The 144,179-nt window shown below is 36.6% G+C and overlaps 1 protein-coding gene across 4 annotated transcripts; it reads left to right on the top strand.

Moving 5' to 3' along the window:
• Positions 1 to 34,966: 34,966 nt before the first annotated feature.
• On the top strand, positions 34,967 to 117,560 carry YTHDC2 (YTH N6-methyladenosine RNA binding protein C2). 4 transcript variants are annotated; one of them, XR_003431350.1, is made up of 31 exons: positions 34,967 to 35,330; positions 36,863 to 36,953; positions 43,582 to 43,778; positions 45,107 to 45,306; positions 50,429 to 50,595; positions 51,364 to 51,466; positions 52,694 to 52,850; positions 55,807 to 55,914; positions 57,037 to 57,185; positions 58,940 to 59,075; positions 63,085 to 63,211; positions 63,424 to 63,489; positions 68,486 to 68,664; positions 68,919 to 69,015; positions 69,094 to 69,181; positions 69,268 to 69,348; positions 71,042 to 71,124; positions 76,589 to 76,694; positions 78,153 to 78,272; positions 78,568 to 78,840; positions 81,330 to 81,456; positions 82,501 to 82,706; positions 83,061 to 83,256; positions 85,287 to 85,396; positions 86,766 to 87,058; positions 91,383 to 91,557; positions 97,285 to 97,488; positions 98,240 to 98,422; positions 99,647 to 99,734; positions 114,115 to 114,175; positions 116,961 to 117,560. XR_003431350.1 is itself a non-coding variant. In XM_027099999.1 (30 exons), the coding sequence occupies exons 1-29, from the start codon at positions 35,144 to 35,146 to the stop codon at positions 99,725 to 99,727; spliced, it is 4,290 nt and encodes a 1,429-aa protein (XP_026955800.1). In that variant the 5' UTR covers positions 34,967 to 35,143; the 3' UTR covers positions 99,728 to 99,734; positions 99,863 to 101,062. The 4 variants fall into 4 exon arrangements, 3 of the variants coding, with proteins under 3 accessions (XP_026955800.1, XP_026955807.1, XP_026955793.1); XM_027099999.1 differs by lacking the exons at positions 114,115 to 114,175; positions 116,961 to 117,560 and adding an exon at positions 99,863 to 101,062; XM_027100006.1 differs by lacking the exons at positions 114,115 to 114,175; positions 116,961 to 117,560 and having other exon boundaries at positions 85,290 to 85,396; positions 99,647 to 101,062.
• Positions 117,561 to 144,179: the final 26,619 nt, after the last annotated feature.

The following is a 144,179-nucleotide window of genomic DNA, read 5'->3' as shown; positions in this document are numbered from 1 at the left end:
GGTGCTCTCACAAGAGGGAGTGAGCGCATGTCCTTCTACTCCGCCATCTTGAACCAATCTCTGCTTCTTATACTCTTTACTACTTATTCCCCAGGGTCCTTGGCAGTCAAATCAAGAAGGCAGTATCACTCATCCAGTCAGAACTCTACCCTATAGCATTCTCCCAAAGCCTTCTAATCTCTAAGCTACATCTCAGAAGGACACTCAGGGGTACACATGTCTCACTTTAGGGGTGCACTTGTTCTAGACCTTATATAGCACTTAATGCAATAGAACAGGATATACACTGATAGAATGTTTATATCTCACTCCCAGAATCAGGTCCAGCATTTAAAAATTTTACCCAGTGAACTTCATGTTCATTGATCACAGGATAATGCTTCTTCTTCTGTGAAAATAAGGGTACCAGAAATGTCCCAATAATTCAGCTGTTGTCACTTTTAGGAGTATTTGCTAACACAGCCAAGGGACAAATTATACCCAATGGGACTTGTCTTGCTTATGAGAGACAAAACTGCTCACTTGTCGGCCACAATTTCTGGCTCTTGTACATCCTCCAAATCCTGCTCCACTGTGCACACTCTCTACAAGTGAGTTCCAAACACCTTGCTATAAACCCTCCTCTGTTTTTGGAAACAGCCCCACTGGGCATGTTGAAGCTATAGCATCCTTATTAACATAATTCCTCTTTCTTTTCCCTGTGGCCATGACTGGATGTTAGCCTTCTAACATCCAAAGTTGTGTGAGATAAAGATTTGATTGTAACTGGGAGCCATCTGGCACAGGTCAGAACATGTTTTATGGGTAGGCTGTCCAAGTGCAAAGGCTTGGGTGTATTCTCTGCAGGCCATCAACTTCCCTATGACTAACTGGGCCATCACTTGCAGTTCTGATTAAGCACATCACTACCCATGTGAAGCATTCTCTGGTTCCAAATGTTCACATTGTTTCCACCATGGCTATCTTTTCTGGTACCTGTCTTCAACAGTGAAGTGACATCAACCCCTTGACAGTTCCCTGAGGGAGTCAACAGAACCAGCCTGTTTCTGGCCTCAGTGTCTCCTGAGGCTGCTGGTATACCTCCTTTGGATGTCAGTTATTGGCTGTTAATTGTTTCTTAGTTTGAAATAGAATAAATAATAGAAGGACATTAAGACCTTCTGAAACCCAAGATGGATATGAATTACATATTCATAACTATTTGTAAATATTGACAAATAGGAACTTATCTGACTTGACCATTCATAAGGCAAGAGAAGCAAATGTTATATGGAAGTGGTATGTCAAGGACTGCACGAAGCCTGGGGTGGAAATGGATCTGATCCCAAATAGACAATATTCAGCATAATAGCATAAAATTGTTGGCTGAAAGAAAATGATGATATTGAAGGAGCATATGGTGTTTTGGCCAAAGTTTATGAGAACTGGGAGTGTCATCCTTAAACCCAAAGGGCGGATGTAAGTAAATACCTAGGGATTATCTGAATCTGTATCAAATAGAAATCAAATTCCTTATCTTGCATCATATAAAAAAGGTAATACAAGATAATGAGACAAAATGATAAATCAACCCAATCTGGTCTGTTGTCCTATGCTTTACTTAGTTCACTATTTCTATCTATCTGAATAAATTCAGATAATTTTTCTTGCATTAAAGCCTTTAGTATCCATCCACCATTCAATTTCTACCCATCCTACAAAGCCTACTATAAATCTATTTCTACTCGGAAGCATCCACTGCTCTCCCTTTAGGCTCCATCTTTACAGAACTTGTCTGCCACTCACGTGAATACCTTCATGACACACAGCCTTGTGTTACTCAGTGTTCCCTTTTATGAATTATTTTTATTATCTCACCTCTTGAGATGGGAAGCCTTCACCAAAGCAGTTAGCTTAGCACAGCTATGTGGCAGCTACTCACACTTGTTGATGGGTGGGGTTTTAAACATTGTAGAAGTGAAGAAAAACTAAAATAACAAACACTGTGACACAACGGACATGAACGATGTGAAAGCCAATTTGTATGGGAGCTGAGACCTCCCAAGGAGTTTCAGGGCTTCTTTCTCAAGAAGTTCCCAGATGCCAGGCCTGAGGCAGATTTCCCAGGGCAGGAGCTCCCTGGCTGCTCCCTTCCCCGAATTCGGAAGTCCAGTATAAAGTCCTAGTCAAAGGCCCCAAACTCGCTGTCCAGAAAGAAAACTCAGGTTTGTACTGTTTGACAGGTCACCTTGCAGGACAGACCCCGGACTTCAGCAGTTGTCTGCAGTGACCCAAGCATGGGCAGGACATTCCGCAGGAGTTCTTCGATCCCAGCACGAGGCCATGTAGGGTGAGTCATGTGGGGCCTGAGAAAAACCAGATGCTTGGGAAAGAAGTAACAGGAGATACTGGAAATACTGTATGGTCTAGACTGAATGCTTCAGTGGTTTCAAGATAAATAAAGTAGGCCAAGGGTGAAATGTGTGAGCTCAGTCAGCTTTACCCAGGAGACTTCCAGCTCCTATCTTCAGGAAACAGCTAAGGCTCGCTTATGTGACCGCAGGCAAACTTGGCATGCACTTTCCTTGCTTTCTTTCAGCCTGATCTGTGTACTTGAATTTATAGGATGGCACATTCCCATTACAAGCATTTCTCCAGATTCTAGGGCCTGATCTTGGGGCATATGGAAAGGCAGTCTCTACAGGCGTTTCATTCCTGCAGGAGGTGCTAACTGAGGTACCTTCCCCTGCCGAGGAAGGATGGGTGTTCTGGGGCTCTGCTCCGGCTATTTGCTCTCCTCAGATGTTACCTTCAAGTGGATCAGTGCTGATGATTGGCATGTTCACCAGAGACAGATTTGCAAAGGCTGAGGGAGGACTGGCTGGTTGCAGGAGGGGCCTGAGCCTGACGGTACTTTAGCCAGATGGCATCAGAGAACATTGTCATTCACACGGACATGAGAGATGGTCAGTGCAAATCTTTCGTTCAACAGGCTAGGGAAACAATGCTCCAAAACTAGTGCTTGCAGAATTGTCTCTCAACATTGTTTTCTTCCCATCAGGTTCGGAGGTTCCATCCAGGCTCTGGTACTGTCATAACACAGGTCCTGTCCAGCTGGGCTCACCCATCTGTGCCTACGGTATGCCAGAGCATTGTCTCAGCTTTCCCAGGGTGAGTTCCTGAATTGGCTTTGTTTCCAGTCATCCTGTTTCTGACCCTCACTTTGATCCTTTGGCTCATGTCCCACTCAGCTCCTCTAGCCTGATGACCTTTTTGATTTATTATTCTTTTGACTTGACTTAACTGGACTTTTAATCAGCTTTCTTCCTCCTGCTAGTCCTATGCAAGCCCCTGTTGGCACCCTTCCAGGCCCCCTCCCACCCTTGCAGACTTTTCTCCAGGATAGCCTGATTGGGGATGAACTAACTTCACCATCCCTCCCGCATCTGACTTTGCCTGAGAAGGCTGTAGGAAGCAGCTCTGCAGAAACAGATGTGTCATCAAGTTATATGAGAAAGCCAGAGTCGTTATACTTAACAGACCCAAATTCTCCATCAACAGATAGACTATCATAATATTTAGTCTATCGACTAATCAAATTAATGTTGAAACCACCAAGCCCTTAGAGGACCACAGGTGGCAAGTGTCAAAGAACTGACCTTGATGGGCAAGTAAACTTTTAAGTCTTTGAAGAAAATCCAGGCTTGAGATCCCAGGCTTCCAAATGGAATTCACAACCAGGCTTGTGATTACAGTGGCAGTATATAGTGGTAATAAAAAAATGAAGAGATACAAGTCTTCTGAAGAAAATTGAAATTGTATCCACATGAACATAATTTAAGTAAATACTCTGAGCACTAACGCAATGCCTTTCAGTTTGTCAGCTTTCCAGGCAGACACATTCAAATACCGGAGTCTGCATTCCCAAGATAAATTCAGTTTTTCACGCCTCTCAGACCTAATATGTGAAGTTAAGGACTGTAAGTGAGCAGTAATGTTTTTCTTCATTTTGTTTTACTATTTATTTAGCCCAGCATTGCCTCTGTGATGTTTCAGTCTGCACAATGGAGAATAAAGCATCTTATCATTTCTTCCTTTGGACTTGTGGTTCCACTGTGCCTTCTACCCAAGAAATTTCCCCTCTCATCTCTGTTTTTCCAAATCCAACCATCCTTGAAGGACAGTGAAAGTCCTGCCTCTTCCTTGAAGCCTTCTATGATGTTACCAGCCAAGCATGATTTGTTTGGTCTTATCTTTTGAGCTTTTGTACTGATCATTGAACTTCCCATTCTTCTAGCATTGCTTGATTATACGAACCAAATATTAAAGCTTGTGAAAATTTACCCGGGGATACAGATCAACATACGACCTCATCTAGCGTGCTTTCTATCAAAATACAGTTACTTAGTTAGGAATTTGGATTTTTATTTTAATGATATCTTAGTTCTAGGATTAAGCGTGGCTTCCTTTTAGAATGGGTTGCAAACTGGCAGCTTGTGGACAATATTCAACACAAGAAATGGGTTTTTTTTGCCCTACACAGTGTTGGGTGGCCCAATGTTTTAATCAAGTCAAATTATTATATGCTCAGTATTTTAAAATTTGGAACTTTCCTCAAAGATATATATTTCTAACTTTGCTTCAGCTCTCTGAAGATCTGGCAGCACTGGGCCCTCCTGATTACCTGTAGGAGGGACGCTCACTCCGGATAGAGTCAGCACTCCGATCGCTCCAGTCCTTCTGTCACTCGTGTTTTTACAGCACGGAAACTGAGGACCCTTTGCCTTCCATCATCTTCCAAGCATCTCACTTCATCCATTTGCCTTATCTGTCTTGTCTCCATAAGCATCTGAGTTTGCAAGGTCCCTTTTCTCTAAATTGTTTTTACCTACAGTTAAGCCTAACTCTTTTTGCTTTCTTCAGATTTTAGTAGCAGTTTTAAACTTCCTCTTGTCTTCACTTTAGGTGTCAACATTCTCTGACCTAGCTCACTGGCTTGCTGAGAGTCTTCAGAACTTCAAAGCAACTTAATTTCAAAAGCTCTTAAGGACATACCTTGAAATAATCTGCCTTCTTAACTCTTAATTATCGAAACACTTCTCATTCACTCTCTGCTCCCTAACTCTTTTTTGAAGAGAAACTGACTTCTGATCGGTATTGCCTGCTCCATTCTGTTCGGTGAAAGTTAGAAAGAGCAAGATGGTAGCATCATCCCCCCTGCCCGTGTCCCTAGACAGTGGAGAGCAGCCTATTTTGCAATACAGGTGAGAGAAGTCTTCCACCAGCTTGAGGGTCATGCTGGCATCCACATTATTGTAAGTCACCTCCAGGAAGCAAGAACTGATACCTGCAAGGACCACACAATTGTGATGATCTTCCCTGTGGAAGAGACCCAGGGAACCAACCTGGCACTTATGGAAACTAAGCCTGGAGAAGGGCTGTGCAGTTCAGCCTGTTCTCTTCCTGATCCAGTCTGTAAATATGCAGTCAAATCTCGTGACACTCTGAGCTAATGGCGTTCAGCAACTGGAAGGTCTTTGGAGGGCAATCAGGTGCTAATAAAAATATGCTAATGGCAGCTTGTGATCTAGCAGCAGGACCCCAGGATTTGGGGTTGGCATGGCAACTGCCAGCAGATAGTTCACGCAGAACAGGAACAACGGAAAGAATTAGAATGAGCTGCTTAAATGCAAGTGTTAATGAAAAATGTGAAACACAAGTGAGGATCAGAGAGAAGGTTTGGTGCCCTCAGCGGCAAAAACAAAATGCACAAACACACAAACCAGAAAACCTGAAAGCAAAATGAAGCCCTTCCTTTCTGCTATGGCCATAGAAGGCAAGCCAGTCACTGGGAAGCATTTAGTATTTAGCCTGATGGTTTTATAGAAGACCTATGACCCTGTAGAAATCTGTGTCTCATATGTGGATGAGAGAAGTGTCATATGTGTATGTGTCTCCCTGCCAAGGCTGAAAGAAGAGGTCTGACAGGGAACAGCTTTTAGCAATCTACTGTATCAAAGGCAGTACAGATGGCCGTTTTTGCTTTTAGTTTAACTGAATGTCAAAGAAAGAAAAGGGGGGCTCCCTCACAAGAGCATATCCAATATGTAGAAAGAGCTTGAAACTGGGGCTTGTACCCATGTGCATATCGATCACTGTGAAAACCTAAGGCATGTTTCAATGCGTGTGCACATGTGGGCATTCCTGTAGTTTACACGTGCCCTGCACTCTTTCCCCTCTTTGCCTGAAGCTGGAAGTTTCATAGTAAGTCAGCCTCTGCCACTGTGGGCTTGAGACCACAAAGAACAAGATTCTTTCCTGCTTTTCCACTGCAAAGAGTCAATGCCATTGGAAATGATTTCCCATGGCGGGGATGGACAAGAAGGCTAAGTTCACTGTCTCTGTTAGCTTTGCTAGCTTATGTGGCTGAGGGGAATGACACAGAATAAAATCATTGGAAGGGAGCTGTCTGAGACAGGCAGGGATGGGAATGACTCCAGGAAAACAGAAGTAATTTATCTGCAGCCATCACAGACACTCTCACGTGCCAAAGATGGAAATGAAGCCAGCTATGCAGAAAATGAGGCATGCGTATCTCTGGGGGCGCAGAGGAAAAAGGAAACAGAGAGGTAGATGGACCATGAATTAAGTGAGTTTGGGAATATAGGGGATCCTGGGAAAAATCTGTAAAAGCTCAAAGGACAATCCATAGGCAGAAGAGTAGGAATTCAACTCCTAAGATTCGTGCTTCAGTTCATGCTGTCCTTAGCCTCACCTGAAACTTCTACTTTGGGAAAAGGTTGTGTCATTTGACAAATACACTTTTCCAATGACTTAGGCATAGCTTCCTTTTCTTAGTCACTTCCTTCCTTCTCTTTGATACAATAGGCCCTTAAAGAAAGACCAGGGGAGAAAAGCTGGTGGAAATGCGTGAGACTCGAAACAATTGCTATTGTCCTAGACATGGTCAATCTAGCAGTGACTGACAGGTGTTCTGCTGCTGAAAGGATGGTCCTAGGTATGGCTTCATGTAAATAATATCTGGGGAAATCAAGATTTTGTGGGGACAGCCTGAAGTTTATATAATTGGGGAAGCCCCATTTAAGAAAAAAAAAAAACAGAATTACAATACAAAATTGCTAAGACCCTCCTAGAGCCTTGGAAAGGGTCTGGGCAAGCGAGGAGCATGTCAGATGATATTCACTACCTGCCGTATATTATTGTCAACACCTGCAGGGGCAGGGGAGTGCCTTTCCATTGAGGGGTCCTTAGGCAAGAAAAAATAGGGTCCATTTATTCTTTTTAATTTAAGCAGTCAGCCAAGATGTAGCCTGGGCTTAAAACACCCACACTGTTGTCTGCTCATTAGACTAAATGCTGCATCCTGTACTGTTAATAGCACTTCCTGAGGAAATGGGCTGAAATTCCAAGGTAATATCACTAAGAAACCAAGAGACGTTAAGGTGACGGGCATATTTCTAGAGACACCTACATGACTATAGTACGTCACCTCAAATAAGACACAATCTCTTGGTCTTGTAGCAGAGCTGATGGCGATGTGTATGGTATAAAACTGAAAGAAGCCAAAAGGTTCACTTTGAATCCTTCTAGACGCCAAAGGCAGGCAGCTCATTGCTTAGAGGATAAGTACAAATTTAACTGGAGCTATTGTAAATAGTATGAGACTCCTAAAGAGAGATGTGACTTAAGAAAATAGAGCCCTGAGGTGATAATAGGAGTCTTTTGTTTTGGACTCACAGGAACACCTTTGCTTCAGCTCCACAGGAATTTAAGGGAGCTACGGAATTTCTGTCTTCATCAGGGGATGTCTTCCTGCTGGGCTCCTCTGAGGGGCCGTTTCTTCTGAGGTTGCTGGCCTCAGGCACAAGAGGATGTGAATGGATGAATGAGGACTTTCTTCTGCAAGGGCGCCCTCTTGTGGGAAACTCATTAATTATCTTGCAAGGGAAGGGGCCGTCCACCTACCCTGTCATCTTACACAAGGCACAGTTGTGAAGATTCCCAAAGTTTCCTATAAAGCCTCAAAGACCAAGTCTCATCCAGCACTGATCTCTCCTCTCTCTTCTCACTGTGGCTGAACTGGTGTATTTCTCAATTCTATGAGATCCTTCTAAACTGGTAACCCAGTTCCCCGTCAAAGTGAGTGTCCTGAACACAAACTGCTTGCACCCTCCTCATTCATTCTCCTGAATTCTCCTAAATGCACAAAACCCTGAGTTAATCTGTCCCTTACTTGCCTCTTCCCTGACCTTCACCCTTCATTCCTGCAGTCTTTCAACTCGCTTTTGCCTCCAGGCTCCCTCACAGGCTATTTTCCTTATCTGAAACATGCTTCCTCTTAACCTTCTCCAAATCTTAGTGATCCTTCAGGTCTCAGCCTAAAAATCTGGGGAGACCTGTTCTCCTCCTCCAAGCCTGGAGTTGGGGCATGTCCTACAAGCACCCACAGTGCTCTTTGCTTCCCAGACATAGATCTTATTGGGTTCTGTTTTCATTACCTTTTTATTTATCAGCATCTCCCACTAGACTAGGCTCCCCAAAGGCAAAAATTCTGTTTCTACCTATTTTGTTCCTGGTGGTGACACCAGTGCCCAGCCTGTTGTCTGTCACTTAATAGGTGTTAAATAGGTGTTGGGTGATGAATAAATGAGTGGCACACAACAAGACATCATTCTCTAACACTGCACACACTCCTTAAACACTAATGCACACACATTCAATACAACTCCTGGGCAGTATTTGATCACCACCAGTTTAGTAAACAACTACCCAGCACCTACTATGTGTCAAACACAGAAATTGATGCAGTGTAAAAGGAATCAACAGAGAAATTAAAGAGAAGTAGAATACAGCTGGGGCTACAGCGCCACAGGGGGAAAGGGGATCACGCAGGAGAGGTATGATCCGCTGAAACTTCACCTGCTGAGAAGGCAAAATTCTCAAAGGCTTTACCACTTAGGTGGTCACTGTTAGAAACATTATCACGAGCAATTTCAGTTGAGTGGTGAAAATGACTGGCTTGTTACTTTTAATCACATTTGGAGGCTTCTAGGAAGAAGAAGGAAGGAGTAGGCGCTTTTGTGTCTATTGCAAGAAAGATCCCTGAGCAGGTTTTAGTTTTGATTAATTCTTGGCCTTCATGTGGCTCCAGTAGAATGATCTGATTTGGCCGGCCCTCTAGTCAGGACCACCACCGTGGAGCTTCACATCCCCCATATCTCCCTGCCTTCTTTGAATATTTAGCCTCCTTGTCTTCTCATAGGGCTCAAGGAACAATCTAAGATTGTGAGAGTAGGGTAATTGCTGTGACTCACTAAAGAAGGCCTCCCAGCACCAAAGTGTTACCATGAGCTCTAAAACCTGCAAATCGTATGATAATTATTCCTGAAGTTCCTTGGCAGCCCTTGAGTATAATTATCATGTAATCTGCAAGGCATGTAATGTTTTCAAAACAAGCATGAATGGAAAAGAGAGCTAATGAGCCTCTCCCTTTTTTATTAGCACAGCCCTGCTCTGAGGTCAAAGGGACCAAGATGTAGGTAGCCACAGGTCATGTCCGAAAGCGCCTCCCCCTGGTGGGAGGTCTGTTACTTTGTAATCTATTGCGACAGCCTAGTTTGCCCATTGGCTCAGAACGGTGACTCTGTGCCATCGTGCTTTGTTTCCTCTCTCTGACACTGCGGGTGGCTCTAGCAGTTCCTATCTGAAATATTCAAGTGGGTCCTAAGGATTTTAAGAGGAACTCAGAACAAATTACCTTTGTCAGGCCTGGTGGATGGAGGCTTTTCAGTTTGCTTAGATTGCCATGTGGAAAGGGGGGAATTGGGATAAATAGGCCCAGAAAGCCTGTCAGTTCTACTCCTGATCCACGAGGATTGGGGATTTCCTCCTGGAGAAGAGTATGGTGATCACCTATCTCCTCTGGAGCCATCAATGCCCTGGTGTGAAATGGGGCAACTATGTTTAAGAAACAAAGCGCAGCACAATTTTACAGCTCAGGGCAGGAGACCAAGAAAGGCGAATTGTGTGGCTACTTGAAGAGATGTTAAGTGAAAGGTAATTTTGAAAACTGCAGCCCATGTCCAGCAGAGGAGAGCTTATTTAGCTGCAGCAGTGACAAGGAGCTTGCCTGTGTAGCATGGCAGTTGGAATCACTGGATGCTGAGGTCCTACAGGGTGGAGGCTGTGCCTCCGTCCTCTTGGTGTTCCAGGACACAGGTTCTGACACACAGAGGGACCTCGATAGTGGCTGAATCGCTATGATCCACACAAAAATGGAGACTCTTTCCAGAGCCCTTGGAATGTAGTAAATTGAGACAGTAGACTGGAGAGAGAAAAGAGAATGGAGTTTGCTAGTGTGGAGGCTACAACCTCTGTCTCCATGTGTTATCAGGTGTACTCCTGCTCTTGCCCAACCCCCCACGTTCTCTGCCCCAACTCTGGGGAAACTCTCCTCTAGCCAGGGCAGGAAGATCTTTCTTTTCAAACATCTATCCCTTGGCCAGCTGGTCAACCCTCAAGGACAGAGCAGTCAGATTCAATATAGGACAGTGCTTGGTCTCACAGCAGAGACAAAATGTCAAAAATGGATTTTTAAACATAAAATTTTATTTGATTTATTTCATAAACCTATTTTTAAAAAAATAAGTAAATATAGAAAAGACCTGGAATCACTGTAGCCTTTGATAATATTTTGAGCAGTATTATCTCTTATCTCTTTTTCTTATCTCTTTTTCTAAGCAGTATTTTGTTTTTTCTGTAATTGTGGCATATGGCACAAAGCGTTTGCATCTTACTTTAACTTAAGCCATAATTCTTTCCCTGTGATGTTATTATATACTCTCCGTAAATATTTTTCATGGCCCTATGATGACAGGGGAATAGTTTATGTACCCATTGCTCTATGGTGGCAACATGATATTATTTCCACTTTTTCACTGTTCACTAATAGTGCCATAAAGAACGTCCTTAGGCATATAACATTTTCTTTCTTTAAAATTATTTTCTTAGGGAAATCTTTTATGACCTAGGGTTAAGCAAAGAGTTCTTAAGAATGACACCAAAATAGGATCTGTAAAGAAAACAATTAATAATTTGAACCTCAGCAATTTAAAAACTTTTGCTCTGCTTAGGATATCACCAAGAGAATAAAGAGACAAGTTATAGATGGGGAGAAAATATTTGCAAATCACCTTTCTGACAAAGGCCATATATTCAGAATGTATTTTTAAAAGGTCAAAACTCAACGATAAGATAGCAAACAACCCAATTAAAAAATGGGCAAAGGACTTGAACAGAATCTTTACCAAAGAGGATATAAGGATAGTGAACATAAACACACGAAAAATGCTCAACACCATTAGCCATTAGATAAATGCAAATACAAAACCACAATTAGATATCACTACACCCCTATCAGAATGGCTAAAAGAAAAAATGCTGACAATACCAAGTGCTGACAAGGAACTGGAACTCTCATACATTGCTGGTAGGAATGCAAAATAGTACAGCCACTCTGGAAAACAGTTTTGTGGTTTTGTATGAAGTTAAACAGACTCTAACCACTGACCCTGCAACCCCACCCCTGGGTATTTACCATAGAGAAGTGAAAACTTATGTTCTCACAAAAGCCTGCACACAGATATTCATAATATTGATAGATTTGTTTGTAATAGCTAATAGCTGGAAATACCCCATGTCCTTCAATGAGTGAAGACATAAACAAACTGGTATATCCATACAATGGAACGCGACTAAGTAGTTAAAAGGAACAAACTATTGATGTACTAAACAACTTGGAAAAATTTTGAAAGCATTATGCTGATTAAGAGAAGCTGGTCTCTAAAAGTTACATATTGTATGATTTTACTTATTTGACATTCTCAAAAAGACAAAGATAGAAACCAGATTAGTGGTTGTCAGGGGCTAGGGGATGAGGGTGTGACTATAAAGGGAGTTTTCTGGGTGATGGGACAGTACAGTTTCCTGATTGTGGTGGTACAAGAATCTATGCATGTGTTAAATCTCATAGAATTCTACTCCAAAACAAAAAAAGTCAAATTTACTGCATGATCATTTGGGGAAATTAAATTAAATTTTAAAATAGAGTTAGTTTTTAGGGAAAATCACCAGAAGTTGAATAAATGGGATAAACAGTCAGTCACAGGATGAAAGAGCTATGAGGAGCTTCATTAACTATTCAGCTCTGACTGTGGAAACTTAGATGAGATGAGACTTTCCCAAGGTCAGTGGCAAGCCTGGGACAGGAAGGAAAATCTACACCCACCTGCTTTGGTGCTGTTTCCTTAACTGCTCAAGTCTCTTCAAATGAAAGATGTGCTGTACCGTTATGGAATAATTTTCTTCTCACAAATCCAGTCCAGAGAGGGTATGGTGCAGATAGGGAGCAGAGGGGAATTGCATCACTGCACTTTGGAAAATCAGCCCCATTCTGTAGAAAATCTCGTTTTAATCGGTTTGTGACCATATGTTCTCCTGACCAGTAAGCAAATGGGTGTAACTACAGGATTTCAGGTCCCAGCGCTGTGTCAGAAGGAAAAGAAGTTCAGAAAGCTGGTTCTTGGTTGGCTGGTGAAAGCTCCCAGTTACAGAGGGAAAATCTGTTACAACTAACAAACTGTAACACAAGAGTAAGACCTGAAAACTGCAGAGAACTATATAATCATTCATCAAAATGATGATAACAGGAACAATTCAGGGGTTTCCCTGGTGGCGCAGTTGTTAAGAATCTGGGGGACACGGGTTCGAGCCCTGGTCTGGGAAGATCCCACATGCCGTGGAGTAACTAAGCCCGTGAGCCACAACTAGTGAGCCCGTGTGCCACAACTACTGAAGCCCGTGCGCCTAGAGCCCATGCTCTGCAACAAGAGGAGCCACTGCAATGAGAAGCCTGTGTACCACAACGAAAAGTAGCCCCACTCACTGCAACTAGAGAAAGCCCGTGTGCAGCAACTAAGATACAACACAACCAAAAATAAATAAATAAAATAAATTTTAAAAAACCAGGAACAATTCAGTCTTTCCTATCAGTGAGTTATTTATTGGTTACATGAAAATCTATGCATTTAAATATGGATATTCTTAAGGGAAATATTTTTTTCTCATTGATATTCTATTTCATGATTGTTAAATGTTCCATTCAAAACTGAAGGGAGGGATTCCCTGGTGGCGCAGTGGTTGGGAGTCCGCCTGCCGACGCAGGGGACACAGGTTCGTGCCCCGGTCCGGGAAGATCCCACATGCCGCGGAGCGGCGGGGCCCGTGAGCCATGGCCGCTGAGCCTGCGCGTCTGGAGCCTGTGCTCCGCAACGGGAGAGGCTACAACAGTGAGAGGCCCGCGTACCGCAAAAACAAATAAACAAGGGAATGATTGAAGGGAATGATTCGTATATTTTCCTATCTGTTTTTTTAGGATGCTATATAATATGATGGAAAGTTTTAATTCAACTATCATGTATATTCACAAATGTTTGTCTCATCTTCCCTTATTTTCTCTAGCTTTTCTTACAAGCTAAAAGTCACTGAAAACCTCAGGGTAATAAGACAGCATAGATCTGCTAATAAATAAAACAATCACAATTCCAACTAAATCAGTTGAGAAATAAATTTGTAAATGTGTTCTTGTATGTTGTAATAATGGATCATATACATGATGAAAATCACATGCATGAAATCTTATTAAGAACAATGTTATATATCTGTTGGTTTGTAAACTGGCCCCCATGCATGGAGGACAAGGAGAAACTGAAGAAAGAGGAAGACCACTCCAGATTGGCAGGCGGCAGTTTTCATAAGCAAGAAAACTTACGTAGGAGGCTTGTCTTGGGTGGCTGCAAGACCAGTAGATCTCTGAACCTGATAGCCAGAATATGAGCTTATATGGGGTCTTAACTGGGTTCAGTCACGTATACCATCCACATGGTCTCAACAACACATTACTGTCTCAAGGCTGCATCCCTGAAAATGGCTCCAGCTGTGGGAACTGTGGGCGGAATGTATATTCCAAGGAAGGGAAGAGCGTGGGGAGCCTCCAATTGCCTGGGTTCAGCTTACAGGTCACCAGGCAGTCACATCCACTCGATGACCTCCTCCAATAATATCTAGTTTGAATGTGTGTCAAGAAATCTGTTCTAAGATATTGACAAGCTGAAAAGTCCTTAATAAGCTTGCCATACGTCAGAATGTTGAAAACGCATTTTTTCCAAATTTATTTGATTTTATTCAAATAAAAATTGAAATTGTAGATTTTTTAAACTGTAAGGTGCTTTAAAGATTCCTTATTACCACCCTTACAGATGAGGAGATTGAGGCAGGAAGAATCCCACAGCTAGTTTGTGCAGAACTGACGTCTGCTGTGAGTCCTGCCTCCTTCCTCTTCCCTCTGCTCTTGAGAAGTTCTCCTCCCTTGGCCCCTAAAAGTGTAGAATTTTTCCTGACTGGTTGTGTGAACTTCCGATTGGTCAGATAGCCTTCTGATAACATGGCCTGAGAACAAACAGAAGATATGCTTGCTGAAGTTTCAGAGCACTGTGTCCTGAGGGGCAAGTAAAATGATCACAGGTTTATCCATTTTACTCTTTATTTTACATAGAGCTAGAGAAAATCTAGAAGGGAAAAGGATAGAAATTGTTTTGTTTGCCTGCTACACTCTGGATATCCCTATTTTACCTCAATATTTGGTTTGGGGAAGTAACAGGAAAATGTGATAATGGCTAAATTGCAAAATCAACTGAGGGAAGTATTTTAGGAGAGGCAATTAGATTTGTTGTAGGGAAAGAGATTTTCCGATGAGGCTGGGGTTTGGTGTTGGACAAAATCAATTACAATTGAGTTACACCTATCTCCAACTTGACTGCACCTTGGCTTGTGAGTGGGTCTACTTGTATGAATGCCAGCTGGTAACGGGCAATTAATGTTCAATGAATGAATGAATGAATGATTTTCTTGCCCCATAAAATGTGGTCAGAAAGCTTTAAAAATATTAAGATGATATCTCAGTTCAATATAAAGAAGAATTTTCTTAATTTTGTTTAAAAATGGAAGAGAAAAACTGTTAAAAAAAAAAAAAAGAATGGGATACCTTGTAGAATATTTACTCTTTTATTCTCTGTGCAAGCAGAGGCCAGAAAACCACTGATAAGGGATTTAGTGGATGGTGTGTATATACAAAATCTAGGATTCCTTCCAACTCTAAGATTCAAAGATTCTGTGGTAAAAATGTTGCCTCATATTCAAAATTATTCAAAATGCTATTCTCTTGTTCACATCTTTATTTTTTCCTTCAATCTCTTAAAAGATTTGGTAAAAATGTTGATGAAAATTGAGGGAGTTATGCTATATGAATATAATATCTATCTTATATCTATCATCTATTTCCAACTAGGATAAACATTCATATATAGATCACATATATTCATGTAATTCTACATATGAGACGATTTAAAAAATCCTAAGATCTCAGTTACGTAATTGATTTATTTAGGTATCAATTAATTTCTTATATCTGTCATGAATGTCAAGTGCCAAAGAGTGATATCTGGTCATTAAGATCAGCAAAATGCCCCAAGTGGCTATTTCTATTCCACTTACTACCGAAAGGGATTGGTTATTTGGTGATTCTCTCTACAGCTTGGCAATGATTCTATACACCATTTAAACTTATGTAGTATGCATCTATAAGCCTCAAATGGGGGTTCATATTTGAACATTTTTTTTCACATTAACCTTTCTCTCAAGGAAATGGTAATGATAATATGATAAATATTTGTATAGGAATTTATAGTTTGTAGAGCAGTTCTACACATTTATTTAATATAATGAATTTTACACCTTGTTATAGCCTCAATGCAATTCTACTGTGACTACCATTTTATAGATTAAAAACTCTCGGATTCAGTGCAGTTGGGTGTCTTGCCCAAAGTTACCCAAGTAGTAAGTGATTGAGTTGAGACTGAAAACCCAGTTTCCCAATTCCTGATTCCACATTCCTTCCCCTTTACATAATATTGATAAATGTTCTCAGCAGTTTCTTCAGAGGTAATTGAGTCAATAATGGGGCTCTTTGATTTCTGTTTGAATGCTCTTCAGTGTAAAATGTAGGAATGTGATAAATCTAAGTACTGGAGAAATAGGCCCTACAGAAACAGACTGTTTGACTTATAAAATTTTTTCAAAGTCCCTTAACAAAATTGTAATAACGACATATGACTTTTTAAAAAAAAATTTATTTATTTATTTATTTATGGGTGTGTTGGGTCTTCGTTACTGTGCGAGGGCTTTCTCTAGTTGCGGCAAGCGGGCGCCACTCTTCATCGCGGTGCGCGGGCCTCTCACTGTCGCGGCCTCTTTTGTTCCGGAGCACAAGCTCCAGACGCGCAGGCTCAGTAGTTGTGGCTCACGGGCCTAGTTGCTCCGTGGCATGTGGGATCTTCCCAGACCAGGGCTCAAACCCGTGTCCCCTGCATTGGCAGGCAGATTCTCAACCACTGCGCCACCAGGGAAGCCCTGACATATGACTTTTTAATAAACGTAATTTGGAAGCATTTAAATGTTGGCAAGATCTGCTACTATATAATGAAATGACCAATCAAACTGTGGTATAATCCCAAATAGGAATATATCATGACTGTATCTATATGGCTCCAAACTAACTGCTTTTTTTAAAGAAAATTGATATTGCAGAGTCTAATTTTTAAATTAATCTTTCCATTCGTTGGTCATATTTTTGACATAACAGAGGCAAAGCCTTTATCTAAAAAATAAGTACTCAAATGAAAATTGAAGAATTCAGTCCAATAGATCTGGTTTTTCTTACACGCAGTCATTTTTATATTTGACTTCAGGGTCTGCTCTTAGACCTTAAGCTTCTCGAGCACAAACTGTATCTAGATTATACTTTTCTCCAAGACACCATTAGGCATAGGGGAGTGATCTAATAAATGTGTACTGAGTTGAATAAACATCAAACAGATGGGCTTCCACAGTATTCTACTCTATGATCTGTGGTAATTTTCCACAGCTGTTTAAGTTTCTCACCACAATGAGAACCATTCCTTCCAACATGGACAGCCACACCTTCTTTCTTAAAATCATTTCATCCCACGGCATGAGAACATTTCTCTCCTGGTTTCCAGCTCTCCTTCTTGCTTTACCTTTCTCTTTAATGTTGGCACTTCCCAGGATCCTCTTTTCTACTTTTTCTGATCCCTTTACCCGTTATCCCTGGGTATCTTCATATATTAATAACCCCCAAATATATATCAGCAGCTCATAACTTTCAGTTGAGTTCTAGATCTATATATCTAGGTTCCCACTGGGTAGGTTCACATCTTCACTTGAATATTGCACACATCAAACTAAACTTATTTGCTTTCTCCACAGCTGGTTCCTCTTATTATGTCCATCATCCACTCAGTCTTCCAAGCCAGAAACCCCAGAGTCCTTGCCTCCCTCTGCCCCTCACTTCCCACCTTCTATGAGCCCCCTTGCCATGCCCATAACATATTCATAGGTTCTAGGGATTAGGATGTAGATATCTTGAGGGGCATCATTCTGCTTACACATGGTCCATCAGATTGTCCTATACTAAAATGAAATGGCTGCACCTTTCTACCTCTGCCTCAATTAGTTATTGGATGGAGAGCCACATCCCACTGGATCTAAACCCCAGGAAAGTTGTGACCTTGGTGAGGTCTCTGCGGCAGAGTTGGTTCCTGATGGGCTGACAGCTGAATGTTCTCTACTGACAGTGCTCTTAGAAGCTGGGACAGTAAGCTCCTTTCTTGAAGGAAGAACTGCGTGGTGCATCTCCATGTTCATCACAGTTAACTCTTTGAGCCATCTGGATCCACTTCTTCATAGCTATTTGGGGAACAGCTCCTCTTGGATTTTGGTGTGTCTCTTAATCTGGGGGAGTCTTAGAGGAAGTGATGGGAAAAAGTACAATTCTGACCACTGCTGCAGGTCTTGGGGTCCCAAGTGGTACTCATTGTCCCCCTCCCCCACTAGCAAGTCTAGATTCCCCTTACCCTCAGAGAGCTGGCCTCAGTGGCTTACATCATGGCACAACCCAGATCCTCATCTCTGATTGTGACACTTGTTCATTCAATTATAACTGAATAAGGGAGTATGAAAGTGGTGCCCAAATGAATAACTGAACAAGGGAGTATGAAAGTGCTGCCCAAATGAATCACACAACATATTCCTCTTTGCCTCTATTGTATAACTATAGCCCTGCCTCTTCTTAATGACTGGGGTCAATGACCTCAGCAAAGATGTTGACTTTTCTTCTTGCCTGCTGATATCTGTATCCCTTGGTAGAAGAGTTCTTCCATTGAAGACCAAGATTTCTAACCCTGCAAAGGCAAGAGCTTTGTGGACAGGAGGCACACATTTCACAAAGGGGTCATGGGGAGTCAAGGTAAGTGTGGTCACTTCTGCTTCCACCCCTTGGCTTCTAGACCCATGTAGTCTTCCTAATGGGGATGCAGCACTATATGAAGCCTTTGATTCAAGGTATATCCTGTGTCCTGGAGGGGGCTTCACCATCCTCATAAAGTATCACCCTCAAGCTGGTGTTTTAGCTGTACTTCCAGGAAGCTGTTCTACTTCTCTTTCCAGAAGCTTCTTGGTGGTGCAGTATGTGATATGACCAGTGGATCCCAAGATCATGAGCCCCCTCCTGTGCTTCAAGTAATCTGAGTTAAGTGATTTGACATAGTGTTATGTGGGATCTCATGCCCGTAGAGCAAACACTCTGTAAGCCCTTGGATAGTAATGCTGGCTGAAGCCCTGCAGGTAGGAAAGGCATACCCATACCAAGAATATGTGTCTAGTGTAAGCATGAATCTCAGGCCTTTTCAAACTAATAGTGGCCCAATGTAGTCAACTTGACCAACAGGTGAACTGATGGTCAGTTCATCTCCTCAAGGAATGGTGCCATATTGGAACTCTAGTATTAGTCTCTGTTAATGCCAGGCTAGACATCTGGCAGCAGTAGCAGCAACATCAGCCTTTGTTAAGTGGGTGCCTATATTGCTGGGCCCAGGCATACCCTCCATTTCTGTCTCCATGGCTGCTTCATTCATATGCCCATTGTGCTGGCACTGGGGTGGCTGATGACAGGGCCTGGCTGGTGTCATCTGGCTGAGTTATTTTGTCTACTTTGTTGCTTAGTGCCTCTTCTGTGGTTGATCCTCTTTGGTGGACTATAAAATATGATAGAAAGGTTTTCACATCTTTTGCCCACTCCCATGTGTCCTTTCATATGTCTCTATCTAGTCCTTCTTGTCTCCCTGTTTTTCCAATTTTCCTGCTTTCATGCTCCTGACCAGCTGGCTAGACCATTTGCCACTACCTATGAGTTGTATATATTCTAACTTGGGCCATTTCTCTCTATACATAGTAGATGACCACTTGAAGCTCTGCCCATTGGGAAGGTTTTTTTCCTTGCTACAGTTTTGGTTCTCAGGGAAGATACCTGGAGGTAGAATATGGTGTGCAAGATACCTATTAAGGACTGTCCTTGAAAGGACTGTGGGAAAAAGAGAAAGGAAGCAAGATTAGGTAAAGGGAGAAGTATAGCTTGGTGTGGGCCTAATGTCAATCTGATAGGAAGCTCTGGAGTTAAAGTGATCTTTTAGAGTTGTCCTATGTTGGTCTGTCGTGGCTGGGCCTTCATATCTCCACCTCAATCAGTCACTGGGTTTCGGCTGCTCTGAGAAAGTCGTGACTCTGGTCAAGGAGTTTCTTTGAGGCTGAGTCAACCCCTGAACAGTTTGACAGCTGCAGGCTGCCACTGATGACACTCCCAGCAGCTGGACAACAAGTCTTCTCTTGAAGGGGGATTAGGTGGCACATCTCTGTGTCCACACAGAATCAGATAGCCTGAGTTCAAGTCCTGTCTGTGCTGATTACTTCCTGGGTGATCTTGGACAAATTACTTAACTGTTTTGCCTTTTGGTTTCCTCATCTGTAAAATGGGGGTCGCAGTGTTATTTATTTCCTAGGGATATTGTGAAATTCCAGGACGTAATTCATGTAAAGCATGTCATATGGATCACTAGGAAGAGCCCAGTGAAACTTAACTATGATTATTTTTTATTAGAAAACTGGATCAGGCTATGCATCATAGTATTACCAGGACCTTTATTGTTGGATAGCTATCATCAGACCTTCTCCTTTAAAATGTTTTCTATTTTTTTTTGTCTGCGTTTAGGTATAGGAAGTTAGCTATACAGTATTTAGATTCAAATCTCTGGAGAAGCAGTCTGGTATTTTCTTTGCACACAAAGCACCTCTTGTATGTAAGAGCCTTGCATTTCTTCTTGCAGCTAAAGGGTATGGCAAACACAACATGGAATCTTGGAGCATGGCTGAGTGTGTGGATGGCTGTGCATCATCACTCTCTCCTGACCTCAGATGATGACTGGCTCTCCAGCCACCTCCACCCCAGCTATGGCGAGTCTGGCAGGCTGTGAAGGGGAGCCTTCTATCTGGCAGTTACTCAATGTTGGTTAGTTTTAAATAATTCCTAGCTAAATATCATCTCTTGTAAGGAGCCTAGGTATCCTGGATTTAAGCTGAGCCACCATACTTTGTGAGGGCTCAGACTGGCCCCCCGTGAAGGAAACAGTGAGACCAAGAGCCCCAGAGAGAAGCATCCCAACCCAACATCGTAGGCAAAGCCCCTAGGGCGATGGTTTTCAAACTTTAGATTGCAACCCATAAAATGCCAAATCATTTTAGTGGATGGTGATCAGCTTTTTTCTTTTTTTAAATGAGCTAAAGAAATAGAAAACATCTGAATGTATTTAACCTAGTAGTCTTATGTATTGTTTCAGAAAACCTTTTCTTTTGTGCATATATTGCTTTTTTGGGGATACAATGTAAAAAGAGTGTGTATCTGGTTGTATATCTGGCCAAAATACATAACCCTAGGGAGAAGATACTTGTAGCAAGAACAATTACCCTGACACTCTGAGCCAGGAAGCCTTACTTTTCTTTCCTTTCTTTTGATGAGGAAAGGCTTGAGACATTTCTCTTAATCCTGTCCATTTCATTCACCTTCTGTTCATCACACTTGGGTTAATCAAGGAAGAATGCTTTTTATTTCTGTTCCTCCTATGCCCCTTCTCAGTTCCAGGTGGTTTCCAGGTGGGTCTAGAAGGCTGGACTGCTCCATTTCTCTCTCCTCTGGGGCAAAGCAGTCAAGAGTGAGCTAGGCTGCTGGGTTCTGGGAGCAGGTTGGAGCAGCTGTCTTATCTGAGATAGGTGACGCCAATGAAGGAATTACAGAAAATCTTATTTAGGTCCTCAAACCTAAGTCTAGGCTGCTAGACAGAAATCTGGAGCCAACGTGCAGAGGCAAACAGTGTTCGAAACAAAAGTGGAGTTGGAAGGGTTGATCTTGCAATGTTGAAATAGGAGGAGGGGAGGCTAAAGGGAAGAATTCCCAAAATGAGGAACATCCACAGCAATGCTTCATGATCTGAAAATGAGAAAAGCTAAAAACCTGTAAGTTGTTTCCTTATCTATACATTTACATATTTTAAATGTGACCAGAAGGAGATAATAGGGGCGTGTGTTATATGGGCGTATCCATTTCCAAATTATATAGCTAATTGTGCATTTAAGTATGTATACATTTTACTTTAAAAAACAATAAGCCCCTCCCACAATGGGAGGATACAGTGAGACTGCTCCAGCTATAAAAACTGGGGAGGAGGTACTCACCAGAGAAGGAGACCATGATGGTGCTTTGATCTTGAACTTCCAGCCTCCAGAACCGTGAGAAATAAATTTCTGTTGTTATATATAGATATAAAATTGAATAAGAGTGGGAAATGTATGGAGGAACAAATGGGTCAAGAATGGCTGATTTGGGGATTCATTATACTATTCTGTTTACTTTGTGTTTGAAAGTTTCCATAATACCTCAAATGCCTTTAATAGTCTTCCTTGTAATTAATCCATCCAAGGGCTGATATTACCTTTTTCTCCATAACCTCAAACGAACATGGAAGCAATGAATGGGTTACACTTTTTCTACATTCTTAACTGCTCCCAATAGCCAAGTCCTGAAGTGAAGAGAGATCAAGCTCTCTAGGAGAGGCATATCAACCATAGTCACATTGGGTAATGAGAAGAGATCTAAGAGAGACAGTAGATTTGTGTCTGAAATATTTAGTAAATCCAGCATTTCTCCATGGGCTCCACAAATCTCTTTAATGTTATACCTGTCCAGAAGTCTATGTAGGTAAGAAGAGACTTGTGCCTATTATTTCAGTTGTGAATTGATAATTAAGGAGGCAATAAGACCTATGACTACCTAGAAAGTACCCGATGTTGCGAATTATGACTAGAGAAGGTGGGTGGCAACAGCTGGCAATTCAACACATGTGGTTTGCTCTAACAGGAAGTCACAAACTAATCTTTGAGGCCCAACACAGCATGAAACCTGCAGAATTGCTTGCTCAGGACTAGGAATATAAAACCTTGCTGGTGAGGAAATGCTCCCCCTCAACTACCTCCTCATTAACAGGTCCTCTGTGCTGCCAGAGGCTGATCTTGATGTCTAATGATATGAGGCAGAACTGGAGCACTGATGTGAAATGATGTAGTAGAAAGGCATTCTAGTCTTGAGTCTTCAAGTAACCATACATATTGGACAGTCCATCCAGCTAAGCTATACTTTCCTTTCCTCATATGTAAAATGATTCGGTTGAATTCTAAAGGTCCCTTTTATTTCTAAAATTCCATGATTCATTTGCCATAGTTAAAGTTTCACTCACCCATACCCATTATATTGGCAAATTATCAATGAGGCAGAATTGTTCTCTGCTCATGCATTACCCTAATTCTTTTTTTTTTTGAATTGAAGTATAGTTGATTTACAATACTGTATTAATTTCAGATAAGAGTCAGTCTCACAAGGAGAGTAATAATTACTTCTATGTGATTATTTAGGGCATAATAAGATGGAATCCCAAATTTGCAAACTCTTCACTAGCTATAGCATTTCCTGAATTACACAAAAGAGATTTATGTCTTTGCACTTTGGAGGTTTCTATTTAAGACTCCCTTATTAAAATGGAAATGTCCCTGGAAGAATATTCAGTCCTTAGCACTGATTTAAAACTTTATGGAAGTAGTCCATTAGGTAGATCTTGTGGGCAGGAGGAGAGGAAGGGGCTGAAGAAGAGTCCAAACACCAATGTGAATCTAGTGCACTTCTTGGGCTCCACTACCCTGAGTGATGGATTAGTTGTTATGGGAAAGGTAATATAGAGAGATTAAGGATAGACAATAGTTTGGGGAGGGTTGAATCAGTTGGAGTCAACATGAATTTTAGGCCATGACTCTGAAATTCCTTCCATCTCTGTTATGGACTGAATGTTTGCATCCCCTCAAATTCACATGTTGAAGCTCTAATCCCTAATGCTGTGGTATCTGAGGATGGAGCATTCACGAGGTAATTAGGGTTCAATGAGGCTATGTAGGATGGGGCCCTCACGATGGAATTAGTGCCTGCATAAGAGGAGACTTGAAAGAATTTGCTCTCTCTCCACACACACATAACAAGGAAAAGCCATGTAAGCATGTGGTGAGAAGGTGGCTGTCTGCAAGCTAGGAAGAGAGCTCTCACCAGAACGGGATCCTGCTGGATGTTGATTCTAGGTTTTCCAGCCTCCAGCACTATGAGAAAATTAATTTCTAGTTTGAGCCTCAGCCTGTGGTATTTTGTCTCGGCAGCCTGAGCTGACTAATACAATCTCCTTTTACTCATGTAGCCCCCTTCCCTTCCAGTGTTAGTCGTGAGCCAGTTTGCCAAAGTAAGCATGACAGAAAAATCCTCAAAACATTTGAAAGCATTATTCTTAAACATTATTCCTCAACCAGAGGTTACCAGGTTGGTCTTTCTTCTGGAGCTGTTGCTGAAGTTGACTACTTTTGGATGAAGTTGACTACTTTCAGATGATCTATTCAAACAAAGTGGTTGCATTTCTTAAAGCAATTTTTACTCTCTTAACCTGTCCTACATGTGATGTAGGTTTATTAACTTGATACCTGTTGGAGCTGGAAAGACTTTTTTAAAAATTAGCAGCATTTTCAAACATGTTCCAAAGTAAAGAGAATGGTACAAAGAGAACTGTTATACTCATTACCCAGATTCAGTGATTACCGGGATTTTGCTGGTGAAGATTTTAAAGAAAAATATCAGTGAGAGACAAAGTATTATATTTACAAAGTACTAAGTGTGCCATGGGGAAAATAAAGTCATTATTTTGTGGAGTGTAAATATACTGTTAAGGTAGAGAAAAATGTGTCTAATTCTTCTTCAACTACATGTAAAGGTAAATCTGGCCTAAGCTTTAAAAACTAGATTCTTTAATAAAATGGAAACAGTAAATATTTAGTGATAAATTTTTTTTCTGTCAGTAATTTGTTTGATGTTTTCTTCTCTTCAGAATGTCCCAGAAAGTGGTTTCCAGGAGAGGGCTCCACAAATAGACAGGTTCTCCCTCTTCATATCTGAGTTCTTTCGAACATTCTCCTGAGGGAGAAACTTAGGGACATTCATTCTCCTCACCCTACTGCATCTCCTCTCATAGATTCTTATCTGATTCTTCTTACAATCACAGCTAAATCCTTGATTTTTACAGCCTACTCTTGACTGGCCTCCTAACAGCTTCATTTCCTTACAGTTCTACAGGGATATATGCCAGTGGGCATATTTTTATCACTCCTGTCTTCAAGCCACATAGTGGTTCTGCTTCTCTGTAAAATCAATTTCCTCTTCTGCCAGACCATAGACTAGACTTACACGTCTCCCCTCAGGTCACTGCTTTCTTCCTTGCTTCCTTCAACCTGCCTCGCCTTGTTCCCAGTGGGTAGTCTTCAGGGTTGTGACATGGTACTTTGTCTTCGACACCACCCCTTTGCTTAGAAAGTTCTTAACTGTGAGCTTTTCCATACCTCTTCTCTCTTTTTTTTTTTTTTACTGTGCATCTCTTAAAATTACATCTACTTAAAAAAAAAAACCTAACAAGACTTCACCTGGAAGAGGTAACCTTCCTCCTCTCCTCGGTTATCCTCAGCATGAGATAGCAGGTGCTGTTTTAGTTACACAGTGCATTTGCTGGTCTATTGTGTTCTCATTTTGGCACTGAGCTTTAGTATTTCGGAGAGGTCTAAGGGTGTCCCAGATATGTTTGAGGCACATCCTGTAAAAATATTCATTTAAAATTTACACTCTGGGATCTAAAACACCATGTGTATTTAAATTTTTCCCTGAGTGCTGAATATATAGTGTTCGATGTTTCAGGTAACAATTGGGATAGTCTATGATGACATGATAGTGGATAAGAAAAAGAGGAAGAATACAAAATAGTTAATAGAAACTTTCATAGAAAGGGTTTATTTTTATGGTTTTTAAATATGCACACTGCCTCACATGAACCCAGTCTCTGCCATCTCAACCTCTACTTTGATTACTGTGATTATCGTTGTTCACAGTTGTATATTAAAACCAGTGATGGTCAAGGAGGGCCTAGAGCAAAAGATCATTTTCTAGTACCACCTTGTGGCCAACCTATTAATATACCCTTATGTAGATAGATATACAGAGTATTAGCAAAATATATATTTTTGATGTCTGTGTAATTATACATGTAATAAATGATTGAGCTGGAAGAAATTTCACAATTAACTCAGGTAGTGGGGACAAATTTCACTCCACAGATTCTGATATGTAGGACTTCATTTCTCTGTAATTAACTTAATCTCAGTCAGTTCAGTGGCCCCTAATACACCCCTAGGCTTGCTTCTAAACTCTGGAGGACTTAAGGGGTATCAAGGCATCAGGAAATGTGGGAAGGGTTTCTCTCTTTTGTTGTCAAACAACATTGGTCACTTCTAAGTCTTTCATTCCTTGTTCCCAGCTGCACAAAACCTTCAGGTCTGGTGTATGTCTCTGCCAATTCTGGGCCCCTTTTGGGCACCAGGAATCCCCTGCTGTTCTACACCACACTGAGCCCCACCTGCCTCGACAGCCACACCACCACTTTCCCAGGCTGCCTTCTTGGGGATCCACCTGGGAAAGCTGCATAGGTCAGGCTCTTACAGGATCTCCCAGATCATCTGGAGTTTCTGTTTTGTTCTCCTCTAGGAGGGCAGGGCTCAGGATCCTTCTTAAAAATTAATTAATTAAAATAAAAAAATTTTTTTGGCCATGCTGCGCAGCATGCGGGATCTTAGTTCCCCAACGAGGGATTGAATCTGTGTCCCCTGTAGTGGAAGCTTGGAGTCCTAACCACTGGACCACCAGGGAACTCCCTCAGGATCCTTTTTAGTGACTCACAAGCATGTTAGTACATGACTTCTTCCTCCCCCCGAGTCTCCCCATTTCTTCCACCTCCCAGCCCCTGACAAGCACCTTTCTATTCTCTGTTTTGATGAGTTTGACATTTTTTTCTTTCTTAAAAAAAACAAATCCACATATAAGTGCTTATAATTCCACATGCAGTGTTTTTCTTTCTCTGTCTGGCTTATTTCACTTAGCATCATGTCCTCCAGGTTCATCCATGTTGCTGCAAATGATAGAATTTTCTTATTTTTTAAAAAAGTGTGAATAATATTTTATTGTGTGTGTGTGTATATGCCATATTTTCTTAATCCTTTCATCCGTTGACAAACACTTTGTTTCCTATCGTGAAGGATGTTACAATGAACATGGGAATAAACATATCTCTTCCAGATAGTGGTTTTGTTTCCTTTGGATTTCTACCCAGAAGGAGGATTGCTGGATCATATGGTAGTTTTACTTTTAATTTCTTGAGAAGTAACAATTCTCTTTTCCACAGTGGCTGTACCAGTTTACATTTCCACCATTCGTGTACCTGTTGGCCATTTGTATGTTTTCATACAAATGAAGAAATACTTATTCAGGTCTTTTGCCCATTTTTACTTGGGTTATTTGTCGTTTTGCTATTGTGTGAGTTCCTTATATATTTTGATTATGAACCCCTTATGGGATATGTGGTTTGCAAATATTTTCTCCCATTTCATAGGTTGCCTTTTCATTTTGTTGATAGTTTCCTTTGCAGAATAGAAGGTTTTTAGATTGATGTAGTTCCACTTGTTTATTTGAGCTTTTGTTGCCTAATCCAAAAAAGTCATTGCCAAGGCCAATGTCAAAAAGCTTACTCCCTATGTTTTATTCTAGGAGTTTTATGGTTTCAAGTCTTATGTGCGAATCTTTAGTCCATCTTTAGTTAATTTTTGTGCATGGTGTAAGATAGGGGTTCAGTTTCATTCTTCTGTTTGTGTATGTCCAGTTTTCCCATCACCATTTATAATTAGAATCCTTCTGTAAGGAAGAGCTGTCCTATCCCTCCTTTACTTATACATCCAGTTTGTATTAATATTACCGTGGGCTCATGGATGTTTATTTTATTTTATGGGTTATATTCCAATACTATCACTATTTTATTAGTCAGATTGTGCCAGCATTAGCCCCTAGGAAAGAGCTCCTTGAGGTTGGCTCCTGTGTTCTTTTGATAAGCCTGTATCCTGTTTTGAGCAATTCCTTACCTTCTGACACATAAAAATGTTTCAGGTTCATCTTGTTTCTGTCCTGTTCCAGCCCCGGAGTCAACCATTTCTTTAGGGAGCCTTGGTTCTTTTTATTGGAGAATGGAATTTGGAAACTAGGATCTGAGTGCTAGATGTACACAATAATACTGGGATGTCTGCTTCTAGGCCATCTCAGTGTTTACACTCACACATACATTCTTACATCTCAGTGTTTACACTCACACATACATTCTTACATAGTTATTTTTATTTCTTTACCTATCCCTTTGTGTATATATATTAAAAGCCATAATTTCATACTGATACTGCTAATTCCAGTCCAACACCACAGACCTCATTCTGGCTTTCCCCCTTTCCTTGTTTGTAATTCCTTCTTCCAAAATCTGGCTGCAGACTAGAGAAGAGGGAGGATCACAAGAGGGGTAGGATAAATGACTTCTGTCCACATTCCACTGGCCGGCACTTAGCTATTTAGTGTCACAATTTCACGGCAAAAATAGGGACAGAAACATGGGAGAATATGGAAGAAATGTGGTCTAGTGTGCTTAGAAAGAAGAGGAAAACATGAAAATTTATGAGCACTAGCATCTTTGCCATAGCTACAGTGCCATGAAAATATTGTAATTTTCTATGTGTGCCATGAAGTGAAAAATTTGAGAAGTACTAGAGAGACTCAATAACTTGTCAAAATTAAGGAGCAGCTAGATTTCTTCCAATTAAATCATATTATCTAACTAGGGCTGAGCACAACAATTTTATTATTATGGGAATATTTTTGATATGTAAATAATGAAGTCAGTGGGAAAACACCAAAACTTGGGTGTAATAAGGAGACTCAAGGTTTCAATTCAGGACACATTTTCTTCACCTTAATCTCTAAGACAAATAAAAATCTGAGTGTTTATGTATGTAAGTCTCTTTGTTGGGTTAGGTTTTTGGTTTTAGTTTCTAAATTATCATTATTTGTAACTCTGTGACATCCTGTGAGGTACTGTAGGAAAATGACTAACATGGTGGGACAATAATTATTCTTTGACTGATACTGAGTTGCTAATTCAAATTCTATATGGATATATTAGCAGTTGTGTGGTCTTTTCTACTTTAGTGAAGGAGATGGCTGTTCTCTGTGGCTTACTTTCTAATTTCTTATAAAGTCTTAATGTATCTTCTGGGAATTAAAATATTCTGCCTTCCAAGATAGCCGTTCTTCCCCTTTTAGCAAAACCATATCCGAGATATTTTTCTGTGGATAATTAGACATGTTTACTTTAGATAAATTAATTATCTGAGCTAAACAGACCTACAATTTCATACCTTGTATAAGGGAATATTTAATTAATACAGAATATTTGATCATTCAATTTGGATTGAAATTATATGTCAGTTTAAAACATAAAAGATCACACAACAGCTCTTTATCTGGAGGTCCAAGAATGACTTTTATAAAGGAGGGAATATGCCTTCTGATATTGTGTAGGAAAAAATAGTACTAGACTCAGAGTCTTGTAGGTTATTTTTTTTAAAAACAAATTTATTAAGGTATAATTGACATACAATAGCACATATTCACAGTGTATAATTTTAAAAGCTTTGATATATGTATACATAAGTGAAACCATCACCCAAATCAAGGTAATGAATATATCCATCACCCCAAAGAGTTTCCTCATGTCCCTTTGAAATTCCTTCCTCTCCATGTTATCCCTAGGCAACCACTGATCTGCTGTCACTATAGATTAGTTTGCACTTTCTAAGTGTGACATGAATGAAATTATATAGATGTACTCTTTTTGTCTGACTTCCTTCATTTGGCATACTTATTTTGAGCTTCATCCATGTTACTGTGTGTAACAATATATAGTTCATTCTTTTTATAGTTGAGCAGTATTGCATTGTATGCATGTATCACCATTTGTTTATCCATTCACCTGCTGATGAATATTTGGATTCTTTCCTGTGTTTGGGCTATTACAAACAAAGCTACTATGAACATTTGTGTTCTTGTCTATGTACAGATATATGCTTCCATTTTTCTTGGATAAATACCTAGGAATGGAATGGCTGGATTTTATGGTAACTGTGTGTTTTACTTTTTAAAGAAGCTGCCATACTGTTTCCAAAGTGGTTTCTTTCCCATCACTAGTGTATGAGAATTCCAGTTCCTCAACTAGCTCTCTAATACTTTGTAAAATCAGTTAATTTTAGACATTCTGATAGGTATGTAGTGGCATCCCTTTGTGGATTTAAGTTACATTTTTCTAATGATGAATAATATTTAGCATTTTTAATGTGTTTATTTGCCACCCATATATCTTCTTTGGTGAAGTGCCTGTTCAAACTTTGCCCAGTTTAAAACATTGAGTTGTTTGTTTTCTTATTATGGTATTTGAGAGTTATTTATATATTCTGGACATGGCTTTTTATCAGATATATGATTTGCAAATTTTTCCCCCCAGTCTGGGTTTTATCTTTTCATTCTTTTAACAATGTCTTTCAAAGAGCAAAATTCTTTTGGCCGTGTTGGGTCTTCGTGGCTATGTGCAGTCTTTCTCTAGCTACGGCGAGCAGGGGCTACTCTTCGTTGCAGTGCACAGGCTTCCCATTGTCATGGTTCTCTTGTTGCAGAACATGGGCTCTAGGTGTGTGGGCTTCAGTAGTTGTGGCACATGGGCTCAGTAGTTGTGGCTCGTGGGCTCTAGAGCACAGGCTCAGTAGTTGTGGCGCACAGGCTTAGTTGTTCCACAGCATATGGGATCTTCCTGGGCCAGGGATCGAACCCGTGTCCCCTGCATTGGCAGGCGGACTCTTAACCACTGCGCCACCAGGGAAGCTCCCAAAGAGCAAAATTCTTAACTTTGATGAAATCCAATTTATCAATTCTTTCCTTTAATGGTTTGTATTTTTGGTGTTATATCTAAAAAGATCTTTGTGTAACCTAAGGTCACAAAGATTTTCTCTTATGTTTTCTTCGAGAAGTTCTGTAGTTTTACCTCTTATATTTAGGTAATGCCTATAATCCATTTTGAGTTAACTTTTGTGTATAGGGTGAGGGAAGGTTTGGGATTATTTTTAAAATCTTATTTGCATTTGGCCATTCAGTTCCAGCACAACTTGTTGAAAAGGCCAGCCTTTCTCCAGTGAATTATCTTTATACCTTTGTCAAAAGTCAGTTGTCCAAATATATGTGGGTCTATTTTTGGACACTCTATTCTGTACCAATGATCTATTTGTTCACCTTTATGTCTGTACCACACTATCTTGTTGAATGCAGCTTTATACTAAGTCTTTAAATCAGGTTGTGTTAGCCCTCAAACTTTTTTTCTGCTTCAAAGTTGTTTGGGCTATTTTAGTGCATTTCCATATGAAGCATCAGCTTGTTACTTTTTTAGAAAAAAAATGTGCTGGGATTTTGATTGGGATTATGTTGAATTCATAGACTAATGAGAGAAGAGTTGATATCTTAACACTACTGAGTCTTCTGATTCCTGAACACAGTATATGTTTTAATTTGTTTGTCTTTAAGTTTTTCTCAGCAATGTTCTTTTGTAGTTTTTAAATAATTTGTAATAAGATAAATTCACTTTTCTTTCTTAGACATGTTTTGTTAGTTGTTTGCAGCTAACTGCAGCGAAAAGTGAGGTCAACATGAAAGTGAAACATAGCACTTCAACTCACTCCTCCTTGCCCAGAACTAATCATATGTTCCCACCTAACTGAAACAGGGCCAGGAAGTATAGTTCTGGGACATCCCTGGGAAGAAAGAAAACCAGAAATATTTGACAAACATCACTGCTGACTACCATAATATCTTTGGTTGCCTACCCAGTAGTCATTCTCCATCCCTTTTTACTTGCTATGAGAACCCCAATTTTCTCCATTCTCTTCTAGGTGACCACCTCGTTCAAAAAAGACCAGACCTTTCATGGTAATCCCATTTTTCTTTGCTGGTTATTGGGTTAGCCATGTTCTGGCTAGGAGACATAAGGATGTCTATGTCTGGGACTTCTAGGAAAGTTTTTCTTTACCTTAAAAAGAAACATCAGATGGGGGCACTTATCTTGCCTTTATCTGGTTCTGTGTGATGATGTGCTTACTTGGATCTGCAACCAAGAGGGGAGTGTCAAACACTCTTAGGAGGCAGAGTGCTAAGCTGAACAGATTCTGCATGACTGAGGGCATTGATGTACAATGTTGAACTAATCATTCCTGGAACCACCCTATCCTAAGACTTCTTGCTATGTAAGATGATAAATGTCCTTATTTTGGGCCTTTTTTTAATCTTTGGTTTCCTGTTACTTGAAGTCAAAAGCATCTAGTTAGTACTGAATGCTAAGGATGAGCCAGGAATTGTACTAAGTACTTCATCTGCATAAAGGTAATACAGCCTAACTTAATTCCCATAATAATGCTGTGATATAGGTGTTTTTATCACACACATTTTATGGATGGGTAAATTAAAGCATAGGGAGATTAAGTCCTTGCACAAGGCCATAACTATAAAGTGGCAAAAACAAAGATTAAAACTTTAGGTCTGGGACTTCCCTAGTGGCGCAGTGGTTGAGAGTCCGCCTGCCGATGCAGGGGACACGGGTTCGTGCCCCGGTCCGGGAAGATCCCACATGCCGCGGAGCGGCTGGGCCCATGAGCCATGGCCGCTGAACCTGCGCGTCCGGAGCCTATGCTTGGCAACGGGAGAGGCCACAACAGTGAGAGGCCCGCGTACAGCAAAAAACAGAAAACAAAAAACAAAAAACTTTAGGTCTATCTGACAGTAAGTTCAACTTGAAATCATTTGTAAATATTCCATATCTTCCTTATTTTTAATTTTTTTCTGAAGCACATGTAAAAAGTAGAATTGCAGTGTTCACCCTAAGCACCAGAAATTTCTAGGAGTATGCAAAAACATTAGATAATGTAGAATCTGATTGACTTTATAATTTACTGCTATGTAACTTAAGTAAATATTCTCTTTTATTTCAATGAACATATTCCATATGTTTACTAGGTACTAGGAATACAAATATTTTGGCATTTATTCCAAAATAAAGGAAAGAAGAAGCACACATTAGATCAATGCCTAATACTTACATATTATGTCAAATTCACAATACTATAAAATGAATATTAAATATACCCATTTTACAGATGGGAAACCAGAAGCTCAGAAGGCAAAGTAAGTAGTCAAGTCACAAAGCTAATAAATGATGGAGCCAATAAAGTGTGGAACAAAGAGGTTATCGAGTGAAATTGAAAGCAATATGTGTCTTACCCCACATAAAATGTTTTCAGTTTTATCACAATATATTTGGTGCATCCAGGTATTATCTTCTATTTATGATTTGTCCTGGAATGAAGCTAGGCCTCATGATCAGCTGGGCTTTTTTTCTATTACCTCATTAATTATCACTAGCATGGCCTTGGACCAGTTTTTAACCTCATCCAGCCTGTTTACTCATTTGTATCATGAGGTAATATAACTACTTCATATGGTTTTGTGAGGATTGGAAAAATAAAGACAGTGCCCCTGGGCACTTAATAAATGGCAGGCATTATTACGAACAGCTAAGGAAATTAGGATCAACATAGTAGAAAATGTTCACACAGTTCACTGGTAACCATGACAGGACCAGGACACAGGACTTATTTCTGCTTATCCAGAACTCTTTCTAGTAGCAAATCAAATTGATTAGGATCCCAAGGATTACGAAGAAAGTTTTCAGAGGATAGAGATGACAAATCTTAATTCCAGATTCTACAATATGGAAAACCAATAAAATTTTATTGTATGACCATACAGTTCTAGCTACTGTTGAAACAGTGACAAACAAGATAAGGTTCCTGCTCCTAAAAAGCTTATATTATAGTGAAAAGAGCAAATAATAAATATATAAATAAACAAAATAATTTCAAACAGTGGTAAATGATAATGGGTTGATGTGGGAGAGCCTATCTAGGTAACGGATGGAATCCTGGCTTATATGAGGAGAAAGAGGCATCCATGTGAAGTACTGGGAGGAAGATTGTCATGTGCAGGAGAAAACTGTGCAAGTGGAAAGTTCCCCTGCTGTAATAAGCTTGTTGTGTTCAAGGGACAGAAAGAAATTAGTGCATTTGAGCACTGTGAGGATGAGAATGGTGGGAGGTAGACAGAGGCCAGATTAGGCAGGGTCTTCAGGGTCATGGTAAGGAATTGAGGGTGTTTTATAGTTGCAATGGGGAGCAATTGGAGTGCCTTGTGTAGGGGTGTTAACCTACTTGGCTTGTACAGTTGTCTCTCTATCTGTGGGGATTGGTTCCAGGACTCCTTGAGGATACCAAAATGCAAGGATGTTCAAGTCCCTTGTATAAAATGGCAGTAATATTTGTATATAACCTATACACATCCTCTTATGTACTTAAAATAATCTCTAAATTACTTATAATACCTAATGCAATGTAAATACTATGTAAATAGTTGCAGTGCACAGTAAATTCAAGTTTTGCTTTTTGGAACTTTCTGGAATTAAAATTTTTTTTTTTTTTGGTTTAGTGGTTGGTTGAAGCAGTGATAAGGAACCCAAAGATACTGAAAGCCAACTGTGTTTTTAAAAAGATCACTCTAGTTGCTTTCTGGAGAATGGATAATAGGAAGACTAGAGTGGAAGCAATTAGGGTGGCTGGGTTGAGGTTTATGTTAGTGGAATTGTATACAAGCAAATGGACATTCTCATAATCTTCCTTGACATTCCAAACTAAAGGGTTGCATCTTCCTATTCCATTATCTCACATAGCACTTACAACTACCTTTAATCATTTTTTTGTCTACTGTCTGTTATTCCCATATAGGGTTGCCAGATAAAATATGGCCACTCAGTTGAATTTGCATTTCAGGTACCGAATAATTCTTTACTCTGTGTGCTCCCAAATATTGCATGGGAAATACCTATACTGAAATTGTGTTCCTTATCTGAAATTCCAATAAACTGGGCATCCTGTATTTTTGTTTACTAAATCTGGCAACTCTACCCCCACTAGAATGTAAAATCCACGAAGGCAGGAGCCCTTTCTGTCTGGTTCCCCAATGTATATCTAGGGCACATAGTAGAAGCCCACACATGCTTACTGAATGAATTAATGATTTAACCAAATAGCGAGCGACTGAATAAGTGGTTGAACGAGAGGCCCTCGGGACGGTGCGGGGGGGCGGTGCGTGGGGACAGGAGACGACAGGGAGAACCAGCTCGACAGGGAGCTGGAGATTTGGACGCAGCGCGCAGGACGCCAGGGACAGTCGGCGTGCTGAGGTCACCGGCGCCGGCCCCGGTGACGTCATCACGCCCGCGCTCTCTGCCCGGCTGGCGCTCTAGCGCCGCCGGCGCCTCATCGGCTGTTGTGGACACCGGGAGCTTTCCGGTGAGCCCGATCCAGCGCAGGTAGCCTGTGGAGCCGTTTGAACCCGCCAAGGCCCCCGAGGCCCACTTTCCCTGTCGTTGGCCGTCAGCCAGCAGGCCTGGCCGCTGTACCGCGAGGAGAACACCTCCTCAGGGCCATGTCCAGGCCGAGTAGCGTCTCCCACCGGCCGTCGGCTCCTGGAGGGGGCGGCGGCAGCGGCCCGGTGCCGTGTGGCCCTGCGGGAGGCGGCCGGGCCAAGGGGCTGAAGGACATTCGTATAGACGAGGAGGTGAAGATCGCGGTCAATATCGCTCTGGAGCGTTTCCGATACGGGGACCAGAGAGGTGAGGTTCCCGACAGGGACCCCGCCGGCTGCCCCACCTCCCGGAAGCCCGGTCCCTCGTGGGAAGGGGCTGCCTCACCGGAGGGAGGGGAAACGGGGGCGGTCCACCGGGCCCGGGCGAAGCGGGCGCGGGGCTGGGGCCAGAGTTGTGAGCCTTGCCTGGGGATGTGAAGAGCCCCGTGGCGTCCTGCGGCTCAGCCGGGTTACGGGGCACTTGTCCGGCGTCCGAAGGCACGAAAATCAGGTTGCTCAACTGCAGGAGGCATTTCTTTCCCCAGGGAGAGGCCTTTCGGTAGCTTTGCCACAACTTTTAGGTATTGTTAAGCCTCTACTTTTTTCTTTTTTTTTAAAGGAGGTGGTGGTAGCCTTAATCGAGGTACGTTTAGTTTGAGTTTCGGAAGTAGAGGAACAGAAGAAAATTCGACGAATAAATGCAGTGGCAATATGTAGTGCTTTGTTTACATCCTGGAAGTATCACTCTAAACACTTAAAAAAAAAAAGTAACTCGTTCTGTTAGACGAAACGTCTTCCATACCTCTTAAGGTTGGAAAGCTACTTGTCTTGGGTCACACAGTGCAGAACCAGCAGCTGACCTGTGATCAGTACAGCATATTGAGAGCTCATTCCGATTTGCTGCTCTAAGTAGAGGACCCCTTATTCTGGAAGCTTAGAGTCTTTCCCTCTCCCCCCAAAAAAGGACCTGGACAGAGTGATTCTGAACTTTCATTAAACAGAGGTGAAGCGCCAGAAATATACAGCATCATATCCAGTCTGAGACAGTGAAATAGGGATTCTATGCAGTTTTTGAAGGCAAAGACACTGGAATCTGATACTGAGCATTCATAATACTTGAGCATACCTCATCCTTGAAGGAAATAAACATTTTGTTGGTTAAGCAAGTAAGTTAAGATAGTAAAATATGTTCATCAGGAGCTCAAGATTTCAGCACAAGAGGACTAATCTTTGGTGAACATCAGGGTCCTTTGTCACATTTAGGTTTAAATGTTATTAATATCAGAATTCTGGTAGACATTCAGTGGTTAATTAGTACAGGCATATCTCATTATTGCACTTCACTTTATTGTGCTTTGCAAATACTGTGTTTTTTTACAAATTGAAGGTTTGTGGCAACTCCATGTTGTCAGATGATGGTTAGCATTTTTTATCAATAAAGGATTTTTAAATTAATTGTGTATGTTGTTGTTTAAGGCATAATGCTGTTGCACACTTAATAGGCTACAGTGTAGTGTAAACATAACATAGGCCCTGGAAACCAACAAACCAACATAGGCCCTGGAAACCAAAAAAATTTGTATGACTTGCTTTATTACGATATTCACTTTATTACAAGGGTCTGGAATCAAACCCACAGTATCTCCTAGGAATGCTTATATCTATTTTTCACATAAAATATGATAATTTGATTATATGTTTATATGATTTTTCATATTTTATAAACATATATGTGTTTTGAAGTACCTTGAAGGAAAATTGCCGATCCACAAATGATGCTTTGTGTTTTTTTCCATGTAGAAATGGAATTTCCTTCTTCTTTGACCAGTACGGAAAGAGCCTTTATTCATCGATTGAGTCAGTCTCTTGGTTTGGTTTCTAAAAGTAAAGGGTAAGCTGACAAGTTTTCTTAATTGAAAAAATTACTTACCGAAAAAGAGAAATGTTTTTGACTAAATAGTTATTACTGCTTTAGTTAGATTCACATCCTTAATTATATTGTGTGTAGATGATCTGATTCATGTCTGTACCAAACTCAGCTCTTTGCTTTTCTTACTGTCCCCCTTTTTTGTTTTCCCTGACTGGGGGAGAGTGGGAGAAGAAGGTAAATTTTAAGATGTAAAGAGAATGGTTTAAAAGTTGAAGTTGATTGCATTGAGAAAGGTATTCTCTTCTTGTATGGAAACCAAAACTTTTTTCTTGAAGAATGGATGGACTAAAAATAATAAGTACAATTATTTACAGAACTTTTCTCTTTTAATGCTACTGTACTATAATGGTATGGTTTTAGAACACATGCTTGTTGTTTTTTTTCATACCAAGTCACGAATCTGATGATTAGAACTGATTAAATAAAACTGAACAAGAGGAAACTTAAATATTTTTTGAAGATCACTTATCCATAGTGGGGAAAAGTCATTTGAGCCATCCATATTGAAGAACTCTAAAATTCTGTGGAGTTATTTCATTTTGGGAATAAGAATGATGGGATTGATATAGAGTTCTTAGTATTGGTGCTATTGACGTTTTGGACTGTATAATTCTTTATTGTGGAGGGCTATTTTGTGCATTGTAGGATGTTTAGTAGCATACCTAGCCTTTACCCACTACATGCCAGTAACACTTCCACCCCCAGTTGTGACAACCAAAAATGTCTTTAGACATTTCCAAAATCTTCCCTGGGAGCAATATTGCTCCTGGTTGAGAACCACTGAGATTGGGGGAAAAAAAGATGAAATTTCAGCTTCCAGCTTTTAGGTTAAGAAGAGGGAAAACAAAGCCTTAATTAAGTAAATATATTAATAACTAAATAGAAGGTCCTAAGGTGAAAGTAGCTGAGGTTGCAATGTCTTTCATATGAATGTCCACCATAGTGATGATACAGTTACTGACTGAGACAAGGGATGTAGCTTAGGTGCATGTGCACTTTGAACATCACTAAAAGCAGTGTTGGCGTCCTGGGAAGTTTCCACCCATATTATAGTCATCTGGATAGGTAAAATATTGCACTTGAAAATAAAAAGAAGGCGCAGGGCCACAATCCTTTGTCCAAAAGGGCCTGGGCCAAATATGTTTTGAGATGCAGATTTTCAGATTTCAGAAAGGCAATAGGGTATATTAGCAGTATGTTATATTTCTTGCTGAAAAATGTATGATTATTGACACTAAGGTAAATAAAGATCATAAATAGCTTCATGTTAATTTAACCAGGCTTTGCTGCCAAATGAAGTTGCTGCAGACTTTCAGAAGTCTGCCACTTTTCAGAGCTGTTTGGATTTAAGGGTAGTAGATAAGAGATTGTGGGCCTGCACTAGAAAATATCTGTTATAAACACACTGTTCTGCAGCTACATCATTTCTGTGGTTACATGGGTTTTTAATTCTAAACAGTGAACTTGGAAATGAACTTTAGAAATTACTCTTAGAAAAGCAGTCCATTGGACTAGACTACCTCTACTTTTGTTCAGTAGCATGATCCTTTAAAGGATGGTCCAGAGACGAATAAAAGTTTGGGGGGGAAGGGGAGAGCAAGTTATCAGGACAAAAAAAGGGGGATGAAGAAACATTGAAGAGACAGAAAGAGGAAACAGGAAAGAGATGCTAAGGGAATCAAGGCAACCCCACCTATTATCTCATCCCTACTCCCTATATCTAGTGTTCCATAAATCCTCTTCTTAGTAAATGTCCTAGCTCTTTCCCAATCCCTTTTTATCTTTGAGCAAACTTAGTACAATGTTTTTCTAGTGGTCCTTGTCATTTTCAAATGCCTTTCCTTCTTTTTACATATATAAAGAACTAAATCACTTTGAATATATTTCTTAAATCCTTTCTTTTCATTTATATGAGAATTTGTACCTGACTTGTATGGGTTTTTCTGTTCACTCTTGAGTAAAGATCTTTTATTTTTAACCTCCTAGAATTAACTTTGTTAATTTAGGATAGTTAAGTTAGTTAATAATTGTTAAGTTAGTCTTTCTGTTGTGTGTTTGTTTTTTTTTTTTTTGTGCCTGGTATTATGATTCCATAATACCTATTTGAGAGGTGTGGAGGAAAGGACAAGAAACCTGGATTCTAATCCCAGTCTGTCACTGCTTTGTTCTTTAGCTTTGGTCATGTCCCTTAACTTTAAAGGCCTGTTTTCTTAAATGTAAAAAATGAAGGAGTTAATCTCTATGTGTTGGTTAAGATTCTGTGATCCCGTAGTTTATTTTGAGTTTCTTACAAGGTTTTTAAAAAACAGATTCCAGACTTACTGTGTGATAATTTACAGCTTTTTTTTTTTCTGATCACTTTTTAATTTTTTTAAATCTCCTTTCTTTCAAAATGAAGGCCACATGTGTTGGATTTTGTTTTTCATCTCCTCTTAGAGAGTTGGGTTTACTTTGAATTGATTATTTTCTTTATAATTGCTCATCTTTTGGTAAAAATACTCTTGTTGGAGTAACACCCCCATTTTGTGTTCTTCACTATATCCTAACGTTTTCTTAGACATTCCAGTCAAGTTTTCCCATACCCCAAATTTCACCTCCTTGTAATTTGTTCTGTTTTTCCTCAACCTATGTCACTGTGTTTTGGTTCTAAGAGCACACTTTTTTGAGTCTTTAATTTGTTCATGAATAAAACAAAATTCTTTCCAATTCTTCTTAGTCCAAGTTAGACAAAAAGAAATTTACAAGATGAACTTTGTTAAAAACTTGTGGAAAGAGAAAATATAAAGTGTATGAAAGTAGGTTTTTCCAAGTACAGGTTTTTTATCCTGTGATTGCTGAAGGTGCTGCTTAATAGGTATCCAGTTATTCTACTCACCCTGACCAGGAGGCTCTACCGTACAACAAGACCCCCTTTCAGATCTGAGTTACTGCCTCCCTTACCTCCTGCCATGGAAGATTGCATACCGCACTCCACCTCTCTTCCCCTAGCTAAAACAGAAAATGGGTTAAAAGTGATGAACCCTGTTAGTGAAGTTTTGGATATCCATTAAATAAACCCCTACAGTGCGCAGTAATAATAGTAACAGTAGCTAACATTTATTAAGTGCTCTTGTGCAACAGGCATTGTGCTAGGTGCTTTAAGTAGATTATTTGATCCTCACAACAGTCTTGTATGGTAGGTTCTATTTTTTCAATACCTGGTGCCTGTATAACAGATGAGGCAATTCGAGCTTAGAGAATTAAATAGTTTTCCCAAGATCACACAGCTAGCAGGTGGCAGAGCCAGCAATCAGACCTAGTTAATGTTTAGCTAATTAATTTTTGTTTTTCACAGTGAGTTCATAACAGTGTTTTAGGAACTGCGAGGAGTTAAGACAGAGATATTGGATAAAGCTCATCTCTAAGTTGCTTATTGTCCATTAAGTCACAAAAAGAAAAAAATTTACCACAAACATAGCATCACATGAAAATAATTGTGTTTAGTGACAAAAATAACTTGTTTGGTTTATTATTTTCTAGGTAATCGTAATAAAGCACAAATTTGTATGATTCAAACTTTAATAAATTTGTAATTTTGTATTACAGTATTGAGGAGAAAATGGTTTGGAGTTAGATCTTTGCATCTGTCTGCTTAGTGGAAGTATAAATTAAAGGGATATGAAATTAAGTATATACTAGACATCAAACAAATGTGTATTTTTTTAGAGGCATTAGCTCCTTGGTGGCTGTGAGCTTTTTAAGCAGTGATTTCAGATTTTGGCTCTTGAGCAGATTTTTAAACTGTTCTCAGGTTTGTAAAGTGGGGAATAGCAAGATGTATGGTTGTATTTGAGGTAGATTACTCAGTAACATGCTGTGTAAATGAAACATTTATTAATATTAAAATTGCATCAAATTTGATTAGTTATATCATCATTTTTCTTTAAAAAGAAGAAGCTATTGAAATGTCATAACTTCATTATAACATGCATGATTACTTTTCCCTTTGAAAGTTAGAAGTTATGATGTTCTTATCTGTATTTGTAGGCCATTTACTTTTATACTTAAATATGGCATATAGGGCTTACATGTTATTATTTAAAAAAATTCTTGTGAAGTTCATTTATCTAGCATCTTTTCCATGTTGTGCAGGTAGTTTCTAGTCAGTTTTGCTGTGTAAAGGGAACTACTAGATATTCATCAAATTATAGTGTTGGTTACCTTGGAATGAAAGCATGATGATGAGATTTCAGTGTGTTAGTTTACATAGTAGGACAACTCTACTATATTGAATGTTTTCATCCACACAATAATGAGGTGAATATTTTGCCAAAATTTCACTAATTTTTTAATTATATATCAGTGCCACTGTGGTGCTGAATGGGGTAGGAGTGAGCCCTAATAGCACTAATAATAGAATTTTTTTACTAAAACATAAAAACTATCAAGTTGATATTCTCTTTCTGTCCCACCATCTGGGTTCAAACTGAATTTAGTAAATTGTAAATGGTAATGACTAAGTACTCACACTTGCTTAGTATGAGTTATTGTTATAGATTAATGCTGAATTATTATTAGGCAACCTATGTTAGGAAAGTTTCAATCTGACCTGTTATTTTAGTTGTGAGCTTATTGAGGAAGGAGTATATTTTCCTCAACTTTGTAATCGTAGCTTCTAGCATAGTGCCTGGCCTACAGTATGTAATCAATATATGATGAATGATTATGATTGAATGAATGAATAAAATAAAATTAAAAGTGAAATATAGCAAAACTTTCCTGAGATGATTTTTGAGAAAATTAAAGCATCTTGGAGCTGATAGAAATATTAGAGGTTTTAAAATTCTGTGTCAGAGAAGTAAAATGATTTATTTTTGATCACATAGCTAGTTAATTGAAAGATTATTACTAGCTGAACACAAGCCTCCTGACTGTTGCTCTAGTGCTCATTTCAGCACACTTCTGGCCTTCTATAGTTAAAATTTTATGAAGTACATGGAACAGAAGGGGAATGAATGATTGAGTCTATCATGACTGTACTGAGGTTTCAGAAAAGTCCATGGGAAAAGAACCTACTACAGAGAACATCTCTAGAATCCAATAATTCTGATTTACCATGGAAATGACTAAAATTTCTAGATCAGTTAGATTTTAATAAGCTCATCTTTATGCCATCATTTAAGCATCACTAAGCACTTGTCCAGGAGTAGATGATGGCATAGAAAGGGTATAATTCATTGAGGAGTTTCCAGAAATTAAAAATCTTGGTAAATTGAAAGCCTCACTTAGAAGACTTAGATAGCTAAGGCTGTATAGGTTAATCTTCAGTTTCATGTCACTCTATAGTGAAGATATTGTTGAAAATATTTAAATTAGATTTAGGAATTAGGAAAATTCTAAAATTTAATTTAGAATTAGTAAAATTATATATATAATTTTCATTGTATTTGTGGCTTTGTTGCTCATTTCTATAATATGATAGTGGCATTAACAAATGGCAAAACATTTTATGAAATGTTTTGTGTAACTCTTTTTGGCACAAGAAACGATATTTTTTCCTGGCTATAATTATAATAATAGCTTTCATTTATTTAATGTGTACTTTGTAGCAGATACTGCCCTTTACATGCATTATCTTATTTAATCATATGAAGGGTCTTTTGAGGCAGGTATTATTATTATTATTATTATTATCATCATCTTAGGCTCAGAGCTATTAAATAATTTGCTTGTGGTCCCACAGCTAGTAGGTGGTAGAGATAGGATTCAAATCCAAGTCTGTTTGCTTTCATAACCCAAGCTTTTTACAGTACTACATTGTACTAGATTATAGACATGTATTATTAAATCATTCAAAATACATTTGAGGACTTCCTGTGTGTATAACATTGTACTTAGTACTCCTAAAGCTACAGAAGTCATCAAAGACATAATTAGGACCATTTAAAGAAGTAAATATACCTACATCAGGTAACTTGAGAACAGTTATAAATCATCATTACCTTATAATTGAAGGCTAGAGTCAGAAGCTTTGAAAAACTTTTTTTTTCCCCCAGTATACATCTGAAAATACTTATCAGTAGTGCTGATTTATGTTTTTTTGGTCCAACCACTAAACTTGGCTTTCTTAACAGGTTTTCATGGGAGTGTGACATTACCAGCATACTGGAGAAACATTCAGTGGGATATATTAGTCTGGACCACTGTTATAATTGGACCACCATAATGTTTTCATTATCAATTTTAGATTCTGTTGTTCAAATTGATTTTCTCCCTCTATATGTTTCCCAGCATGTATTAACTGGTGATGTTTCATCCACCATGAAGGCTGCTAAGACAAACTTTAACACTTAAGGGTAAGTAAGCCTTTTTTTTTTGCTGATTTAAAATTGGATTTGCAGCATTTTGAAATTTTAATTGAAAATGGTCTTGTGGACAGTTTAGCATTAAATTCCTCTTTACTGAATTTTCTGGGATTTCCAGCATCTTATCCCAGAGCATTTTGATCTTTTTCAGTGTTTTGCTTGAGACATGTTTTCTAAGTAGCCATACATCATATGTGAACAAATTGACTATATATAGTAAATAAATGATTTTTATTAATATTCAGAAAGGGAGCAAGTAGATACCTAACTGTGAAGAAGAAAGATGGATCAGAAACAGCTCATGCAATGATGACCTGTAATTTGACTCATAATACAAAACATGCTGTTAGGAGCCTAATTCAAAGATTTCCTGTCACCAGTAAAGAGCGTACTGAACTTCTGCCTAAAACAGAAAGAGGAAATGTGTTTGCAGTTGAAGCTGGTATGTATTTTCTGGGGAGCTTCCTTGTTTATCCTATTATTTCTTGACTGTTCTTTTTCCACTTAAAATTTATTTTTAAAAACTAACATGAAATATGATTTCTCAATTTGAATAGTTGGTTAGAAATGATTAAGAGTTGTGAAGATTTTGGAATGAATTGCAGTGTTAAGGCATGTCATTAAGTTAGGGTTTTTTGTAAAGTGTTAACAGTAATAGCTAAACATTTATTGAGCACTTATTGTGTGCTAGACAGTATACTAAACTCTACATAGAGCCTCATAGCAACCCTTGCAAGGTAAGAATTTCCCCTATTTCACAGGTGAAGAAACTGGGGCTCAGAGCAGTTAAATTTGTTCAAGGCCACTCAACCAGCCAGTAAACCACAAAGCTGGGATGTGACTCCAAAGTCTGAACTTTCCTATATTATGCTGCCGTGACATACTAATGAGTGGGATTTTGAATTGGGACTTTAGCTTCTGGGAAGAGACAGGACAGAGTCTTCAGTACATTAACTTGCTCAAAGGTAGATAAATAAATATATTTAGGTTATAAAATGAAGTAATTTTACTATTTGGAAAAATAACTTTTCTAATGAGAAAGTTATTTCTTTTATTATCTCCAGTGAAAGAATCTGCATAATTTCTATTGGTGGAGTATGTTTGCAGAATGTAGAAATGGATGGTGCTAGCTATCAAGGAGTTTTAAAAATACATGCACATAAAAATATTTTGAGTTATGTGAAGAGTATAAAACACATCATGCCTTTTGTATTCCTATCTGCTTAAATGTAGATGTTGGCTAAAATGCACAATTAGGAGATTTGTTAAGCATTAGGACCTTATATTTACACATATCATTCTGTTTGATCACATGATCTTACATGCTAACTTTAAACATAGAGGGTTTTTTATTTTTCATATGTGTTTTCATACTGTATGTAACAGAATTTATAAGTATAATATACATTGTGTCCAACTCTAAAATTATAATTTTCTGTGTTATAATTGATAGAAACAAGGCTGAAAATTATTTTAGGATATCAAAATTGGGTTTTATTTTTAATGATTTTTGAATGATTGATTTTCATTTTTAAACATTGTGCACCAGAAATACTTTTGGGAAATTTGCCTTCTGATTGATATAAAAATGTGTAACATTCTCTAAGAATATTGTGTGGCAGTACAACAGCTGATGCATTGCTTTTTAACTTTAGACTGAGTAGAGAAGAAGCACTTGAAAGGAATTACATTAGAAATTACTTATTTTTGTTTTTTAACTCTTTTTATTGTTGATCATAAATTTTTTTGTTCTCTTATTCATTTTCAAAGAAAACCGGGAAATGAGCAAGACAAGTGGGCGACTCAACAGTGGCATATCTCAGATTCCAGTGAAAAGAGGAGAATCTGAATTTGATTCTTTCAGGCAGTCTCTGCCAGTGTTTGAGAAACAAGAAGAAATTGTTAAAATAATTAAGGAAAATAAAGTAGTTTTGATTGTAGGAGAAACTGGATCTGGAAAGACTACACAGGTTTGTTTCTTCTTTGTTGTTTATAGAAGAAAAAATTATTTTATCTCGTGATAGTTTTATATCAAATTTACACTACATGTATTTTAACAAAAACAAAAAAGGAACTTTTGTTTATTTTAATGGTTATTTCAGAAATAAATTATTACTGGAAGTACATTTTGAGAATTTGTAGAAAGGTAATATTTTAAAATATTTATTTTTAAATTAGTACATAAGGGCTTTATTTAAACAGAGGTGAGGTTGTGATTTGGTATCATGAAAGGAAAATGGACTTTGACCTTCAGTTCAGATTCCAGCTTCCACATTTATTGAATGTGAAATTTTAGGCTAGACTTGTAACTCTTGAAGCCAGAGTCCTCATTTATAAAATGGTACTAACAATTGCTACCATTCGAGGTGGGGTTTAGAGGTAATGTCTGTGAAGTGCCTAGCATAGTGTTTTTACATAGCTAAATTAAAAGTAATATTGATAACAACAAGAAGTGTTAATATAAAGTTAACATAAAGTGGGATTAGTATGACATGTTTGACTTGGATGTTTAGAATCATAGTACTTCATTGTTTATGAAGTTTCACTCATAGGCTGACAAGGTTGGAAGTAAGCATGGTACAATGATATGACCTTTTCTTGTTTATATTCTTTAACATGTTAGCACGTTGAAACAGTAAAATTACTTTGCTTTTGATTGAGGTGCAGATAGAATAGTCAGTATAATTTTACATTTTCTTCTTCTCTTCTATGGACAAATAAATTTGCTTTTGACAGTTGCTTAAGATTTCCTATGCTTATATTGGTTGGTTTCATAAAGTTAGATAAATAAGGCAAGGTGGTAGGAGAGGTTGACTATAAACTTTATCAGTTATTTACTTGTGGGACTTAATCATTTTCACAGAAGTGCAACTCGTTATACCTAAAACTTGAGCCTATAAAACTAATTACAAACGTGATGAAATTTTTATATGAAGACAATGTATAAGATTTTTCTTCAACATGATTATGATTAAGTGAAATTCCATGGAGTCATGCCAAAGAATCTGTTCAGATGTCTTAGATTGTTATAATTGTTTTAGTATTAGAAAGTTTTGCCAGTTGATGTTAATTGTAGCCATTTTAATTATATCAAATAGAGATAATGAAAGTTTTGATAAAATATAACAAATATGGTTTTATTTAAATTATTTGAGTGTTCTTCCTAAGGATATTTGTATACTGGAATTATGGATGTCTATTTTCACAATTATGTGTATCATTTTACTAGGTATGAAAAGATCTGGAGAATTTAGTTAGGAATTAAATATTATTCTCTTTGCTTTTCAAAAGAAACTATTAATCTAAATGGGTTTAAACCTAAGAAATAATTGTATCTTGTTCAAGGAGTTCAAGTAAAATTACTAATGTTCCTGTCCTATGAAATACAAATATGACAGTTTGAAGTTAGTATCATTAGCCATTTTCATCTTTCCTTTGGGAGCGTTAGGAAGTTATTTGCCTTTTTTTTTTTTTGTTATGTGGGCGTCTACCGTTGCGGAGCACAGGCTCCGGACGCGCAGACCCAGCGGCCATGGCTCACGGGCCCAGCCGCTCCGCGGCATGTGGGATCTTCCTGGACCGGGGCACGAACCCGTGTCCTCTGCATCGGCAGGCGGACTCTCAACCACTGCGCCACCAGGGAAACCCCTATTTGCCTTTTGAATGTTCATTATATAAAATTCAAACATTATAGAAAATATAATGTTTTTATATTTCTCCCTGGTTTATTGTCAGAAACTTGGAGTATATGTTTCTGGGTTTTTCGGGGGATTGTTTGTTTTGTTTTTGTTCTCTTTACAGTATTGATATAGATTATTTTTAAAACAAACATGGGATAATATGTATACGCTTTGCATCTTGCTTTTTTCACTTAATAGATATTGGATATTTTTCTGTGTTAGTACCTAGCGATAGACCTCATTTTTTAAACAATTGAGTAGCATTCCTGAGCATTTTTGTAATAACAGTGATAAAATAAATGACTGTTTACTGCCTGCTGAAGTTTTACAACAGTTATCTTAATTAAACCTCTTATTAACCCAAGATATGTAGGCTTGTTATTATCTCTTTTTACAGATGTGGAATAAAAACTAAAACTTACAGATGTTAATCTACCCAAATTCACATAACTAGGAAGTGGCAGAGCAGGAATCTTACTCTGTACTTACTTTATTATATTGCATCCTAATATTTCTTTTCTAATTTGTGGGAATGTTTTAATAGGATAAATTCCTAGAAGTGGAAATGCTGGATCAAAAATATTGCATTTAAAATTTTAGTAGCTAGATTAACTAGTTACTGTCTGTTAATTCAAAAAAGACTTATCGTATTAAAATAGTACTGAATGTATTGAAAGTTCCCATTTCTCTAAAACTTAGGTAACAATGGATATAATTTATTTTTTACCTTTATCAATCTGATAAGCAAAAAATAATGTTTAGTTTGCATTTCTCTGATTCTTAGTTGAGTATCTTTTCGTTTGCTTATTATCTATTTATGTTCTGTGAGTTACTTATTTATATCTTATTTTTCTTTAGGTTTAATCATTTTGGATTTATTTTTAATAATGCTTTGTACATTATGGATACATGGCTGTTATGTGTTATATATCTTAAAAACAATTTCTCACAATTTTTTGGTTGCTTTTTTAGCTTTGCTTATGGTATCTTGGTTAGTAGTTTTACATTTTTATTTAGTCAAATCTGTCAGCCTTTTTTTAGGGCTTCATGCCATGCTCAGAAAATCACTTTCTACCCCAAGATTAAAAAACATTTTCCTACAAATATTTTATTCTAATACTTTTATATTTGTAGTTTTAAAAATCCATCTGGAGTTTATTTTATTGTGTCATATCAGGTAGGAATCTAACTTTTTTCCTTATGTTAGTATCTAGTGTTCCAATATGTTAGTATATAGTGTTCCAATATAATTTTCATTTAATAATCCCTTCCCCCGATTTTAAGATACTACTTTTTAAAAATTGAAGTATAGTTGATTTACAATATTGTGTTAGTTTCAGGTGTACAGCAAAGTGATTCAGTTTTATATATATATATATATATATATAAAAAATTATTTTCAGATTATTTTTCATAATAGGTTATTACAAGATATTGAATATTGTTCCCTGTGTTATATAGTAAATCTTTGTTGCTTATCTATTTTATGTAGTGTGTATCTATTGATCCCATACTCCTAACTTATCCCTTCTTCCCTTTTCCCTTTGGTAACCATATGCTTGTTTTCTATGTCTTTGAGTCTGTTTCTGTTTTTTAAATAGACTCGTTTGTATTATATTTTAGATTCCACATATGAGTGATATCATATAATATTTGTCTTTCTCTGTCTGACTTACTTAGTATGATATTCTCTAGGTCCATCCATATTGCTGCAAATGGCAACATTTCAGTCTTTTTTATGGCTGAGTAATATTCCATTGTGTACGTGTGTGTGTGTGTGTGTGTGTATATGTATGTGTGTGTATATACATACATATATATATATATATATATATATATATATACCCACCACATCTTTATCCATTCATCTGTTGATGGACACTTAGGTTGCTTTCATGTCTTGGCTATTGTAAATAGTGCTGCTGTGAACATTGGGGTGCATACTACTTTTGATCAAATACTAAATTTCTGTAGTACCTGGGTATATTTCTGGAATTTTTGTTATGTATTTTTAATTATCTGTTCCTACACCAAGATCTCACTTTTTGAATTTTGTAGTTTTACAGTATGTAGCATAATATTCCTCTTTACTATTAGCTTCTCTTTTTAGATATTTCTTAGCAGTTTGTTTGCATTTATGCTTCCGAATGAACTGGTCAAATTTTAAAAAATCCTGGAGGGTAAGACGTGCATGAAAAGATGTCCTTTTCACTCATAGTTAAAGAAATGAAATCAAAACAATAATTATATTTTTCAACTATTAGATTGGCTGAAATTTAAAAATTGATGAAATCCAGCATTTGCATAGGTGTTGGGAAAACAGCATCTTCTGCTCTGTTGGTAAAAGTATAAATTGTTTTGAAGAGCAGATTGATAATTTTTCTATAAAAATTTAAATTTATGTACTCTTTGACTCCACATATATTTGTCTTTGCGTAAGTATGTGAAGATAGATGTTCACTGCAGCATTCTTTTTAATAGTAAGCAACAGCATCAAAAATAACAAGCCTAAACAAACTGGAAATTACTTAATGTATAGTCATATTTGTTAAGTTATAACACATCCATAAGATGGAATGTGCAGCTATTAAAATGGATTAGGTAGATCTGATGTGTTATTAAGTGACATCTGCAAATTACAAACATTAAGTATAATAATGACTTTGTGTGAATAAAAACCTGTTTACACAAATAATTTATACACAATACACAAATATTATTATACACAATACACAAATATACACAAATAATTTAAGTTGTATAAACTTTTTTTTCCCCCAAAAGAGTTTATAAGAAAATTAACAGTAGTTACTTTCATGGAGAGGACTATTGGTAGTAGTATGGGTGGGGAAGACTTTTACTTTTTATTTTAAATCTTTCTGACCTGTTTAAATTTAATTATAGAAAAGTGTCTGCAATCCTGGTATTAGGCTATTTCTGGTTTCTTTATATTTTTCACTATTTAAAAAATTCCAATGGAATTTTGATTGTTGTTTCATTGACTTTATAGGATAACTTGGGGAGAATTGACATTTTTGCAATATTGATTATTCCTATCCAGTAATATGTTGTATTTTTCTAGTATATTCCCGTCTTTTATGTTTCTCAGTAGTGTTTTATAATCTTGGTTTTTCAGTAGTGTTTTATAATCTTTTTCATGTAAACCTTAACTATTTCTTTATAATTCTGTTTTTAAGTGTTTTAGTTTTAGTTTCTATTGTGAACAAGATCTTTTTAAATTACATTTTTTAGCTGATTATTAGCAGTTACATGAAAGTTGTTGGTTTTATGATTATTTTATGTTTGGACATGTTACATAACTTTTTTAGTTCTGATGGTTTTTCAGTTGATTGACATGGATTTTCTGGATATACAATTATGTTGTCTTACAGTACTTTAAAATTTGTTTCAGATTCCTCAGTTCCTTTTAGATGATTGCTTTAAAAATGGTATCCCCTGCCGTATATTTTGTACTCAACCAAGACGATTAGCAGCTATTGCTGTGGCTGAAAGAGTTGCTGCAGAGAGAAGAGAAAGGATTGGTCAGACAATTGGGTATCAGATCCGTTTAGAAAGCAGGTAAAGACAATTCACCTGTAGCTTTTTATCATTCTCAGAAAAGACTAAATATTTATATTTCACTAAATATAGAGCATGTGTTAGTTGAAAAGTTAGATGATCATTTTGCTCCAAGTAAGTTTATAATAGGCCATTGAGCTCATGTCTAAACTTAGTGAGGTTTTGAATAAATAAATAGCTTGAAAAAGAGTTTGGGCCGTAGATAGAAATCCTGTTTCATAGTTTCATGATAAAGTGCAAGTTATTTCACCTCTTTGAGTCTTAGTTTCCTCATGTATAAAATGGGGCTAATGAAAGCATCTAGAGCACAGGTTTGATGTGAAGTTTATAGTAAGCACTCAGTAAATGTTAGTGACTGAATTGATTATTATTATTAGTAGTAGTAATACTAGTAGTACCTTCTTGAGAAGTAGTACCATTTCTTTGCTCATAGTTATTTGGATATAGTGATTCAAAAAGCTAATCTCATTTATGATACACTTTTTTCCCCCAAGTAAAAAATGTTTAAGATCTTTAAAAAAAATCTTTTTAAGTTCTTTAACAAAATAATTACTAAATTAATAAAAGGCTGTTAGTAATAATAAATTTGTAAGATTGTCAGGCATAAAATACATATTTCACATAACTTTGCTAATAAAGCATATATACTAGTACACTGTTATATTAGTAACACTTATTAAGTACAAAGGACACTAGCATTTAATATATGACCTTGTTTTAATTACATAAAAGATTTGTAATTGTGAACTTTTTTGATTTTTTAAAAAGGGTTTCTCCAAAGACACTTCTGACATTTTGCACCAATGGGGTACTGCTTCGTACTCTGATGGCAGGAGATAGTTCATTGTCAACTGTGACACATGTTATTGTGGTAAGAATATTTAAATTTAAATATCTAATTAAATTTTTAGAATAGGATATAAATGAGAACCAATTTTTTTAAAACAGGCTATTCTAATCAAGTTACTTTTTTTTAAACTTTTATTTTTTATTTTTAAAGATTTATTTATTTAATTTATTTTTGGCTGTGTCGGATCTTAGGGTCTTAGTTGCTGTATGCGGGATCTTCGTTGAGACATGCAGGATCTTTTGTTGTGGAGCAGGCTTCTCTCTAGTTGTGGCCTGCAGGTTTTCTCTTCTCTAGTTGTGGTGTGCAGGCTCCAGGGCATGTGGGCTCTGTAGTTGTGGCGTGCGGGTTCCAGAGCATGTGGGCTCTAGTTGAGGCTCAGGAGCTCAGTAGTTGTGGCGTGCGGGCTTAGTTGCCCTGCGGCATGTGGGATCTTAGTTCCCTGACCAGGGAACGAACCCGTGTCCCTTGCATTGTAAGGTGGATTCTTTACCACTGGACCACCAGGGAAGTCCCTCAAGTTACTTTTTATTGTCCATAATTGTTAGAAATAAATATTTTATGTTAAATAAAGATATTCTTACCATCAGGTTTTATGAGTGAGAATAAAATAAGTAGATAGTTTTTTAAAAAGTGCTTTTTATATATGAAAATGGCACATGTATTTTAAGAGTTCTCCAGAATGGTGAAAGTTTTCTTTTTTCTCTGTGCTTAGTCATCTGATTTCTCTTCCAAATCTTAGAGGCATACTTTAAAGTCATTTAACTTCATGGTTAAGCTGCTAAATTAACTAGCTCCTGATGAAATAAGTAGATGAATTACCACCTTGTTAAAGAATTCTAAGCTTTTATCCAGTTTGTGTCAGAAAACTTAGATTAAGTTTTATAAGCTTGTGATAGAGCAGCTTTTGGAAACTTATTAGTTCTGTGCATTCAAACCACAGGATGCACCTGGTCCTGATGTTAACAGAAGCATATTAAAATAGATTTTGTATTTATTAAAATTACATTAAATTAGACTCCACTAATTCAGCATTTGTTGTAGTTTTTGTGGGAAAAAGGGCAGTGTTTTGTTACCCACAGTAGGTCGTTAATGTCTGATTATTTCTAAATTGTCCATAATACAAAATTTTCACTAATTGGCTGTGTCCACATTTAACTTGAATTAGTGTGAAACCCAGCAGCTCCATAATTTTAAAGACTTTATTTTTGTATTTTAAGTGTTCCATGGTTTTGTTTTTGTTTATTGCAGGATGAAGTACATGAAAGGGATCGATTTAGTGATTTTTTACTTACAAAGTTAAGAGATTTGTTGCAGAAGTACCCAACTTTGAAACTAGTTCTTTCTAGTGCTGCCTTAGATGTAAATCTTTTTATGAGATATTTCGGGAGTTGTCCAGTGACATACAGTAAGTTAAACTGTCAGATTTCTTCTAGGATTTGTATGAAAGAATACTTTTTTGGCTTGATTTTATTTATTATAATAGAAATTGGGGAATGTTCTGATGTATAGAGCATCTGTTTATGTTTTCTCTGAAATATGCTTAATCAGTCATATCTATATATTTTCATCCTCTCCTTTTCCATCTACAACTCTTTGGTATTGTGTAGTGAGCCTGTTCTCTAGTCTTAAAAGGAGATATGCTTTATTTTGTATTCCCCTTTAAATTCTGTCCTATAGCTTTGCCTTTATTGCTAGACTCTTTCAAAGAGTAGTCTTAATGCCCGTGTTTACCTCCCAGGTACTTCTAAATATGTTGCCACTTAAATTTTGTCCTTATCCTTTAATCAAATCTGGTTTTTCCACCAATCTCTAAAAAAAATTATTGATTTCCTCCTCAAAAATTGAAAAAGTTGTATGTGTTTACCTCAGTGAAATAGTACAGACATTCAGGGAAAAAGTTCACAATCACCTGTCTTCTCTTCATTTCATATCTTTTCTTCCCTGAGATTACTTGATGTTGAAGCCTAGTGTATATCCTGTCTCACCTTGTCCATGCTCATACAACATATGTAAATATATACATATATATTGGGTTTATAGAAAATGGTTTTTACATAAATGGGCACATGCCATATACAATGTTTTGCAATTTGCTTTATTCATATGACAGTATATCATGAACAGTTCTCCAGTTTAGAAGCTCTAGATGTAGTTCATTATATTGAAGAACTGCTTTTATATTTCCTAGTATGAATGTACCATGATTTATTTAACCATTTCTTAATATTTGGACATTAGATTGGTCCTGGATTCTCCCTTTCCCCTACTATAAACATCGTTGTTATGAGCATCCTTCTACATATATTCTTATATATTGGTGCTCTTATTTCTAAGGATAGATTCCTGAAAGTGAAATTGTTGAGTAAAAGAATGTATCTATTTTTAATTTTAACAGTAAGATGGTTTTGTCATTTTACTTTTTCAAAAGGCTGAAATGATTCACATTTCCGCAGTTTATGGGGATATTCATTTGTGCATTCTTACCAGTATTGTTTTGAAATTGATTTAATTTTACATAAAAATCTTACTTATATTTTCCGTAGTATTTCTCATAATCGTTACCCTTTTTTTGTGAAATGCTCGTATCCCATAATTTATTTGCCAGAACTACATCCTAAGTCTCATTCTGTATTACAGCCTGTACTTTCTTGGTCTCCTCTGTGGGCTTCTCTTCTTTTGCATCGTGCTTAAATATTGATATTTTTGAGGATTTTTCCCATGACCCATTTTTTTCCTCTTCCTCCCTTCCCTCCCCTCCCTTTCCTCCTTCCCCTCCCTTCCCTTCCCTGCCCTTCCCTGCCCTTCCTCGCCCTTCCCCATCCCCTTTCCCTTCCCTTCCTTCTTTGATTTCTTTGCTTTTTCTCTCTTTCCTGCTCTATGCTGTTCTCTACTAGGTACTGGGGGTGCACAGTTAGTTTTCCTGGAAGATCTCATTCTTGACCTTGCCTTCTACTTTCTCTTGCACTGATGAGTCCTGAATCTTTATTTCCCAGTTCAAACTGTTCTCCAGAGCTTTGGACTTGGTTGCTTATAAGCAGTTCCCCTCTAATATGCCCAAACTGAATACTTAATCCTTTCTAAAAAATCTGCTTCTCTTGTGTTGCCTGTTTTGGTTAATCATACCATTGACCTAATCACCTAAGTCATAAACCTGTAAGACGTTTTGCTCATAATATTACTGGGTGGTAAGGCACATAAAATTTATGCATCTGCTAATTGAAGGTCATTTTGGCACCTAACATTTGACCAAACCCCGGCTCCCACAAGCCAACCTGTTTTTCTTTTAGCTTTCCTTGTCAGCCTCAGAAAATGACAACATCATCCATTGAGTTTTGTAAGCCAGGCTTTCAAGAACTGTGGTTGACACTTCCTTATCATTCTTCCATATCCAATCTAATGCTGAGTTCTGTGGATTTTACTTCCCATCTATCTAGTCTGTCTGTCTCCTTCCATTTTTACTATCACCAATCTTGTTCAGGTTATTGTCCTCTTCATCGTGAACTATTGTAATTGCTCCTACCTGGTCTGTTTCATCCACTCTGGTTTCTTTTAAATCCATTCCCCATGTTGCAGCCAACGTGGAATTTTCAGCCAGATTTCTGAAGTGGAATTTTGATGATGTTAAATACTCTCATGAGCTTGAAATTTTGAACAACCTTTACCTCAGAATAAAGACCTAAACCCTTAATAAGACTTATCTATTTCTTCTGCCTCATCTTGAACTACAATCCCTTCTTCACACCCCTCTTCACATCATGTTCCAACTAGCTTGGCCTTTTAGTTCCTTGAGAACATCATACTCTTTCTCACCATAGGGGCTTTGTACATACTGTTTTTTTCTTCATAGTATACTCTTTCCTCTCTGTGTAGCTTAGTTATTTTGTTTACTCCCTTCTCTTGGTTCTCATTTTTCTCAGTGAAGATGCTTTTCTTGATTCCTTCAAATTCCCCTATTATGTACTGTCATGGTATCTTGTACTTCTCTCTCACAGGACTTTTTACAACTTTATTTTTACATTGATGTTTTGGATTATTGGATTAATGTCAGATTCCCCTGCTAGATTACAAGCTTCAAGCTTCAAGAGAGCAGGAGGAACTCTGTTTCTGCTTACCATTTATATTCCTAGTGCCTAGCATGATGCCAAACAATCAAGTAAATAGTAAACACTGGAAAAAAACATGCAAATGAACAGTTGTCTAAAATATAGATCAGAGTTATATTTAAAGGACAATATGAGGATCACTTGACCTATGGAATTGCCTTTGGATTAATATTCAGATTTATTAATTTGAGAATCTCATGTTTTTATGTGAATTATCTCTAAGATGCAAATTGACTGTTTAAAAAAATTCCTGTTTAGTACAGGGAAGACCATTTGAAGTAAAAGAAATGTTTCTGGAAGACATTTTAAGAACTACTGGATACACAAATAAAGAAATGTTAAAATACAAAAAGGAAAAACAACGAGGTAAGCTTTTTATCAAACAAATATAAAAGAAAATTACTATTGATATTGACTTTTTGGAGTACTCCAGTCTTATACTATGCAGATACAAGGACACTTGAAAGTATTTCTCTCTGTGTATAGTTGTAGAATATTATATTAGAATACTGTCCCATGTGGAAGTTCTACATTCTGGTTTATGTCTAGAAGTTATAATCTATAGAGAGGAATTGAAAGGGGATGCCAGAGTTGAGGAGGCTGAGTGTGTCTGTATCCAAATATTCAACCACTATTTTAAGGAGGCAGAAGATTTGTGCTGGCTGTCCCCAGCATATGTTATAGAGTGGGAGTGGGGAGTGGGTGAGGAAGTGAAAAGAGTAGCACATGAGTAATAACAGGCTCATCTTTGGTATAATTGTTGAGTTTTTCAAATCTTGATATTGTTATGAATTGCATCAGTACTTTGAATTTAACATTACTTGCCTATTAATACATCTCTTATGATTTATACTATATCTCAGCTTTTGAATTAAGGTTAAGTTCCTTTTGCTTACTTTTAATTACATTATTCATGATGGAAGACTTGGCTTCAAGCTTTGATTCCTTTGTTTAGTTAGTATAACCTTGGACAAATAATCTTAACTTCTTTGGATTCTTCACTTGAAAAAAGCAATTAGCAATGCCTGTGTCACAGTGCAGTGCTGAATCACTAATATGTAAATTATAAAACTTCTGGTTCTCAAAACTTTTGAAGATGAAAATTGAATATAACTTGTGTCTCAAACAGAATGGTGGTAGAAATTCAATAAATGATTTTCTACAAAGTGCTATATGAATATTAGTCATTGATTTAAACATTATTTGTTATATGGCTAAAATACTGTTCATTAAATTATGTCCTGATTCAGAAGTAAACTTCTTACTAGTAGATGAATAGATGAGGTTTTATAAAGCAGTTTCATGTCTCCTTTTGGTTCAGCATAACACATTTTATTGAATGTTCCTAATTAATATATTTTTAAAAAGTAACTTTAAAATAAGGCCAACTTTTAGGTATTTTCAGATTCACTTAAGTTTTTTAAACAAAGAAATATATTTCAAAAAGCAAAGAATTTATCTACTTATTTTCTTTGGTAATTAATTTAGAAGAAAGACAACAAACCACACTTACAGAATGGTACTCAGCTCAAGAGAATACTTTCAAGCCTGAATCTCAGAGACAGAGAGCTGTCCCAAATGTAACTGAAGAAAATGATTTATTGGATGATGGTGGTGATGCCGTCTTCAGTCAGTTGGTAAGACCTCAGTGGTTTCACACTGCTATTTTGAGTGAAAATTGTGTAATTTAAAGAACATTTCATGAGATTATATTTTTTATTACATTCTTAAGGCATAATTCCCTTAGTTTATCTTAGACTACAACACATTTTTCAGAATAATTTTCTACACACTTTTTTTTTCAAATAATGCAACATCTTTTATTGTTTCATTCTGAGTTAAAACTATTTCAATATTTTCTATAAATTTTGTGAAGAAAATAGTTGTAGATATTATGTATATATACATACATTATTATTGCTAGATATTTTATCATCTCAGAAGTTTAAGAACCTATGAGCTAAGCAATGCAAGATAAGCTAAGTTAGGAAAAAACTGAGAAAAGCCTCTTGGTATTAGGGCAAGTAATCAAGACTGATGTTTATACCACAAAGCCGTGTGAATCTGTAAAATCAATTACCCACTATAGACCTCAGTTTCTTTTTCTCTCTGCTTTTCTCCCTTCTATTTTGCCACAATATCTTTTACAAATGAAATATTTTGTAGAAATCCTGCCTGCTCATCCATCACTCTCCATCCCCACCCCTAAGCAGGGCTTCTGCTACTTTGGATTCCTTGGAGTCTGTTTGAAAACTGGAACCAGCGGATTTCCTAGGTCCCTTCTGGTCTTTGATTCTGGTTTAGAATTCTTAAAAAGGCATTGGTGATTAGTGAGATGGCTGGGACTATGCACTTTTTAGAAAAAGAATTTAACTCTTTTGAGCATGAGAAGCTACATAATGCAGATATGCTTGCAGTTTTCTCCCAGTGTTTAAAGTTCTGATGCATCCAAATGAACTATAGTTTTAAAGAATGTGTACTTTTAAAGAATATTTAAAAATTGTTATTTAGTGCAGGGAACATCCATTTGGTTCAGTGAACAGCATTTTGACCATTTAAATTAGTGATTCTTTTTTTTTTAATTATTTGTTTATTTTTGGCTGCATTGGGTCTTCATTGCTGAGTGTGGGCTTTCTCTAGTTGCAACGAGTGGGGGCTACTCTTTGTTTTGTGGTGCGCGGGCTTCTCATTGTGGTGGCTTCTCTTTGTTGTGGAGCACGGGCTCTAGGCATGCGGGCTTCAGTGGTTGTGGCACACGGGCTCAGTTGTTGTGGCTCGCGGGCTCCAGAACACTGGCTCAGTAGTTGTGGTGCACGGGCTTAGTTGCTCCGTGGCATGTGGGATCTTCCCAGACCAGGGCTCGAACCTGTGTCCCCTGCGTTGGCAGGCTGATTCTTTACCACTGTGCCACCAGGGAAGTCCCTAAATTAGTGATTCTTAAGCCTGGCTGCACAGTAACATCCCCTAAAGAACTTTTAAAGTCCTATGGAATCTGGCCTCCATTCCAGAGATTCTGAAGTACTTGCTCTGGGGTGGGACGTGGCTTCAGTGTTGAAAAGCTCCAGGTGATGTTTCCTCTGTTGTGCAGTTGGGACATAAGACCACTGATAGACAGGTACATTTAGCAACATTCTGTCAGAAGCACAGTTAATATTGTGACTGTATCATACTCCTTTGTTGACAGGCTCATTCTCAGATAAAAGATGAATGTGAAAACAAGGTACAATATTGTGAGTGATTATGTTTGTGATGAGATGAGAAACTTTTATGCAAAGCCTTTGCTGTAATACCGAATGGTTAGTAGTTCTTGTGGCTGTTTATGGCCATCTCATGTTCTTTGCAAGCAAAGGTTAAGCTGTTAGTAATTTATAATCTTTGCTTCTTTTTAAAGACAGAAAAAGATGTGAATTGCCTTGAACCATGGTTAATAAAGGAAATGGATGCTTGTCTTTCTGACATATGGCTGCGTAAAGATGTTGATGCCTTTGCTCAGGTCTTTCACCTTATTTTAACTGAAAATGTTAGTGGTAAGTATAATTTATTTAAGTTTTTTGTATTACTCTTGAAGTTATTTATTATGATAGAAGTGTAGCTTAATTCATAAAATTCAAAATTCACTTTTTGTTCACAACCAATATTTTGTTCTTTTGGAGTACTATTTCAAATGTACAAATCAGGATCTTCTTATTAGCATAGTAGAATAGATAAGTATTGTATTAAATCAGGGACTCTTAACCTAATGTCTCCAGAATAGTTTCATGGGGTCTGTGAATATATGACAGTTATATGCAAAAGTATTTTTTTTTTTTTTTTTTTTTTGCGGTACGCGGGCCTCTCACTGCCGCGGCCTCTCCCGTTGCGGAGCACAGGCTCCGGACGCGCAGGCCCAGCGGCCATGGCCCACGGGCCCAGCCACTCCGCGACACGTGGGATCCTCCCGGACCGGGGCACGAACCCGCGTCCCCTGCATTGGCAGGCGGACTCCCAACCACTGCGCCACCAGGGAAGCCCCAAAAGTATTTTTATGTGTATAAAATTTGTGACATAAATATACTCCCCCTATGCATCACCTTTACCCCTGGAGTATCTTGGGTTTTCAAAGAGATTTGTTATTTCAAAACAGGGGAAAAATGTTAATAACTTTAACTCTAGATTGTTCATTGAATAAATGGAAAATTTTAGTATACCTTTAGTTATATAGGTTCAAGTTCTGATTCACATGTACCTGCGTTATGTCACATGACATATTTTCACTAATGATTTATTCTGATTTCGTTAGTTGGTTATAATGGATATTGGCAATCAGGGGTGAGTTTTAGGACCCTGAAGGCTTTTAGGCAAAAGGTAGAATGATGATAATAAAAGGTCATTACTGGAAGGGATTTAGATGTCAAGTAGTTTATCCCCTCACTTGAACTTCTCAGCATTATTATTACTATACTTGATCACTCCTTTCTTGAAACATGTTCTTCAGTTAACTTCTGATACTCCATACTTGATTTATTTTCTTCTCATCACCCTGGCTGGTATGTCTTGGTTTCCTTGGCAGGATTTTTTTCTTTTTCTTGACCTCTGAATATGGAATGTCCCAGGCCTCAATCCTCAGACCTTCCTTCTATTTACACTTACTCCTTAGATGGATCTCATCTAGTCGAAGCTTTAAATATTTATTTAAAATGAGTCCTAATTTTACGTCTCCAATCCTGAACTCCCCCCTCACTTCAATACACCTCACCACTTGACATCTCCGGTTGGGAGTCTGTTAGGGGAATAAAACTAGATATTCCCCAAACAACTTGATTCTCTGTTTCTCTACCTCTCTCTCAACCTGCTTTTTCCTTAGTGTTCCCTTAGTGATCATTATCAGTTGTAGACCTCTTTAAAAATGCATGTGCCTGGCCATCCCAGGCACACTGAATCTAACTCTAGGGTACTACCATTCACCTAGTTGCTAAGGCAACAAAATATAAAATCATCTTTGACTTTGCTCTCATACCCCACATACAATCCATTAGCAAATCTTGTTAGTTTTACCTTCTAAATAAATCCCGAATCTCACATGTTTTACTTCCTCTACTGCTGCCATCCTAGTCAAAGCCAACATTTTTTCCTGGACTATCACAGTGGACAATTAACTGCTTCTATTCTTATGTTACTAGTCTGTTCTTCAGAGAACAATCAGATTGATCCTTTTGACAAGGAAATTGGATCATGCCACTTCTCTTCTCTTAGCTGTCCCATGGCTTTCAATTACACTTTGAATAAAAATCAAAGTTCTTTCCCTGATTTAGTCTCTGACAGTCTTTTTTATCTCATTTTCTACTACTCTTTTCCTTGTTCACTGTGCTTTAGCCACTCTTGTCTTCTTGCTCTTCATATATGCTCTTCATATGGCCCATTCCCGCCTTTGGGCCTTTGCTTTTGTTGTTTTCTGTGCTTGGAACGTGGTCCCCACAGATACTCATATGGCCCAATGCCTACTTCATTTAGGTTTCTATCCATAAGTTAGGAAATTTGAACTCTGAGACATGTTGCTTTAAAATATTTATAAAACATTTTAAAGTATTTTTGTATTATCTTTGACCCTCTTCCTCGATATTTCTTTAGAGAGTACTAGACTATTACTTTGATAATGGTCATCCATTATGACCATCCAGGTCCCTCTCCTTTATAGTTTTATTGGACATTTTCCGGAGCCCAGTATTCTAATGTCTTAGGCCATGTGTATGTAGTAAACTAAAATGTTATGGTATCTCTATGAACAGTAATTTACTTCCCATGTTTTTATTTCTCTTCTAAAATCTCAACTCTTAATTGGCACCAGAGTTGAGAATACTTCATGTGATCCAGGAAGCCTTGGGCTTGGTAGATTTTTTTTTAATCATATCAATTTCCCTCTGTGATCTTGTATAACCAGGTAGTAATTAGCTGGTTTTGTAAGACTAGGCATTCTGTGGAACGCTGGATGCTAATCATCTATTGCTGCATAACAAATGATTCCCAAACTTAGCAACCTGAAACATCTATTATTTCACATAGTTTCTGAGAGTCAAGAATCTGGGAGTGGCTTAACTGAGTGGTTCTGGTTCCTAGTCACTCATGGAGTAGTAGTTAAGCTGTTGGCAGGGGTTCAGTCATCTTAAGGTTTACTGCGGCTGGAGGATCTGCTTCCAAGAAGGCTCACTCATATGGCTGTTGGCTAGAGGCCTCAGTTTGTCTCTGGCTGTTGGCTGAAGGCCTCAGTTCTTTGCCATCTGGACCTCTCCATAGGATTGCCTTATTCTTCCCAGAATGTGGCAGCTGGCTTCTCCCAGAGTGTGTGATTCAGAAGAGAAGAAGAAAAGGCAAGCAGGAAGCTATAGGTACCTTTCATGACCTAGTCTCCAAAGTTGCACACCATCTTTTCCACTTTATTCTATTTGCTAGAATGAGTCACTTAGTCCAGCTCACACTCAAGGAGAAGGGAATTAGGCTCCACCCCTTGAAGGGAAGAGTATTAAAGAATTTTTGGATGTTTTCAAACTCCCACACTTATCCATACCCCTAATTGAATATTCCGTTGAACAGTAATTCCCATATATTGAGTACAAATCATAATCTTTGCAGATCTCTGTAATAATGCATGTTCCTGGCCATCCCAGACCTACTGAATCTTAATCTAGGAGTAAGGCATAGCTATCTGTGTTTTCAGAAATAAAAAGCCTGAAGTAATTCTCTCCATAGGTTCCTCTCCCCACCTTAAGAACCGTTGGCTTATATTAATAACGCATACCATGTCTTAGAGGGTTGTTAAATTATGAGGATAATTGGGTATATATGGAAAATTAAATTTTTCCTTTTGTAATTATCTTAAATTTTACTACAGAGGTTTTTTTTCAGTGGTGATTTCTTTCTGACATTTTTTAATTTTGTGATTTATGAAAATTAGTTCTCAGTAATTATAGTATGTTGCATTGCTTGAAATATATTCTAAGAATGAATTTAAATTCAATAAAAGTTTAATTTTTTTCTCATGGAAGGGTTTTATGGGAAGTAAACTTCCTGCCAGTGTTATTCTCATTAAGCATCTAAGATAATAAGAACCTGGCATGATGGGGTAATAAAAGCAAAACAAAAGGACCTCAAAAAATCATTTTGAACTTTTCATTTGCCCTTTTAAGCATTCATTACCAGATACTGATGAAAATTAACTTTTTAATTCTTCTTTAATTATATCTTGTCATTTGGTCAAGGCATATCTAGGAAGATTACTTAAGGATTCTACAAAGTTAGTAGCTTTCCTTTTCTATTTTAATTAACAACTATCTTTCCTTCTCCTGCCTTCCAACTGATAGTACCTATTTCGTCCTGCTTATACTAAGGATACATCAGTATCAGATCTTCTTGGATCAACTGAGTTAAAGGTTATACAATGCTGTTATATACTTAGGTAAAGGAGCAAGTCCCAGGTTAATTCTGCTAACATTCAAGAAAATTAAAATGATTTTCCAAAGTAATTTGGAAATGTAACATTTATGTATCTTTTCCTTCTTTTAGTGGATTACAGACATAGTGAAACCAGTGCAACAGCTTTGATGGTTGCTGCAGGACGAGGTTTTTCAAGTCAAGTAGAACAGTTAATTAGTATGGGAGCCAATGTTCATATTAAAGCATCAAATGGCTGGTAATTTTAAATTGCATTCATTCTTTGTATATCTTTGTATAACTACACATATCTATTTTGATTTCTTATATGTCTTTATATTAAAAGCTATTTGTAATAATTGCTCATACATCTCTACTTTAATGGGTGAATGAATAAATTTGAGTAACTGGTTTTATAATTTTGAGAATATTATTTCTCTTTCTTAATTCGATATCTTTGAATTTTGTCAGGATGGCTTTAGATTGGGCTAAACACTTTGGACAGACTGAAATTGTGGATCTTCTAGAATCTTACAGGTAACACTTTATACTATTTTTAATTAATCCTGACTCCTTTTTAAAAAACTTACCATATAAATCATAGAATGTGACAAATGAAGGCTATTTATAGTCTCTTATCCAGATTTTTTTGTGTGTGTTTCTAAGGAGTTTTTCTAATAACAGCTTTCAGTTATTTTGTAGGTTGTTAGTAAGATCCACTGTATTATAGTATTTACCTTATTTTTTATTTTATCTTAAAAAAGAAGAAGGGGAATCTCCAGTTAAACTTGGTATTTGTCTCTCTGCATTTCCCCAAAACCTCACTAAAATGGTAAGGAAGGAATATAAAATGTGTAAACTAACAAAGTCAAAGAGAATGGAAGAGGATATGCAACTGATGAAAGATGTTAGTAAATTTTTGGATGATATATGGCTAATGGATTACTGATGTTTGACTTAGCAAAGCTAAGAAAGCTGAAGCCTGAGTGCCTAAAGAGGGAAGTGCCAATGAGAAACAACCTCATTTTAGCTTTGAACTTCTTAGAGGCTCATTCAACTACTTCTGAATGAAGCAATGAAAGAAAGGGCTAAAAAAATAACAGAGTTAGTTGAAATTCTCTATGAGGAATATTTGGAATTTCAGATTCCCTTCTCCCCTGCCCTCAGGTGATATCTCTTTCCCACTTTAGCAGGATGTAGGAAGTTTATTGAAAAATTAAACCATTTAGAGTTTGGACTTGGGGTGACCAGGTACAGTGGGAGAGTGGGAGTAAGGTATCAAACAGAAAAGGGGTTTAAGTGAAAGTCTACTTAAAGACTAAAAGTTGAGATACCATCCACTCACTTCCCCTGATGTCCCTATCTCCTTTTCCTGTTTGAAGCTTATGTTCTTTGGCAGAAAACTTGAGAATTCCTTCCTGGAAAAACAGACCAAGCCTAGAGAAAAGATTTAGAACTTTAAGAGGTTTGGTATTCCTTCAATGAAATGACCATGTTTAAACCAGATAACTCAATTTTCCCCACTTGTACACATGGAGGTTTTTGTGCTTTACTCTTTAAAAATAAACAAACTGCCAAGGATTGATCACCAGACATTTGAGTGGAAAAAGCACTCAAACATCAAATAAACAGTAACAACAAAAAACCCCAAGAAGTTGAATAAAACTGAGCATCAGTGACCAGAAGAAAACTTCAAAAATAGTAATTGAAAATAACATTCATGAACCAGAAAACAGTGTGCTTAAAAAAAAGAAAAAAAGGAACAGACCACAAATCTTTGTTCAAATTTCATCTTCATGAGGGCTACCCAAATTTACCTATCTATTGCAATCTGCCTCCCCCACAGTTGATCCTCTTTAACCTGTTCTACTTTTTCTTTTGTCCATAGGACCTACCATCCTCTAATAAACTATATAATTTACTTATTTACTGTATTTATTGGTTTATTGTCTGTCTCTTCTCTCCAGTGGAATTTAGTAAGCTTCTTGTCTCCTTTGTTCAGGGACAGTGTCTGGATATAGATGTTCAGTGATTATTTTTGAAAGAATGAATAAACAAGAAAGAGCCCTTGAAAATTAAAATATGATAGCAGAAAAATAATTCAGAAGGGTTGCAAGATAAAGTTGAAAAAAATTGCTGACAGAGTGGAAAAAAAGACAAAAAAATAGAAAATAGTAGAAAAAGGATAGGAAAATTTATTTCCTATGTATTTTTTTATGAGGAAGCTGTTAGAGAATGTGTCCTACAAAAATGAGGAGGTGAAGTAAAACAGAGAAGAACACAGTAGATCCAGCACAGGAGATAGGTGAAAGAAATGCTTAGTATGTTGGTGCACAGGGCTATTCCTATGACAGCTGCCCAGTAGACCTTGTCTCATAGAAACAGAAGATAGAGAGCTCCAGGAGGAAAGTCCCTCTGGGGTAAAAAGGATTACCTGATGGTTTTGATCATATTAAAAAGATTTTATGAATTTGTTGGACACTTTGGGAAGAATTAGTGCTAAGTACACAGAAAACTAAGCAAATAAAAATTAGACAGTAATTACTCAAGGAAAACCAAAAAGTTACAGAAGAAAGGGAGTGTAATCATAGTTTACTATTTAGCTCAGGGGTAAATAATGTTTACGTAGCAAAGTAAAGCTGAATGCAGATTTAACGAAAATTGCATTGTGGAAACTATATGAGGGTGGGGGTGGTGACCTCATTTTTCATTAATTGGAGATTCACAGATAATTACTAAATTGTTAAATCAATAAATAGCAGAAGATGCATGTTGCTTAGAAATACGGCAGTAAATACCAAAAGTAATGGCTAAAAGAATTGAAAAAGGTCCTAGGCAGTGTGACTAGGAGTGGAGAGGGGTTTTTGTTATAACTTCTATAAAACCCTTGTTTATTAACACTATGTACATGTATTACTTTGATTTCAAAAAAAAAAGGGCAATACTTCCAAAATCCTATGAAACTGTTATAATTCTTCTTTTAGATAATTATTTTAGATAAATTTTGATGTTTATACAGAGTTTAGATTAGACATTTAAAGAAAAAATATATTTAAAAGAAATTTAAAGGAAATGTATTTTATAGTACACTGATAGCTTTTATCTATTTTCAACCGATAAGACTGTCAAAAAAATAATAGAGTATGAAGTTAAAATATATTAAAACATCTATTATTCAAGAACATATAAAATGTTTTATTTGACTTGGGTTTTTGTATTTAAGTCTGTAGATGAAGTCTCGGGTATTAGATGAAGTAAACATTTGAAATATGAAATTAGTTTTATCATTTTAATTTCATTAAATGATAATGTAGAGTCTGAAAGTCTTGGCAGATCCAAATGCTAATTCTGGTGTGGTGGGTTTTATTATCATTTCATTAATAGCACCAGAACTTGCACCAGAACTTCCTTTTAATGCTAACACTTCGAATGTTCCGGATATTGTTACGGTGTTAGGTGTAGCTCAATATGTACTACAGATTACCATGTAAAACAGTTATCTGGATAATATTTTAATTATCCCAGCTAAGTCAGCTTTCTTTTTATTCCACAGATCATGATGTTATCAACTATAAATTTCAAATATTTAAATTAAATTTATTATGTTTGCTGGATTATTGATACTTGATATCTAAAGTTTATAGCATTAAACAAAGAACATAATACCTCCTTAATTTACCTGGTAAAAATAAGAAAACAAAAAACTTGGAATGTTTTAAATTGCATTTAAAAATTTTAAATACTACAATTATAATGTTGCAGAAGTTTCATATTTTTCCTATTGAAAGCAGTCTTTTTTTTAAAAAAAATATTTATTTTTGGCTGTGTTGGGTCTTTGTTGCTGCACATGGGCTTTCTCTAGTTGTGGCGAGCGGGGGCTGTTCTTTGTTGCGGTGCACGGGCTTCTCATCGCTGTGGCTTATTTTTATTGCGGAGCACGGGCTATAGGCCTGTGGGCTTCAGTAGTTGTGGCTCGTGTGCTCAGTAGTTGTGGCTCATGGAGTCTAGAGCGCAGGCTCAGTAGTTGTGGCACACAGGCTTAGTTGCTCTGTGGCATGTGGGATCTTCCTGGATCAGGGCTTGAACCCGTGTCCCCTGCATTGGCAGGCGGATTCTTAACCACTGTGCCACCAGGGAAGTCCCTGAAAGCAGTCTTATGTTATTTTTCTGCTAAGCTCTTTAAGAAAGATTGGGCTGAACTGAACTTTCTAGAAATCATATTGATAATTACTAGTGATGGCAGTTTTATATTTTCACTTACAGGATGAAGAAGCAAGGGGGTTATTTCAGTAATTTCTACTGATTTTGGCTTTCGGGAAATAGCATAATCAACCTGCTTTTAGTATAGGATAACTGAATTAGTCATTTTAAGCTGATACCTGTAGACTGTTTTTTTTTTTATGTATGAACTATTCTCCAGAATATTGTTTATAATAATGAACAATTAGAAACAACCTATTAAGAAAAGGTAAATGACGAGCAAAAGTTTGTGTTTTTTTAAGTTTTATTGGGATAAAATTCACATACCATATAATTCACCTACTTAAGTGTATAATCCAGTGGTTTTTAGTACGTATGTTCAAAGAGTTATGCAGTCATCACCACAGCCAATTCTGAGAACATTTTCATCACCCCAGAAAGAAATCTGTGCTCATTAGAGGTCACTTCTAATTTTCCCCAACTTTAGCAGCCCTAGGCAACCACTCATCTACTTCCCATTTCTATAGATTTATCTGTTCTGGACATTTCCTATAAATGGAATCATATAATATGTGATCTTCTGTGATTGGTTCTTTCACTTAGCATAGTGTTTTCAAGGTTTGTACATGTTGTAGCATCTTTCTAATGACTGAGTAATATTCCATTCTATGGATAGACCACAGTTTGTCTATCTGTTCATCAATTGATGAACATTTTGGTTGTTTACACTTTTGGGATGTTATGAATAGTACTGGTATAAACATTTGTATACAGATTTTTATGTGGACATATATTTTCATTTCTTCTTGTCTATATACCTAGGAGTCTAACTGCTGGGCCATATGGTAACACTATGTTTAACAGTTTTGAAGATCTGCCAGATTGTTTTCCAAAGTGGTTGCACCATTTTACATTCCCACTAGCAGTGTATTAGGGTTCCAATTTCTTCACACCCTCTCTCACACTTATTATTATCTGTCTTTTTTATTATAGTCATCCTAGTGGGTGTGAAGTGGTATCTCATTGTGGTTTGAATTTCATTTCTCTCATGACTAATGATGTTGAATGTATTTTCATGTGCTTATTGGCTATTTGTATATTTCCTTTGGAGAAATGTCTTCAGATAGAGTTTTTTTAAAAACACATATTGCCAAATTTTACTTTGAGTAATATACTTGAAACCAAAATATGAATTACGTTATAGAGTATTAATTGTCACTTACCCTCTTTAGAGTATATTGAAAATTTGAACATGGACATAATGGGAATCATTGGCCTTTAAGCGTTACTCTTTTCAATGAAATTTGACTTGGTCTGTGTTTTTCTTTTCTAGTGCTTCATTGGAATTTGGAAATTTAGATGAAAGTTCTTTGGTTCAAACAAATGGGAGTGATCTCAGTGCAGAAGACAGAGAGCTCCTGAAAGCTTATCATCATAGTTTTGATGATGAAAAAGTAGACTTGGATTTGATCATGCATCTTCTATACAATATCTGCCATAGTTGTGATTCTGGTAAATAAGTATTGTCTAAAAGAACTGAAGCAAAAATATATTCTTTGACTTAAATTTAGTATTTTGTGTGTGTACAAATTTTTATACAATTTTGTTGATAATAATGCACAAATAATCTCTTGTGTCATTTTATAAGTATTAGAATTTATCAGTACTTGAAAACACATGATGTAGTTCATTATAGCTAGTTGTTTTGATTGATTTTGGTTTTACAAAGAGATTTAATGTTTAAAAAAAAGTCATTCTTCTTCAAGGTGCAATATTGATTTTCCTGCCTGGATATGATGAAATTGTTGGTCTGAGGGATCGCATCCTGTTTGATGACAAGCGGTTCGCTGACAATACTCATAGGTAAAAGCTAAAGCTTTATATTTATTGCATTAAATAACAGTTAGGTACCACAGTATAATTTCTCTTAATTGTCGACAGGTACCAAGTCTTTATGCTTCATTCAAATATGCAAACATCCGATCAAAAGAAGATATTAAAAAACCCACCTGCAGGTGTTCGAAAAATAGTAAGCTTCATAAAATCTTCTTTTTTCCATTTTATTAGTCATTGGTTTTGCTTTCATATTAACGATAACATAATATCCAATTGCAGATCCTTTCCACCAATATTGCTGAAACCAGCATCACAGTCAATGACGTTGTCTTTGTTATTGATTCTGGTAAAGTGAAAGAGGTATGTATGGATAAGTTGTATTTTTACCTAAATGACAAAGGTTAAGTTCCATAACAATAAATGCTTTTATAAGCAGAATTCATTTTAATGGGAAAATTTCTGGTTCTAAGATGAATTTAACGTAGTAAATGTTGGTTTCACTCAAGTAAATATTCTGCCTTAAACAATTCAGTTTGTAGGATCTGTCTTATTTTAACAAATTATACAAAAAATTTAGCCTCTGCTCACTAAATATTAGGAATAAAATAAAGGATTTGGCTAGTTACAGTGAAAATTTTGTCAATGTGGGAATTTGATTACATATTTTGTATGTTTTCTTTCTACTCATGGGCATGGACCGTGTCCCTCTTGTTCATTGTTATATCTCCAGTGCTCCACATATAGTAGGTATTCAAAAGATACTTAGAGAACCATGCTGATAGGAAACAAACAAACATAAAACCAGGCTTCAGCAAATGATGGCTAGCAGTAAAATTGGGCCCATCACCTGCTTTTGTAAAAATAAATTTTGTTGGAATACTGCCATGTCTACTTTTTACCCATCGTCTGTGGCTGCTTTCACACTCCAGTGGCAGATTTGAGTAGTTGCAACAGACCCCCTCTGCAAAGGCTAAAATATTTACTGCCAATTCCTGATATAAATAAAAGGCAGCATTTATTTCCTTTTAGTGTTGGAATGCCCAGCAATTCTCAGCATCCTTAATTTTGGTCGATCCTTTCACTGAAATAATTGAAAGTGATAGAGGTAATTGATTTTTCAAGGAGAGCAATGCTATCCATGTTGGGAAAGCAAATTATATCTGTTCTAGTGGATATGAATGATCATTTTTAATGTGAAAAAATTAATTGCCTTTAGGTGTTATTTATCAAGTAAACTGTGATGGTAGTGCCAAAGTTATTTTATGTACAAAATTGTTAAATGTAACATTTTATTAAAAACAAAATAAGCAGCATCTTTTCTAAAAATCCCATAATTAAACAATTATGAGAACACATTTGTATTTGCTCTATGTAGTAATTTTATGAAAAGGAAAGTGTAAAGTCACTGAATGATTGATGTATATATTCTAGCAATGAATTCTTTTAAAATATTTTTCTACGTAAGTTTCCACTTTAGAAGTGAAAGTATGGGGATAGTAAAGGTTCTTTTTTACCTTCTCTTTTGTAACATTCTGGATAGGCTAACTGCATTAGTAGTTCAGCAGGAGGTAAAATGGAAGGGGTTAAAAATTATTCAGTTGGGAATAGGATTACTTTAGTGATTATTGTTATTCTTCCAATCAACTTCCTGGAAAGTATTTCAGAAAACGTCTTTCCCTGGTCACTCCTATTACCCACAGTGATGTAAATCTGATAGAAAATGACCTCAAGGAATAGATCAGTTCTCTCCAATCTTGATGCCTTATGAGAACTGACTGCCATTATCCAAGTGTAGCAGAGAAAAACAGATAGCTTAGCAAGGCACAGAATGAGGAAGTTTTACAGCTCTTCTAAGTTTAGTTTTCATTCTTTTTCCTTAGAATGTTTGTGACCAGAAATCTGGATTTTTTTTTTTAAATCAGTATCCTGTTTTAATTAATCAAAGGGGACTTTGAATTAAACTCGATGTGCTAAAATATGTTCATAATGTTTTCTGCTATTTCTTCTTAAATACCTTTTATGTATTAACATGAAGGTGATTTAAATATTACAGAAATCCTTCGATGCACTGAATTTTGTTACAATGTTAAAAATGGTGTGGATTTCCAAAGCTAGTGCCATACAGCGAAAAGGCAGGTAATGTATATTTAATGGACATTGATTCAATTGCCTATAAAATGGAAACATTTTCATATGTATTACATATTTAATGTATATTCTACTTTCTCTAAAATGTTAAAACTTTCGTGTTAGTCTTAATTTTTATATTATTTTTGCAGAGCATACCATTTTAATACTTATTTTAAAAGTTGAATTTAGGTTATGTTAAAAATAAAAAATTTTGTCTAGTATGATCTACACTCAGAAGACATAAGAAACTTAAAAAACAAAAATAAAAGCAGTGTAAGATGTAGGACTAATTTCTGTACAATACATAAAAAGCTCCATGAAAATCAATTAAATAAAGACCACTACATTAACCTCACATATACCACATATATCTCATATATACCTAAAGAAATGCGAATTAATGAGGTACTATTTTTTACTTATCAGATTGGCATCAATGAAAATTTTTAACAGCACACACAACAAGAGTTGACAAAAGCATGGGCCAATGGGCTTTCACAGTTTGCTGATGGGAGTTTATATTGATGTGACTTCTTCAGAGGATGATTTGAAACTGTTTATCCAGATCTCCCCTTTAGCAGTGGATTCTACTTCTCATAATTTATCCTGAGCATACTTGTACTCAGGATAAATGTGTGCCAAGTATGTGGCACTCGTAGTATGTGTGCCAAGATGTATGTTTAAGAATGTTTTTTGCAGTATTATTTGTAGTAGTGAAAAGTCTAGGAACACTGTAGTATCCATAACTAGTGAAGTGATTAAGCAAATTATATTATTGTCACACAATGTCATACTAAGTAACTGTTAAAAGGAAATATGTAGATGTATGTGTTTTATATGGAATGAGTTTTCAGAAACTCATATTAATTGAAAAAAGTAAGGTATAAAACATGTATCTAGTATTTTCTTGTTCTAAAAAATATCTATGCATGTGTATGTTTGCATGTATATTTAGACACATATGTTGTCGAGGCTGAGATAAACATTACAAAACAATGATTGTTGACTCTGAGAAGGAGGATTTGTGGGGCTCTTGGAGGAAGGAGACAATTTTTATTTTTGTATTTTTTGTATTTCAGTTATTTAGCACATACTTGCATTACTTTTTCATTTTTAAAAAGGCAAGATTAAAAAGAGTCATATTTTTCAGTAATTATTTGACTAATTTTTCTTGCATTTTAACTAACAAGAAAACATCAGATACTGACTTTAAGAGTGCTGCCTACTGCAGACGGTGGATACATTGATTTCTGTACTTTATAACTTCATAGAATGCTCTTTGTTGTTATTTGTTGTTGTTATTGTGTCAGTTGTCTTCTTATGACAAGTGTGGCTTGGCACATTGAGCTGGACTTATACCGTGTTAATAGTATATTATCAGGGATAAAAATCAGAAATTATAGAAATTTTCTTTGTCATCTTTTTCAACAGATGTTTTTTGGCAGCCTTCACTGTGCAAGTGTTAGGGGTGCAATGATGAATAAACTATGGTCTGATGGGTAAAGTTTGAGATGGGGAAATGTTGCAGTCCATCTTGAAATCCAATAAATTAAGCAATTTTAATATTATGTGATCTGCACTGTAACTAGATAATGCTTCTAGAGGAGTTAAGATAGAATCTGAGACAAATATGATTAAATAGTTATTTTGGGAAGGCATTGCAGAGGGAAAACATTCACAGAGGCCTAAAGGCAAGAGTGACAAAGAAAGTTGTTTGGATGGAGTTTAGTTTAGAGGAGAATAATGAAAAATGAGTGGAAAGAGGTAAGTTGCAGACTGGTCCTTTAGGACCATTTTGTATTTTCTCTCTCTCCTTTTTCTTTTTAATAACATGGTTATAGTATTCTTTCATCTTTTTGAGGAATGAATAGGTAGAGACAAAAATGATGGTAGGAGGACCCCAGTAGGAGACTCTTTTCATTAATCCTGTCATTTACAATAAGGGAGAGATGAGAGTAGCCTGAATTATTATAGTGGTGGTTGAAATAAAGAGGAATATAGGCATACTTCCCCTTACTGCACTTCTCAGATACTGAATTTTTTACAAATTGAAGGTTTATGGCAATCTTGTGCACCCCGTGTTGAACAAATCTATCAGCCCTATTTTTCCAACGGCGTTGCTCAATTCTTGTCTCTGTGTCACATTTTGGTAATTCTTGAAATATTTCAAACTTTTTCATTATTACTATATTTGTTATGGTGATCTCTGATCAGTGGTCTTTGATGTTATTATTGTAATTGTTTTGGGATACCACGAACTGTGCTCGTATAAGAAGGCAAACTTAATCCATAAATATTGTGTGTGTTCTGACTGCTCCACCGATCAGCCATTTCCCATCTCTCTCCTTGTTCTTGGGCTTCCCTATTCCCTGAGACACAATACTGAAATTAGGCCAATTAATAACCCTACAGTGGCACCTAAGCGTTCAAGTAAAAGGAAGAGTCGCACTTCTCTCACTTTAAATCAAAAGCTAGAAGTGAATAAGCTTAGTGAGGAGGGGATGTCAAAAGGTAAGACAGGCCGAAAGCTAGGCCTCTTAGCACCAGTTAGCCAGGTTGTGAATGTAGAGGAAAAGTTCTTGAATGAAATAAAAAGTGCTACTCCATTGAACACATGAATGATAAGAAATCGAAACAGCCTTATTGCTGATGTGGAGAAAGTTTTAGTGGTCTGGATAGAATATCAGATCAGCCACAACGTTCCCTTAAGCCAAAGCCTAATCCAGAGCAAGGTTCTAACTCTATTCAATTCTGTGAAGGCTGAGAGAGGTGAGGAAGCTGCAGAAGAAAAGTTTGAAGCTAGCAGAGGCTGTTTCATGGGGTTTAAGGACAGAAGCCATCTTCATAACATAAAAGTGGAGGTGAAGCAGCAAGTGCTGATGTAGAAGCTGCAGCAAGTTATCCAGAAGATTTAGCTAAGATAATGACGGTGGCTACACTAAACAGATTTTCCTTGGAAAGCAGCCATTTCTTGGAAGAAAATGCCACTAGGACAGGCTGACTCTCTTGTTAGGAGCTAATGCAAGTGGTGATTTGAAGTTGAAGCCAATGCTCATTGACCATTTTAAAAGTCCTAAGGTCCTTAAGAATTATGTTATATTTACTCTGCCTGTGCTTTATAAATGGAACAACAAAGCCTGGATGACAGCACATTTGTTTACAACATGGTTTACTGACTATTTTAAGCCCACTGTTGAGACCTGCTGCTCAGAAAAAGTGACTCCTTTCAAAATACTACTGCTCATTGACAATGCACCTGGTCACCCAAGAACTCTAATGGAGATGTGCAACGAGATTAATATTGTTTTCTTGCCTGCTAACACAACATTCATTCCTCAACCCATAGATCAAAGAGTAACTTCAGCTTTCAAGTCTTATTCGTTAAGAAATACATTTTGTAAGGTTATAATTGCCATAAATAGTAATTCCTCTGATGGATCTGGGCAAAGTAAATTGAAAACCTTCTAGAAAGGATTCACCACTCTAGATGCCATTAGGAACATTTGTGATTCATGGGGAGACGTCAAAATATCAACATAAACAGGAGTTTGGAAGAAGTTGACTCCAACCCTCATGGATAACTTTGAGGGAGGAAGTAACTGCAAATGTGTTGGAAAGAGCAGGAGAACTAGAATTAGAAGTAGAGCCTGAAGATGTGACTGAATTGCTGCAATCACATGATGAAACTTTAACAGATGAGGAGTTGCTTCTTATGGATGAGCAAAGAAAGTGGTTTCTTCAGATAGAATCTACTCCTGGTCGAGCTGCTGTAAAGATTGTTGAAATGACGACAAAGGATTATATTACGTAAACTTAGTTGATAAAGCAGCAGCAGGGTTTGAGAGAATTGACTCTGATTTTGAAAGAAGTTCTGTGGGTAAAATGCTATCCATCCAACAGCATGGAATGCTTCAGAGAAATAGTTTATGAAAGGAAGAGGCCTTTGATGTGGCAAACTTCATGATTGTCTTTTTTTAACAAATTGCCACAGCCTTCAGCCTTCAGCTGATCAGTCAGCAGCCATCAACACTGAGGCATGACTCTCCACCAGCAAAGAGGCTATGACTTCGAAGTCTCAAATGATGGCTAGCGTTTTTTAATAATAAAGTATTTTTTAAATTAAGGTATGCACGTTGTTTATTTAGACGTAATGCTATTGCATGCTTAATGTACTACAGTATAGTGTAAACATAACTTTTCTGTGTATTAGGAAACCAAAACATTCTTGTGATTCACTTTATTGCAATGTTTGCTTTATTGCCATGGTCTGGAACTGAACCTGAAATATCTCTGAGGTATGCCTGTAAGTAACTAATTCAAGAGATATCCAGGAGAGTAATATTGGTGATTGTATGTCCAGGGGGTGGGGGTTAAGGAATAGAGTGGAATGAAGGATGTCTTACAGGTTTCTATGAAAATTTTGTGGATGGTGGTGCTATTGTCGGGGAAAATGTGAAGCGTGGTTATGTGGGGAGAATTAATTTTTGGTTGTGTTGTTTGAGTTGACTGTGGAAAATCCAAATGGAGCTAAGAGCCTTCTGAAATATAGGTCTAGAATTAGGATAAGGAGACCTAGGTGGACGGAACTTGAAATTAGGAGGATTATTAATATCACTTGGGAGAGAGCAGAATAAGGAGAGCAAAGGGCTAAGGTCTGACCTCAGAGGAACATCAACATTTAAGAACTGGGAAGGATAGAAATCTTTCAGAGGAGGCTGGATAGGTGGGAAAGCTAATGGGTATGTAGTGAGGGAAATATTTGATGAAGGAAGGAATGGTCCAACAATGTCAGATTTTCTAACTTGTATCACACTGTGTTATGGTTAGGTTTGTCTCTTTGGATTATGAGCTTTGTGAGGCTACATAGGGATATTTCTGTATCTCTGTCACTTGGCATATTCAGCCTTGCTATTAGCTGATACAGGGACTTTGGATGAAATTAAAAGTGACTGCTTTTCCTCAAGATGTATTTCTAGTGCTTTCCAGAAAATTATGCAAGTCTCTATGATCGTGGGGTAAATGACACTCCCTTAGAGTTGTGTAATGCATAACTTCCACAACTCTGTGTTTAGTGGGCCTAAACACAGTGCTTAGTATCAGCTCTGTAAAATTGATTAAATTTAAATTACCATATATTTATTCACGCCTTATTTTTTACTCACTTTTATTTTTGTGTGTGTATATATATATATATATAGTATATAAATTTTTACCATTGTCTTAGAAGTATTACTTGTCAGGTAGTATTACTTGTCATTCATGAATCTCACTTTATAAATGAAATAATTGAGTCCCACAAATGTGAAGTACCTTTTCAAAGGTTAGGGGATCAGTATCAGAGTAGAGGTTCAGACTCACATGTCCTGATACTGGTTCATTGTTCTGTCTCCTAAATCATATTGCTTTTACAGTTTCCTTATTATAGTCTTTATTCCTTGTTTGAGCCTTAATTTTGTGTTTCAATTTTAAGGGCAGGGCGATGCAGACCTGGAATTTGTTTCCGGCTGTTCAGTAGACTTCGATTCCAGAATATGTTGGAATTTCAGACTCCAGAACTTTTGAGAATGCCATTACAGGTGGAAATTTACTTAACTCTATCTAAAAGGCTATTTTTTGTGGGTGAGGGAGGAGAGGGACCATTTCAACTTATACTGATTGGGCTTTTAAAAAATCAATTTATAAAATAAAATTATAAAGTATATATTATGGAGGGTGGTTATATATAACTAATATTTTTTTCTGTATAAGAAAATTTAACTCAAAAACCTCCAAAATTTAAAAGAATTACTTGAGTGCATTTGAATTTAGTATGGTTTATAGATACATTGTTTTTTTTAATGTAACATTCTAGGAGTCTGTCAACCACCTGAGTGTTCACCTTTTAAATTCTCAATGAGAAGTAGAAAACAAATCATTTAAAGTACAAAATATGATACCAAAATCTCAGTTTAAGATGCTGATCTTACCTTGGTAGTTTTGGAATTGAGTTCACTGAGATTTCCTGGCCTGTATGAATTGTTTTCCTTTTGGTTTTCTGACTTCATGGAACAGCCAAACACTATGTACTTTCTAGGGAAAACTATCAGAAGTGCATTAATTTGATTCTCTGGTGTGCTGAGCTAGATGCTGGCTTCCAAACCTTAAAGAGACACTGGGTCATATTTTTGGCATCCAGGTACCTGGATGACTTCCCACTTCTCCATGCCTGTGTGCCATTTTCTATTCTTCTTAGGATATGCAAAGTTCTTAACAAAAGCCTAAATTATCTCTCCTGCTTGTGTCTCCAGTTTTAATTTTTTAATTCTTGCCTTTCCTCTTCTCTCTGCTCATACCAGTAGTTTCAGTTTCTGAAGCACATTTTGTTTCCTTCTATCTTAGGGCCTTCATATGTGCTATCCCCTCTCCATTGAAACCACCCCCTTATTCCTTTTCTGTTTAATTCCTAATTAATCTGTACATCTTACTTTAAGTGTCATTTCCTCAGAGAAATTGTCTTTGACTTCCCATGGCTGCCTCCTCCTACTCTTTCTTGAACTTGTGTTTACGTCTTTAGTTCCCTGTATCCTTCATAGCACTTATCCCAGTTGTAATTAAGTAGTTAATTATATAATTATTCTGTTTTTCACACACAGTGAAAATCCATGGGGGCAGTGTCTGCCTATCCTCTTCTTTTTCTCCAACTTGATACATGGTGCCTGGCACCTAGCAAAAACTTAAATATTTGTTGAATGGATAAAAGATTCTAGAATGTAATATAAAGGGAAAAAAAGATTTTTGGACAGTGACTGTTATTGTTATATATAAGAACTGTGTGAGGAGACATTGCCCGCTGTTGATGGAGGATGGTTATTAAGATTCTCGCACTAAAGTATGAGCCCATCTTTCATAGAAAGACATTGTTCCCTCTGCTGTTCATTTTAATCAGAGACTCTACTAGTCTGTGTTGGGAAACTATAGTTCCCAGGATTTAAAAAAAAATAAATATCAATTATAAGTGTCAGTATTTCAAAATTATTTGCTCTTCTTATTTACAGGAACTTTGTTTACATACCAAGCTCTTAGCCCCAGTTAATTGTCCTATTGCTGATTTCCTTATGAAAGCTCCTGAACCTCCACCAACTTTAATTGTAAGAAATGCTGTGCACATGCTTAAGGTTGGTGTCTTAATAGTTTCATTTTACCTGAAATTTAAACCAATTGAGAATATGTCTTAACTAATTTTTTACCTAAAAAAATTATCTTTGTATTATATATTTTGAAGTTACTATAGTAACACAGTAGGTATAGTTCATTTTTACGTAATATATTTGAAGCAAAATATATTTTTTATGAGGTACAGTAGCAAAAGAAAATTTATGTTCTTGTATCTTACTTATGGATTTTTAAGTATGTGGTTTGATGAAACAGTTTTTGGTCATGTCAAGTTCTATTTTATATCCTTTTATTTAGACAATAGATGCAATGGATGCATGGGAAGATCTCACTGAACTTGGATATCATTTGGCTGACTTGCCAGTAGAACCACATCTTGGTAAAATGGTCCTATGTGCTGTGGTGTTAAAGTGTCTGGATCCCATCCTTACAATTGCCTGCACACTAGCCTATCGAGATCCGTTTGTCCTGCCAACACAGGCCTCTCAAAAACGTGCAGCTATGCTTTGTAGGAAACGTTTCACTGCAGGGACTTTCAGTGACCACATGGCACTTCTCAGAGCATTCCAGGTACTATTATTGTCATTTTATTTTTGAAATGTTGCTGGTTAAACACATTTCTAGGGTAAGTGTAACAAATTAAAAAATAGATATGATTCTGTTAATTTTGTTTCATTATAAAGTCACATTTTATTAATTGCTCAGAAAAATACCTTCCTAAACTGTTAATATGTTAAAATTATCATGTTTTTCTCTACTTTTTTCTTTCATTTTCTCAGTTTTCTCCTTGTAAAACTATGTGTATATTTATTTTTATTTATACTTATATATATATTTCTTTTTTATAAACCCAAATTCCTTATCTTTAATCATATCTTGTTTAGGAATGCTCTAAAATTTTAGTTAAGAAACATTGTATATTATTCAAAGTATATAGAACAAAACTTAGAAGAAAATTATCTTGAATTTAATATCCATTTATTGATTTTTTACAGTAGGTTCCTTTCTTGTGTGCTCAAGACACTATGTTAAGAATTTAATTTTATAAAGCAAAATCCAAAAATCACTTAAAAATTTTAAGATAATAATAGTGAGAAATTGAGGAAAGTGATAAATGGGAAAGAAAAGATAAGTATAGTGAACCTGAGTAAAGGAAATGATATATAATTTAGAAATTCAGCTATGTTGGGGAAGAATATGTTATTTCTTGAAAAGGTAGACATGTTATTTATCCTTCAATTCTCTTGAATGTAGGCTGTATCTATACATTAAAAAATTGTGTTTTTGCAGAAAGTACTCTTTTCCAGGCATACAGGATTTTTCCAATATATACAATTAAAAAAGTAATTATAAGGTCTTTTGTGGGCATTATTGAATAGTGGTTGATGCATTGCTATTAATTTGGTCTATTAGATACCATATATTATAGTAGATCAGTTGAGTGATTATAACTGGGGGGAGATTTGGAGTAGAATTCCTATCTATTCTTTGTTTTTTCCCCAGCTCCTTCAAAAACAGAGAAGGTAAATTACTGCTTTTGTCTTTCTGTTATATTCCAAAGCAAGATAACTCATTTTCAAAGAGAGCTCCATTATGCTACATATAGGTGATTTCTAGGAATCCTACTTTCCATTCTCAGACAGATTAGGAGGGTGATATAAAGATTATTTTTAGAGGCCTGAAGTGGCAGGTTTCTTAGATATAAATGGTATTATGATGGCTTAATTGAAATCTCCCATACTTCAGTGGAGGAAAGTTAGCAGGCACATTTGTAAAGGTAAATATTTTTACATAGCTGGGTATTTAGGTTGCCTGATACTTTGTTCTCATTGGGATTTTATAAACTCAATGGCTTTCATAGCATTTGAGTATAAATTGAAAATGATAAATTCTATTTGGTCATAAAGTCTTAGATTTTATTTTAAAATTATTCTAAAAAATTAGATGCTATTGACATATAACATTATGTTAGTTTTAGGTGTACAACCTAATGACAGTATTTATGTATATTGTGAAATGATCACCACAATAAGTCTAGTTAACATCCATCACCACACATAGTTAAAAAATTTTTTCTTGTGATGAGAACTTCTAAGGTCTACTCTCTAGTCTGTTAATTAGAGTTGTGATGATTTCACAATACAAATCATTATGTTATGCACCTAAAACTAATGTTATATGTCAATTATGTCTCAATAAAAATATTTATTAAAAAAATTACTCTCAGGGACTTCCCTGACGATCCAGTGGTTAAGACTTCACGCTTCCAGTGCAGGAGGTGCAGGTGCAATCCCTCACTGGAGAACTAAGATCCGACATGCCGCTCAGTGGAGGCAAAAAAAAAAAAATTTCTCTCAAATGAACTTTTTACAAAACAGAAATAGAGTCACAGATGTAGAAAACAAACTTATGGTTACCAAGGGGGAAAGAGGGAGGGGAGGGATAAATTGGGAGATTGGGATTGACATATACTCACTACTATATATAAAATAGATAACTAATAAGAACCTACTGTATAGCACAGGGAACCCTACTCAGTACTCTGTAATGACCTATAGGGGAAGAGAATCTAAAAAAGTGGATATGTGTATATGTATAAGTGATTCACTTTGCTCTGCAGCAGTAACTAACACAACATTGTAAACCAACTGTACTCCAATAAAAATTAATTAAAAAAATAAATGTTGATGTTGAAAAATGAAAAAAAATTACTCTCTTAGCAACTTTCCAGTATACAGTACAGTGTTATTAACCATAGTCACTATGCTATATATTATGTCTCCAGGACTTATTTATTTTTATAGCTCAAAGTTTGTACCTTCTGATCCCCTTCACTTATTTCATCCACCCTCCTCACTCCTCTAAGCCCCCGCCTCTTGCAACCATTAATCTGCTCTCTGTATCTATGAGTTTGTTTTTGTTTTTCATAGTCTTAGATTTTATAAAGTAATTAGAAAAAGGAGAATTGACCTTGAGTGGTTATTGTAGTGATTTTCAGTTACTTTGGTTCCTAAGAAGTGATTAGAAACGTGTCTTGTTATGTAATTATATTTTTATAGGCATGGCAGAAGGCTCGAAGTGATGGGTGGGAGCGAGCCTTTTGTGAAAAGAATTTTCTTTCACAAGCTACTCTGGAAATAATCATAGGCATGAGAACTCAGTTGCTTGGTCAACTTAGAGCATCAGGTAAAGTTTTCTTCCAAAGAACCTATTTAAACTACTGAGAGTTGCCTATACGTTATAGTATTTCTAGTGTTAACTAATGCCATCTTATATTATTTTTATGACATTATCATGTTGTATATCTTATGTTCATGAACTGCTTTGTAGACTTCTGCATGACCTCAACTTTTGTTTGTTGATTAAAAAAATGATATTGTAGAAGCTATAGTTGAGAAATATATGAATGCTTTTTGATACTGTTGGCAATGAGCAATTTATAATATATTTGTTGGCAAAAATCAATTTAGAGATTGTACTTGTTATATTTTATCATTATTAATAAATATTTAGCTCTATGAAAGAGAAATTACAAAAATTTAAGTAGATTGATATGAAAGCTGGCCTTTATATTTTTGGAACATAAAACAACTAGTAATCACTTGAAGGCACTTGTTTTTTTTTTTAAAGAGAATGTCAGTTTTGCTATTTCATTTTAGAACTGCTCCTTTGAATTTCTTTTTGAGTGGCATAGTACATTGAGGAAACAGAAGAAAAGTACCTGAGCCTGGATTTATGGAATAGCTGAAGTGCCAAAGTAATATAAGGAATGAACCAGAGGATTCAGAGTTGTCTCAAATATGGGGAAATATGAAGGACTTTTGAAATTCAAGCAAGAGTACTTTATATTTACTTGACTTCACTTCCAGGATTAGTTTCTGTCACAACCAAGATTTATTAATACCATTCAGCAGAATAGTTTAGGTTTTCAGCTATGATTTTAGTATGTTTCTGATAGCAGCTTATGAAGAACTTTATTGCAAGAATATGTATTTGTTTCTGAAGTCCCTAACTCCTCAATGAATCTTCTGCTTACTTTAGCCTAAGCAAACTTAAACTTTCTTCGAACATTGACTATATTATAAACTTTTCAGAGGAGATTTTATGAATTATTGTGGCATTTGAATCATTAAACTTGTATGGATTATACAATTTTTTGTTAAAAACCCAAATTTAAAAGTATATTTTGTGCAATAGAAAAAGTTGGTGTGGTTTGTTTCCTCTTTCTAGGTTTTGTGAGAGCACGAGGTGGTGGTGACATTCGAGATGTTAACACAAATTCTGAGAACTGGGCTGTCGTTAAAGCTGCATTGGTTGCAGGCATGTATCCTCATTTAGTCCACGTGGACAGAGAGAATGTAGTATTGACAGGGCCAAAGGAGAAAAAAGTACGGTTTCATCCCACTTCAGTTCTCAGTCAGTCTCACTATAAAAAGGTAAAACTTTTTGAATGCTCTTAGGCCTTGAGGTAAAACTAATCTAATTTAGATAGTTGAAGATCAATAAAAAAATGCTCCCAATGCCAACCTGCTTTAAGAAATTAATTAGTTATGTATGTATAATTCAACATTGGAACAATATTTTGGTTGAGTCTTAAAGTTGGAAGAGGTAATGTGTTAAGTATTGAGGACTTTTGTACAAACTACATGACCAATGACTTGCTTTAATTTTTGTTTGGGTACTAATATACAACATCTATTTCGCTGAGGGACTTTGTACATTTTAAAAGTATTACCAGTAAATTAAGTGATAAATTTACTTAACAGTTTTAAAATTTATTTTCCTAATAGATTCCTCCAGCTAATGGTCAAGCTGCAGCAATTCAGGCACTGCCCACAGATTGGCTTATTTATGATGAAATGACCAGAGCTCATAGAATAGCTAATATTAGATGTTGTTCAGCAGTGACACCTGTCACTGTATTGATATTTTGTGGACCAGCTAGGTTGGCAAGTAATGCTCTTCAGGAACTTTCATCTTTTCGAGGTAAATATATTATTGAAGGAAATACAAATCTATTTGAAATAAAATTTTTTCTTCTTACTAAACCAAACAAATTTTGAAATTATAAAAATTTATGTGGTAGTAGCTCCCTTTTGATGTATTAAGACTAATTAAAAATTACTAAAGTGTACCATTGTTCTTGAAATTGATTTCTAAGGTAACTTGATATTCATTTGTGCATTTTTGATTAATCTTGTTGATAGTCTGTTTTTTTCTTCCACTTGAATTTAAATGATAGTTTAACATAAAAAACAGGTAATTGTTTAACTACCAAATATAAAGTAGATAGCTAGTGGGAAGCAGCCCCTTAGCACAGGGAGATCAGCTCCTTGCTTTATGACCACCTAAAGGGGTGGATAGGAAAGGTGGGAGGGAGCCAAAAGAGGGAGGGAATATGGGGATATATGTATATGTATAGCTGATTCACTCTGTTATACAGCAGAAACTAACACAACAATGTAAAGCAATTATACTCCAATAAAGATGTTAAAAAGAAAACAAAAAAGTAATTGTTTAAAGGAAATGTTACCCATAATCCCACTACCCTTACGCAAACACTTTTTAATATTATACATTTTTTTCTGTATGTTTACATATTTTAGGTTATTTTACCCATACTGTTTATATTCTGCTATTTTCATTTCACAAAATATAAAAAACATTTTTAATATTTCATATTAATGGCTGGAAAATATTCTATCACATTATAGTGACATAATGCATTTGAAATGTTCCTTTATAGTCAGACATCTAGATTGTTTCCAATTTTTTGCTATTTGGTGATTCAGCAAATATTTATTGGGCAACTATTACATGTCAGTTATTGTGCTAGGCATTGAGGATATAACAGAAAACAAGATATACAAAGTATTTCTGTCTTCAGGAGTTCACCTGTTAGTGGGTGTTGACATATAGCAAAAAAGTAAATAACATGCATGGTACTTTGAAGAAAATGAAGAGGGTCTCCTTAGGAGTGACCTGCTTTAGAAAGGGACCTTAGACAAGTTTCTCTGAGGAGATGAGATTTAAGCTGAGCTCTAAAGTATGAGAAGAAATCAGCCATGTGAAGATGCAGAAATATGCTCTAGGTAGGAGAAGATGTCGAGGACCAAGATTCTGCACTAGGAAATGATATAGGAACAGACAGAAAGATTGTGTGATTGTGACCATAGTGATCAAGGTGAGAGTGGGATGATCTGAGGTTGAAAGAAAGACATGGACTTGTAAAGGAAAATGCAAGGGAAACCGTTGAAGGGTTTTAACAAGGGAGTAACATGGTGTGATTTATGTTAAAAAAAATCATTTTGGCTGTGAGAATGGATTGCTTGAAGGAGCAAGGACGGAAGAGAAGAGGCAGGTTGGAGGTTTTTGCAGTGGTCTTATGATAGATAATGATGGCTCAGAACTACAGTGATGGCATCTGATATGAAAAGAAATAGATTTAAAATTATTTTGGATGTACTAGTAATGGCTGGATCGAATGTGGGTGGTGAGTGAAAGGGAGGAATCATTAATTCTTGGGTTTTTGGCTGTGATAGCTAGTTGAATAATTGGTGCCACTTATTTGAGATTCAGAAAACTGGGAGGAGCAGGTTGTGTAGGGAAGTCAGGGGTCCTCTTAGACATGTTAAATTTGAGATGGCTAAGGAATCCTAAGTAAGATTTTTTTCTTTTTGAGTCAGTGGATTTATTATCCATATCTGGAGCTCAGGGAGAAAGTTTGGACTAGCAATACAAATTTGGAAATCATTAGCTAGTAAATGATATTAAAAAGAAGAGGGTTCTTGACAAAATTTGAAAAATTCTTTTATTTAGAATTTGAGTAGAGAAATAAACAATGGCCAGATACTGAGTTTTAATTTGTGACCTGTTGTGTTTGGAGAACTCCCCACACAAATTGTTAGTATATCAGGAGTATTTGTGTAAATGTAGAGTATCTATATTGACTTACTGTTTTGTCTGTGATATGATAGTAAAAGTGAATTTTTTTTCCTTTCAATATGTGTGAACAGCAGATGGTATTCCTAATGACAGTAGTGATAGTGAAATGGAAGACAGAACTACTGCTAATTTGGCAGCTTTAAAACTTGATGAGTGGCTCAATTTCAAACTAGAGCCAGAGGTAAGTTGCTTTTTAGTAGTGTGATAGATTTCTTTTATTCAGTTGTATGAATTGATACACAGTGTGATGAAAATTATATCTTTAAAATTGAGCCCTTAGTATGAGAGAATACAGCTTGTTTTTCAGTTTTCATACATTCTCTGCCATATTGGGGTTTATTCTCTAGAGGATTTGAAAAATCTAGGTGTGGCTCAGTATTTGAGCATGGTAATATTTGAATATTTTTGTGTATATAAGAAAATATTGAATATTGGGTACACAAGAAATCCTTTCATTTTATGTAACTCTGTTTATAAGGGAAAGGTGTGAGTTCATCCTGTTTTCTCTTTTCATATTTCTCTGGAGTAGGAAAGATGAATGTTTTTTTTCAAATTAAAATTTTTCTTGATAAAGCCTTCCCTTAATTCCATCTTTACTTTTAAAGATCATTCTATATCCTTTTTTGGGACAATATCAACTGTTAAAAGTCAATACTGGCTAGGTTTACTTTTTTGCCATACATTCATTTATCACTTCAACCTACTGCAGTCTCATTTCCATTCCCATCGATCTTTCACTTCACTGAAACTGTGCTTGCCAAGGTCAATATTGTCTCCTCCAGGTTATCAAAGCCAGCCTGCTGTCCTTGATAAATTTGACCTTTCTCTCATATTTAGCTATTGTCCATACCCTTGTTTTTATTGATTCTGCCCTTCCCCATTTTTCTTCCTCACCCCTGTCCTAACTTCTTTGTCACTAGTTTCTATGACATTACTATTTCCTGATTCTTCTATCTAGAGAGGTCATTCCGTCTTAGGTTCTTTCACTAACTCTTCTGTATGTGTTTGTGCCTTAAATGTTAGATGTTCTCTAGTAGTCTGTTCTTTACTCTGTTCTTCTGTCTCTGCACAATCTCTAAGGACCTTACCTCTATGTGTAGATTTAGTAACCATTTATGCGTTGATAACTTCCAGGTACATCTTATCTGTATCTCTAGCTTAAGCTTTTCTCTGGACCTATGAATTCAGCTGCCTTATGGACATCATCATTTGGCAGTAAAAATAAAGTATGAATGGAACTAAATGTATTTTTCTTTATTTACCCTGCTGTTACTTTTCCAGTATTAATCACACTCTACCACACATTGTTTACTTTCTCTCTCATTGGAGTGTTTCATTTGATTTTGGGTCTCTAGTGCCTCAAAATGGTAAATAAATTTTATTTCTTTCGTGCAACAGAAAGACTGAAATTGATAGTAAATGATATGAAATGTAAAACATGTTCTTTGGAAACAGTTTTAGACCTTAACTAATAAACAAATAGTTGTCTTGCAAGTGTGATAGATATTTTGCTTGTATCTATTTGAACTGAAGAAACCATTTTATTATAGGCAGCCAGTTTATTGCTGCAGCTTAGACAGAAGTGGCATAGCTTATTTTTACGCCGAATGAGAGCTCCATCCAAACCTTGGTCCCAAGTTGATGATGCTACCATAAGAGCAATTATAGCTGTTTTAAGCACTGAAGAACAGTCTGCAGGTTTACAACAACCATCTGGGATTGGCCAAAGGCCAAGGCCTATGTCTTCAGAAGAACTTCCTTTGGCATCATCTTGGAGGTCAAATAATAGTAGGAAAATTTCAGCAGATATTGAATTTTCTGATGAGTCTACTACTGCAGAAAGGTAAATTCATAACATTTTATCAAAACGAGATATTTTCTCTATGAAAATATTTATCATTTATCATAGAATCACATGCTTTTATAATATTTTAAAATTACTTTCTTATAATCTAAGATACACAAAAAGGTCGCAATAAAATAGGAAGAGTTACTTTCAAAAGATAATTCTTTCAAGTGTTAGATAATATTAAGGATTTCAAGCTCCTGGGGTCTTGAGTTATTTAACAAGGAAATTTTTTTGTCAGGAAAAGCTTAAAACGTTTAATTTCCAGAATTTACAAATTTAGGGTCTGAGAAAAAGATAGCAACATTTTTTATTATGTATTTTAGTTGATATATGTCAAGCCATATCTTTCCTAGATACTTCACAACGAGAAGTGTTGGCTGTGGCCATTTAGAAGAACAGCCTCCCCACAAGCCTTACCTAGATATTAATAACACTGACTAGTATTCCTACAGAAAAATACTTTATTCATTCATTCATACAGGGACACATTGAATGCCTGTTGTTCTTAGTGTGAGGGATATGGCAATGTGTAAGACAGACAAAATCTCTTTCTTCAGAGAGTTTACATTTTATTGAGGGGAGGCATACATATATTAAAAAAGTAAATAAATTTACTGTCTTGGCAAAATTTTTTAGTTTAGCTAACTTCTTTTATCCTTTCTAGCATTTGGCAATTAGATGTGATTTTTTTGTTTATTATATGATTAGTAATAATAATGAGAGCTCTTATATTGAATTATTTATCCAAAAATGTATTTGGTGGTATAATAGTGGTTATAATGAATTGTTGGTCATGATGCAGAAGTATTTCTGGTTGTAAAAATATTTGTTAGAATCAAATTTAAATTTCTTTATATCAGTTATTTTTTTATTTTAAACCAGGTTAGAATTGATAACAGAGACAAAATTCTTGCTTGGAATGCTAATTTTGGCAGTATGGTAGATAGTCTCTGTGATAAGAATATGATTTCATTGTTAAAAACCTGAAAATAGGAACAATGGAAACATAAAAGATTTGTAGTGCTTATTGTTTTTCAAGGATCAGATGGAGTATATAGTACCTGCCTTCTTTTGATCAGATTTTACTTATTTGAATGAAGCATAAAAGCATGTTATCAGTTAAGACTTCAGTTGAAAAGGAATAATACATGGTGGTTTCCAAGTTCTTCATATATTACATTTTAGGAATAATTCAACCAATTGCTTAGAGAACCTTCTCGTAATATGCATCCCTGAACCTTTTTCTCTGATGTAGACACTGCCAAGTGAAAGGAAAATAGTAAAAAACACATTTTCTACTTAGACACGCTTCACTTTTTAAAAAGAGTGTTCTAGGGCTTCCCTGGTGGCGCAGTGGTTGAGAGTCCGCCTGCCGATGCAGGGGACACGGGTTCGTGCCCCGGTCCGGGAAGATCCCACATGCCGCGGAGCGGCTGGGCCCGTGAGCCATGGCCGCTGAGCCTGCGCGTCCGGAGCCTGTGCTCCGCAACGGGAGAGGCCACAACAGTGAGAGGCCCGCGTACCGAAAAAAAAAAAAAAAAAAAAAAAAAAAAAAAAGAGTGTTCTAAAAGTTTACTTGAACAATGATTGTTTAGAATGTGAGAATACATTTGCATAGAAATTATGTGGTAGAGTTATTTATAGACTAATGTGTAAAAAACCTGTTATATTCACAGAGACTTTTTACACACATATGTGTCTATATACATACACACATACTACACACATAACAGTTTTAGGGAAAAAAACTCTTCATTTTTTTTTTCTTTATAAAAGTAAGACATACTCATTTAATAAAATTTGGAAATACAGAAGAAAATCAGAATTATAAAGTGTAATATTAGTTATGCTTTAGAAACTGATTATCTTATAAATTCATTTCTCCACCTGTGATACCAGTGTCTACCATTTTCCTTTCCTTACAAGTTGTAGCCTTGCATTCTTCATTCTCTTGTCTGTTGAACAGTGAGATACAGAATTTCATCCACTTTTAGACTTTTGGTAGCATTAATAGATAAGGCCTGGAATTGATGTAGCTTGTTGAGGAATAGAATGAGGACTCTTAGGAAGATTTATTTTTGAGTGGAGAAGTTATAATCTTTCTAGGATTACTTCTTGGAGAAAAGGGATTTATAGTTAGAGTTTTCATGCTAGCATGGCAAGATATAGATTAGATAATTTCTTTTAATAAAAGCATTTTATTGAAACTATTTTTTAAAAGTTTAAGAAACTATTTAAAAATAGAAGTTGTCCACATCCCACCTTAAAATTAAACCAATTTTTATTGTCATTTTCTAAATAATAACTTGCTCATTTACAGAGAATAAACATATCTTTTCTATAAGAAAAATGAGATATAAATGAGTTATCAGAACTCTTTGTTCTTCTTAAATAAAAATTTAGGTTGGAAGGGTTTACACGAATGTTTTGTTTCTACGTGCATGAAATTTTGGGGGGGAAGCCAAGTATGAGAGAAAAGCTTAGAATACAGCACAGAGTCAAAGATCAAATTGAAAACCACGAAAGTAGACATTTAGTTCTATTGAAAACATCATTTTTATTTTAATAAGGTATTACACTCAGTTAAGTTCTGTTACCTAATTTTTAGGTAAATAAAGTACCAGGGAAAGAATGATGGAATTTTAGAGGTGTAACTTGATAATTCATTGAACGTCAATTCATGAGAGGGAAAAAAACCTGAAAAGTTGGTTCTTTACATTTATCAAGTTGTTATTAATTATTCAGATGTTTATTCATTATATATTTTCATTAATATTTTTAGGTATTTTATTTCATTTTTGAACGAAATAGTATTGGATCTAAGATACTTACTGAAAGAGAAGCAAATTGTGGGGATAAGCTATTTTAACTTGTTTTGAAGGCAGAATAATTATAATTGCAAGACTCAATGGAAGTTTATGTACTATTGATGACTTGGCCTTTTTTGTTTTGTTTGTTTATTATAAATATTGTTAAACATAGCAAAGTAAATGATATGTCATGGTGAATTCCATATTTCAGCTTCAGTAGTTTACCAAGATTTTCACCTATTTGCTTTATCTACCCCAATTATGTTTTTCTTGCTTCCTTTCTTTTTCTGTTTACATATTTCAAAAATCAGTCTCACACATCATGTCATTTTACCCTTCTGTATTTAAATATGCATCTCTTAAAAATAGAGGGATTTTTCCTACATAATCAAAATCCAATTATCAGTCCCAATAAAATAATCATTTTCCCAATTCTCAAACTATAGATTTATTTGAAACAACATCTAGGGAGGACTCATGCATTGTATTAGGGTGTCTTGTTTCTTGAATCTCTTGTGATCTAGAGCAGTTAGTTCCTCTGCTGACTTTTTTTAGGGAATGAGGTCAGTGGTATTAGATGTACCACATTCTGTATTGGTTTCTTTTTATTGCTATACCCTATGTATTTCATGGAAAATGGTGGTTAGCTCTCAGGGCTTGATTAGATCCAGTGTTTTGGCAAGAATATTTTATAGGTAGTGCTATGAACTTTATATTGCACTACTTTAGGAAGTACTTAATGTCTTTTTTTTAATGTCTGGTTGTTCCACTAAGATGTATACTTTTTAAAAAATTATAAAATTCCTGACTGCCGTTTTTGCTGCATTTATTGATAGAATTTTAAAACAGAAGAATCTTAGCGTTTATCTAATTTACTCCCTTTATCTAACAGGTAAGGAAATTAAAACTCAGATAAATTAAGACTTGCCCAGGATCACCTGCCTCGTTAGTTGTAAATTTAGTACTGTCCCAAAAACCTTCTCTCCTGACTCTAGTCCTGTCTTATTTCCACTTTACCATACTGTAATTTTTAGTATGCTTTTGAAATCTATTGTATTTGGCTTTACGATATTATATGAAAGTGGAATGGAAGCGGAGTCAGTGATATTCTAGTAAAGGCTATTAGCACAGGTATATTTAATTAATTTTATAATGTTAAAAGACATTAAACATCAATATAAGACATTATAATTGTTAAGGACTTCTCCTGGACTGACATTAAAAGAGATTAGGAGTTTTGTAAGGGAATAATACTTGGGTATTTAATATTAAGTTAAAGATTTTTATAGGTTGTTTTAAATGTATTTTTGTATTATTTTAAATGTTGTTTTTGTAAGTATACTGTAATAATACAACTCTTTCATCTAAATGTAATTGAAGAATGAAATTGCCTTTTTAAATACTATTCCATAAATCAAAGTGTCATTGGAGCTTTGGTTTGAAATGGACTGTGCTTTGTATTATGAACTTATGTATAACTGATCTTTGCTTCCTCATTTTCACTCAAGAGTATTGATGAAATCTCCATCTCCAGCACTGCACCCACCTCAGAAGTACAAAGATAGAGGAATTTTACATCCTAAACGAAGCACTGATGACAGGTCAGATCAGTCTTCTGTGAATACAGACAGCAATAATTATCAAAGTCCTTGTGCTAGTCCTTCTCCTCCATCCTCAGGAAAGGTAGAGTATCAAGGATTTGTAGCAAATCTGATGTTACATATTTAAACAAAATTATAAAATAATTGTTTTTAAGTGACTAATCATGGCCTCTGTTCTAGATATAAATAGAAGCTGACAAACTGAGTAAATATTTTAGTTTTTTCCTGCTTGCCAGGTATTTTAGGTTATTATCATCTTGGGGTGTTTTAAACCTAATAGGTCATTCACTGATGGCATGTAGCTAGGCAGTTCATGATTTCCTTTCTGTATCTTTAGAACCTTTTTTTGTTCAAAACAAATGACAAGAAGATTTTCTTAAATTAATTTTGGTTCATACCTTCAGAATTGAAAACAATAGTTTCTTTCAATTCTTAATTGATTTCTCCAATTCAATGGTTATATTAAAAAACACAAGACTGGATGGGGTTAGGAAGATAGGAAATGTTGATAAAGAATTGAGAACTATGTATCTTTTAAAAAATTTGTAATACGAATGACTTCAAATGTCTAGAATATGTTTACATTTACTTTCCTGCATTGTTAGTACCTGAGTATTCGATTAGTGTTCGTTAGCTATATGATGTGGTTCTGGTGAAAATGTCTGCTGAACTACTCTTGTTAAATAAGAGGAAAAGCAGTGTTTTTGCAGATTTGCATTCTTAGGTTTTAAGATTTTTTTGTTTTTAATTTTAAAGTGCCTTTATTAAGGCATAATTTACACAATAAAATTCACGGATTTAAACTGTACAATTGAGTGAATTTTGACGAATGTATACAATCATGTAACTGTACTATAGTCATGTAGAGAACATGCCCATCACCCCTAGATTCTGGCAACCACTAAACTACTCTTTGTTCTGGGAATTTTGCTTTTTTTGGAACTTCCTGTAAATGGAATGTATATAGCTTTTTATGACTGGCTATTTCACTTTTGAAATTCATCTGTATTATTGAGTGTATTATTAGTTTATTACTTTTTATTGCTGAGTAGTATTCCATTGTATGGATATGCCACAGTATGTTTATCTATTTACCATTGATGGACATTTGGATCATTTCTACTTTTTGACTATTATGAATAATATTCAGGTACAAATCTTTACATGTAGATATGTTTTCTAATCTTGGGTACATACCCAGGAGTAGGTTTGTTGGGTTGTATGGTAAGTGTAACTTTACAAGAAACTACTCAACTGTTTTCTGAAATAGCTGTACTATTTTCTATTCCCTTCAATAATCTATGAGAATTCCATTTGTTCAGTATTCATAACAATACTTAACATTACTAGTCTCTTAATTTTAGCCATTCTCGTGGGTATATAGTGATACTCCACTGTAGTTTTACTTTGCATTTCCCCAGTGACTAAGGATGTTGAGCATCATTTCATGTGCTTTTTTGCCATTTCTGAATCTTCTTTGGTGAAATATCTGTGCAAATTTTTGTTGACCTCTTTACATTGTTTATTGGTTGTCTTTTTTTATTTAGTTGTAAGCGTTTCTTAGTATATTCTGGATACAAGTCTTAATTTTATGTTTTGAACATTTTTTCTAGTAGTCTGTGCTTGCATTTACATTTTCTTAATGGTGTCTTTTTTTTTTTTCTCATGTAACCCATCACTTTATTTATTTATGAGTGTTTTTAAAAATTTTTTATTTTTTATTGAGGTATGCTTGATTTACAATAGTATATTAGTTTTATGTGTACAACATAGTGATTCGATATTTTTATAGATCATACTCCACTTAAAGTTGTTACAAAATAATGGCTGTATTTCCCTGTGCTGTACAATGTATCCTTGTTGCTTATTTACTTTAATTTTTTTTATATTTTTAATTTAATTTTTATTATATGTTGGAGTATAGTTGATTTACAATATTGTATTAGGTTCAGGTGTACAGCAAAGCGATTCAGTTGTCTTTTAAAGAACAAATATTGATGGAAATCCATTTAATCTATTTTTTTCTATTTTGGTTTCATCTGTTTTTTGTATTAGGGTTCATATTTTTGGTGTCCTGAGAAGTCCTTGCCTAACCCAAGATTTTCTCCTGTGCTTTCTTCTAGAGATTTTACAGTTGGAACTTTTACATGTATTGATAGGTATATGATCTATTTCATATACCTTGAATTAATTAATTTCAAGTTAATTTTTGTTTATAGTATGGGTGGGTGAACGATAATTTTTTGGTGTTTGCCTATACAGTTGTTCCAGAGCCATCTGTTGAAAAGATCTTTTTTTCATTGAATTACCTTGGCACCTTTGTCAAGAATCAATTGACCATAAATATGTTTTCTACTTATTGGACTCTATTTCATTGATCTGCATACTTCTCCTTTGCCAGTGCTACAGTGACTTGATTATATAATAGCTTCCTAGTAAGTCTTGAAATCAGTTAATGATTTTTCTCCAACTTTGTTCTTCTTTTGCAAAATTGTTTTCACTCTTCTGCAATCTTTGTGCTTTTGTATAAACTTAGAAGAAGCTTGTCAATTTCTACAGAAAAACTTTTTGGTATTTTGAGTGGAATTGCACTAAATCTATAGATCAACTTGAAAATCTACAATTAACAATTTTTAGTCTTCCAATCCATAAGCATAGCTGCATTTATTTAGATAGTCTTTAATTTCTCTCAACAGTGTTTTGTGAATTTCAGAGTTCAAATATTACAGTTTTTTTGTTACATTTATTCCTAAATAGTTTATATTTTTGATGCTGTTGTTCTTTTTAAATTTTAAGTTTCAGTTCATTGGTATCATATAGAAATACATTTGATTTTTGTATATTTATCCTATATCCTATGACCTTACTTCACTTATTAATTCTATTAGCTTTTTATGTAGATTTCTCAGGATTTTCTACATGGACAATCATGCTGTTAATAAAGGTAGTTTTACTTCTTTCCTTTCCAAAGTGAACGCCGTTTATTTCTTTTCTTGCCTTATATCTATGGCTAGAACCTGCAATAAAATATTTAATAAAGATGCTGAGAGCTCTCCTCTTTGTCTTGACCTTAGAGGGTAAATCTTAAGTCTTCCACCATTTAGTGGGATGTTTTCTTTTGGATCTAGTTTGATAAGAAGGTTTGTTAGGAATAAGCATTGAATTATACTCAGTGTTTTGTTTTTTTTACATCTATTGAAATGATAACACAATTCTTTTTTTTTTTTTGGTCTGTTAATATAATGGATTTCATTGATTGATTTTCTAATGTTTATACCTCTCTTGGTCATAATCTATTATCCTTTTAAAATATTGCTAGATTTGATTTTGTTCAATCAAAAATTTTGTTAAATGAGGGATCTTTGTTTATGAGAGATATTATTCTCTAGTTATCTTTTCTTATGTTATCTTTGGATGGTTTTGGTATCAGAATAATGCTGTACTCTTAAAGATTAGTTGGGAAGTGTTCCTTCCACTTCAATTTTTTGGAAGAGATGTATAGATTTGGTATTGTTTCTTCCTTAAATGTTTGATAGAATTCACTAGTTAAGTCATTTTTACCTTACCCTAATGTATCCTGAATCAGTATTATGCCCTTTCAGTTACAGTTTGAGAACCTTGCAATAATGTACTTTTATTTTACCCTTCAATCCATTATGTTATTGGTTTCATACATTTTTTTTCAGCATATGTTATAAATGCCACAATGTATTGCTTTTTATTTACATAGTCAATTATCTTTTTATCAAAAGTTAGGAAAATGTCCTGTATATTTACTCAATATTTACAGTTTCCTGTCCTTTTTATTCTTTTGTATTGACACGAATTTCTGTCTTGGATCATATTCTTCTGGCTGAAAACCTTCTTTTAACATTTCTTTAAGTACAGATCTGCAGGAAATGAATTCTTCTAGCTTTTGTGTGAAAATTCTTTTTCACTTTTATTTTTGAAAGATATTTTTACTGTGTATATAATTCTAGGTTGACAGTGACTTTCTTTCATTATTATAATACTAGTAGTTTACATAGTTTCTCATGAGATGTCTACTATCATTCTTATCTTTCTTTCTCCATATATAATTTGTCTTTTTTTCCCTACCTGCTTTTAAGATTTTCTTTTTCCACTGGTTTTCAGCAATTTGATTTTGATATGACTCGGTCTGGTTCTCTTTATATTTCCTGTTTAATCTGTATATTTATAGTTTCCATCAATTTTGGGAAATTTAACACCATTATTTTTCATATTTTTTTTATATCTCATCTCTCCCCCTTCTTCTCTGGAACTCTAGGTATACAAATGTAAGACTACTTGATATTGTTCCACGGGTCACTGATATTCTCTTCATTTTTTTCAGTTGTTTTTGTCTCTTTCCTTCATTTGAGATCATTTCTATTGCTACATCTTTAAATTCACTGATATTTTTATTTGTAATGTTTAATCTGATGTGCATTCTTTTTAGTGTATTTTTACTTCATATATTATATTTTAATCTCCAGAACTTCCTTTGGGTCTTTAAAAAAATACCTTCTATTTCCCCACTCATCACATTTATGTTTCCTCCACCTTCTTGAACATAGCACATAGATTTAGGATAGCTACTTTAAATTCTTATCTCCTAATATCATCATCTGTCAGATCTCACCCTGTTCCTGTTGATTAATCTTTTTCTGGTTGTGTGTCATATTCTCCTGTTGTTTGCATTCCTTAAAATTTTGTTTGGCTGCTATATTTTTGTTGTATTTCTTTAAATAGTGTTAGACATTTTTCTGATACACAGTTAAGTTAGTTGCGATCAGTGTAATCCTTCCGGGATTTGCTTTTAGGCAGTGTTAGGGTGGATCCAGGGCAGTTTTTATTCTGATACTAATTTAGTTCCAGTACTAAGGTATGATCCTTCTGTGGGCTAATGCACTATGTATTACAAGTTCTTTCTCTTCTGTCTGGAATAAGATGAAGTATTCCCAACCGTGTGTGAGCTCTAAGAACTCTTTTCCTTTGGATCTTTCCTGGCCTCAGGTCATTTTTTCTTACCTATGTGCAGGTCACTACTTAGCCAAAAACTTCTGGGAACCCCTTCTGCAGTTCCCTGGGAGTTCTCTTCCCATGAAGCTTCCTTCTATATAATACACTGCCATGGAAAATCTAGTTACCTTGGCCTTTAAACTCTAAGGTCTATGTCTGCAATTCAGTGAGACCATTGGATTCTGTTTGTGTTTCCCTTCCCGCATTTCCTGGAAACTGTATCGAGGCGGTAAGCTGGAGCAATTTTTGTTTTGTTTTCAGACTTCACAAGTTTATTAAAATATTTTCTGAAAGTACATTTGGAGTGTAAATCAAAGTTGGCAAACCAGGATCCTTTCTTTCTTTCTGTCTTTCTTTTTTTGTGGTGTGTGGGCCTCTCACTGTTGTGGCCTCTCCCGTTGTGGAGCACAGGCTCTGGATGCGCAGGCTCAGCGGCCATGGCTCACGGGCCCAGCCGCTCCGTGGCATGTGAGATCTTCCCGGACCAGGGCACAAACCCGTGTCCCCTGCATCAGCAGGCGGACTCTCAACCACTGCGCCACCAGGGAAGCCCAGGATCCTTTCTTGATAAGGGATTTTGAATACTCTGAAAATGAGTGCTTGGTTTTGGCTCTTTAACCTCATTTTGATTGAGCCTTGTGTAGGTTTTCAGGCATGATAGAGCTATTTGCATTTGTTGACTGTTTGGTAAAATATTTTGGTTTATATATTTATGAAGATGTTTAATGGAGCCTATTGATTTTGAAAGGTCAAATTACCTTTCAAGAATTTATACTTCCTTTTTTAGGGCTCAAAATCTCCTTCACCAAGACCAAACATGCCTATTCGATACTTCATAATGAAGAGTAGCAATCTGAGAAACCTTGAAATTTCTCAACAGAAGGGTATCTGGTCTACAACCTCTAGTAATGAGAGGAAGCTAAACCGAGCCTTTTGGGAAAGCAGCATGGTTTACTTGATATTTTCTGTTCAAGGATCTGGACATTTCCAGGTGAGCCATCCTGAAGCAGTAAAAGGGCATTGTTCTTCTGTCTGCAGATTAGATCATTTAAATCATAGAGGTTAAAAAGAAGCTGGCTTTTTATTGCATTGGAATGCAAGAATGCATTGTGCTTGGATGAGGAATATATTGCACCTCTTCAAAGGAATGATGTATAGGGATCCCTTTACTTTTGCCTTGTTTTACCAGAGCTTTTCCAGATAAACAATTTTTCCTTTTGAGACAACTTTAGATTTACTATTTCTCAGGTGGATTAAAAGTAATGAGAAGCGTGACTTTTTGATAAAATGTTTATTTTAAATAGGCCAAAGAGATTAGTTTTGACTGTCAGGAAACTGAGTGTGTTTCTTAACTCATCTTTATTTGATGTATATCTGAATTTATAAAATAATGAATTATTATTTGATATTATTATCATTTTTGGAATTAAAAACCCAGAAGTTACATTGTATCCATTTGTAATGGATAAAGGTGGGTTTAGAACTATGATATATTATTTAGAAAATATCTGTTTGTATTTGAAATTATATTAGAAGGCTGGAATTGGTCTCTCCTCTAAAATTTGCTAATTCATCTTTTTATAAAAAACAATGGTGGCTTTCTGGATTTTTGTTATATATTATTTTTATATTACATTTTTACCTTAAAATAAAAAAAAAAAACTCAGAGTTTCTCAGATAAATTGAATTCAGAGTCTTAATGTCATCCTCACCTTCACCATTTCCCCTCATTTTACCCACAGGGATTTTCTAGAATGTCTTCTGAGATAGGAAGGGAGAAGAGTCAGGACTGGGGTTCAGCTGGACTAGGAGGAGTGTTTAAGGTGGAGTGGATACGAAAAGAAAGTCTTCCCTTTCAGTTTGCACACCATTTACTCAATCCTTGGAATGACAACAAGAAAGTCCAGATAAGCAGAGATGGGCAGGTATGCAATGGCATTTAATATTTTTCTTCCACTCTTCTTTTTGTTTTGTTTGGCTGTTATTCAGTGATTTGTTTGAGGAGCAAATGCAAGAATACAAATCGTATATTCTATGTGCACATGGGGAGATAATGGTTCAGATTTGTAAAAGTGCTAGTTAAAAGCCTACTTTCAAATGTGCCTGACAGAGCTCACTGTTTTTTTTTAACATTTTGTAAATTTGACTTTGCTCTGTCATTGCATATATAAAATCTTTCATAAGTCAATTCTTGGAGGTTCCTGTTTAACTAAAGATATGATCAAAACCTAGTGTAATTCTGAAGTTATTTCACTAAAGTCTAAGGATAACAACAGTATCTAAGTTCTTTATGGCTTTAACTAATGATATAACATAAATAATAACCTTTTAATATTTTTGTGGCTTGTTTTATTTTTATTATGCTTTGCTTTGCCTTCATGATGCTGCTATGTATTTTAAACTAGTTAAGGTGGTGGGAATTAACATATATTGATATATTGACTACTGGGCTAGCTTCTTTATATGAGGTAGTTCAATTCTTAGGCCTAAAATGAGTTATTAGCCAAATATTTTATAGGAGAAAATAGATTCAGAGAATCTATCTAGTCTTGCCTAAGGTCACATCTAATACTTTATTTGAACGAGTGTGACTCAGATCAAATCACCATATGAAAAGTGTTAGGGTTCCTTTTAAGTGCACATGATGTCACAAGGGGACTATAAATGCTCTTTTCAAATATATAAAAATATTTTCATTTTTATTCTATAATAATGATTTTGAAATAAGTCACATTCCTTATAGTCATCCAAGATAGTTTCTTGAGAAAAATACCCCAAACATCTAATATGCTAAGTATCACCATAAACCTTTGGAAGTTTAAGCTGAGTGCTTTTGCTAAATCTCCATGAAAACAAAATTCATTATTTCCAGATAGAAAAAATTGCAGAAGAACTCCCTGGAAATTTCTTACCATTTTGTCACAGAGAGTTGCAATATTTGCAGGTTAACTACAGTCTTGGAAATCTGGAAGTCAATTCTGAATCTTAACGAAAAGAATTAGAGCAATGCATAACATAGGAGTTTAGCATGTTCTTGTAGAAACATGGAATTTGATTTGATTTTCTTACATTTTTATCAGTATAGGTTTTGATGATAAAAAATTCAGTCTAGTCCTTTTTATGTTTATTCTGACTTTTGGTTTATCTAGGAACTAGAACCTCAGGTTGGTGAACAGTTGCTCCAGTTATGGGAACGCCTTTCATTGGGAGAAAAAACCACAACTGATTGACATTCAGGTTATACCATACTTGACTTTGAGTACTGGCAGTATTTGTGATCATTAAGGATATCTTTCAGATTATTTATCTTTTCTTTTTTTCTTCTTTTTCTTCCTCTTCTTCTTCTTTTTTTTTAACCCTTCCAGACTTCTTAGCTTCAGAAGAACATCATGCCTACTCATAACCACTGAATGCACTGACTTCCAAAAACTGAAATGGGGTTGTGTGTTATTCTGAATGGGCTTTTCTGGTTGAAAGTGTTGCTTTAGAACCACCATCTTCATATAAAAGAGAAAAGGATAATTTAATTTTTATAGTGATCATAGGGAATGATTATATGTTTGTTAATATGTTTATAATTGAATGAAATAGAGTTAGTTTCATTATTTAACACAATAGCAGTTAAACATACTTAATTTGAAGTTAAACATTTCATTTGTTTGAAACACTGACTTAGAACTCTTATTGGTGATTTTTTTTAACGCAGAGTAAATTGTTTACTTTTAAGAAAGGTCTGACTATATCTGTCCATCTGAGCAACATTTTAGAAGAGTCAACTCTAAAGATTTATCATTAAAAAACAAGCAAAGAAAAGCAAATGACCAAAATCTAAAAATGTCCCTTTCAAAAATAATGTGTGCTGATTAAGGACTATTCATTGTGCCATTTTTAACCTGAGGCACATTAAGGAAGAAAAAAAAAGAAAGGATGTTCTTTTTTTGCAACTATGAAATGCAGTAAAAATTGAAGAAAGGCAGAATTCCTCCCTGACTTTGATCAGATCAGATTAAGTGCTTAGTTTTATTCCTGGTGCTACCTCTTTTAACCTGATGTGTCCCAAACATTCTTTTCTCCTACATTACAGTCGTCACACATCTCTGATATAAAAACAGTGATTATGATCTCTTTGTTTTGGCTAGAGAAAGTTGATTTAGACAGGTTAAAAATTTAAGTAAATTATACAAGTTGAAAAGAAATGCTCTTAACAGTTACTGGTAGCTTGGTTTCTCTATGTCTTCCAAACTGAAGCCTCCAAACGCCACAATTCTAAATGCCTTCTATTTGTTTTCTAGTACTTTTTATTCTACTTATGTTTCCAGGTAAGATTTCTCTTTTTTTGCATTTGTGGTTTAATAAATGGTGGATAACTTTTTGTAAACCCATGTTAGTGCCAACTCTCATGTATTTCTTTGCCATCTCAGAATTATTTGGTTTGCTCTCTTTACCACAATTGTCTATGAAGTTTCCTTAGACGCTTTCTGAAGGGAAATAGAGGTACAGGGAGAAATCAAAGAAATGTCTTGGTTACTGAGTTCTAAATAGAACAGGTTTGATAGCACTTCTCATGATGCAGTTGGGTCATTGCCATGTAACAAAAAACCAACATGAATATGATTTAAAGACAAAAAGAAAACTCTAAGTCCTCTGCTTCTGTATTTGACAACAAAGAAGTGAAAAATCATGGGTCAACATAAAATCTTGGGAACTCTTCTACTTTCTCTGGGAGAGCATTATATGTTGGTGCATTAGTTTAAAATGTCGGCTGTGACTTTTGCCTGTATTTGTAGGTACAGGATTTTTGTTTGTTTTATACTTTGAAACATAACTGTAAATTAAGCCTATGTGAATTATGTTCCACTATATGCGTATTACACTTCTTTTCCTATTAGAGCAAGTTGTGGTTTTCTGATAATGGATACATTTTGTTTAGGTACATATTTAGCAGTTCACAGTGTCCTAATTTGGAAGTAAGAACTTCTAAAAAATAGAAGTTGTTTTAATTTCCATCTGTTTTCTAATATATATCCCTGTATGTAAATGATGAGTTTGTTGATATTTAAGATGAACACAATTTGAATGTAATTAAAATGCTGTTTTTTGGAAGAGATGAACTTTAAACATACTTATTAAATGAAGTTCTGTTAAATCATTAAAATTTTGTTATTTCTGACACTATATAATAGGACTAAGGTAACAATGATCAACAATACCCCTTGAGATATTAATGAATTTCATACACTTTGAAGAATACTAAATTGCAATAGAAGGTGATGGCCTCATATCAATACCTCCCCCTCAAAAAAAAATTGCCTTATTACGATAGGGGAATGGGGAAAATCCCAAGACGTGTTTTTATATAAAATCCTTTGCTTATTAATAGAATATGTAGCCGTGGACCTTTTGTTCTCAGGACACTGCATGATGGTACTGCATTATTGCATCCACTGAACAACCCAGCTTCACTCTACCAATTACAGCAAAGATAGACAATAAGGAAAGAATAATCTCAAATGAGTACTTCAAGAAAAGGCATGTTCATTTAAGAATTTATGCTCAGAGACTCATTCTTCACCATTTAAAACCTTATATTCTGAGACAGAGAAAGTGTTAAGGAATAAGTCAAATGAACTTAACCCCTGAATCAACACCAGGGTGAAAAACTGGACACATAATTCACAAGTGGCCACACCTCTCAGTCTGAATAAGCTTCCCGCAGCACAGATCCTCACTATGCTCCTGAATTCTCCATGATTCCTCTCTACCCAGAGGACCATACAGTGCAGTCAGTATAGCCAGGGCCACTGGATGCATCATGGTCTTTCTAGCCAAAAATGAATTTCTACTTGGCTGTCTAATAAAATGTCAAATTCTGTATATTCAAAATTGAACTACAGTTCTTTCCCCACAATCTATTCCACTTAAAGCTGTCCTATTTTCAATTGATGCCAGTTTCATTCTTTTGGTTGTTCAGGCCAGAAAACTTGGAGTCATCCATGATTCCTTTATTTCTCTCAAACTAATCCATCAGAAAATTTTCTTGGCTTCACCTTCAAAATATATCTAGACTCCAGCTGTTTCTCACCACATGTGTCATAACTACTCTGGACTGAGCCACCATCATTCCTAAGATGTCTTCCCTTTTCTCCTGTTCCTCATGCCACCAATCTGTTTTCAACACAGAAATCAGTAGTCCTTTAAAAACATTAAATCAGTTCATATTACTCTGTTGCTCAAAACCCTTCAGCGACTCCCCATTTCGCTCAAAGCTAAAGTCCTTATAATGGTATAAGCACCTTTTATGATCTGGTCCCCCATTACATCTCTGAACTTCTCTACTCTACTCTCCTCCTCTGCTCATTCCACTTTAGCCACATTGACCTCCTCACTATTCCTTGAATATACCAGGCACCTTCTAGCATCAGAGACTAGTTTTAGCTATTCACTCTGCCTACTCTTCTCAGAATATCTGTTTGGCCAATTAGTTGTGTCATCATTCAGTGTTAGGTTTACTGTAAATGTTTTAAAAAATTTATTTAACTTCTAGAATTAACAAACAGTAAAATCAAATTTTTCTTAGATGTATAGCTTTATGAATTTTAACACATGTACAGATTTATGTAACTTCCACCACAATCAAGATACAGTTCCATCACCTCCAAAACTCCCTCATGCTACCCCTTTGTAGTTATATACCCTTAACACCTGCCAGCCATTGGTCTGTTCTCTGACATTTCTAGCTTTCTCCTTTTGAGAATATCATTTAAATAAATCATACAGTGTGTAACCTTTTGGGTCTGGTTTCTTTCACTCATCATAATGCCTTTAAGAGTGATCCAAGTTGTGTATATCGAAGTTCATTTCTTTTTATCGTGAGTAGTATTCCATTGTATAGAATGTGCCACATTTTGTTTTTAACCATTTACTTGTCAAATGGTATTTAGATTGTTTTCCATTTTGTGTGTGTGTGTGTGTGATTATAAGTAAAACAGCTAAACATTTGTGTACAGTATTTTGTGTGGAAATATGTTTCCATTTCTTGAGTAAATACCTAGGACTGGGATTGCTGGATCATATGGTAAGTGTATGTTTTATTTTATAAGAAACTGCCAAACTGTTTTCCAGAGTGGCTATACCATTTTTCATTCCTACCAGCGATGTCTTAGAGTTCTTGGTTGCTCCACATACTTGACAGTACTTACTATTGCTAGTATATTTTATTTTCATCATTCTATTAGGTGTGTGATAGCATCTGATCATTGTTTTAAGTTGTATGTCTCTAATGGCTATTAATATTGACCATCTTTTCATGTGCTCTCTTAGTCTCTTTAGGATGCTATAACAAAATACTACAAATTGTGTGGCTTGTAAACAACCAAAATTTATTTCTCATAGCTCTGGAGCCTGGAAGGCCAAGATCAAGGTGCCAACATGGTTGAGTTTGGGTGCAAGCCCTCTTCCTGCTTGCAGATTGCTGACTTCTTACTGTGTCTTCACATGGTAGAAGGGGATTTTAAAGGCACTAATCTCATTCATAAGGGCTCAGCCCTCATCGTCTAATCACCTGCCAAAGGTCCCAGAAAGATTCCTAATATCATCACATTGGGCATTAGAATTTCAACATAAGAATTTTGAGGGCACACAAACATTCAGCCTCTAGCAGTCACCCTCCATCTTTGGTGAAGTACCTGTCTAAGTGTTTTGACCATTTAAAAATTAAATCATTTGTTTTCTTACTGTTGAGTTTGGGGATTTCATTATATTTTTGGAATACAAGTTCTTTGTCAGATATGTGATTAAAAATTTATTTTTCTCTCTGTAGCTTTTAATTCTCATAACAGTATTTTTTGTATTTTTAAATTTTTTTAAAAAATCAGTTTTTTTTCTTTTATGAATCATGATTTAGGTGTCATCTAAGAAGTCTTTTGCCTAATCCTTAGTCATGAAGATTTTCTCCTATGTTTCCTTCTAAAAGTTCTGTAGTTATATGTCTTATATTTAGATTCATGATCCATTTTGGGTTAATATTTGTACAGGTTGTGATATTTAGGTTGAGGTTTATTTTTAATGCATATGAATGTCCAGTGGTTTCAACACCATTGTTGAAAACTTTACCTTTATTGAATTGTCTTTGCACCTTTGACAAAAATCAGTTTGCCTATTTCTTTGGCTCTATTTCTGGACTCTCTATTATGTCCCATTGATTTATATATTTGTCCTTCACCAATACTGAAGTCTTGATTATTGGTGTTTTAGAGTAATTTTTAAAAATTGGGTAGTGAGCACTTGCACTTCTAACCAAGATGGGGAGTAACATGGACCGTATTTACTTTCTTTCCTGAAACAACATTAAAAAAATAAGACAAAATACATGAAGCTGCAGTTTTCAAGACACTGGACATCAGGTGAAGGACAGTAATTCCTGAGACATAGGAAACAAACAAGGTGAGTCCTACAATTGCCCAAGCTTACTGCCTCAGAGGGTTTCCAGACTGTGGCATAGGGAGGGGAACTGAAGCAGAACTTGAAAGTTTCTGAGTTGAGGAGACAGAGGTTAGAGTGGGGAAACCAGAGCAGCTAGAGTTCATAGAAGAGAAGACCAGAGAGGGTAGAACTGCATAGCAGGTGAACCCCAGAGATCTGTCGGTCTCCGTGGAATACTCATCAGAGTGCCGATCAGGTCATGCATGCACAGAAACTGCCTGAGGTCAGGAAAAGAACCATCTGAAAGGATTAAAGGGAATAGTGCCTGGTGCTTATAAAAGGCTAGTAATAGTAACTCTTCTCACTAGCCAGACGTAAAAATTCAAAAAAAGGCAGAAAAGAGGAAAAAAGAAAGAACAAATGGAAATAACAAATGGAAACAAAATAAATAGAAAACAAATAATGAGATGATAGACTCAAACATAACAAAAGCAATAATCATATTAATGTCTAAAAATCCCAGTTAAAAGGGAGAGCTTGTCAGACTGGATAAAAAAAAAATCAAGACTCAATTACATGATGCCTACAAGAAATATACTTTAAATGTGAAAACAAATAGGTTAAAAGTTTTAAAAAATGGGAGAAGTTATACCATGCTACTATTAGTAAACAAACAAACAAAAACCTAGAATGGCAGTAGAATTCAGAGCAATGACTATAAAGACAGGGTTGAAGACAGGCAGTTAGTAATAATACAAGGATCAATTGACATAATCCTAAATATGTAGGCACCTAATTAAAAGAGCTTCAAAATACTTAAGTGAAAGTTGATAGAACTGAAAGGATAAGTTCACAATATTGTCAGATTTCAATACCTCTCTCTCAATAGTTGATAGAAAAAGTAAGCAAAAAATCAGCAAATATATTGTAGACTTGAAGAACACTATCAACCAAATTGACCTAATTAACATTTATAGAACTTACCAACCAACAGCAGCAGGATATACACTCTTTTCAAGTACACACAGAATATCATGATAGACCACTTTGTGGACCATGACACAAATCTCAATACATTTATTTATTAATTTATTTTTTCTTGTGGTAAGAGCATTTAACATGAGGTCTACCCTCACCAAATTTTTAAGTGTACAATACAATAATGTTAACTATAGGCATGGTGTTGTACAGCAGATTTCTAGAACTTATTCATCTCCATTTCCCACTCCCCCTGTTCCCTGGCAACCATTATTGTATTCTCTGTCTCTATGATTTTGACTACTTTAAATACCTCATAAAGTGAATGATGCAGTATTTGTCCTCCTGTAACTGGTTTATTTTAGTTAGCATAATGTTCTCCAGGTTCATTCATGGTGTTGTGTTTGGCAGGATTTCCTTCCTTTTCAAGGCTGGATAATATTTCATTGTAGGTATGTACCACATTTTCTTTATCCATTCATCTTTTGATAGACATTTAGGTTGTTTCTGTATCTTGGCTATTGTGAATAATAATACAGTAAACACAGAGTGCACATGTCTCTTTGAGATCCTGATTTCAGTTCTCTTGAATATATCCAGAAGTGGCATTGCTGGATCATATGATAATTCTATTTTTGAGAAATCTCAATAAATTTAAAAATGTTTCCGGTCATACAAAGTATGTTCTCTAACCACAATGGACTTAAATTAGAAATGAGTAATGTCCTACTTTAAACCAGCTAGAAAAAGCAACGTTTTCTCGCTAGTTTCCTCATAAGCTCCAGGATTGACTCTCATTGGATCAATTGGTCATGTGCTTATCTCTATACCAATCACTATGCTAATTGGCCAAATCTGTGTCAAGTATTCACCCCAAACACATGGACCAAGAATAGAAGAGAAATGATCCTCTAAAGGGATATCAAAGTAATATTACCAGAATAAGCATTCTGGGGAAGGCAAAATTATTAGCTATCCACTACCAAAAGCTACTAGAACTAATTAGTGTGTTTAACGAGGTTGCGGGATACAGGGTCAGTTTTTAAAAAGTGGATTTGTATACAATTGTAGATTAAAAGAAATAACATTTATAGTAACATTAAAAATATCAAATACCTAGGAATAACTGACAAAAGATGTGGAAAAACTTGTGAAAGTTTTTGTACTTGTGAAAAGTACAAAATATTGCTGAGAGAAAGAAGACCTAAAAAGCAACTTGCGACTTAAACTTGTTCATGGGTTGGAAGACTCAGTATCATTAAGATGTCAGATCTCTTCAAACTCTTTATTTAACAAAATCTCAATCAAAATCCCATAAGCCTTTTTTGTAGGTATTGACAAATTTCATGTGGATTGCAAAGGATCTAGAGTAGCCAAAACAACTCTGAAAAGGAACAACTTCAGAGGACTCACAGTACCTGATTTCAAGATTCATAAAAAACTATAGTACATAAAACAGCTTGATATTGGCATACGGATAGGCAGGTAGATCAATTGAACATAATAGAGAGTCCAGAAGTAAACCCAACATCTAGGGATAACTGATTTTTTTAAAAAAAAAGGGCACAGAAATGCGCAGGGGAGGCTGAGGCTGAGGGTCTGGGGATCACACTTGGAGAACCACTATCCAGAGGAGACACATTGCAGCCCAACATCTCCAGCCTGCCTGACTTTAAACCAGGCCCAAATTTGAGAAGCTCAGGATCAAGCTGCTTGCCTGGACTTCCCAAAGGATAAGAAGACCGAATATATTGAGGGACATCTATAATTCTACCATCTGGAAAGCCCTAATCTATAGAAATGAAGCCGTGGGACTGACAGGGTCTTGGTGCTTCAGCTGGGTGTCAGGCCTGTGCCTCTGAGGTGGGAGAGCTGAGTTCAGGACATTGGTCAACCAAAGACCTTCCGGCGCCACGTAATACCAAATGGCAAAAGCTCTCCCAGAGATCTCCACCTCAATGCTAAGACCCAGCTCCAATCAATGACCAGCAAGCTACAGTGCTGGACACCCTATGCCAAACAACTAGCAAGACGAGAACACAGCCCCACCCATTAACAGAGAGGCTGCCTAAAATCATAAGGTCACAGACACCCCAAAACACACCACTGGACACAGTCCTGCCCACCAGAAAGACAAGATCCAGCTTCATCCACCAGAACACAGTCAAGAGTCCCCTCCACCAGGAAGCCTATGCAACCCACTGAATCAACCTAAGCCACTGGGGGCAGACACCAAAAACAACAGTAACTACGAATGTGCAGCCTGTGAAAAGGAGACCCCAAATACAGTAAGTTAGGTAAAATGACAAGACAGAGGAACACACAGCAGATGAAGGAGCAAGGCAAAAACTCACCAGACAAAAGAAATGAAGAGGAAATAAGCAGTCTACCTGAAAAAGAATTCAGAGTAATGATAATAAAGAAGATCCAAAATCTTGGAAATAGAATGAAGAAAATACAAGAAACATTTAACAAGGACCTAGAAGAACTACAGAACAAACAGTGATGAACAACACAATAAATGAAATTAAAAATTCTCTAGAAGGAATCAATAGCAGAATAACTGAGGCAGAAGAACAGATAAGTGACCTAGAAGATAAAATAGTGGAAATAACTACTGCAGGGCAGAATAAAGAAGAAAGAATGAAAGGAACTGAGGACAGTCTCAGAGGCTTCTGGGACAACATTAAAGGCACCAACATTCGAATTATAGGGGTCCCAGAAAAGAAGAGAAAAAGAAAGGGACTGAGAAAATATTTGATGAGATTATAGTTGGAAACTTCCCTAATATGGGAAAGGAAATGATCAATCAAGTCCAGGAAGCACAGAGAGTCCCATACAGGATAAATCCAAGGAGAAACATGCCAAGACACATATTAATCAAACTATCAAAAATTAAACACAAAAAATATTAAAAGCAGCAAGGGAAAAAACCCAAATAACATACAAGAGAACCCCATAAGGTTAACAGCTGATCTTTCAGCAGAAACTCTGGAAGCCAGAAGGGAGTGGCAAGACATATTTAAAGTGATGAAAGGGAAAAACCTACAACCAAGATTACTCTACCCAGCAAGGATATCATTCAGATTTGACAGAGAAATTAAAACCTTTACAGACAAGCAAAACCTAAGAGAATTCATCAGCCCCAAACCAGCTTTACAACAAATGCTAAAGGAACTTCTCTAGGCGGGAAACACAAGAGAAGGAAAAGATCTACAATAACAAACTGAAAACAATTAAGAAAATGGTAATAGGAACATACATATCGATAATTATCTTAAAAGTAAATGGATTAAATGCTCCAACCAAAAGACACAGACTGGCTGAATGGATACAAAAACAAGAGATATATTTGCTATCTACAAGAGACCCACTTCAGACCTAGGAACACATACAGACTGAAAGTGAGGGGGTGGAAAAAGATATTCCATGCAAATGGAAATCAAAAGAAAGCTGGAGTAGTAATTCTCATATCAAACAAAATAGACTTTAAAATAAAGACTATCACAAGAGACAAGAAAGGACACTACATAATGATCAAGGGGTCAATCTAAGAAGATATAACAATTGTAAATATTTATGCACCCAGCATAGGAGCACCTCAATACATAAGGCAAATGCTAACAGCCATAAAAGGGGAAATCAACAGTAACACCATTATAGTAGGGGACTTTAACACCCCACTTTCACCAATGGACAGATCATCCAAAATGAAAATAAGGAAACACAAGCTTTAAATGATACATTAAGCAAGATGGACTTAATTGATATTTACAGGACATTCCATCCAAAAACAACAGAATACAGTTTCTTCTCAAGTGCTCATGGAACATTCTCCAGGATCATATCTTGGGTCACAAATTAAGCCTGGTAAATTTAAGAAAATTGAAATCATATCAAGTATATTTTCTGACCATAATGCTATGAGACTAGATATCAATTACAGGAAAAAATCTGTGAAAAAATACAAACACATGGAGGCTAAACAATACACTACTTAATAACCAAGAGATCACTGAAGATGTCGAAGAGGAAATCAAAAAATACCTAGAAACAAATGACAATAAAAATATACGCCCGAAAACCTATGGATGTAGCAAATGCAGTTCTAAGAGGGAAGTTTATAGCAATACAATCCTACCTCAAGAAACAAGAAACATCTCAAATAAACAACCTAACCCTACACCTAAAGCAATTAGAGAAAGATGAACAAAAATCCCCAAAGTTAGCAGAAGAAACCATAAAGATCAGATCAGAAATAAATGAAGAAGAAATGAAGGAAACAATCGCAAAGATCAGTAAAACTAAAAGATGGTTCTTTGAGAAGATAAACAAAATTGATAAACCATTAGCCAGACTAATCAAGAATAAAAGGGAGAAGACTCATCAATAGAATTAGAAATGAAAAAGAAGTAACAATGGACACTGCAGAAATACAAAGGATCAGGAGAGATTACTACAAGCAACTCTATGCCAAAAATGGACAACTTGGAAGAAATAGACAAATTCTTAGAAAAGCACAACCTTCTGAGACTGAACCAGGAAGAAATAGAAAATATAAACACACCAATCACAAGCACTGAAATTGAGACTGTGATTTAAAATCTTCCAAAAAACAAAAGCCCAGGACCAGGTGGTATCACAGGTGAATTCTATCAAACATTTAGAGAAGGGCTAACACCTATACTTCTCAAACTCTTCCAAAATATAGCAGAGGGAGGAACACTCCCAAACTCCTTCTATGAGACCACCATCACCCTGATACCAAAACCAGACAAAGATGTCACAAAGAAAGAAGACTACAGGCCGATATCACTGATGAACATAGATGCAAAATCCTCAACAAAATACTAGCAAACAGAATCCAACAGCACATTAAAAGGATCACATGCCATGATCAAGTGGGGTTTATCCCAGGAATGGAAGGATTTCTCAATATATGCAAATCAATCAATGTGATACACCATATTAACAAATTAAAGGAGAAAAACCATATGATCATCTCAATAGATGCAGGAAAAGCTTTCGACAAAATTCAACACCCATTTATGATAAAAATCATCCAGAAAGTAGGCATACAGGAAACTTACATCAATATAATAAAGGCCATATATGACAAACCTACAGCTAACCTCGTTCTCAGGGGTGAAAAACTGAAACCATTTCCTCTAAGATCAGGAACAAAACAAGGTTGTCCACTCTTACCACTATTATTCAACATAGTTCTGGAAGTTTTAGCCACATCAATCACAAAAGAAAAAGAAATAAAAGGAATCCAAATCAGAAAAGAAGAAGTAAAGCTGTCACTGTTTGCAGATGACATGATACTATACATAGAGAATCCTAAAGACTCTACCAGAAAATTACTAGAACTAATCAATGAATTTGGTATAGTAGCAAGATACAAAATTAATGCACAGAAATCTGTGTGTTGTATTTCTATACACTAATGATGAAAAATCTGAAACATAAATTAAGGAAACACTCTGATCTACCATTGCAACAAAAAGAATAAAATACCTAGGAATAAACCTACCTAAGGAGACAAAATACCTGTATGCAGAAAACTATAAGACACTGATGAAAGAAATTAAAGATGATACAAACAGATGACAATATACCATGTCCTTGGACTGGAGGAATCAACATTGTGAAAATGACTATACTACACAAAGCAATCTACAAATTCAATGCAATCCCTATCAAACTACCAATGGCATTTTTCACAGAACGAGAACAAAAAATTTCACAATTTGTATGGAAACACAAAAGACCCTGAATAGCCAAAGCAGTCTTGAGAAAGAAAAACGGAGCTGGAGGAATCAGGCTCCCTGATTTCAGACTATACTACAAAGCTACAGTAATGAAGACAGTATGGTACTGGCACAAAAACAGAAATATAGATCAATGGAACAGGATACAAAGCCCAGAATTAAACCCATGCACATATGGTCACCTTATTTTTGATAAAGGAGGCAAGATTATACAATGGAGAAAAGACAGCCTCTTCAATAAGTGGTGCTGGGAAAACTGGACAGCTGCATGTCAAGAATGAACTTAGAACATTCCCTAACACCACACAGAAAAATAAACTCAAAATGGATTAAAGACCTAAACGTAAGGCCAGACACTATAAAACTCTTAGAGGAAAACATAGGCAGAACATTCTCTGACATAAATCACAGCAAGATCCTTTCTGACCCACCTCCCAGAGAAATGGAAATTAAAAAAATAAACAAATGGGACCTAATGAAAGTTAAGAGCTTTTGCACAGCAAAGGAAACCATAAACAAGACAAAAAGACAACCCTCAGAATGGGAGAAAATATTTGCAAATGAAGCAACTGACAAAGGATTAATCTCCAAAATTTACAGGCAGCTCAATATCGAAAAACCAAACAACCCAATCCAAAAATGGGCAGATGATCTAAACAGACATTTCTCCAAAGAAGATATACAGATTGCCCACAAACAGATGAAAGATGCTCAACATCACTAATCATTAGAGAAATGCAAATCCATACTACAATGAGATACCACCTCACACCAGTCAGAATAGCCATCATCAAAAAATCTACAAACAATAAATGCTGGAGAGGGTGTGGAGAAAAGGGGACTCTCTTGCACTGTTGGCGGGAATGTAAATTGATACAACCACTATGGAGAACAGTATGGAGGTTCCTTAAAAACTAAAAATAGAACTACCATACAACCCAGCAATCCCACTACTGGGCATATACCCTGAAAAAACCATAATTCAGAAAGAGTCATGTACCACAATGTTCATTGCAGCTCTATTTACAATAGCCAGGACATGGAAGCAACCTAAGTGTCCATCGACAGATGAATGGATAAAGAAGATGTGGCACATATACACCATGGAATATTACTGAGCCATAAAAAGAAACGAAATTGAGTTATTTGTAATGAGGTGGATGGACCTAGAGTCCGTCATACAGATTGAAGTAAGTCAGAAAGAGAGAAACAAATACTGTATGCTGACACATATATATGGAATGTAAAACAAAAAAATAATAAGTTTCTGAAGAACCTAGGGGCAGGACAGGAATAAATACACAGATGTAGAGAATGGACTTGAGGACGCCAGGAGGGGGAGAGGTAAGCTGGGACGAAGTGAGAGAGTGGCATGGACTTATATATACTACCAAATGTAAAATAGAGAGGTAGTGGGAAGCAGCTTCATAGCACAGGGAGATCAGCTCAGTGCTTTGTGACCACCTAGAGAGATGGGATAGGGCGCAAGATGGAAGAGATATGGAGATGTATGTATATGTATAGTTGAATCACTTTGTAATAAAGCAGAAATTAACACACCATTGTGAAGCAATTATACTCCAATAAAGATGTTAAAATAAATAAATAAAATCAAGGGCACAAAGGCAATATTGTGGAGAAAGTGTACCCCTTTCAATAAATGTGATGGAACAATTGGGTATCCATATACAAAATAATGAGCTTAGATCCATACTTCACATAATATATAAAAATTAACTCCTAATGGAACATAAGATTAAAATATAAGAGCTAAAACTATAGAACTTGTAGAAGAAAACAGGAGAAAATCTTCCTTCGTTTCCAGAATTTTTAGATCCACTATCTCTAAAAGAACAAAAGGATAAATTTGGCTTCATCAAAATTTAAAACTTCTCTTCTTTAAAAGACACTATTAAGAGAATGAAAACACAAGCTGTAGACCGTGAGAAAACATTTGGAAGACATACATTTAATAAAGGACTGGTATCCAGAACACTTAAATTCTCCAAAATCTATAATAGGAAAAACAACCCAATTTAAAAATTGGGCCATTTCAACAGGTAGTTCACCAAAGAAGATACAGAGAAGACAAATAAGCACATGAAAAAGATGCACAATACCATTAGTCATTAGGAAGTTAAAGCTGCAATGAGATACGATTATGTATCTAGTAGAATAGCTAAAATGATAAAGACTGGCCATGCAAATGTTGGCAAGGACAGGGAGAAATTGGATTTCTCAGTCCAATGTAAAATGATACAACCACTTTAGAAAATAGTTTGGCATTTTCTTAAAAATTTAAACATGCACTTACCACATTCCAGTCCTAGGTATTGACATAATTTTTCCTCACTGTTTTGCATATTTTAATTATAGTTATTATCAGATACTTTAATTGCTTTTTGATTCACTGTTTTCATGTCTGCCTTCTTCTCTGTCCACAGACATTCCTTGGAGGTGAGGAATCTTTCAATTTTATATGCTGAGTTTCTTGCCCAGTGTTTAGTAAGCACTTAATAAATATTTGCTAAGAAATTACCAAGAGCAATAATGAAAATAGCAATGAGAAAAAGTCATTATTTAATATGAATTTTACCTAGTCGTTTTTATAGTACAGTATAATATTTTATTTATTTTCACTTAAAATTATATGATGATGTTCCCCCATGGTATTGCAGACTTCTGATTCATTCATAGTAATGGCTATATAATATTGAATACATTTCATTTTTTTAGAATAAAATTATTTCATTTATTTTTCTCTATTATGAATAGTATTATTGCAAATATTTTCTTATTTTAAATAATTTCATTAGGACAGATACCCAGGAGTAGTATTACTAGATGAGAGGGTATGAACAATTCTACTATGTATTTCAAGGTGTACTTAGCTACAAGTGGAGGATATAGTTCCTTAAACAGAATGATTTGGGTATGGAAATGGTCTTAGCTATACCTGGATAATTTTTTTTAAATTTCTTTTATTTATTTTTTGTTCTAGTTTTATTGAGATGTAATCGACATATAGCACTGTATAAGTTTAAGGCGTACAGCATAATGATTTGACTTACATACATCTTGAGTGATTATCACAATAAGTTTAGTGAACAAAAAATTTTATTTTTAAATCAGGGAAATAATCTTTTTAAAAATTAGGCCTATTCTGTTTGGGTTTGAAAACACACACAAACCTGTTGGTGGTTCTTTCCCTTTCGTGTGGCAGTTTCTTAAAAAATGATTCTATAGTTACAATTAATTTTTCTCAGAACATGTTTCATCTCCCCTTAATTCATCCTAGTTAACCATCAGAAACACTTATGTGAGTATGTAAATATATAGAATCCTTTATCTTGTTCCAAAGTGTATTTGAGATTGTACTAAACAAATTCTGGTGTGAAACATAGGGGAAAATAACAAAATAAGCAATGACTTATTGTATAAACAGCAAAACATAGGGTCATCAGTTAAGAGAAGTGTGCATATAAGACTGACTTATACTGCTGTAATGCACTGTCAATACTTGATCATCTTTAGAGATGTGACTTCTGGAAATTTTAGTTTTCAGTCTTTTGTTTTAAGTAGAAGTGCTGGTAAGTAAATGATAAAATATGTTGTATTGAATGAAAGTTAACTTTTGGGTCACCCCTAAGAATTTGGTGTGTGTATCAATCAAAAAGTTTGGTGTAACTTAATTGTAAGCAACACATTCTGACTTAAGCTGTAAAGGAATTTATTTGAAGGATGTCAAAACAGTTTAGAGAACTGATAGGATTAAATATATGGAAATGGGCAGGGGAGTGTGTAGATGGAGTTAGAGCCAAGGAAAAGTCAGTCCAGGATCTTACCACTGGCTTTGCTGCCACTGGACACTGACAATGCTAGATTCCCACTTCTTTCTTCAATGACTTTCCCAGTCTCCTCTGTATCTTTTCCCCACCCTCTCAAGAATCAAAATTGGTGGGAGCGAATGACTGGCCAAGTGGGTCAAAGAGTAGGAAGCAGAAGCATCTGGCCTCTTCTGCCATGGACAGTGGGACCCTGCCTCCCAACCACCCAAATACAATGAAGTATCCCTCCCAAGAACAAGGAGGTTTGAATTATGGTTAGATTTTTTTTTTTTAAGGGAGACATAGATCTGTTATAGCATCTACTGATTCCTGATGATTATAGTATCATTTTTTATTTTCCCAGTGGTTGAAATAATGTAAACAGTGGAGGTTCTTAACCTGTGGCCCATGCATGATTGGAGAGGCCTCGACAGGGCCATATGTTCCCTGAAATTGTATGCAGAATTTAGGTATATATGACTTTATCATTTTTTGGGGAATCTCCAAGAGGCCCACAATGTATAAAAAGTTAAGAAATACAGGCGCTTCCCTGGTAGCACAGTGGTTAAGAATCCGCCTACCCATGCAGGGACACGGGTTAGAGCCCTTGGTCCAGGAAGATCCCACATGCCGCGGAGCAACTAAGCCCATGTGCCACAGCTACTGAGCCTGCGCTCTAGAGCCTGTGCTCCGCAACAAGAGGAGCCACGGCAATGAGAAGCCCGCCCAACTGCATTGAAGAGTAGCCCCCACTCTCTGCAACTAAAGCCCGCGCACAGCAACGAAGACCCAATTCAACCAAAAACAAATAATTAAAAAAAAAAAAAACTGCCTGGAATGTTCTACATAATTACTTTCTCCTTGTGAAATTTCATTTTGTTTGTATTAATTATCCCTAGTATTATTTCCTTTTTTCCACTAGATGGTGGTATTGCATGGTGCTTTCAAACTTCAATCGTAAGCTTTATAGACATGAATGAAAAAGTGCAGTGATTTAAATGGCACGTTCTCAAGAACATTTTAGGGTTGGAAGGAATTTAAGAAATCACAAAGTGCATGATTTTTTTTTTTTAACAGATGAAGAACCTAATGCCCAAAGGTTAAGGGAGAGCTTTGACGGAAAACAGGACTTTGGAAAAGTCAAAAGGATGCCCTGATGGGGAGGAACACTTGGAGCTGGGGCTCTTCTTCAGTCGTAACATACTTTAAGGATATGCCTCTGGCTGCTGAGGGACCAGGGTGATACTGGTTGTGGACTTGGATTCTTTGGCTCTGAGACATGTCTATATTTCAGTTACAATCATGACTTAAAAGCCGGTCCTTCTCCCCTGAGGCAGAAGGTGTCCTAGTAATGCTGAGAGGCTTTGGTTAAGGAGGGAGCTTGCCCAGAGCCTTCCTTGTAACTAACCTTCCCTACCCCCTTCACGTACCTTATAGTTATGTACTTTATGTTCTCTCCACAGCCAAAGGTAACACTATAAATGTGTGGATACGGAGGATTGATGACACATAAGGAACATATTGTAAATACTGGTGTTTGGAGTCCTCAGACATGAAGAGAGACAAAACCCAAGTCAAATGGGGAGACCACTTGGGCAAAGTGGCTATACAGATTCTCTGCAGCATCCCTTGTGTACAGACCACTAAACAAAGGCATGAAGAAGAGCCGTGGCGTGTGCTCAGGACCCACCTCTCTAGAGTATAACCCTTCCATATTTCTTTCCCCAAAATTCTTTTTTTTGCCAAGACTGCGTGGCTTGCAGGATCTAAATAATTCCCTGGCCAGGGATGGAACATGGGCTCAGGGCAGTGAAAGCACCAAGTCCTAACCACTGGACAGCCAGGGAATTCCCCTTTTCCCCCCCAAATTCTTGAAGTGCCTAAATCTCCAAAAGATGTGCTATTTTCCCCTCTACTTCCTTGTTCTCTTTTTCCTCCAGTCCTTTCTGACTTTGGTAATATCCTCAGCCACACTCCAGCCAAGACAGGAACTAAAGTGCTCACTGTTCACACCTCTTTCCACTGAAGCTAATAATATTGAGTCAATAAAGTGTCCTTTAAAAGAATAATCTTTTCATTTGCACTGATAAACATACCTAACTATATCTAAAACTCAATGTTGTGTCTTAAATTATAGTGAGCAATTGTGAAGGTTGCTATGATGGCTAGACCTTGACTCTACAGATCACTCTCCTTTGTGCCCAGGATACTGGCTTTTATGTCCTCTGACTTCTTGTTGGGCTTGGCCAATGGAAGGCAACAGTGAGAAATGGGAAGGTGAGAAGATAGAGAGCTGAGAATTTATTTCCCTACATCCGTCTGCTAGGTCATTGGGCAGGTTCTCTGTGTCCTTGATCTTCTACTAAAAGCCACAGCTCCTGTCAGATAGCTCTATCCTACAGCTGGGACCTTCTGGTTTCCAGCGACTTCTTGTTCCTTCCTTTGCTCCATCTGGTCTAGGGGTGGTAGTAGCCTCCTGTTCTTGCCAGTCATTGGGTACTTCATTCCCCCTTGTTGTTTTTCCTTAACCTTGAGTCCTTTGTAAATAGGCACTTCATAAAAATCTCTTCAATCTTTCCATCTGTTTTCAGTCAAAACCCTGACCTGTTCAATGAAACTTTATTGAATTTCAGTAGTATGAGATTCCTTATTAACATCTGTGATGATGGATTTATATGTGAATTTTCAAATTGGAGCATTAATGGTCAAGTTTTATTAGATTTAGTTTGAAAACATTTACTGAGTGCCAGGTATGGCATTGATGAGGCTTAGGCCATGCTGCCTCAAAATATGCCCTTTGGCATATTAATCATTTTGAATTAAAGTTATTTAAGACACAGCTGGTACAAGAAGGACACTTTGATTTCCATTTGTCCCCCTGAAAGCAGGAAATAAATCTCCCATGTGAAAGGTACCATCACTGTACCAGGAGGGAGAGAGACATCCTGATCACTAGAGACAGGGAATTCAGGGCCAAGAAGGCTGTATAAACAAACCTTGTTACTTCTTTACTAATTTACTACTCCAAGCCCAAACCCCTTTGTCTTGTCATTTCTTCATGAATTTACTGTTTCTTTGTCTAAAAGGTGTAAAAGCTGCCTGCTTTTGTCACTTTTATGGATCCTATATCTATGGGACCACCCTAAATATAAAATTAAATTTGTTTTTTTTTTTTCCTCCTGTTAATCTGCCTTGTGTCAGTTTAATTATTAGACCAGCCAAAAGAACCAACAGGGATAAGGGTAAAGTTTCCCCTCCCTGACAAAATGAGGCACTTCAGTTTCTCATTATGTATTATCCTCATCACAACCCTCTAGGTTGAACTGAGGGCTTTATAGCTGAAACTTTTTAGGCATTAACATAATAGTTGAACATTGACATTTTTTACTGTGTATGTATCTGTATGTGTGTTTTAAAACACTATCATAAAAATCCATTATTTACTGCTAGTCATAGTTTCTATGTAGGCACTCTGGTACGTTACCCAGATACCTGTTGAGGAAGGAAACAGGTCCCCTCTCTGCCTGGGCTGCTGGCAGAAAGCCCTCAGATGTCAGCCCCTTGTGGGTACTGCCTCAGTTGAAGAGAACTGCCTTGCCCAAGCCATGCCTGCTTTCCAGGGTGGCCCATCTCCAGTGACTGATTGACGTTTGGGGTATAAATGTTTAGGCCTCTTGTCCCAACTTGAGACAACTCTGAAGGGTCATTCCAGCTTCAAGACTTTCTGTAGAGAGGGCTGAGACCTCCACTGAGATTGCATTGTGGCTCATCTTCTCCCTCTGCCCAACTCTGCTTCTTTGCTTCCTCTCTTCAGGTATTTATCACAAGAACACTCCTGCATGCCATAATCCTTCTCAGAGTTGGGTCCAACCTGTGACATTTGGTGCCAGGAGTGATCCAAAAATGTAGATGCTGGCAGAAGATGTTGGATCTGGATTATGCACCATTTGGTTGACAATAAGGACTGTCATCACTGGTGGTAAATGGAATGCAGATAGCCCCTGGCACAAGGTAGCAATGCAGTTGTTAAAACTTTGACCTTGCTTGAGTCACGTGACCATCTACTCTCTGGGGACTGGATGGGAGGGGATAGTGCTGGACCTGACCTGGGTCATGTACTTTGTAGCAGGGGAACTGGCAAGGTGTTGTGACGGAGATTTAACAGAACTCTATGGGGGAGGGTGAGAGTTCACCAAAGAAAAGGATGATGAGATGTCTGGTGCAGTTGGAGATGCAGTCCTTGTTACTAAAGTACTTATTATTGCCGACAAGGCTGTACTTGACCTGGCCTCTATCTTTCTAAACTTCATCTCCTTCCACTGTCCCCCTCCCCAACATTCTAGGCCGTGCTAGCCTTCCTGCTGTTCCTTAAGTATGCTAAGTATTTAATTCCTGCCGTGGGGCCTTTGCACCTGTTCTCTTTGCTTGGGAGGCTCTTCCCTCATTTTACCATGATCACTCCCTCACTACGTGGGTCTCTGCTCACCCCTCACTTAGTCAGAGGGGTCTTCCCCAACCCTTTCCATAAGGTCATTCTATTCACCTAACTCTTTAACTAGTTTAATTTTTCTTTATAGCACCAAACTGTACTTGAAATTCAATTATTTTTGTTTGTTACTTTGTATCATCCACTTGAATACGAGCTAATAGAGCAATAATTGTACCCTTTAAAGTACTGTATCCGTAATCCTTAGAATAGTGCTTGGCATTTAGTAGATGCTGAATAATAATTAATGAATGAGGACAAAGGGCAGATGGAAAAATAGAAATGCAAAGTAGGGAAAGGTTAATTTTGGCTGGAGAAAACAATGATAAAGGCTTCATGGAAGAGAAAGCATTTACATTGGACATTGCAATGGGTAAAACTGGCAGGCAGAATCAGAAATGTTCAGGTAGAGAGACTTTTGTGGGGAAAGGCACTTTTGTGCAACATATAAAGGAATGAGTAGTCCATTGTGACAAGAGTTATGGGGTAGTCTGGTGACCCAGACCAAGTGGTCTTGGGCCTAGTTCATATTGTGGTCCAGGCACTGTTAATAAGTAGTGCCTAACCATGGAATTCATACTCTTAAAAAGTATTGTTGGGCTTCCCTGGTGGCACGGTGGTTGAGAGTCCACCTGCCGATGCAGGGGACATGGGTTCGTGCCCTGGTCCGGGAAGATCCCACATGCCGCGGAGCGGCTGGGCCCATGAGCCATTGCCGCTGAGCCTGCGCATCCGGAGCCTGTGCTCCGCAATGGGAGAGGCCACAACAGTGAGAGGCCCGCGTACCACAAAAAAAAAAAAGTATTGCTGCTGCTCTTTAAGTTATTTCTTCCTAAATCATGTGCAAACCATCATTTGTGGTTCCTGCTCATAGTTCAAACAAATTTACCTACCTACTCACCATGCCAGTCGATATGTATAGTATGTGCAGGTTAAGTAGTTACCCCCCTGTTATCTCCGTGTTCTTATAGGGTCCTAGTGTAACGTAGAGAAGACCAAGACTCCTATTAACCAGTGGTTAGTAAGAGAGTGAGTGATGTGATTTCTCATATCTGTGTCAAAGGTTCACATTTTGAACAAAGCTTGGGTAAGTACTATTAACAATGAATATCAGAAGAGGCTTTAGATGTTTGATTTTTTTTTAATTCCATAGAATATCCCTCTACAATTTAAATATGCATTATTTAATCAATATTTTGATGAATATTTGATAAGGTATTTAAATATTCAAATTAGATAAGTTTCTGGAAGGATAGTAAAATAAAAGTAGGTTTGCCTTATTCCTCTCCCTGAAGCCACAAAATGAACAAAAAGAATCAAATATAGAGGAAACTAGGAAACAGCTAAATTCCACATCACAGGTGAAGGAATATCTTCTAGATATAACATCATTTGAACTAAATTGAAAAAGGATGCTCAGAGCTGACTCCTATATCCTCTGATATTGGGAAATTGGCAGATTTCAAAATGTAAATTAGTGGATTAAAAAGAGCCCCACTAGTGACCTTTAACTTGATGCAGTAAGGATTAATCCTATGGGTGGATCAAGGAGAAGTAGGGAGGACCTTGACTGCAGCATGTTTCTATTCCCAAAAACAAGGGAGATGATGTTAAAAGGGACCATGTACCTACACAATCTTTATTGTTTAAGATCTGCTCCCAGACTAGGATAATTTTCAGAATGACCAGGATCCTAAGAGATTACCTTACAGAAACAATGTTTATACAATAGAGAGTTAATGAGTTTTATATTGTTTTATATTAAGCCTAGGTTTCTATGGAAAGGCAGAAAAATAAAACCCCAAAATTCCAAAAAGGGAAAATGGAAGTTGTGGCAGAGGTATTCTAAAGCAAGTAGATTTGACAATAAAATGATCAAGAAATAAATTAATGGTGAAAATGTGGTATTAGTCAGTGCTATTATATCTTGAGGAAATGTCTGATTCCTGGTTTGGACATGGAGAAAGAGGAAAAATGAAAAATTTCTGAAGTCATTTTCTAACACACATAGTTTAATTCTGTTTGATTATTGTTTCCCTATAATTAATATTAGATCTTTGTGGCATTAGTTCTCTGCAACCTAAACATGTTTTTACACTAAGTAAGAAAAGGAACTGGTGAAGCAAATTTGAAGCTTTTCCTATAACTCCCATCGTTTAGGTAATTTCTGTTTTCTGTATCCTGAGATGATCAAGAGTTGACTGGAGGTGAAAATCATATTGAAAATCTTTGTTATTGGGTGTTTTCTTTTTCTGCTTCTAGGATTTCTGGTGTACACAGGTTACCAGTTGTTCCTTACCATCGTTTCCTATAGAGATTCTGTAGTCCAAAGGCAAGATATTAATTTATGGCTCTGCCTTTACTTATCTGTGTGACTTGGGGCAAGTTTCCCAATGTGTTCAGGTTTTGCCTTTGTAAAATGCAGATAATATATACCTCATAAGCTTGTTGTAAGGATTAAACAGTATTTCATGGAAAACAACTGGTTCAGAGTCTGGGACAGAGAGGGCATCCTAGTAATATACTATTGTTGCTAATTCAGTGGTAAGAGCTCATAAGTAATGAAATATGATAATGCCAAAAAGAAAGCTTCCTTCACTGAAGGATTTTGTCTCTCCTAGGTGGTAGCCCACCCATGACACCTGTTACATTACTCTATATTCTTAAAATTAGCATAGCATAGCATTCTGCTGGACATTTTATGGATGGAAATAATTAGAAATTTTATTTTTGGTTCAAATAATGGCCTCTGGGCATATAGAAGTCTCCTAATTCACTGAAAATGAGTTCATAAGCTCTGCTGGATCTACAGCTGTGAACCTACAGTACATATCCTCTGGGCATTTTTAACAAATTTTTACTTGGTGATAATTAATAAATTAATAATTGGTGCTAAGGAAGTTTAATGTATCATGAAAGGAGAATCAGAAGCATCAAGTCAGAAACACATGCGTCTATAAGGGACACACAATTAGAACAAAAGAAAAGTTTGAAGGGTGATTGGACCTTGGCTAACATACTGGCATATTAGATTGATTACCTCCCACCATTTGTGATGATAAAATAAGTCTTGTTCATTTAAACACTGATCACTGATGCTATGGAAGTTATCTTGCTTTATTAGAATAATGATATTATGGGAACTCCTGAATTATTGTTAATGATTAGTGCTTAAGTATTAAATTCATACAGAATACATCTACAGCCTTTTAAGGAAAAGTGGTGCTTATATTGTCTCTGAAAAATTGTTGCTGTACAAAGTCATATTCTTCTACATAATCCCTCTCCTTTAGTAAGGAATCATTCTCAATAAGTTACCCAATGTTCAGTACAATTGTAGGCACCCAGTAATAAGAGTTCAGAATGTATACAATGCTTTTTAAAGAGCTTCCTCAAGTTGTTTTGCATTAAATATTTTATTATAATAATTATTATTATTTAATGTCCAGGGATCAGGAATCTTTGTTTATCAGAGATTATAGGTTGTAGTGCTCTTCAGATAGAGTCATGGCTTGAGAATGAGGCTGTCCTAGTAAGAATCATACCTCCGGCTTCATTAATTTCCTTGGAAAATGGAGAAAGGAGTAAGATAGGTACATGAAAAGAATATTGTTTGGGTGCCTTTTTCTTTCTTTTTTTCTTTGGTAAACTTCCAAGTGTGATCAGAGGCCATATGAAAGGCTTAAGGTCCACACTGCCTCCTACTCACTATTTTCACTAGATGTCTCCAAGGAAACAAATCACCATGTCTAAAACTACCAAGTTCGCTATTTGGATGCCCCCTTCCCCCACTCCACAACCCCCTCCAGGTGTTCCTCACTTTTGATTTACTAACTCAGCAAATGGCACCCCAGTTCATTCGGATGCATGTGCCAGGAGCTAGTGGTTATTCTTAATCTGGATACATCCCTCTGCCTCACCTTCTACAGCCACAACTGACCATTTTACTTCTTAATATCTTTCAAATCCATCTGTTTCTCTCCATCTTCATTGTCACTGCCCTGGACAAGCCATTCTCACATTTTACCTGGAGTACTTCAGTAGCCATCTAATTGGTCTCTTCATTTCCATTTTTCCATTCCAATCCACTTTCTGCAACTCAAGTGACCCTTTAAAACCAAGTTGGATTACATCCCTGACCTATTTCAAATCTTTGCTGTTGGCATAAAAGTCTGTTTGATCTGGCCCTTGCTTGCCTGTCCAGGTTTTTCTGACACCTGCTCTTCACTTGCTGCACACTGTCTTAAAATCCTTCATCTGAGATGTGCTCCTTCCCACAGCAGGGCTCACCTCAGTCCACATCTTCAGATTTCAGAGCAAAAGTTACTCCTGGAGCCTTCTCAGATTTTCAGGCTTGGTCAAATCCTCACTATGTGCTTTTATTGCACGAGGTATTTTTCTTTGAACATTTATCAGACGTATACCTTGTGTGATCGTTTTTTCAGTGTTTGTGTAGGAACCCTATCTACTAGGTGCACTATTGCAGCATACCACCTGGGACATTGTAGCCTTTTCCCCCCTTCTTTTTACATTAATGCCTTGGCTTCATTCACTGCTCTTTTCTATGTGTTATCTTCAGAGTTGAGTTGGAGGAGGAAGTAAGAGCCTATGATAATTAGCCATCTTGTCAGGAACAAGGAATTCCCTATTTCCATTCCCTGTGACTTTCATAATTAAATTTTAGTAGCTTCTGTATACTCCATCTTATTGATGAGCAACAACGTGAGACATTCATAAGGCAGGGAAAACTAAACTACAGTATTCAGGATCATATGTAGGTGATGAAACTATAAGAAAAGCAATGAAGTGGTTACCATAACAGTCAGGATAGATATTATCTTTGTGGGGAGAGAAGGGATTGTAATTGGGAAGGGACAAGTTGGGGGCTTCTGAAGTGTGGCAATCTTTTTGTTTCTTGACGTGGGTGGTGATCAGGATGCGCTACATAATTTGCAGAGCCATTGCAAAATGAAAACGTGGAGCCCCTTGTTTTAAAGATTATTAAAAATCTTAAGACAGTGACATTAGATCAACCATGGGGACCTTAGTATGGGTCTCTGTGTAACTGCACATGAGTCAGCCTTGGTGGTGATTGGATGAGTATTCACTCTATAATAATTTGTTAAGCTAGGTGTTTATGTTTTATGCACTTTTTCTGTTTGCTATGTTTCATAATAAACAAATAAAATAACTGAATAAAATGGGAACTCAAAAATAACAAAGAATGAATTAAAACTCAATATGATTACTTTGAGGAGCTCACACTGGTTAGGAAAAGATAAAAAGGTAAGAAATATAAACAGAAAGCCGAGAGATATGAATAGTAGAAGAAACTGTGTTAACATCTGTATAAAAATAGGAGGCCCCAAAGGAGAGAAAAAAATAAGCAGAGAAGTAAATATTTTAAGAAATAATGACTGAGAATTTTCCAGAATGAGAGAAAGTGGAAAGAATTCACTGAGTATAAAAAAGGATAGATAAGAAGATACCTATACCTAGACATACTATCATAAACTTTAAGAACAAATAAGAACCAGAGAAAATTCTAAAAGCTTCTAGAAAGAAAGAACAGATAAGTCATAACAGTACAAGGGTAAGAGTAAATTTAATGCTGAACTTCTCTTCAATGACATGGAATGCAAGAACATAATGAAGTAGTGTCTTCAAAATGTTAAAGGAAAAATGCTTTAGACTTAGAATTTTATTTTTAGCTAAACTGTTTGTTCTAAAACTTTTTGATCTCAGAACTCCTTTGCATTCTTAAAAATCATTGAGGACTCTAAAGAGATACTGTTTTTGTGGATTATGTCTATCAATATTTAATGCAATTGATATTAAAATTGAAAAAAGATTAAAAAATAATTGTATTACTTCATTGAAAAATTGCTAGTTACATTTTAACATAAATAGCATACTTATGTATATTTCAAACAAAATACAATTAGTGAGATGACCGGCATTGTTATGACTTGACCTGACTCAGGAACTTGATCTGTTGGGAAATGCTCTGTCCCCAAGGCATTTGTCAAAAACAATAAGCAGCAAGTCTTTAACATCTCAGCTGCCTGAAGCTACAATGCCAGTTGGGTCAAACAAGCCTGGCCAGAAACTTTAGAGGAAAATCTGGGAAATAAAATATGTTTAGGGGGTTTTGAAAAACTCTAATTTATTTCTGGTAATCTAGAATGCCATGTGCATGTGTGGGACTGTGAGCATATCCAGGAAAGGCCTGAGAGGGCCTCATTTTCTCCCCTCTGGCTGCCTTTGAGGCCATGTGCAAGCAGAAAGTGAAGGCTAAGGCAGAGTTGTAACTTCTTGAGTGTTGAAGGTATGCTCCAACACAAACTCAGAGCCATTCCTCGAGGCTCCAGTCTCTTCTTAAAATGGTTCTTTCTTAAGGGTTTTATAAACAGCTTGTAAATTTCAAAAGAAGTTATGGGATGCAAACTTCTTACCTTCTCAAGAAGGTGAGAACACAGTTATGGGATAAAGAAAGATGTCTTACCCTAGAAAATAAGTGTGCTTCTGGTGATCAGGAGAGAAGTTCTGAACATATTCAGACATCTCTGTCTCTGCAGATCCTGCACAAGTGATGACTTCATTGCAGTTTCTCTCTTCTCTGCTTGCACATTCTCTAGAGTAGTTCTAGAGGCTTCTGAAGTAAGAATGTGAATAATAAGAGGACACCAGCTTATCTCATCAGACATACCCTAACATGATGCTTTATTTCTACTAAACATAAAATCAGGAAACAGAAGCAAACAAATGAAATAAACCACCTAATCAGTTTTAAAACATAAAAATGGGCTCCAGGGTAGAGTAGAATCTTAGGACCACAGTGTCTTAGAAAGTAAAATTTAGAAAAATAAATAATGCCAAAAGCACACAGTAAATGAAGCCTGTTTCAAAGCAAAAAGACTAAATTAAAAATAAAAACTTTCAAGCAGTTCAGGGAACACAAGAAGCATGTCATAAAGCTGAGCAAGTTGTGAATAGGGAGGAATTCAACACCTGTTTGTGAATCTTTTTCCATTTAGGACTCATAAACCAAGCTCTGTCATTTAAGGCTTAATCTTCTGAAAAAACAAGCCTTTATCAATAAAGGTGCCTTGCTCTGTCAATTTTCTTTCACTTGGGATGGCACTCAGAGTGCAAATGATGTGAAAGGAGGCCGAAACTCTCTCCCTAAGTCAGTAATACAAGTTGGTTGTGATTCCATGGGGTCTACAGTACTTTTTAGCATTTTTAATTCTATTTTGGATCGGACTGGGGAGGAGGGAGAGTGGATTCATATTATGTTTTTCATCCTGTTGCCCAGACTTAGACTTGTCCCATTTCTGAAGCATTACCATTTTTGGAGTTGAGGAAACAGAGTTGAATCGAATCCTCTAAGTTTACTTTCTGCTGGTCGGGTGTAGGAGCCCTGCGCATGCCTTCCCTCCCACATCCAGGAGTCATATCTATTTGAGACTGATCCACTCTTACAGGCTGAACACTTTGAAGCAGATGAAGCAACCAACAGACAAATGATCATCCGCATTCAACACTGCTATAAAGTATAGAAAAATGTTTTACAGCTGGTTTAATAAAAGAAGTTATTATTGTTTTTCAAATTCATCCAAGCACTGACATGTTACTAGGCACTGAGTTAGGTTCTTGCACATGTATTATTTCACTTTATTGTTAGCATCATTATTTCCCCCAAAGTTCCAATAGGAAATTAAGTGATACTGCAAGCCATTTGTGGGTGAAATTGCTGCCAAATGCTTAGAGGAAATTCAGAGCTTTAATTCAGAGGTTTAATTCAAGACTGAGCTGAATCAATCTCATATGCTTTCCTATTCCAGTTCAGATTGTGTTGTTTTTACCTCTTTCCTTGAATCTCCTACAACAGGTCTCAGGTCTGAGACCTTGTCACTGTGAGCACTCGAACAATGAAGACATATTTGAAACGTACAAACTCTACAAAGACACCACGACTGACCTACCCTTGTCAAGAAGTTCATTTGTTACATTGATTTAGCTAAGAAATTTGCATCCCATAACTTCTTTTGAAATTTACAAGCTGCTTATAAAAACCCTTAAGAAAGAATAACCAGATATGAGGACGCATGCAATAATATTTTATGACAGTGGAGGAGTGCATAAAACCCTTAAGAAAGAATAATCAGATATGAGGATGCAGGTAGTAATATTTTATGACAGTGGAGAAGTGCGTCTCTGAGACTTAACTCTGAGTCCTTCATTCAGATGATATGTTGACAGAGGGGCCAGAATGAAGATCAGGTATGTGGGGCTTTCTGGATGACTGGACCTCAACATATATTTCTGTTCTAATTCCAGATAGAAAGCCCTTTCTCAAGGCTGCAGGTAAGAGGACTTACTGCCTCAGTTTTTAACCCTTACTCCAACTCATGTGGAAAGGCATTTGAGCCCAGAGGTGATATAATACTTCCAGGACAGGTCAGAGTCCAAGCCTGAAGGCATTCATGTGGTCTGGTGCAAGGACAGGTGTTGAAGGGAGACCTAGAGGAGTCTCTAACTTCATGATCAGGACCCTTTACTTCCCTTCCTCAGTCAGGAGCTGGGATAAGCATTGGGAGATCTTGGCTCTCCTCCCTCCCTGCTTCACACTGTAAAGTTTCAACTTGTTCAGAATCTTTTATGCGTGTCCACGTGATACCATCTCACAGTCAGGATGTTTTCTGAGCGGGCAAGGAGTTCACCAAGTTCAGCTGGCACCAAGAATGGAATCCGTCATCTGGGGAAAACAGGGAGGGTAGCACAAGTGGAATGAGATGCTTTAGCTGGACAAGCTGAGGTCCTGGGGTCCTCCTCTGCCTCCTCCAATCCAGGATGAAGATCAGGCTGCCAATGCGCATGGTCATAAAGCATGACCTCAAGACAGGAAGGGGGTTTGCAACTGGTGAAAGTATGCCTCAATTTTTCTAAAAAGAAAATCAGTTCCTAAGTAGTACACAGCAAGTATAGGAGCATGGCTGAGGAACTTTTTGCATTCAGAGCAAGGACACAGCTGTGTGTGTGTGTGTGTGTGTGTGTGTGTGCACATGCACGGGCATACGCATGCATGCACACACGCACGTGTGTTTATGTTGTGGTAAAATGTATATCTCACATGAAATTTTCCATTTTAACAGTTTTTCAGTGTACAGTTCAGTGGCACTAGGTACATTCACAGTACTGTGCAACTATTACCACTATGCATCTCCAGAACTTTTCCTCATCCCAAATTGAAACTCTGTACCCATTAAATAATGACTCCCCATTCTTTCTTTTCCTCAGTCCCTGGCAACCACCGTTCTGCTTTCTGTCTCTATGAATTTGACTATTCTGGATACTTCATAGAAGTGGAATCATACCAATAATTGCCTTTTTGTGGATGGCCTATTTCATGTCTTTAAGGTGCATCCATGTTGTAGCATGTCACAATTTCCTTCATTTTTAAGGTTGAATAATATTTCATTTTATATATATATACACACATACATACATACATAGCATAATTTGTTAATCCATCCATCAGTGGATGCTTGGTTTGCTTCCAACTTTTGGCTATTGTGAATAATGCTGCTATGAATGTGAGAGCACAAATGTCTGTTTGGGAGCTTAGCGTTTTTACCGTGAAAAACTACACATCTACAATTTGTGGTTGGAGCATTGTGTATTCGTATTTGGGTTAACCTTTCCTTCCTTGAAGAGTGTCCCAACATGAGAGAAAGGAGGATATTCTCAAGTGTTTGAGTAGAAAAACTGGGCACAACCTGGTAGTCTGAAGCACAGAACCTGTAAATTAATGCTAGTTAAAATTTTTTTTCTGATGACAAAATCTTTCTCAGATTAGTGTGTTTCCAATCAGCTTTTGAAAGAGTTGCTTGGTTTGACTTTCCTAACTGATCTTCTTGACTTAGTTTTCAGTGTTTCAGGAGGTAGCTTAGGTTCAAGTGCCCAACAGTCCCTGACGTGGGCCTGCCTCCAGGCTTTGTTAGGAAGTGAGAGCTCCGTTTACTTCAGTATCTTTTTTCTTAAAACACTTGTTAAATTATATCGAGATGTGGCCTTATTTTTTTTTTAATTTATTTATTTTTGGCTGCGTTGGGTCTTCGTTGCTGTGCGCAGGCTTTCTCTAGTTGCAGCGAGCAGGGGCTACTCTTCATTGTGGTGTGCAGGCTTCTCATTGCGGTGGCTTCTCTTGTTGCGGAGCATGGGCTCTAGGCGTGCGGGCTTCAGTAGTTGTGGCTCGCGGGCTATAGGGCGCAGGCTCAGTAGTTGTGGCACACAGGCTTAGCTGCTCCACGGCATGTGGGATCTTCCCGGACCAGGGATCAAACCCGTGTCCCCTGCATTGGCAGGTGGATTCTTAACCACTGCACCACCAGGGAAGTCCTGAGAACTCTGTTTATTTTACTCCCCCACACTTTGCTGAGAGAATGAGGCAGCAGTGATGGAAGGGAACAATTATGGCGACTCCTCTGTGTGGTTAGGAGAGTGAAGCTGAAACATAGGAAAGTGCTAATTCTGAGTAAAAGCCCAGCAGGAAAGTGGAAGGGGAAAGGCTACATCTATCAATACTTCCCTACAGAGATATTCTTTGGGCTATGGGCTAACATGTGACAGGGAACTTACATCAATTTAAGGATTTTTCTACATTTTCTACCTATAGTTGCAGGAGCACATCTTCTTTATCCATTCATCTATTGATGGGCACTTTGGTTTCTTCCATACCTTGGCTTTTGTGAATAATGCCACAATGAATATAGGGGTGTGTGTATCTTTTTGAATTAGTGTTTTCATTTTCTTTGGATAAATACCCAGAAGTGGAATTGCTGGATCATAAGATAGTTCTATTTTTAATTTTTTGAGGAATCTCCATACTGTTTTCCATAATGGTTGCACCAATTGCATTCCCAACAGCAGTGTACTATGGCTCCCTTTTCTCCACATCCTTGCCAACATTTGTTGTTTGTTGTCTTTTTGACACTAGCCATTCTGACAGCATGAGGTGATATCCCATTGTAGTTTTGGTTTGCATTTCCCTGATGGTTAGTGACTGTTGATCATGCTGCTTCTCTTTGGTGCCTTGTATTCATTTTTCTGTCTTCACAAGAGTTAAGATCTTAGGCATTTACTTCTGGCTTGCTATTGTTGTTGCTGATACTGGGAGAAACTGTGGAGATAACTTCTCATCCATGGATATGCACACCAACTGAATACACTGTAAAATATAGACAGTAACCATTGTAAAAATGCCTCGGAAATGAAATGATACCTAATGCAAACTGTTGCTAAATGATGAAAATAAGATGAAGAGCACTTTCTGGCATTAATGTAATTATTTCTTGTAATTTTATATCAGTAGTAAAGATTTATATATACCTATTATTAATCAAGAGAAAGATCAAATTAATAGCTCATAAGTGGCATATGTGATAAAAGGACGTCTCCAAGGTTGAATCGGAAAACATTTTAAAGAAAAAAAAGTAAAAGCAATATTTCCATACAAGAATCATGAAAATATGCACATACTTATAGATGTTAAATATGAGTGCAACTAGGATAATATTCTTAAAAATATGTTGTGTTTTTCTTTTTCGTCTCCTTCCATGTGTTTTTCTTCCACAGCCTGAGGGATTCATATGGCTGAGGGTGGGGATGAGGTTATAGGATTATTACAGTAGGAATATAAAGAGAAAGAAAGAATTAACATTCAATTTCTGCCATATCAAACAGGATTTTGCATTAAGGCAATAGGCTTGCATGATAAACTTTATGAGGAAGAGGCAAGTTTCTGAAACTTAGCACATCAAGAACCAAACAGGGAGAACTTGAATCAGAGTATCAGGGTTTCTTTGATAAAGGTAAACAAAAGTAAATTCCCATCTATCTATGACAGTTATTCCATGAGGCATACTGCCCTAAGCATGAAATGAAATCCTCTTGTCATGAGGGATTGTGGGATAAAGAGGGAAGAGAGAGGCAGAGTAGGTAGGGGGTGAGAGGCATCCCAACCACTCCTCTCTGGGCTAAAATATGTTAAATAATCTGAAGGGAATGCCAAGGTCAGGGAGCTGTGTCCTTGATTGGCATTTTGGTGTTGGGGGTAGGGGGTTATTTTTGTAAGTTACACCCTAATTTGTGGGAGAAACCACATCAAATTAAACTCGTTGACAGTGGTTTTAGGCGTAAAAGGGGGCTAAGCTTAGTTTTCCCACTCACCTTTGGTTCATGGCCTAGACAAGTCTTTAGGGATGACACAACATTTGGCTAAGGATTTTTTTAATTAAAAAAATGTTTTTAGTTTAAAAAAGTATTTTTTATTTTTTGGCCACGCTGCACGGCATGCAGGATCTTAGTACCCTGACCAGGGATCGAACCCATGCCCCTGCAGTGGAAGCGCAGGGTCCTAACCACTTGACAGCCAGGGAAGTCCCTGCTAAGGGTTTAGATGAGGAATTTGCTCTAGGTTGGAGTGGGGGAATGTGGGGGGAAGTTACCATGTAGCTGAAGGCTGCAAGGCAGAGCCTGTGGCTGGGATCATACAAGAGACACACATACTTCCAAGTAAGCCAAGTAAGCCAATGAGTAATGCTAGGCCCAGAACAAGCCAAAGAGACCAAACCACAAATTACACCAGGCACGGATTTGTGCTGTAAATGCTGTCAGAGGGATAAGTGACCAGTCTGACTAGGGTGGTTGACGCAGAGGTCAGAGAAGCAAGAAGTTACCACTCAGATCATTAGATCCCTTTGTCCACTGCCATGAGCATGCACCCCATCTGAGGGCAGGGGTGGTAGAAGGGAGAATTTCTGAAAGCCTGGCCTTGGTCCCAGCCTGGGTGTCCCCAGTGGAAGTCTGGCTGTATCTCCTGTATGATCCCAGGAGGGATCGATGAGTTACTTCAAAGAATGTTCTCAGACAGACAGATTACTAGATTGGACTGAAATGTAAATGTCTTCCTCCTGCTACTAGCTGGTAGGTGCTTGTGAGCACTTATCAGAAGAGTTATAGGCAAGATTTTAAAAATGTACATTTCCTCTGCCCATCTGAGCAAAGGGTGAGAAATTTACAGTTCTAATAAATCAATAAAACTCTTAAAACAAACTACATAGTATGAAAAATGACAGCCACAACAAATTAAGATGAGAAAACCCTTGTGATATTTTTAAATTCTAGAAATGTATTGAGGAAATGCTATATACCTTGGGGGTTGATTCTGACTGCTATCCACTAAGTAGGGAAAACTAGCTACTGTTCCTAAGGCCAGTGGGTGTAGAGGTGAGAGCACAGGCTCTGGGCTCGAATCCAGGCTCCACCATTCCCTGCACTGGAGCTTGGCCAAGTTGCATCAGTGGCCTCATCTGAAGATGGGAAGAATCAAATGTCTTCAGAGAGTGGCTTTCAGACACATGGGTTAATATGTGTAATATTTAATAAGTGCTCATAAACATTCACTTTCATTAAAAATGTGTACTATCTATTGCCTTGTGTGAAAACAAACTTGAGAGTAAATAAATCAAAGGGGTCTTATTAGGGATGCATTTTGAGTGTCCTGAGTCTATATATTTGGCAGCAGCTTTATTCTAAATCTACAAATTCTTTTTTTATTTTTACATCTTTATTGGAGTATAATTGCTTTACAATGGTGTGTTTGTTTCTGCTTTATAACAAAGTGAATCAGTCATACATATACATATGTTCCCATATCTCCTCCCTCTTGCGTCTCCCTCCCTCCCACCCTCCCTATTCCACCCCTCTAGGTGGTCACAAAGCACCGAGCTGATCTCCCTGTGCTATGCGGCTGCTTCCCACTAGCTATCTATTTTACGTTTGGTAGTGTATATATGTCCATGCCACTCTCTCGCTTTGTCACAGCTTACCCTTCCCCCTCCCCATATCCTCAAGTCCATTCTCTAGCAGGTCTGTGTCTTTATTCCTATCTTACCCCTAGGTTCTTCATGACATCTTTTTTTCTTAAATTCCATATATATGTGTTAGCATACAGTATTTGTCTTTCTCTTTCTGACTTACTTCACTCTGTATGATAGACTCTAGGTCTATCCACCTCATTACAAATAGCTCAGTTTCGTTTCTTTTCATGGCTGAGTAATATTCCATTGTATATATGTGCCACATCTTCTTTATCCATTCATCCAATGATGGACACTTAGGTTGTTTCCATCTCTGGGCTATTGTAAATAGAGCTGCAATGAACATTTTGGTACATGACTCTTTTTGAATTTTGGTTTTCTCCGGGTATATGCCCAGTAGTGGGATTGTTGGGTCATATGGTAGTTCTATTTGTAGTTTTTTAAGGAACCTCCATACTGTTCTCCATAGTGGCTATACCAATTCACAGTCCCACCAGCAGTGCAAGAGTGTTCCCTTTTCTGCACACCCTCTGCAGCATTTATTGTTTCTAGATTTTTTTGATGATGGCCATTCTGACTGGTGTGAGATGATATCTCATTGTAGTTTTGATTTGCATTTCTCTAATGATTAATGATGTTGAGCATTCTTTCATGTGTTTGTTGGCAGTCTGTCTATCTTCTTTGGAGAAATGTCTATTTAGGTCTTCTGCCCATTTTTGGATTGGGTTGTTTTTTTTGGTTGTTATTTAGCTGCTTGTAAATTTTGGAGATTAATTCTTTGTCAGTTGCTTCATTTGCAAATATTTTCTCCCACTCTGAGAGTTTTCTTTTTGTCTTGTTTATGGTTTCCTTTGCTGTGCAAAAGCTTTGAAGTTTCATTAGGTCCCATTTGTTTATTTTTGTTTTTATTTCCATTTCTCTAGGAGGTGGGTCAAAAAGGATATTTATGTGATTTATGTCATAGAGTGTTGTGCCTATGTTTTCCTCTAAGAGGAAAGCTTTTGACAAAATTCAACACCCATTTATGATAAAAACCCTGCAGAAAGTAGGCATAGAGGGAACTTTCCTCAACATAATAAAGGCCATATATGACAAACCCACAGCCAACATCGTCCTCAATGGTGAAAAACTGAAAGCATTTCCACTAACATCAGGAACAAGACAAGGTTGCCCACTCTCACCACTCTTATTCAACATAGTTTTGGAAGTTTTAGCCACAGCAATCAGAGAAGAAAAGGAAATAAAAGGAATCCAAATCGGAAAAGAAGAAGTAAAGCTTTCACTGTTTGCAGGTGACATGATACTATACATAGAGAATCCTAAAGATGCTACCAGAAAACTACTAGAGCTAATCAATGAATTTGGTAAAATAGCAGGATACAAAATTAATGCACAGAAATCTCTGGCATTCCTGTACAGTAATGATGAAAAATCTGAAAGTGAAATCAAGAAAACACTCCCATTTACCCTTGCAACAAAAAGAATAAAATATCTAGGAATAAACCTACCTAAGGAGACAAAAGACCTGTATGCAGAAAAGTATAAGACACTGATGAAAGAAATTAAAGATGATACAAATAGATGGAGAGATATACCATGTTCTTGGATTCGAAGAATCAACATTGTGAAAATGACTCTACTACCCAAAGCAATCTACAGATTCAATGCAATCCCTATCACTGGCATTTTTCATAGAACTAGAACAAAAAATTTCACAATTTGTATGGAAACACAAAAGACCCCGAATAGCCAAAACAATCTTGAGAACGAAAAATGAAGCTGGAGGTGTCAGGCTCCCTGACTTCAGACTATACTATAAAGCTACAGTAATCAATACAGTATGGTACTGGCACAAAAACAGAAAGATAGATCAATGGAACAGGATAGAAAGCCCGGCGATAAACCGACACACATATGGTCACCTTATCTTTGATAAAGGAGGCAGGAATGTACAGTGGAGAAAGGACAGCCTCTTCAATAAGTGGTGCTGGGAAAACTGGACAGGTACATGTAAAAGTATGAGATTAGATCACTCCCTAACACCATACACAAAAATAAGCTCAAAATGGATTAAAGACCTAACTGTAAGGCTAGAAACTATATCTTCAGATTCTTTAGTTGAAATGGTGAATCATCATTTCACCTGGTTAGAAAAGAGCAGAAAAAAAGACTATGATATGGATAGCTCATTAACAAGAATTCCATTGTGTTTCATCATATTAAATGCCACTTTCAGAGATCAGAATAAGATCATAAGACAATATACCAGTTATGAATTAGCTTAGTATGTATATTTTATTTATTTATGTATTTTTATTGGAGTACAGTTGATTTACAATGTTGTGTTAGTTTCTGCTGTACAGCAAAGTGAATCAGCTATACATAGACATATATCCCCTCTTCCTTGGATTTCCTTCCCATTTAGGCCACCACAGAGCGCTGAGTGAGCACCCTGCTTATACAGTCTGTTCTCACTAGTTGTCTATCTTATTAAGTATGTATTTTTTAATGTCACATTAGAGCTCACTTCATGGTTAGGTATTATTTCCTTTAATATTTAAGTGTTCCCTATAACTTATTTTGCATTTCTTACTCATGAACTTTTCTAAATCTTTGAAAAAATTCACTGGCATAATTTCTTAAAGGGGATGGGTTCCTTCAGTTTTTGCCCACACTGTGCAGAAATTCCTTTTATTTGTAATAAAACCACCATTCTCAGACACAAATGTTTTTCTTTGTTAGTTTTTCAGAAAAAAAGGAATGAGGAAAATGCTATTTTTACTTTCATGTTGCATACTAATCTTTAAGATGAGATAGTTTGAAAGTGACCTGGCAAATGAACTAGATTATTCACCAAAATGCAGAAGACACTGTTCTTTACACTCGAGTAAAAAGCAGATGATTTCTTAAAATTGCTTTGTACTGTCTATCACTGTGACATCCAAAGCCCTCTCCCAAGAGTTAAAGTTTGGGGATTGTTGTCTTGGACAAAATTTCTCAGCAAGGCTTCTATGCATTTCTGAGGCATGGTTAAGTACAGCATCCAAGGTGGATATTCTCGTCCTTACTTTTCGCTGGGGAATTAAGGAAACAAACTGCCAGATGACTAGCGGTTTTTAATTGAGTGGTTGCATACTCAGTATACTTCCTGGGAAGAATGGACTGAAAAACAAAAACTGTACCCATTGGCAGACAATTCTCCTTGTGTCTCATGTGTTTCTGCATGTCTTGTGAGCAGAGGCACTGAGTGACTGTTTTGTTTTCAATGATGTTTGTGTCAACCTAAAGGAAAACACACAGTTTAAGAGTTGCGAGTTTAAGTTTTATTCAGGGTCTTGCTGAAGACTATAGCCCAATAGATAATCACTCAGCTCTGAGGAAACTGCTCTGAAAAAGTAGGGGAGAAACCAGTTTATATCTGATTTTTAGCTAGGGAATACATACAGTCAAGCATACATCTTGGCAAAAGATTACTGCTAATCACAAAGAACAGATATCTCAAGTGAATGATTTTAGTGCTTTTCTGTGTATGGGAAGATGCAAGAATCTGGGGTCATTAAAATTCTGCCTGAGGTATACATCTAACTATCTAAGGGGACTGCTTGTCCAAAGCAGAGGGCCTCATCCCGTTATTGTCTCAGTTTCCTGTTAGAGTGCACTGTGGATCAGCAGTGGGTTACGACTTAACCCTAGCAAAACCAGGTGGTGAGCAACACTCTTTGTTCTTCTTTGTTCACATTTATATAGCAAACAGCCTTGGAAGACAGAGATGGTGTTTCCCTCTGGAACAAATGGGAGACATGCTTACCATCCTTGTGAAAGCTTGGGTTCTTGAAACACACCCCTCTGTGTGTACAGATGTCCCTTCACTCTCTTTGCATTGCCTTCTGGGAACCAGGGCTCAGGTAACTGACACAAGAAAATGCAAATACTCTGGCAACTGCTATTGCTGTGAGTAACCATGTGTTTTGACTCTGATCCAGGAGTTTTGTGTCTTCTGTCAGGATCTGTAAACTGTGGCTGACTGAGAATGAAAGAAGAATAGATGTCCGAAAGAAAGTTGGGGTGCAATTACCTGAAAAGGAAAAAAAGGATGCTGGGCAAACAATGACCAGATACCTACTACCACAACAAGTACTTTCGTATCAGTGGTCCTTTCCTCCAACTGATTATCTTGCTTAGCAGCTCTCCTTGTCGAAGTCCTAGTCTTCAACTAAGGCCAAGCAAATCTCTCCAGCCCAGGAATGGCATCAAACCTCTTGGTATCTCATTCTTAGAAAAACACATTTCATAAAGTAGGCATTTGATAAATATTTGCTCTTGATGATTTTGATCTGTGTCCTCCTGAGTCTTCAGGCTATAAGATCTTGGAAGATTTTAATCTGCATCCTCCTGTGTCTTCTGGCTAAAAGATCTTGGAAGACAGAGAGTATAGTATCTTGGATTTACTAAAGTCTTTAGCAAATATTAGTGTATAGAGTAAAAAGAGTCTTATTAATCTAGTAAATACATATTAAAATTAGCCATGTTGATAAATAGCTTATTCCAGAGGCCAAACTTATATTATGGGAAAAAAATCACTTGCAGTAATATGAAATGGATATTAAATAGGTATAAACTCCTTCTTTTAGTAAGTATAAGCTATGTTCTCATCTGTTCTGGGCTTTTGGATTATTTAATAACTTTTGGCTGTATCCTTGTGGAGAGCTTTAAGATTTAGTGTGAGGAGAGATATATACTGGGAAATATTTTTACCTAAAATATTTCAGTGGAATGTTGGCAAATTTGATAAAACGTTAATAAGAAAAATGGAAAGATGGCTCATGGCTTCAATATCTAAGAGCTATTTTAACTACATATGTGGCTCAAGTTGAACTTCTCTTTGTAAAGATAAACTTAGCATCTTCCTGAAAGCACTATGTCTCAGGACTAATGCCATGCCCTAAGATTCTAAGATCATGGATCTCATTTGAAAATATTACAAACAATTTCTCTTAAAATATAAGAAGTATGAGCATCTCTTTTCCATACCCATATCAAGATTCCTTCAAAACTCGATCTCTTCATTTCTTCTCTGATGTTAATACTTCATAGACCTAAAAGCTCTAAATGTTTAATCATTTATTTTAGAGCAGTTCTTTGAAAATGATATGTAATTCCAGTGGGTACAAGATCTACTCAAAGGAATTACATCCAAAGCAATTTGCCTTTGCCTTTGGCAGAGATATGTATACAGAGGCAAAGACTGGCAAATTTGTGGATCTCTGGGGTGAGAGCAGGTCCTAAGATCTCAGAGCACAGTCAACGGGAAAACATAACCATATATCTGGTAAGATATTCTTTTGTCTTATTTTTATAAAATGACTTCATTTTAATAACAGATACTACAAGGGAAAAGTTTAAGAGTTTTAATAAACAAACAGAAAAAGTAAACTGGAGAGTTTTGAACTTGAAGATTACTGAAAATATATAGAAACAAAGAACTGCTATGAAAGTAATGGTTCCCAAATTTTGTTGCTCACTGGAATGACCTGGGGCATCTTTAAAAACTACTGATGCCTGGTTCTCGTTCTTCAATATTGCAATTTAGTTGGCATGGAGTGTCAGCAGGGCATTAGGAGTTTCCCATGTGATTCTAGTGTGTAAGCAGAGTCTGGGAACCACCATGTCAAAGAGTATTTCCTCAAGAAGATGCTTCATGATCTGTGACAGGTTTTAAAGACATTAGTGACCTGTAGTGTGCTCAGTGATGGCGCCCCAAAACATATGTCCATGTCCTATGTTACCTTGTTTGGAAAAAAGGGTCTTTGCAAGTGAAATTAAATTAAGGATCTTGAGTGAGGAGATCGTCTTGGATTATCTGGGTGGCCCCTAAATTCAATGACAAGTAACCTTATGAGAGCTAGACAGAGGGAGATTAGACAGAGAGAAGGGGAGAAGGCCATGTGACCATGGAGGCAGAGATTGCAATGATGTGCCAACAATCCCAGGAATGCCAGTGGTCACCAGAAGCTGGGAGAGGCAAGGAAAGGAAGTTCCCCTAGAGCCTCTGGATGGAGTGTGGCCTGCCAACATTTTGATTTTGGATTTCTGGAGTCCAGAACTATGAGAGGATAAATTTACATTGTTTTAAGACACTAAGTTTTCGTTGATTTGTTATGACAGCTCTAGGAAACAAATACATTACCTAATGGTGCTGTAGTAGGAGAACAGATGCTAAAGTGAGGGACGCAGTTGATGAATGCTAGCTTGTTGCTGCACATGAATCATAGCCACAGGGCAGCTTTGTAATTCAGGTTCAAATGTCCCCATTGTGGGGAGCTGGGCTGGAGTTATAGCTTGGCAGACCATCGTTAGCTAAAGAAAAACCTCCTCTGCCTCAAATATCTTTTATATTTGTATCATTTAGGAATTTTTCATTTGGGACAGAAAGTCCAACTGGCCTCCTCCAAACTGGTAAATAGATGATTGACTGAGAGGTGCCAGTGGAATGCTCAGTGGTTTACTTAGGGGATTAAATAATGAAAATGGGACAGAATTTCTTTATATCCGCCAGCTCTGTCCCTTCCACTTGGGCTCCATTCTCAGACAAACTCAGTCCTTTGGGGGCAGATAGGAGTAGCTGAAGATTTATGTCCTCACAGCTGCAACTGCCTCTGTCTCAGAAGTATTAGCAAACCTCTCCTGGTGCTTCATTGCAGTTATCGGGTGAGATGCTAATCCCTGATTGGCTTAGGCTCGTGTGAAGAATACATGTATATAGATATGTGCTGATGTTCCTGAATGTATGATTCCATCTCAAAGCTAACTGTTAATGATTAGGGGTTCTGATTCATTGTAATTTATTCTTATAAGTAGAACACTTGTATTTTAGTCTTGCTGGTCTTCATCAAATAGTATTCAAAAACTGGTTTTTGGACATGAGTTTTGTTTGTTTTTGTTTGATTTTAAAGATTCCACATACAAGTGAGATTTGCCTTTCTCTGTCTGACTTATTTCCCTTAGCATAATGCCCTCAGAGTCCACCCATGTTCTTGAAAATGGCAGGATTTCCTTCTTTTTTATGGCTGAATAATAGTCTCCTTAATATTTTGAAGTGTCATTTGTCATCGAGCTTCCAGTGTTCCTGTGAAGTTATGACAAAGATTTGATTCCCCATTATTTGAATATGACATTTTTCCTCTCTGGAGGCTTATACTTGTGTGAGCCCATTCTATATGGAAATTCATATCATTTAGCTCTGGGAAAATTTTTTGAATTATTTCTTTAATAATTTCCTCTCTTGTGTTTTAGTTTTCTTCTCCTTTTTTAGTGAAACTCCTTTAAGTCAGATGCTGCACATTCTAAACCAGTGAAACCAAGCAAAGGGTTCATGTGCCTGCAGCGCAGAAAGCCCAACTGACAGTGAGAGTTTGCAACAAAGTAAGGATTTTATTGCAGGGCACCAAGCAAGGAAGTGGGAGGCAAGTCTGGGATCCACTCCAGCTTGGTCTTCAAGCTAGGGATTTTTAAAGGGGAAAGAAACGGGAGCTTGTGGTTAATCATCTTGTGACAGTTCTTAGTCATAGTTACAAGGAGGCAGGATGTCTGTGGTTTATGTGTCTCTGGTCCGGTGGTCCGTGACCTGGTGGTCTGAGTTAACATGATCTGCAAAGGTCATCTTGCCCTGGAAAACAACTTAGATTTGTGCGTCAGTGATATTATCACAGGTTACATTCTTAAGGCATCCTGTACTGGTTAATTATTACTGCTCAAGTGTGAGAGAAGTCAGAGGGGTAAGAAGAAAACGAAGAGAAAAAAAAAAGCTTTAAAATCAAAAGTTAATACTAGTTAATGGACTGGACTTGGTTTCACCAGTCCTTTAATTGCCTTTTCTCTCCTAGTTCCCGTCTTTTTATATTTTTACTCTGTTTTCTAGGACATTTCCTCAACTAGGTTTTCCAAACCTCCACTGATCTTTTTAATTTTGGCTATCTTGTTTTTAATTTCCAAGTCTTCTGTTACTTTAGGTACTCCTTCATTGTTTCCTGAAGTAATGTCAGTTACTTAGGATGGCAATGATAATTTTCTTTTGAAGTTTTCTTTTGCTTCATGGCCTTTCTCTTGTCTTGTTTGCTTGTTTTGGTCTTATCTTTCACATTAGAAGTTTCCCCCAAATGGTTGGTGATCCTGGGCTGTCAATTCATCTTTAAATGAGACATTAACCAGCTGGTTTGGCTGTGTGCATGGCCAGGGCCTGTCGTTTGGTGACTTCACTGTAGGATGATACTGGGAGTATGGAGTCATTTATTAGACTTTCACCTTAGTCGGTTAGTTTCTCCAGAATAGAATTCTCCTATCTTTTGCCTGGGGTGAGGTGGTATAATCCTTGTTCCTAGATTCCTGGGTGCTCAATGGGAGTAAGGGTTAGAAAGGTTTTATAGATCAGTACGTAGACTCTTAATCCTTTCCTTGTTTCATGCCTTATCTTTGCCTTCTGCTGTTCAAGATATCCCCAAATCTGGAGTCTTTCAGGTTCAATTCTCCAGTGCACTGATTCTCAAACTCTTTGGTTTCAAAAACTCTCTACAGGACCTTAAACATTATTGAAACTTCCGAAGAGCTTTTGTTTATGTTGGTTATATCAATTGATATTTACCATGTTAGAAATTTTTTTAAAACAATAACAAACTCATTGCATTTAAATATAAACAACACATATTTATGAAAAATAGCTAAACTTTCCAAAGCAAACAGTTTAGTGAGAAGAGTAGCATTTTAAAGTATTTTTGCAAATCATTTTTTATTGATTGATTGATTGAAGTATAACTAATTTATAATAATAAATATTTTAGGTGTACAATATAGTGATATAATATTTTTATAGATTATATTCCATTTAAAATTATTACAGAATGACTATATTTTCCTGTGCTGCACAATATATCCTTGTTGCTTGTTTATTTCATACATAGATGTTTGTATCTCTTAATTCCCTATCCTAACCTTGTCCCTTCCTTCTACCCTATCCCCACTGGTAACCACTAGTTTGTTTTTGTTTTCTATATCTGTGAATCTCTTTCTATTTTATTATTTTCATTCATTTGTTTTTTTTTTTAGATTCCTCCTATAAGTGAAAACAGAGTATTTGTCTTTCTCTGTCTGATTTATTTTGCAAAGCATAATATCCTCTAAGCCCATCCATGTTTGCAAATGGCAGAATTTCATTTTTTATGGCTGAGTAATATTCCATTGTGTGTGTGTGTGTGTGTGTGTGTGTACAAACCACTTCTTCTTTATCCATTCATCTGTTAATGGACACTTAGATTACTTCCATATCTTGGCTGTTGTAAGTAATGCTGCTATGAACATTGTGGTGCATGTATCTTTTTGCATTAGTGTTTTTGTTTTCTTCAGATATATACCCAGTAGTGGAGCTGCTGGATCATGTGGTATTTCTATTTTTAGTTTTTTGAGGAACCACCATACTATTTGCCATAGTGGCTGTACCAATTTACATTGCCTCCAGCTGTGTACTAGTGTACAGGTAGACCTACATGGCTATAAAGTTCCCTCGTAAATCTGGTTTTGCTGCACTGCATAGGTTTTGGAAAGTTGTGTTTCCATTTTTATCTGTTTCAAACTATTTTCTGATTTCCTTTTTGATTTATTTTTGACCCATGGGTCTTTTAGTAGCATGTTGTTTACTCTCCACGTGTTTGTGTCGTGTTTTTCCCATTTTTCTTCCTGTAATTGATTTCTGGTTTCATACTGATATGGTCAGAAAAAATGCTTGATATAATTTCTTTTTTTAAAATAAATTTATTTATTATTAATTAATTAATTAATTTTGGCTGCATTGGGTCTTTGTTGCTACATGTGGGCTTTCTCTAGTTGTGGCGATGGGGGGCTACTCTTTGTTACAGTGCACAGGCTTCTCATTGTGGTGGCTTCTCTTGTTGCGGAGCCCGGGCTCTAGATGTGTGGACTTCAGTAGTTGTGGCGCACGGGCTTAGTTGCTCCGTGGCATGTGGGATCTTCCTGGACCAGGGCTCAAACCCATGTCCCCTGCATTGTCAGGTGGATTCTTAACCACTGAGCCACCAGGGAAGCCCCCTATAATTTCTAGTCTCTTAAATTTGTTGAGACTTGTTTTGTGGCCTAGCATGTGATCTATCCTGGAGAACATTCCATGTGCACTTGAAAAGAATGTGTGTTTTGTTGGATGGAATGTCCTCTAAATATCAATTAAGTCCAACTGGTCTATTGTATCATTTAAGACCACTGTTTCCTTATTGATTTTCTACCGGGTGATTGGTCCAATGATGTAA

This window comes from Aethalodelphis obliquidens, unplaced genomic scaffold (genome assembly GCF_003676395.1).
Source record: "Aethalodelphis obliquidens isolate GAN/ISIS:26980383/991018 unplaced genomic scaffold, ASM367639v1 scaffold4, whole genome shotgun sequence".
Lineage (NCBI taxonomy): Eukaryota > Metazoa > Chordata > Mammalia > Artiodactyla > Delphinidae > Aethalodelphis > Aethalodelphis obliquidens.
Note: the sequence above shows the minus strand (reverse complement) of the source record. Positions and strands in the feature narration are given on the sequence as shown.

Coding starts and splice junctions, on each gene's coding strand:
- YTHDC2 (XM_027099999.1), top strand. CDS start 35,144: ATGTCCAGGCCGAGTAGCGTCTCCCACCGGCCGTCGGCTCCTGGAGGG. Junction 71,125..76,588: donor GCCATACAGCGAAAAGGCAG/GTAATGTATATT, acceptor TTCAATTTTAAG/GGCAGGGCGATGCAGACCTG. Junction 82,707..83,060: donor GTCAGTCTCACTATAAAAAG/GTAAAACTTTTT, acceptor TTTTCCTAATAG/ATTCCTCCAGCTAATGGTCA.